Raw genomic sequence first — 144,179 nt, forward strand, 5'->3', positions numbered from 1 at the left:
ATTGAAAGCAGGTGCTTCCACACAAATCAAATCAATCAAATCAAATGTTATTGGTCACATACACATGGTTAGCAGATGTTATTGGTCTCATACACATGGTTAGCAGATGTTATTGGTTACATACACATGGTTAGCAGATGTTATTGGTCACATACACATGCTTAGCAGATGTTATTGGTCATATACACATGCTTAGCAGATGTTATTGGTTACATACACGTGGTTAGCAGATGTTATTGGTTAAATACACATGGTTAGCAGATGTTATTGGTCATATACACGTGGTTAGCAGATGTTATTGGTCTCATACACATGGTTAGCAGATGTTATTGGTCACATGGTTAGCAGATGTTATTGGTCATATACACATGTTTAGCAGATGTTATTGGTCACATACACATGGTTAGCAGATGTTATTGGTCACATGGTTAGCAGATGTTATTGGTCACATACACGTGGTCAGCAGATGTTACTTGTCACATAAACATGGTTAGCAGATGTTAATGCGAGTGTAACAATGCTTGTGCTTCTAGTTCCGACAGTGCAGCAATAACTAACATGTAATCTAACAATTCCACAACAACTACCTAATACACACAAATCTAAGTAAAGGAATGGAATAAGAATATAAACATATAAATATATGGATGAGTGATGACCGAGCGGTATAGGCAAGATGCAATATATGGTATAAATACAGTATATACATATGAGATGAGTAATGTAAAATATGTAAACATTATTAAAGTGACTAGTGATCTATTTATTAGTGGCCAATGATTTCAAGTCTGTATATAGGCAGCAGCCACTCTGTGTTAGTGATGGCTGTTTAACAGTCTGATGGCCTTGAGATAGAAGCTGTTTTTCAGTCTCTCAGTCCCAGCTTTGATGCACCTGTACTGACCTCGCCTTCTGGACGATAGCGGGGTGAACAGGCAGTGGCTCGTGTGGTTGTTGTCCTTGATTATCTTTTTGACCTTCCTGTGACATCGGGTGTGATTCCTGAGTTAATTAAGCAGTTAACATCCCATCATGCTTAGGGTCAAAATGCGGAGAAGGCCATTACTTTGGCCGTTATTTTGGCTACCGTGGCTATGCCCTCATCCATAGGGCACGAGTGGTCACTGAATACCTTGATGAGCATGACAACGATGTCAACCACATGCCATGGCCGTCTCAGTCATCAGATCTCAACCCAATTGAAACTTATGGGAGATTCTAGATTCTGCCCGAGAGTGTTTTCCACCTCCATCAACAAAAACACCAAATGATGGAATTTCTGGTGGAAGAATGGTGTCACATCCCTCCAATAGAGTTCCAGACACTTGTAGAATCTATGCCAAGGTGCATTGAAGCTGTTCTGGTTCGTGATGGCCCAACACCCTATTGAGACACTTCATGTTGGGGTTTCCTTTATTTTGTCAGTTACCTGTATATTCATTTGTTATATATGATGTCCCCCATCCCCTTCATAATGTCCCCTTCATAAAGTAACAGACAGTAAGCAAACTGTTTGATTCTGAGCATTTATTGACATTTAAAAAATTCTGCATATTGCTTTACCCAAATGGCACCAGGTGTGTACAATTGAATTCAATTACACATTTAAAAAGTACCTATTTTCAGGCCAATATGTAGGCTAAACTTTCCCTTTCTTCAAACAGGTCAAAGGGTGCTGATGAATGTTTTAGAGTATATTTTTATCTTTGGATGAACATTGGACCCCATATCTTCCTCATTATGGGTGACATTGGACCCCATATCTTCCTCATTATGGGTGACATTGGACCCCATATCTTCCTCATTATGGGTGACATTGGACCCCATATCTTCCTCGTTATGGGTGAACATTGGACCCCATATCTTCCTCGTTATTTTCCTCGTTATGGGTGAACATTGAACCCCATACCTTCCTCGTTATGGGTGAACATTGCACCCCATATCTTCCTCGTTATCTTCCTCGTTATGGGTGAACATTGGACTCCATATCTTCCTCGTTATGGGTGAACATTGGACCCCATATCTTCCTCGTTATTTTCCTCGTTATGGGTGAACATTGGACCCCATATCTTCCTCGTTATGGGTGAACATTGCACCCCATATCTTCCTCGTTATCTTCCTCGTTATGGGTGAACATTGGACCCCATATCTTCCTCGTTATGGGTGAACATTGGACCCCATAACTTCCTCGTTATGGGTGAACATTGGACCCCATATCTTCCTCGTTATAGGTGAACATTAGACCCCATATCTTCCTCGTTATGGGTGAACATTGGACCCCATAACTTCCTCGTTATGGGTGAACATTGGACCCCATATCTTCCTCGTTATGGGTGAACATTGGACCCCATATCTTCCTCGTTATGGGTGAACATTGTACCCCATATCTTCCTCGTTGTGGGTGAACATTGGACCCCATATCTTCCTCGTTATGGGTGAACACTGGACCCCATATCTTCCTCGTTATGGGTGAACATTGGACCCCATAACTTCCTCGTTATGGGTGAACATTGGACCCCATATCTTCCTCGTTATGCGTGAACATTGTACCCCATATCTTCCTCGTTGTGGGTGAACATTGGACCCCATATCTTCCTCGTTATGGGTGAACATTGGACCCCATATCTTCCTCGTTATGGGTGAACATTGGACCCCATATCTTCCTCGTTATGGGTGAACATTGGACCCCATATCTTCCTCGTTATGGGTGAACATTGTACCCCATATCTTCCTCGTTATGGGTGAACATTGGACCCCATATCTTCCTCGTTATGGGTGAACATTGGACCCCATATCTTCCTCGTTATTTTCCTCGTTATGGGTGAACATTGGACACCATATCTTCCTCGTTATGGGTGAACATTGCACCCCATATCTTCCTCGTTATCTTCCTCGTTATGGGTGAACATTGGACTCCATATCTTCCTCGTTATGGGTGAACATTGGACCCCATATCTTCCTCGTTATTTTCCTCGTTATGCGTGAACATTGTACCCCATATCTTCCTCGTTATGGGTGAACATTGGACCCCATAACTTCCTCGTTATGGGTGAACATTGGACCCCATATCTTCCTCGTTATGGGTGAACATTAGACCCCATATCTTCCTCGTTATGGGTGAACATTGGACCCCATATCTTCCTCGTTGTGGGTGAACATTGGACCCCATATCTTCCTCGTTATGGGTGAACATTGGACCCCATATCTTCCTCGTTTTGGGTGAACATTGGACCCCATATCTTCCTCGTTAAGGGTGAACATTGGACCCCATATCTTCCTCGTTATGGGTGAACATTGGACCCCATATCTTCCTCGTTATGGGTGAACATTGGACCCCATAACTTCCTCGTTATGGGTGAACATTGGACCCCATATCTTCCTCGTTATGCGTGAACATTGGACCCCATATCTTCCTCGTTATGGGTGAACATTAGACCCTATATCTTCAAATCATAAAAAGGAACACATATCTTCACAGATTTGACATGTATTGTAAAATATCAAAAACTAAAAGTCAACAATGGCCAGCACCATCTTCGCCTGTGTATCCCCCCCCCCCCCCTCGTCATTCAATAAACACTTGCAGAATGAGAGGACCTCTATTTTGAAAGCCTATTTTGCACCATCACCCGTGTACTTTCTGGTTAACTTGAAGAATAAATAGAGAATTTTAATGAAATGCAAAAATGTAAGTTATTTTCATTCATGTTTATTTGTACTGCCCATATTGCAAATGTGCTGATTGTTATAATATTCATGTATAATTTTCCTAATTGGATATTTCTGTGCTAAGTATTAGCCACATTTTTGTTTTCACATGTTCACCATCATCATCTCTGGATTCCATAATGAACAAGTAGGCCTACCAAAGAATACTCATGGGGTTAATCATCATGTACACAAAGGATTAAAATAATAAATACATCTTGCAATAAACTGGCTTTTATTTTAGTGTTATCTGCACGCAGATAGAGAGGGTTTGTGAGGAGAGGACCATGATCATGACCGTACTGCCACAACCACAGACTGACCGTACTGTCACAACCACAGACTGACCGTATGGTCACAACCACACTGGCCATACTGCCACAACCACAGACTGACCATACTGCCACAACCACAGACTGACCATACTGCCACAACCACAGACTGACCATACTGCCACAACCACAGACTGACCATACTGCCACAACCACAGACTGACCATACTGCCACAACCACACACTGACCATACTGCCACAACCACAGACTGACTGTATGGCCACAACCACAGACTGACCATACGGTCACAACCACAGACTGACTGTATGGTCACAACCACAGACTGACCATACGGTCACAACCACAGACTGACCATACGGTCACAACCACAGACTGACCATACTGCCACAACCACAGACTGACCATACTGCCACAACCACAGACTGACCATACTGCCACAACCACAGACTGACCATACTGCAACAACCACAGACTGACTGTATGGCCACAACCACAGACTGACCATACTGCCACAACCACAGACTGACCATACTGCCACAACCACAGACTGACCATACTGCCACAACCACAGACTGACCATACTGCCACAACCACAGACTGACCATACTGCCACAACCACAGACTGACCGTACTGCCACAGCCACAGACTGACCATACTGCCACAACCAGACAGACCATACTGCCACAACCACAGACTGACCATACTGCCACAACCACAGACTGACCATACTGCCACAACCACAGACTGACCATACTGCCACAACCACAGACTGACCATACTGCCACAACCACAGACTGAATGGTCACAACCACAGACTGACCATACTGCCACAACCACAGACTGACCGTATGGCCACAACCACAGACTGACTATACTGCCACAACCACAGACTGACTATATGGCCACAACCACAGACTGACCATACTGCAACAACCACAGACTGACCATACTGCAACAACCACAGACTGACCGTACTGCCACAACCACAGACTGACCGTACTGCCACAACCACAGACTGACCATACTGCCACAACCACAGACTGACCGTATGGCCACAACCACAGACTGACTATACTGCCACAACCACAGACTGACTATATGGCCACAACCACAGACTGACCATACTGCAACAACCACAGACTGACCATACTGCAACAACCACAGACTGACCATACTGCAACAACCACAGACTGACCGTACTGCCACAACCACAGACTGACCATACTGCCACAACCACAGACTGACCGTACTGCCACAACCACAGACTGACCATACTGCCACAACCACAGACTGAATGTATGACCACATTACTGAGTGCTGATATTGACTATACCAACTCTACCCATCGCTTCCTTCCCATAATCCTTCCTTCCGTAAACCATATCTCCACCCATCCTTTCAGATCAGTGAACATTGAGGACAGTTGATAATGGGGAGATTATAGAAGAAAACATCAGGGTTTCTACGGTTTAGTTAAACTGAAATGTACAGAGTTTCAATTAGCGCTGCTCTATACTGGCACACATTTAACTTAGAAACAGTTTATTACAATACCTTCATATAATCCCCTCCACAAACATTTAAATGTTGTCATGTGATCCTTTTCAGAGTGAACGTGGTTTGTTAATCACATTGAGGCCAGCTTATGAAATAGAAACGAACACAAATTAAAAGTTGTAACAAAAGATTGCTGTGCAATTTAAAATGTGTTAAAAAAATATATATATATATTTTTGTTGTTGTATAAACAAGACTGCAGAACATGACAAGGGACAAATATGATGACTGGAGTATCCCTCTTTAATTTCACAGATCATTAACAATATGCTTCTTTGTTTGTTTTTCCACCATAGAAAATAAAAGTACAATCAAACAAAGTACACATTTCATTATTAAATCAAAAGGTTTTTGAAAAGTAAACTTTTCCTTTTTTGATGAGGACAAATGCTAGTATTTCTTAAGTATCCTCACACAAAAACATTTGTCAAATCTACTTTGTTAAAAAAAGAAGTAATTCAGTCAGTAAAATGCAAATGTAGTAATAATCTTACGTAATTACAAGTAATAGTCTTTAATGTGTGCCTGTGCACATTAAACTAAACTGCTCAGAGAAAAGGCAGGCATAATATACATTGATTATAAATGTATGTTTACTTGCATCATGAAAACATTTCCTCATAAATCTACTAAAAAGATACATCATGAATACCTCTTACCAAATAAATTATACATCTCCTTAAATAAAAACAAATACACTGAGTGTACAAAACATTAGGAACACCTGCACGTTCCATGAAAGACGGACCAGGGAAAGCTATGATCACTTATTAATGTCACTTGTTAAATCCACTGTAGATGAAGGGGAGGAGACAGGTTAAAGAAGGACGGTTAAGCCTTGAGACATGGATTGTGTATGCGTGTGCCATTCAGAGGTTGAATGGGCACGACAAAAGATTTCATTGCCATTGAACGGGGTAAGGTAGTAGGTGCCAGGCACCCTGGACTGAGTCACTGGCATCGACATGGGCCAGCATCCCTGTGGAACGCTTTCGACACATTGTTGAGTCCATGCCCCCCGACAAATTGAGACTGTTCTAAGGGCAACAGGGGGGTGAAACTAAATATTAGGAAAGGTGTTCCTAATGTTTTGTACACTCAGTGTATATAAATACAAACATTGAAGAGTTGCTCCAGAACGTAACTGGTAATAAATGATATTTAATGCGGTTCAGAAGAAGTTCCTTACACCAAGATCTTAGAACAAGGTGAGTGTTAGTAGCCATTGGTCGAGCTCAGAGGGGGACAAACTCATCCAATATCATTGTCTCAATGGTCCCTCGTCTAAACGTGGCGTAACCTCAAGTTCCATATTGATCTGATACCAGGAACATACAATTAATCCCAGCATGCACCAGTTGACTGTACATATACGTTGGTATTGACAGTAGGTGTGGAAGAGAAAAACAACTTGTTACCATGATTATGGTATTCAAACTCGAATAAATTATTGAAATGTTGAAGACAAAAAGGTCACACGTCTTATATCATCTGAGCAAATAAAATCTGAGAGGAAATATCAGAATCCAGCTGACAACTCTCACGATGCATTTCCCTATCGCTTCAACTCACACATTCTCAAAGTTTCCCTTTCGACATCCTTTTGGTCAGACGAGCGAGCAGCATGACATATCCTATGGCATAATCAGCAAAGTGTACCCACATCAGTCCCATTTTTGATTAAAACAAAAATATCAACATGAATATTTAGAACCAAAGTCCTCCTAAATCGAACCCGGCTGGACAAATGCAAGGAATCCATTTATACATTTCTACTTTAACTTTCCCCAGAGAGAGTGGCCCATAGGAGGCCTCACTCCATTTGAACAAGGGGTCCGTCTGTCTGTCGTTGATCCAGGGGTCTGTCTGTCTGTATTCTTTGAGCCAGGGGTCTGTGTCTGTATTCTTTGAGCCAGGGGTCTGTCTGTATTCTTTGAGCCATAAGGTCTGTCTGTATTCTTTGAGCCAGGAGGTCTGTCTGTATTCTTTGAGCCAGGGGTCTGTCTGTATTCTTTGAGCCAGGAGGTCTGTCTGTATTCTTTGAGCCAGGAGGTCTGTCTGTATTCTTTGAGCCAGGAGGTCTGTCTGTATTCTTTGAGCCAGGAGGTCTGTCTGTATTCTTTGAGCCAGGAGGTCTGTCTGTATTCTTTGAGCCAGGGGTCTGTCTCTATATCAGAGTGTCTCACTGAGAAGTTTCTTTCAGTTGAACTCACTCGTCTTGGATATAGGTTTGGTTGCACTAGATGTCCACCCAGTGTTCAGACAGTCAGTTTGGGTTGAAACAGGAAGACGCTACACCCTTCCCTGCCTCAGCAGACAGACAGCAGATTTTTAAATGACACGATTACAAAAAGATTTCTTGCATGGGTTATTCGGGTTGGTGTTTTTTGGGGGGTTAGTTGGGTTGGTTGGGTTGGTTCGGTTGGTTGGGTTAGTTCGGTTGGTTGGGTTAGTTCGGTTGGTTGGGTTAGTTCGGTTGGTTGGGTTGGTTGGGTTGGTTGATTGGGTTAGTTGGGTTAGTTGGGTTGGTTGGGTTGGTTGGGTTGGTTGGGTTGGTTGGTTGGGTTAGTTCTGTTGATTGGGTTGGTTGGGTTAGTTCGGTTGATTGGGTTGGTTGGGTTAGTTCTGTTGATTGGGTTGGTTGGGTTAGTTCGGTTGGTTGGGTTGGTTGGGTTGGTTGGGTTGGTTGATTGGGTTAGTTGGGTTGGTTGATTGGGTTAGTTGGGTTAGTTGGGTTGGTTGGGTTGGTTGGGTTGGTTGGGTTGGTTGGGTTAGTTCTGTTGATTGGGTTGGTTGGGTTAGTTCGGTTGATTGGGTTGGTTGGGTTAGTTCGGTTGATTGGGTTGGTTGGGTTAGTTCTGTTGATTGGGTTGGTTGGGTTAGTTCTGTTGATTGGGTTGGTTGGGTTAGTTCGGTTGATTGGGTTGGTTGGGTTAGTTCGGTTGATTGGGTTGGTTGGGTTAGTTCGGTTGATTGGGTTGGTTGGGTTAGTTCGGTTGGTTGGGTTAGTTCGGTTGATTGGGTTAGTTGGGTTAGTTGGGTTAGTTGGGTTGATTGGGTTGATTGGGTCGGTTGGGTTAGTTGGGTTAGTTGGGTTAGTTCGGTTGGTTGGGTTGGTTGGGTTAGTTCGGTTGATTGGGTTGGTTGGGTTAGTTCGGTTGGTTGGGTTGGTTAGTTGGGTTGGTTGGGTTGGTTAGTTGGGTTGGTTGGGTTGGTTGGGTTGGTTGGGTTGGTTCTGTTGATTGGGTTGGTTGGGTTGGTTCTGTTGATTGGGTTGGTTGGGTTAGTTCGGTTGGTTGGGTTAGTTGGGTTAGTTGGGTTGGTTGGGTTGGTTGGGTTAGTTCTGTTGATTGGGTTGGTTGGGTTAGTTCGGTTGATTGGGTTGGTTGGGTTAGTTCGGTTGATTGGGTTGGTTGGGTTGATTGGGTTGGTTGGGTTGGTTGGGTTAGTTCTGTTGATTGGGTTGGTTGGGTTAGTTGGGTTGGTTGGGTTAGTTCTGTTGATTGGGTTGGTTGGGTTAGTTCGGTTGATTGGGTTGGTTGGGTTAGTTCGGTTGAATGGGTTGGTTGGGTTAGTTCGGTTGGTTGGGTTGGTTGGGTTGGTTGGGTTGATTGGGTTGATTGGGTTGGTTGGGTTGGTTAGTTGGGTTGGGTTGGTTGGGTTGGGTTGGTTGGGTTGGTTGGGTTAGTTGGGTTAGTTGGGTTGATTGGGTTGGTTCGGTTGGTTGGGTTAGTTGGGTTGGTTGGGTTAGTTCGGTTGATTGGGTTAGTTCGGTTGGTTGGGTTATTTGGGTTGGTTGGGTTAGTTCGGTTGATTGGGTTGGTTGGGTTGAATGGGTTGGTTGGGTTGGTTGGGTTGGTTCGGTTGATTGGGTTGGTTGGGTTGGTTCGGTTGGTTGGGTTATTTGGGTTAGTTCGGTTGGTTGGGTTGGTTGGGTTGGTTAGTTCGGTTGATTGGGTTGGTTGGGTTGGTTGGGTTGGTTCGGTTTGTTGGGTTGGTTGGTTGGGTTAGTTGGGTTGATTGGGTTGGTTGGGTTGGTTTGGTTAGTTCGGTTGGTTGGGTTAGTTCGGTTGATTGGGTTGGTTCGGTTGGTTGGATTAGTTGGGTTGGTTGGGTTGGTTCGGTTGATTGGGTTGGTTGGGTTGGTTGGGTTAGTTGGGTTGGTTGGGTTGGTTCGGTTGATTGGGTTAGTTCGGTTGATTGGGTTGGTTGGGTTAGTTCAGTTGATTGGGTTGGTTGGGTTAGTTGGGTTAGTTCAGTTGATTGGGTTGGTTGGGTTATTTGGGTTAGTTCGGTTGATTGGGTTGGTTTCGTCCCAAAAAACTGTTTTTCAAAAACTGTTATATTATTTGTACTCACCATTTGAACAACAATTAATTCCTCTGTGTTCAAAATGTAAATCAATAGCCTACGGGATTCAGACAACCAGAATATTTAAAAAAGCAACATTAAGTGAGGGGCTTCAAGTTACTCTGGAGAGCACATGAGCGTCACACATTGAGTCTACGGTCTGGAACAAGCAGTAAACGTTTTGACTTGGTGAAGTGTTGGGGGAAAAACAGATACGTCATCCCAGACATATTGTTTTGTGATACAATGCACAGAAAGTGATGCTAACAGTTTCTACAACACCTGCCCCAGTTATTGTCCCTTTGTCCACATCCAGCACAATGCTCCAATCTCAAAAGGGGAGCAAAATTGTGCCGTCATCTAGAATAAAATTCAGTCCGTGTGAGACTTGGCTTTTTCTAGTTGACCCTGAAACAGTCAGGTACTAATCCAATTGTGCACTAAAAAGGGGGACAGTGGTTCAATGGGTTACATTACATCAACCATCCCTCTTGCTTCTTAGTCAGTCTTTCCATTCTCTCGTGTCTCCACTGTGTGCCGTCGGGCCGAGCACATGACCTTGTAGCAGCCGCGGGCGATCTTATGCATCCACATGACGTTCATGACATCCAGCGAGACGCTGGAGATGATCCAGGCAGCACGGCCTTCCGGCGGGATGCGGTAAAAGGCTTCGGTGCCGTACACGGACCACATGCGGCTGTAGTAGAGGGGCATGACGGCGATGCGAACCAGGAAGAAGACCAGAGCCATGGCCATTCCGTTAGCGATGTTGGGCTTGGAGGACTTGGGGTAACCTAACACTTCAAAGAACCACCTGGAAGAAAGACACAGTCAGTACAACGATGCCACAGTCAGAAAGACACAGTCAGTACAACGATGTAAATGAAGACACAGTCAGTACAACAATGTAAATAAAGACACAGTCAGTACAACGACGTAAAGAAAGACACAGTCAGTACAACGACGTAAATAAAGACAGTCAGTACAACGACGTAAATAAAGACAGTCAGTACAACGATGTAAAGAAAGACACAGTCAGTACACCGATGTAAAGGAAGACACAGTCAGTACAACGATGTAAATGAAGACACAGTCAGTACAGCGATGTAAAGGAAGACACAGTCAGTACAGCGATGTAAAGGAAGACACAGTCAGTACAACGATGTAAAGAAAGACACAGTCAGTACAGCGATGTAAAGGAAGACACAGTCAGTACAACGATGTAAAGGAAGACACAGTCAGTACAGCGATGTAAAGAAAGACAGTCAGTACAGCGATGTAAAGAAAGACAGTCAGTACAACGATGTAAAGGGAGACAGTCAGTACAACGATGTAAAGGAAGACAGTCAGTACAACGATGTAAAGAAAGACACAGTCAGTACAACGATGTAAAGGGAGACAGTCAGTACAACGATGTAAATAAAGACACAGTCAGTACAACGATGTAAAGGGAGACAGTCAGTACAACGATGTAAAGAAAGACACAGTCAGTACAACGATGTAAAGGAAGACAGTCAGTACAACGATGTAAAGGAAGACACAGTCAGTACAGCGATGTAAAGGAAGACAGTCAGTACAACGATGTAAAGGAAGACAGTCAGTACAGCGATGTAAAGAAAGACAGTCAGTACAGCGATGTAAAGAAAGACAGTCAGTACAACGATGTAAAGGAAGACAGTCAGTACAACGATGTAAAGAAAGACACAGTCAGTACAACGATGTAAAGGGAGACAGTCAGTACAACGATGTAAATAAAGACACAGTCAGTACAACGATGTAAAGGGAGACAGTCAGTACAACGATGTAAAGAAAGACACAGTCAGTACAACGATGTAAAGGAAGACAGTCAGTACAACGATGTAAAGGAAGACACAGTCAGTACAGCGATGTAAAGGAAGACAGTCAGTACAACGATGTAAAGGAAGACAGTCAGTACAACGATGTAAAGGAAGACAGTCAGTACAGCGATGTAAAGGAAGAGCAAACTGAAGTGTAACTCTGGGCCAGGATTCAAACAACACATCTTTCACACATGTGAACATAAAACATGTCCAGTAAAATCAATATATGAAAATCATAATCGCCATCCAGGACCTATATAATAGGCGGTGCCCATAAAATTGTCAGAGACTGCAGTCACCCAAGTCATAGACTGTTTTTTCTGCTACCGCATGGCAAGCGGTACCGGAGCGCCAAGTCTAGGACCAAAAGGCTCCTTAACAGCTTCTACCCCCAAGCAATAAGACTGCTGAACAAATCAAATGGCCACCGGACTATTACATTGACCCCCCCCTCCATTTGTTTTGTACACTACTCACTGTTTATAATCTATGCATAGTCACTTCACCCCTCCCTACATGTACAAATGACCTCAACTAACCTGTACCCCCGCGCAATGACTCGGTACCGGTACCTCCTGTATATAGCCTCCTTATTGGTATTTTATTGTGTTACTTTTTATAATTTTTTATAGTTTATTTGGTAAATATTTTCTTAACTCTTCTAGAACTGCACTGTTGGCTAAGGGCTTGTGATTAAGCATTTCACGATAAGGTCTACACTTGTTGTATTCGATAAGGTCTACACTTGTTGTATTCGGTAAAGGTCTACACTTGTTGTATTCGGTAAAGGTCTACACTTGTTGTATTCGGTAAAGGTCTACACTTGTTGTATTCGGTAAAGGTCTACACTTGTTGTATTCGGTAAAGGTCTACACTTGTTGTATTCGGTAAAGGTCTACACTTGTTGTATTCGGTAAAGGTCTACACTTGTTGTATTCGGTAAAGGTCTACACTTGTTGTATTCGGTAAAGGTCTACACTTGTTGTATTCGGTAAAGGTCTACACTTGTTGTATTCGGTAAAGGTCTACACTTGTTGTATTCGGTAAAGGTCTACACTTGTTGTATTCGGTAAAGGTCTACACTTGTTGTATTCGGCGCATGTGACAAATAAAGTTTGATTTGACTTCTCTGAAAAAAATAAATTTCACGGGAAAGATTATATAAGTACCAGAATTCCTCCAATATTCTACATGTGCAACTTGTTAGGATATTTGGGTTGCTATTTGGTTTGAAATGAGGATTTAGGCATGTTTTTTTAAGCATCCTGCCACAGGCCCAACCTCTCCCATTGTTCCTGCTACAGGCCCAACCTCTCCCATTGTTCCTGCCACAGGCCCAACCTCTCCCATTGTTCCTGCCACAGGCCCAACCTCTCCCATTGTTCCTGCTACAGGCCCAACCTCTCCCATTGTTCCTGCCACAGGCCCAACCTCTCCCATTGTTCCTGCCACAGGCCCAACCTCTCCCATTATTCCTGCCACAGGCCCAACCTCTCCCATTGTTCCTGCCACAGGCCCAACCTCTCCCATTATTCCTGCCACAGGCCCAACCTCTCCCATTGTTCCTGCCACAGGCCCAACCTCTCCCATTGTTCCTGCCACAGGCCCAACCTCTCCCATTGTTCCTGCTACAGGCCCAACCTCTCCCATTGTTCCTGCCACAGGCCCAACCTCTCCCATTGTTCCTGCCACAGGCCCAACCTCTCCCATTATTCCTGCCACAGGCCCAACCTCTCCCATTGTTCCTGCCACAGGCCCAACCTCTCCCATTGTTCCTGCCACAGGCCCAACCTCTCCCATTGTTCCTGCCACAGGCCCAACCTCTCCCATTGTTCCTGCCACAGGCCCAACCTCTCCCATTGTTCCTGCCACAGGCCCAACCTCTCCCATTGTTCCTGCCACAGGCCCAACCTCTCCCATTGTTCCTGCCACAGGCCCAACCTCTCCCATTGTTCCTGCCACAGGCCCAACCTCTCCCATTGTTCCTGCCACAGGCCCAACCTCTCCCATTGTTCCTGCCACAGGCCCAACCTCTCCCATTGTTCCTGCCACAGGCCCAACCTCTCCCATTGTTCCTGCCACAGGCCCAACCTCTCCCATTATTCCTGCCACAGGCCCAACCTCTCCCATTGTTCCTGCCACAGGCCCAACCTCTCCCATTGTTCCTGCCACAGGCCCAACCTCTCCCATTGTTCCTGCCACAGGCCCAACCTCTCCCATTGTTCCTGCCACAGGCCCAACCTCTCCCATTGTTCCTGCCACAGGCCCAACCTCTCCCATTGTTCCTGCCACAGGCCCAACCTCTCCCATTGTTCCTGCCACAGGCCCAACCTCTCCCATTGTTCCTGCCACAGGCCCAACCTCTCCCATTGTTCCTGCCACAGGCCCAACCTCTCCCATTGTTCCTGCCACAGGCCCAACCTCTCCCATTGTTCCTGCCACAGGCCCAACCTCTCCCATTGTTCCTGCCACAGGCCCAACCTCTCCCATTGTTCCTGCCACAGGCCCAACCTCTCCCATTGTTCCTGCCACAGGCCCAACCTCTCCCATTATTCCTGCCACAGGCCCAACCTCTCCCATTATTCCTGCCACAGGCCCAACCTCTCCCATTGTTCCTGCCACAGGCCCAACCTCTCCCATTATTCCTGCCACAGGCCCAACCTCTCCCATTATTCCTGCCACAGGCCCAACCTCTCCCATTATTCCTGCCACAGGCCCAACCTCTCCCATTATTCCTGCCACAGGCCCAACCTCTCCCATTATTCCTGCCACAGGCCCAACCTCTCCCATTGTTCCTGCCACAGGCCCAACCTCTCCCATTATTCCTGCCACAGGCCCAACCTCTCCCATTATTCCTGCCACAGGCCCAACCTCTCCCATTGTTCCTGCCACAGGCCCAACCTCTCCCATTGTTCCTGCCACAGGCCCAACCTCTCCCATTGTTTCACTAGCAGCAATGATAATACTGGCTTTGGGGTAAGTTGCTAATTGTTGTACATTGTCTCTCAAGATCAATGGATTAATCACTTTGAGGCACTTTTTCCCCCCATTTTTTTTTAAATGGCAGTCGTTTTTTTTACAACATAAATTTGACAAAATGTGTATTTACTTCAAAAAATGTAATGGTATTACAATCAAATGACCATAAATATGTTGTTTTTTTGTACTTATGTGGATTGTACTTTTGGGGGAAAAAAGCTACACATTATTTAAGGGAAAAATGTATATTTTCGTTTTACAGAATATTCTAATTAACTGTAATTTTGGTAAAAGAACAGTCTGTTTTGGTAACCTTTAATTTCAGGACATTATATACATGTCTATTGATGTTTTGATAAGAATGAAGTTGATAGTTTGCTAGGATTGTTGCTTTTTCCAATAGTTTCCTCTTGGGGTCAAAATGACCCCCGTTGGTAGTTCATATATGTAAAATATGTTGGTAGTATGAGGGTTAACAGAGTTTATTTCTTCATATATGTAAAATATGTTGGTAGTATGAGGGTTAACAGAGTTTATTTCTTCATATATGTAAAATATGTTGGTAGTATGAGGGTTAACAGAGTTTATTTCTTCATATATGTAAAATATGTTGGTAGTATGAGGGTTAACAGAGTTTATTTCTTCATAATTGTAAAATATGTTGGTAGTATGAGGGTTAACAGAGTTTATTTCTTCATATATGTAAAATATGTTGGTAGTATGAGGGTTAACAGAGTTTATTTCTTCATATATGTAAAATATGTTGGTAGTATGAGGGTTAACAGAGTTTATTTCTTCATAAATGTAAAATATGTTGGTAGTATGAGGGTTAACAGAGTTTATTTTTTCAGCAGCTGCTTTGCAAGGTCTCTGTCACTGCCCTGTCTAAGCTGGGGCGGCAGGCCAGTAACCAAAAGGTTGCTGGATCGAATCCCCTGAATGACAAGGTAAAAGTCTGTCGTTCTGCCCCTGAACAAGGCAGTTAACCCACTGTTCCCCGGTAGGTCATCATTGTAAATAAGAATTTGTTCTTAACTGACAAGCCTAGTGAAAATAAGGGTTTTAAAAAAAGCTCAGTGTGGGTGGTAGCTACCACAGACATAATACATGTGTTAATATACAGTACATCTTATACATACCGCTGGTTCACACACGGCGTGGAGAACTCTGCAAGCAGACGGAAGTTAGCAAAATAAGGCAACATTCCGTGTCCCTGGAGGAACAAGGTAAAACGAAAAACGGAAAGAAACAATGAAACAGGAAAGAAAGGGAGTCAAAATGCTTTCATTTGGTCAAACATCACATCAGTATGGTTAAAGTGAGGCCTTCACACCGTTTGTGCCCAGAAAGATTAATCCATCGTCAATAACAAAAGAACACAAGGCATGTGATAATTCATTTGTTTTTTTTTGGGGGGGGGGGGGGGACGAGATAAAATTTCACTTTTACCATACTGAACTTGTCAGGGCATAAAACATACATTTCATGATCACTCAATATTAAGATAAATGTATTTTCCAACGGCAATAACAAGCGGGGGAAACAAGTACTCTCAAACAGACTTGGTATTACATACTGTACACGTGAGGGTTATAACTCTGCTACAGATATCTTGGTGAAGAGACCTTTTGATCTGTCAGTGCTGAACCAAAGCTGAGATTAAGGAGACATTTTCAGATCTAAAATTAAATAATTGATATCACTTTCTGAATATAGGTCGGCTCTTCTTCTATTTTTCAGATCAAACAGAAAAGTCTCATCCCTCAGGAGACTCAGCTAACTTCTGAGGGATTTATCCATTTAATCGGTTGTTCTATTTCATCTCCAGCAGACCCTAATAAACCCATTCATATGATTTAGGGTATATTTGAGATGAGAACAGCTATGAGAACAGCTATGAGGCTTCGGTACCGAAAGACCACGTGAAGTTGAAAAGGGTGTCACTCATTGAAAAGGGTGAGTTTTGCCAGTGAAACAGCTAAATTACAATCCCTTCACACAAAACGTGAATAGGATAGCACCACTGCTAACAACATAGTGTGCACATACAGCCAGCATTTTACAAGTAGACATTCAGCCACTAGCCAAATGTGCAATGATTAGCCATGATTAGCCATGATTAGCCCAGTGCACTCGGAAAGTATTCAGCCCCTTTGACTTCTCCCACATTTTGTTAAATTGCATTCTAAAAATGTTAAAATGTGTTCCCATCAATCTACACACAATACCCCATAATGACAAAGCGAAAACAAGGTTTTAGAAATGTTTGCAAATTTATACAAAAAAACTAACAGAAATACATTATTTACATAAGTATTCAGACCCTTTGCTATGAGACTCGAAATTGAGCTCAGGTGCATCCTGTTTCCATTGATCATACTTGAGATGTTTTTACAACTTGATTGGAGTCCACCTGCGGTAAATTCAATTGATTGGACATGATTCAAGAAAGGCACACACCTGTCTGTATAAGGTCACACAGTTGACAGTGCATGTCAGAGAAAAAACCAAGCCATGGGGTTGAAGGAATTGTGCGTTGAGCTCCGAGACAGGATTGTATCGAGCCACAGATCTGGGGAAGGGTACCAAAAAATGTCTGCAGCATTGAAGGTACCCAATAACAAAATGGCCTCTATCATTCTTAAATGGAAGAAGTTTGGAACCACCAAGACTCTTCCTAGAGCTGGCCGCCCGGCCAAACTGAGCAATCATGGGAGAAGGGCCTTGGTCAGGGAGGCGACCAAGAACCCGATGGTCACTCTGACAGAGCTCCAGAGTTCCTCTGTGGAGATGGGAGAACCTTCCAGAAGGACAACCATCTCTGCATCACTCCACCAATCAGGCATTTATGGTAGAGTGGCCAGACGGAAGCCACTCCTCAGTAAAAGGCACATGACAGCCCACTTGGAGTTTGCCAAAAGCCACCTAAAGACTCTCAGACCATGAGAAACAAGATTCTCTGCTCTGATGAAACCAAGATAGAACTTTTTGGCCTGAATGTCGAGTGTCACGTCTATAGGAAACCTGGCACCATCCCTATGGTGAAGCATGGTGGTGGAAGCATCATGCTGTGGGGATGTTTTTCAGCGGCAGGGACTTGGGGACTAGTCAGGATCGAGGGAAAGATGAACAGAGCAAAATACAGAGAGATCCTTGATGAAAACCTGCTCCAGCATGCTCAGGATCTCAGTCTGGGGTGAAGGTTCACCATTCAGCAGGACAACGACCCTAAGCACACAGCCAAGACAACGCAGTAGAGGCTTCTGGACAAGTCTCTGAATGTCCTTGAGTGGCCCAGCCTGAGCCCGGACTTGAACCCGATCAAACATCTCTGGACAGACCTGAAAATAGCTGTGCAGCGACACTCCCCATCCAACCTGACAGAGGTTGAGAGGATCTGCAGAGAAGAATGGGAGAAACTCCCCAAATACAGGTGAGCCAAGCTTGTAGCATCATACCCAAGAAGACATGAGGCTGTAATCGCTGCCAAATGTGCTTAAACAAAGTACTGAGTAAAGGCTCTGAATACTTATGTAAATGTGATACTTCAGTTTTTGGTTTGTCATTATGGGGTATTGTGTGTAGATTGATGATGATTTTATTTTAATTTAATCAATTTTAGAATAAGGCTGTAATGTAACAGAATGTGGAAAATGTCAAGGGGTCTGAATACTTTCCAAATGCACTGTATAAGAGCCATGCTTAGTGTATATTTAAATGCTGTTATAGGACGGTACTGTATCAGACCTATAGGCCATTAATACCCTCACATGAGCAGCAGTTAAGGGTCTCTCTCTCTCTCTCTCTCTCTCTCTCTCTCTCATGTTATTTATTTCAGGCCTAAGACAGGCTACAATTATCCAAATAGCACACACCAAAAGGGGAAACTTACCTTAGAACAAAAGTTCATAAATGGCATGTACTCACTCTCAAGATACGGAAGTGTTAGGACACAAAGCATTTGCTTCAAGTCTATACCAGAGAGGATATGAACTTTCCCAGCATCTCTATGCTAATACCTCTAGATACTGGTAGGTCCATACTGTTACTGGACAGATAGGTCAGATCTGGTCAGTGTAGCAGACAAGACAGGAAGTATTCAGTCCAGACGAGTCAGCCCTGGTATGAACGTTTTACATCCTACAAAACCTCATTTGAATTTGGTCGGGTTTTTTTTTTTTTTTTTTGCTTGAAATGTTTTGCTGGTAATTTTGCTGGTAACCTATATTATTTTAAGAAATCATATTAGCAAAGGATAAAGATAGACAGACAGATTAGAGGGGTAAGGCGTAACTATAGTTACGAACAACAAAAGGAAGCATCACCAGTGTTGATAGTTTAGCATAAGTTCTAGAACTCAAACATCAATCAAATATTAGCCTATGAATTCATTTGCTTTGTTTAGCAAACAACAACAGAACACAACCTGCAATAGAACAGCTGGTTTAACTAACAATATGCCTAGTCACCGAATTAACTACATACTCACATATACCAGCTTTGATACAAAACAATATAAAAACAATATCACACTAATTGATTTACTTGATAGTTAATGAGGGTTTTATGTTGAGAAAGTGCTTCCTGTTGACCAGACTAAGCAGTCACGAATGTTTCAGTGACAGTACGGCCTAAACCACCGTGTCATCTGTCCTGCTGATCGCCTGTCAGTTGTAGCAGCAAGACAATTTAACCACATGGAAGTATTGCTGTTTTCAACACCATTCATTTTGCTCCGTTGCTTTAACATAATGGACTTTCTGTCTCTAGAAAGAAAGGTAAAAAAATATATACATTTACATAGGAATGCATTGCACCTCCGATAGGGTAGCTTTTGCAATGCATATACTGTACATTATTGTGCTTCAAGTGTAATAATTTAATCCATTTGGGTAGGAATACAATTCGCATACAATGCTAAGGCATAATTATTGTAAAAAGGTTTAAGGATTTGGGTTGGCCTGAATCAAGGCCTTATCTTTGCCTTATTGGGAAGGCAGGTCGCCTAGTGGTTAGAGGCAGGTAGCCTAGTGGTTAGAGGCAGGTAGCCTAGTGGTTAGAGGCAGGTAGCCTAGTGGTTAGAGGCAGGTCGCCTAGTGGTTAGAGGCAGGTCGCCTAGTGGTTAGAGTGTAGAGGCGGCAGGTAGCCTAGTGGTTAGAGTGTAGAGGCGGCAGGTAGCCTAGTGGTTAGAGGCAGGTAGCCTAGTGGTTAGAGTGTAGAGGCGGCGGTAGCCTAGTGGTTAGAGTGTAGAGGCGGCAGGTAGCCTAGTGGTTAGAGGCAGGTAGCCTAGTGGTTAGAGTGTAGAGGCGGCGGTAGCCTAGTGGTTAGAGCGTAGAGGCGGCAGGTAGCCTAGTGGTTAGAGTGTAGAGGCGGCAGGTAGCCTAGTGGTTAGAGCGTAGAGGCGGCAGGCAGCCTAGTGGTTAGAGCGTAAAGGCGGCAGGTAGCCTAGTGGTTAGAGTGTAGAGGTGGCAGGTAGCCTAGTGGTTAGAGTGTAGAGGCGGCAGGTAGCCTAGTGGTTAGAGTGTAGAGGCGGCAGGTAGCCTAGTGGTTAGAGGCAGGTAGCCTAGTGGTTAGAGCATTGGGCGAGTAACAGAAAGTTTGCTGGATCAAATCCCTGAGCTGACAAGGTAAACATCTGTTGTTCTGCTCCTGAACAAGGCAGTTAACCCACTGTTCCTAGGCTGTCATTGAAAATAATAATTTGTTCTTAACTGACTTGCCTAGTTAAATAAAGGTAAAAAAAAAAAAAATGTTTTACTTAAAAACAGAGACACTTGAGGCTTGACGTTAAGTAGGCGAGCCCTCACAGAGCCCTCACAGAGCCCTCACAGAGCCCTCACAGAGCCCTCACAGAGCCCTCACAGAGCCCTCACAGAGCCCTCACAGAGCTAGTATGGGGCATTGCAGTGAGCACACATTCATAGACGAGACGTATTTAAGCATCACACATGGCAAAGTGTTATCATTAACATTTCAGTTGCTTTCAAGGGCCCTCTGCCATAACAGACAAGCGAGAAGAAGCTGTGGAAATAGTGGGGCAGTGTGAGAGAAAGGAGACAGTGGGAAGTAAGTTGTTTTGGCATGCACACACAGTACTGTTAAGACCTGGGAAAGCCAGGAGGAATGGAGGCATGCTCAGCTCAGTCCAGCTGTGGGGTCAGTGAAAGAAAAGCAGGACTTTAATTGGGAAGGGGATGAGGGTGTCGGCCACTACCATCACTAAGCATTTCATGCAAAAAATACCAACACTGTCATCATGGCCATAATCATGAGCTATAGAACCAGGTGACCTGGAAGACTACAGACCAAGGGTGAACAGCAGTGTCCTGGATGACTGGGCTTACAACCTGTTTCAGCATTATAACTAGTGGTTATAACCAGTTTACAACCTGTTTCAGCATTATAACCAGTGGTTATAACCAGCATACAACCTGTTTCAGCATTATAACCAGTGGCTTTAACCAGCTTACAACCTGTTTCAGCATTATAACCAGTGGTTATAACCAGTTTACAACCTGTTTCAGCATTATAACCAGTGGTTATAACCAGTTTACAACCTGTTTCAGCATAATAACCAGTGGTTATAACCAGTTTACAACCCGTTTCAGCATAATAACCAGTGGTTATAACCAGTTTACAACCCGTTTCAGCATAATAACCAGTGGTTATAACCAGTTTACAATCCGTTTCAGCATAATAACCAGTGGTTATAACCAGTTTACAATCTCTCAGCATTATAACCAGTGGTTATAACCCGTTTACAACATGTTTCAGCATTATAACCAGTTGTTACAGTGGTTATAACCAGCTTCTGTGGCACTGTCCAATCAAACGAGACAAGATGCTTGACAAGACAGTGCTGATGAAGCATGGTCATACCTGAAACTCAACAATATCAAACCTATCAAAATGTTCTTTCAAACTAATCGCTAACGATCATCCTAAACACAAAATAGCACGTACACCTTGTACCATAACAACAACGATTATCTCATAACAAGAGATAATCAACTCCCCAAAACAACATCTAATTTGTGTGACTGAACACAGAATCCTAAAGCCAAGGCTACAGTAGAGTTTGACCTCATACTAATCGGATTTCCTGCTTGTCTTTTCAACAGCTGAGGACTAGCTAATGAGAGGCATTTAGAACATGTGAAGTTAGTGCCAGTAGGTTAACGTCACATGTTCTCACTAGCAGAGTCCTAGCGGACCTAACAGGAGCAAAGCTATGTTAGCTTGTTAACACTCACACACCCTCCCTGCCCTGCGTTCAGCATCACACAGCATGACACTCACCCTCCCTCCCTGCGTTCAGCATCACACAGCATGACACTCACCCTCCCTCCCTGCGTTCAGCGTCACACAGCATGACACTCACCCTCCCTCCCTGCGTTCAGCATCACACAGCATGACACTCACTCACCCTCCCTGCGTCCAGCGTCACACAGCATGACACTCACTCACCCTCCCTGCGTTCAGCGTCACACAGCATGACACTCACCCTCCCTCCCTGCGTTCAGCATCACACAGCATGACACTCACCCTCCCTGCCCTGCGTTCAGCATCACACAGCATGACACTCACCCTCCCTGCCCTGCGTTCAGCATCACACAGCATGACACTCACCCTCCCTGCCCTGTGTTCAGCATCACACAGCATGACACTCACCCTCCCTGCGTTCAGCGTCACACAGCATGACACTCACCCTCCCTCCCTGCGTTCAGCGTCACACAACATTACACTCACTCACCCTCCCTGTGTTCAGCATCACACAGCATGACACTCACTCACCCTCCCTGCGTCCAGCATCACACAGCATGACACTTACTCACCCTCCCTGCGTTCAGCATCACACAGCTTGACACTCACCCTCCCTGCGTTCAGCATCACACAGCATGACTCTCACACCCTCCCTGCGTTCAGCATCACACAGCATGACACTCACTCACCCTCCCTGCGTTCAGCATCACACAGCATGACACTCACTCACCCTCCCTGCGTTCAGCATCACACAGCATGACACTCACTCACCCTCCCTGCGTTCAGCATCACACAGCATGACACTCACTCACCCTCCCTGCGTTCAGCATCACACAGCATGACACTCACTCACCCTCCCTGCGTTCAGCATCACACAGCATGACACTCACTCACCCTCCCTGCGTTCAGCATCACACAGCATGACACTCACTCACCCTCCCTGCGTTCAGCATCACACAGCATGACACTCACTCACCCTCCCTGCGTTCAGCATCACACAGCATGACTCTCACACCCTCCCTGCCCTGTGTTCAGCATCACACAGCATGACACTCACTCACCCTCCCTGCCATCACCGTCACACAGCTGTTCACCTTCAGCTGTATCTTTCCCATCATGCCTACATGTTCTGCTATTGGACAATAGGGAACTCACCAGTACATAGTAGTAAGCATACAGCGCAGCAAGGTGGTGCACTACAAAAAACTTGTCGCCTATCGCCTTCCAATAGTAAAATATTAGCAGCAGATCTGAAACACAAGGGGAGAGAGCAACACAGGGGTTAACTCAGAACATACTGCAGCAGATTAACAAAAGGCTGGGTTCACAAACGCAACTAAACAACAATAGTTTTCTGATACAGCCAAAAAGGACAAAACAAATCTGAAATAGGCGATGTTCCCGATGCCGATAACCAATGTTGACGAAATGTGGCTAAAGATGGCCAAGACGGCCCGTAGCGAACGAGGAACGGCCAAGACGGCCCGTAGCGAACGGTGAAAGACGGTCCGTAGCGAATGAGGAACGGTGAAAGACGGTCCGTAGCGAACGAGGAACGGTGAAAGACGGCCCGTAGCGAACGAGGAACGGTGAAAGACGGCCCGTAGCGAACGAGGAAAGGTGAAAGACGTCCCGTAGCGAAGGAGGAACGGTGAAAGACGGTCCGTAGCGAACGAGGAACGGTGAAAGACAGTCCGTAGCGAAGGAGGAACGGTGAAAGACGGCCCGTAGCGAAGGAGGAACGGTGAAAGGCGGTCCGTAGCGAACGAGGAACGGTGAAAGACGGCCCGTAGCGAAGGAGGGACGGTGAAAGGCGGTCCGTAGCGAAGGAGGAACGGTGAAAGACGGTCCGTAGCGAACGAGGAACGGTGACAGACGGCCCGTAGCGAATGAGGAACGGTGACAGACGGCCCGTAGCGAACGAGGAACGTGACAGACGGCCCGTAGCGAACGAGGAACGGTGACAGACGGTCCGTAGCGAACGAGGAACGGTGACAGACGGCCCGTAGCGAACGAGGAACGGTGAAAGACGGCCCGTAGCGAACGAGGCACGGTGAAAGACGGCCCGTAGCGAACGAGGCACGGTGAAAGACGGTCCGTAGCGAACGAGGAACGGTGAAAGACGGTCCGTAGCGAACGAGGAACGGTGAAAGACGGCCCGTAGCGAACGAGGAACGGTGACAGACGGCCCGTAGCGAACGAGGAACGGTGTGTATGCGACTAAAGTGTGTCAGTGAGATCTCACCAGATATGAGGTAGCCTGTTGTCATGCCAACATTTATCTTCACAAGTGTGGGATCTCCCCTGTTGGCAGAAGAAGACGGGAAAAACGGTCAACACATTACAACACGGTTCTATATAACATACAGTAACAGTATGTACACAACACCGTGCTACCATCACGCACTACAACAAAGCAACAGAGTCCTCACCAGACAGGGTCTTCATTGACGGCGTCGTCGAACAGCAGGATGTAGAGGCAGAAGAACCCCACCACCAGGGCATGAAGTGTGGACACCGTCCTAAAACACACAGAAACCTGGTCAGAGAGTCACTCAGGCAGGAGGAGGAGAGTCAGGCAGTCAGTCAGAGGAGTCAGGCAGTCAGTCAGAGGAGAGTCAGGCGGTCAGTCAGAGGAGAGTCAGGCGGTCAGTCAGAGGAGAGTCAGGCGGTCAGTCAGAGGAGAGTCAGGCGGTCAGTCAGAGGAGAGTCAGGCGGTCAGTCAGAGGAGAGTCAGGCAGTCAGTCAGAGGAGAGTCAGGCAGTCAGTCAGAGGAGAGTCAGGCAGTCAGTCAGAGGAGAGTCAGGCAGTCAGTCAGAGGAGAGTCAGGCAGTCAGTCAGAGGAGAGTCAGGCAGTCAGTCAGAGGAGAGTCAGGCAGTCAGTCAGAGGAGAGTCAGGCAGTCAGTCAGAGGAGAGTCAGGCAGTCAGTCAGAGGAGAGTCAGGCAGTCAGACAGAGGAGAGTCAGGCAGTCAGACAGAGGAGAGTCAGGCAGTCAGTCAGAGGAGAGTCAGGCAGTCAGTCAGAGGAGAGTCAGGCAGTCAGTCAGAGGAGAGTCAGGCAGTCAGTCAGATACCAGAGAGTCAGGCGGTCAGACAGAGGAGAGTCTGGCGGTCAGTCAGAGGAGAGTCAGGCAGTCAGTCAGAGGAGAGTCAGGCAGTCAGTCAGAGGAGAGTCAGGCAGTCAGATACCAGAGAGTCAGGCAGTCAGTCAGAGGAGAGTCAGGCAGTCAGTCAGAGGAGAGTCAGGCAGTCAGTCAGAGGAGAGTCAGGCAGTCAGTCAGAGGAGAGTCAGGCAGTCAGTCAGAGGAGAGTCAGGCAGTCAGATACCAGAGAGTCAGTCAGGCAGTCAGAGGAGAGTCAGGCAGTCAGTCAGAGGAGAGTCAGTCAGTCAGTCAGAGGAGAGTCAGTCAGAGGAGAGTCAGGCAGTCAGACAGAGGAGAGTCAGGCAGTCAGTCAGAGGAGAGTCAGGCAGTCAGTCAGAGGAGAGTCAGGCAGTCAGTCAGAGGAGAGTCAGGCAGTCAGTCAGAGGAGAGTCAGGCAGTCAGTCAGAGGAGAGTCAGGCAGTCAGTCAGAGGAGAGTCAGGCAGTCAGTCAGAGGAGAGTCAGGCAGTCAGTCAGAGGAGAGTCAGGCAGTCAGTCAGAGGAGAGTCAGGCAGTCAGTCAGAGGAGAGTCAGGCAGTCAGCCGGAGGAGAGTCAGGCAGTCAGTCAGAGGAGAGTCAGGCAGTCAGTCAGAGGAGAGTCAGGCAGTCAGTCAGAGGAGAGTCAGGCAGTCAGTCAGAGGAGAGTCAGGCAGTCATTCAGGGGAGAGTCAGGCAGTCAGTCAGGGGAGAGTCAGGCAGTCAGTCAGAGGAGAGTCAGGCAGTCAGTCAGAGGAGAGTCAGGCAGTCAGTCAGAGGATAGTCAGGCAGTCATTCAGATGGCAGAGAGTCAGTCATTCAGATGGCAGAGAGTCAGTCAGTCAGATGGCAGAGAGTCAGTCAGTCAGATGGCAGAGAGTCAGTCAGTCAGATGGCAGAGAGTCAGTCAGTCAGATGGCAGAGAGTCAGTCAGTCAGATGGCAGAGAGTCAGTCAGTCAGATGGCAGAGAGTAGGTCAGTCAGATGGCAGAGAGTCGGTCAGTCAGATGGCAGAGAGTCAGTCAGTCAGATGGCAGAGAGTCAGTCAGTCAGATGGCAGAGAGTCAGTCAGTCAGATGGCAGAGAGTCAGTCAGTCAGATGGCAGAGAGTCAGTCAGTCAGATGGCAGAGAGTCAGTCAGTCAGATGGCAGAGAGTCAGTCAGTCAGATGGCAGAGAGTCAGTCAGTCAGATGGCAGAGTCAGTCAGTCAGATGGCAGAGAGTCAGTCAGTCAGATGGCAGAGAGTCAGTCAGTCAGATGGCAGAGAGTCAGTCAGTCAGATGGCAGAGAGTCAGTCAGTCAGATGGCAGAGAGTCAGTCAGTCAGATGGCAGAGAGTCAGTCAGTCAGATGGCAGAGAGTCAGTCAGTCAGATGGCAGAGAGTCAGTCAGTCAGATGGCAGAGAGTCAGTCAGTCAGATGGCAGAGAGTCAGTCAGTCAGATGGCAGAGAGTCAGTCAGTCAGATGGCAGAGAGTCAGTCAGTCAGATGGCAGAGAGTCAGTCAGTCAGATGGCAGAGAGTCAGTCAGTCAGATGGCAGAGAGTCAGTCAGTCAGATGGCAGAGAGTCAGTCAGTCAGATGGCAGAGAGTCAGTCAGTCAGATGGCAGAGAGTCAGTCTATCTGTCTGCCAGTCTGTCAGTCTGTTCATCTCTCCCTCTGGCCATTGGCACGGACCAGACAACTACAGAACCTTCACAGACAGGGTCATCTGAGGGTCATCTGTAATCTTCAAAACAGCTGTGCCTTTGCAGACAGACAAGTCAATAGTCAAGTCAATAGTCAAGTCAATAGTCAAGTCAATAGACAAGTCAATAAACAAGTCAATAAACAAGTCAATAGTCAAGTCAATAGTCAAGTCAATAGTCAAGTCAATAGTCAAGTCAATAGTCAAGTCAATAGTCAAGTCAATAGTCAGGTCAATAGTCAAGTCAATAGTCTATAGATAATACATGGAGGGTTGTAATACCTGAGAATGTGTGGGGTGGTCATGACACCATGATGGTTAAGATTTATGGAACATTCATGGAATACATGATGTAATAATAGTGTTTACAGCAGATCTTTTGATAAGAGCATCTGGTGCAATTTTTTTTTATTTAACTAGTCAAGTCAGTTAAGAACAAGTTCTTATTTACAATGACGGCCTAGGAACAGTGGATTAACTGCCTTGTTCAGAGGCAGAATGACAGATTTTTTATCTTGTCAACTCAAGGATTCGATCTTGCAACCTTTCGGTTACTAGTCCAATGCTCTAACCACTAGGCTAACTGCCACCACAGATAAGGAGCCACATTGAGTTAATGACCTGTGTAATGAACTGAGTAATGACCTGAGTAATGACCTGACCTGAGTAATGAACTGAGTAATGAACCGAGTAATGACCTGACCTGAGTAATGAACCGAGTAATGACCTGACCTGAGTAATGAACGGAGTAATGAACGGAGTAACAACCTGAGTAACGACCTGAGTAACGACCTGAGTAACGACCTGAGTAACGACCTGAGTAACGACCTGAGTAATCACCTGACCTGAGTAATGACCTGAGTAATGACTTGACTAATGACCTGAGTAACGACCTGAGTAACGACCTGAGTAACGACCTGAGTAACGACCTGAGTAACGACCTGAGTAACGACCTGAGTAACGACCTGAGTAATCACCTGACCTGAGTAATGACCTGAGTAATGACCTGAGTAATGACCTAAGTAACAACCTGAGTAATCACCTGACCTGAGTAATGACCTGTGTAATGACCTGTGTAATGACCTGTGTAATGACCTGAGTAATGACCTGAGTAATGACCTGAGTAATGACCTGATCTGAATAATGACCTGTGTAATGACCTGAGCAATGACCTGAGCAATGACCTGAGTAATGACCTGAGTAATGACCTGAGTAATGACCTGACATTTACATTTACATTTAAGTCATTTAGCAGACGCTCTTATCCAGAGCGACTTACAAGTACATACATTCATACTTTCTTTTTTTGTACTGGCCCCCCGTGGGAATCGAACCCACAACCCTGGCGTTGCAAGCGCCATGCTCTACCAACTGAGCCACACGACCTGAGTAATGACCCGAGTAATGACCCGAGTAATGACCCGAGTAATGACCCGAGTAATGACCCGAGTAATGACCCGAGTAACGACCCGAGTAACGACCCGAGTAACGACCCGAGTAACGACCCGAGTAACGACCCGAGTAACGACCTGAGTAACGACCTGAGTAACGACCTGAGTAACGACCTGAGTCGGGTTACTCAGGTCGTTAAGGTCATGAATGACCTGACCTGACTAATGACCTGTGTAATGACCTGTGTAATGACCTGACTAATGACCAGTGTAATGACCTGTGTAATGACCTGACTAATGAACTGGGAAGTTAAACTGTGTATTGACCTGGGTGACTTGAGGCATTGACAAATTAACAACAATAACAAATTTATAGCAGACTGTCAAAATTAGCATTATGTAGTGACTCATATTAAACATCTCCAATCCAAAATCAAATCTAGAATCGGCATTCTATTCCGGAACAAAGCCTCCTTCATTCACGCCGCCAAACTTACCCTAGTAAAACTGACTATCCTACCGATCCTCGACTTCGGCGATGTCATCTACAAAATAGCTTCCAATACTCTACTCAGAAAACTAGATGCAGTTTATCACAGTGCCATTCGTTTTGTTACTAAAACACCTTATACCACCCACCACTGCGACCTGTATGCTCTAGTCGGCTGGCCCTGTACATCGCTGCAGCTGTACGTAGTCCATCTGTAAATAGCCCACCCAATTTACCTACCTCATCCCCATACTGTTTTTATGTATTTACTTTTCTGCTCTTTTGCACACCATTATCTGTACTTGCACATGATCATCTGATGATTTATCACTCCAGTGTTAATCTGCTAAATTGTAATTATTCGATCCTATGGCCTATTTATTGCCTACCTCCTCATGCCTTTTGCACACAATGTATATATACTCTTTTTCCCCCCTACTGTGTTATTGACTTGTTTATTCCATGTGTAACTCTGTGTTGTTGTTTGTGTCGCACTGCTATGCTTTATCTTGGTCAGGTCGCAGTTGTAAATGAGAACTTGTTCTCAACTAGCCTACCTGGTTAAATAAAGGTGGGAAAAAATGAAATGAAGGACGATCATATGATATCAGTGTTGCAGCCAGTAGCCAATGTTCAGTACCTTGAGTTCCATTCCACTTTCTGCTGGTCTGCCAGGAGTAGGAAGCCAGGACTGACGCGGGGGGAGACCCAGGGACTGACCCGATGGAAGAGCCACTGGAAGGAGAGGAAACTGGTGACCAAGATGACTAGGATCAGCTGGCTGAACAGGTCCATGGCCGCCTAACCCCACTGGAGAGAGAGGAAGAGAGAGAAGAGAGAGGAAGAGGAGAGAAAAGAGAGAAAGAAAGAGAGGAAGAGAGAGGAAGAGAGAGGAAGAGAGAGGAAGAGAGGAGAGAAAAGAGAGAGAGAGAGCGAGAGAGAGAAAGAGCGAGAGAGAGAGCGAGAGAGAGAGAGCGAGAGAGAGAGAAGAGATAAAGAAAGGGAGAGGGAGATGTTATTTTATGATCTCTTTTAGTCCTCATTTGGACTAATCTTCCAAGAGTCCTTAAACATTAAAATACAATTTATAATACCATCACATTTTCACATAACACACTGTTACAAACAGACATAACACACTGAAATTTTGACCAGATAAATACTCTAACAGTCTAAAAAGATAGATTGATTCTTCATCTATCATCGTCCAGCACAACCTTCCTATGTATTATATTTAAATGGTTTTAAAAGTATTGTTTGAATTTATATATTAAAAGGTTTCTGGTTTCATCAGAAAAATGATTCCATGTCTTTATTGCTCTGAATCTAAATGTTATTTTGCCTATTTCTCTTTTCTGTCTGGAAAACATGTCACGCCCTGGCCTTAGTATTCTTTGTTTTCTTTATTATTTTAGTTAGGTCAGGGTGTGACATGGGGAATGTTTTTGTTTTGTTGGTGTTGGATATAGTATAGGGGTTTGTGTGGAGTACATGTGTCTAGTGTTGTCTATGTATGTTTGGTTGTCTAGGAGAGTCTATGGTTGCCTGAATGAGTTCCCAATTAGAGACAGCTGATTTCGGTTGTCTCTGATTGGGAGCCTTATTTAGGGTAGCCATAGGCTTTCATGTGATGTGGGTAATTGTCTATGTAGAACGTTTGTAGCCTGTATGTGTATGTGCACAACGTTATTTAGCTTCACGGTCGTTTGTTGTTTTTTTGTTCGTTTTGTTAAAGTGTTTCGTATCGTGTTTATTTTTCGTCATCTTAAAAAATAAAAGAAGATGGCTTACTTTCCAAAAGCTGCGTTTTGGTCCATCAATCCGCCACACGATCGTGACAGAATTACCCACCATAGGACCAAGCGGCATGGAAAGCGGCAACAGGATCTACCTACACAGGATTCATGGACATGGGAGGAGATACTAGATGGTAAGGGGCCATGGGCTCAACCGGGAGAATATCGCCTTCCTCGTGAAGAGCTGGAGGCAGCTAAAGCCGAGAGGAGGCGATATGAGGAGGCAGCACGGAGACAAGGCTGGAAGCCCGTGAGTACAACCCAAAAATTTCTTGGGGGGGGCCTTAAAGGGAGTGTGGCGAAGTCAGGTAGGAAACCTGCGCCTACTCCCTGTACTTACCGTGGAGAGCGAGAGTACGGGCAGACACCGTGTTACGCAGTAGAGCGCACGGTGTCTCCTGTATGTGTGCATAGCCCGGTTCGGTACATTTCAGCTCCACGTATCGGCCGGGCTAGACTGAGCGTTGAGCCGTATGTCATGAAGCCGGCCCAACGCATCTGGTCACCAGTGCGTCTCCTCGGGCCGGCGTACATGGCACCAGCCTTACGCATGGTGTCCCCGGTTCGCCTACATAGGCCGGTGCGGGTTATTCCACCTCCCCGCACTGGTCAGGCGACGGGGAGCATAGAACCAGGTAAGGTTGGGCAGGCTCGGCGTTCAAGGGAGCCAGTAAGCCTGCACGGTCCGGTATTTCCGGCGCCACCTCCCCGCCCCAACCCAGTACCACCAGTGCCTCCTCCACGCACTAGCTATATGGTGCGTGTCTCCAGCCCTTTACCACCAGTGTCTAAACCACGCACCAAGCCTCCTGTGTGTCCCCAGAGTCCTGTGCGTCCTGTTGCTGCTCCCCGCACTAGCCCTGAGATGCGTGTCCCCAGCCCGGTGCCACCAGTCCCGGCACCACGCACCAGGCCTACAGTGCGCCTCAGCCGGCAGGAGTCTGCCGTCTTCACAGCGATGACTGAACTGCCCGTCTTCCAAGCGCCATCTGAGCCATCCGTCTCCCCAGCGCCATCTGAGTCATCCGTCTCCCCAGCGCCATCTGAGCCATCCGTCTGCCATGAGCCTGCAAAGCCGCCCGTCTGCCATGAGCCTGCAAAGCCGCCCGTCTGCCATGAGCCAACTGAGCCGCCAGCCAGACAGGAGCCGCTAGAGCCGTCCGTCAGACAGGATCTGCCAGAGCCGCCAACCAGACAGGATCTGCCAGAGCCGCCAATCAGACAGGAGCAGCCAGATCCGTCAGCTAGCCATGAGCAGCCAGATCCGTCAGCTAGCCATGAGCAGCCAGATCCGTCAGCTAGCCATGAGCAGCCAGATCCGTCAGCTAGCCATGAGCAGCCAGATCCGTCAGCTAGCCATGAGCAGCCAGATCCGTCAGCTAGCCATGAGCAGCCAGATCCGTCAGCTAGCCATGAGCAGCCAGATCCGTCAGCTAGCCATGAGCAGCCAGATCCGTCAGCTAGCCATGAGCAGCCAGATCCGTCAGCTAGCCATGAACAGCCAGATCCGTCAGCTAGCCATGAGCAGCCAGATCCGTCAGCTAGCCATGAGCAGCCAGATCCGTCAGCTAGCCATGAGCAGCCAGATCCGTCAGTCAGCCATGAGCAGCCAGATCCGTCAGTCAGCCATGAGCAGCCAGATCCGTCAGTCAGCCATGAGCAGCCAGATCCGTCAGCCAGCCATGAGCAGCCAGATCCGTCAGCCAGCCATGAGCAGCCAGATCCGTCAGCCAGCCATGAGCAGCCAGATCCGTTAGCCAGCCATGAGCAGCCAGATCTGTCAGCCAGCCATGGGCCGTCCCTCAGTCCGGAGCTGCAGTCCCTCAGTCCGGAGCTGCCATTCCTCAGTCCGGAGCTGCCATTCCTCAGTCCGGAGCTGCCCCTTACCCTGGTGCTGCCCCTTACCCTGGTGCTGCCCCTTACCCTGGTGCTGCCCCTTACCCTGGTGCTGCCCCTTACCCTGGTACTGCCCCTGACCCTGGTACTGCCCCTGACCCTGGTACTGCCCCTGACCCTGGTACTGCCCCTGACCCTGGTACTGCCCCTGACCCTGGTACTGCCCCTGACCCTGGTACTGCCCCTGACCCTGGTACTGCCCCTTACCCTGGTACTGCCCCTTAGTCCGGAACTGCCCCTTCATGCAATGGGGTTAATGTGGAGGGGGGTCGTTTGGAGGAAGCCTAGGGGGTGGTTAGGTACTGTGGTGACGTGGGGACCGCGACCAGAGCCGGAGCCACCACCGTGGATGGAAGCCCACCCAGACCCTCCCCTAGACTGTGTATGGTGCGCCCGGAGTTCGCGCCTCAAGGGGGGGGTTATGTCACGCCCTGGCCTTAGTATTCTTTGTTTTCTTTATTATTTTAGTTAGGTCAGGGTGTGACATGGGGAATGTTTTTGTTTTGTTGGTGTTGGATATAGTATAGGGGTTTGTGTGGAGTACATGTGTCTAGTGTTGTCTATGTATGTTTGGTTGTCTAGGAGAGTCTATGGTTGCCTGAATGAGTTCCCAATTAGAGACAGCTGATTTCGGTTGTCTCTGATTGGGAGCCTTATTTAGGGTAGCCATAGGCTCTCATTGGTTGTGGGTAATTGTCTATGTAGAACGTTTGTAGCCTGTATGTGTATGTGCACAACGTTATTTAGCTTCACGGTCGTTTGTTGTTTTTTTGTTCGTTTTGTTAAAGTGTTTCGTATCGTGTTTATTTTTTCGTCATCTTAAAAAATAAAAGAAGATGGCTTACTTTCCAAAAGCTGCGTTTTGGTCCATCAATCCGCCACACGATCGTGACAAAACACATAGATGGTGGACAATCTATTCCTAGTATTTACTGAATGTCTCTTACCAACTGAATACTGTTGTGAATGGAGTGTAACGGCAGCCTTCCCCCTCTTCACTATAAGACAGGGTGAAACAGGGCTTGACATGGAGTTGAGGTTTTTAAATGGTGTATATTATGAGAAAAAATAAGCATGTTTTTTTCAATTATCTTGTTGATTGATGACCAACCAAGAGCGTTGTGTGTGACTACAACAGAAGAACCATATCTCCACCTTAAAACAATCCGTGCTCCTTTGTTCTGTGCATTCTGCAGCCTCCTAATGTCACAAGATGATGCATTTCCCCAGACCACAGAACAGTAGTTCACCTGACTCTCAATTAATGCTTGTGTTATTTGCTTAAGAATCTTTCTCGGTAAATATTCAGCTATCCTTCTGATCATGGAGTTGTAAAAAATATTTATTTGAGATGACCAGGATAAGCAGGTGTCTAGCTGCACTCCCTGTAGTTTGGTTTCTGACACGTCCTCAATTTGTACCCCCCCCCATTCTTAATTGTATCCCATGATGTGTTGGCCTTTTCCTGGTGGAACAGACTAACCTAACCTTGGTTTTCTTGGTGTTTAAAATAAGTTTGTTCTGGCAAACCCACTTCCTAATAATATTTTCCAAATCTACTTGTAGAGCTTGCTGTAACTGTTGAACCGATTGTCTTGCTGTATAAATTGTAGTATCATCTGCAAATATAGTAGCTTGAGTTTCAGATAAGGCATAAGGAAGGTTGTTGGTATATTTTAAGTAAAGAAGTGGCCCAAGGCAGAGAGGGTGGAGGGGAGAGAGAGAGAGGGAGGGCAGGGGGTGGAGGGGAGAGAGAGAGGGAGGGCAGGGGAGGGAGAGAGAGAGAGAGAGGGCAGGGGAGGGAGAGAGAGAGAGAGAGAGAGGGAGGGCAGGGGAGAGAGAGAGAGAGAGAGAGGGCAGGGGAGGGAGGGAGAGAGAGAGAGAGGGAGGGCACGGGAGAGAGAGAGAGAGAGAGGGCAGGGGAGAGAGAGAGAGAGAGGGCAGGGGAGAGAGAGAGAGGGAGGGCAGGGGAGAGAGAGAGAGGGAGGGAGGGAGGGCAGGGGAGAGAAAGGGCATGGGAGAGAGAGGGCAGGGGAGAGAGAGAGAGGGCAGGGGAGAGAGAGAGAAAGAGAGAGAGGGCAGGGGAGAGAGAGAGAAAGAGAGAGAGGGCAGGGGAGAGAGAAAGAGAGAGGGAGGGCAGGGGAGAGAGAGAGAGGACAGAGAGGGAGAAAGAGAGAAGGGGAGGGGAGAGATGGAGGGAGGGAGAAAGAAAGAGGATTAGAGTTGAATGAAAGGTCAGATAGATTCAACTAAATACATTTAGATTACATTGAGACAATAACATGTAGCTAAAAAACTACTGTGGATACGTCTAGGTAGACAGGCGGTATACTGGGGTTAGGTCAGGAACTGCTTACGTCGACACCAGACAGGCGGTATACTGAGGTTAGGTCAGGAACTGCTTACGGAGTCACCAGACAGGCGGTATACTGGTGTTAGATCAGGAACTGCTTACGGAGACACCAGACAGGCGGTATACTGGGGTTAGGTCAGGAACTGCTTACGTCGACACCAGACAGGCGGAATACTGGGGTTAGGTCAGGAACTACTTACGGAGTCACCAGACAGGCGGTATACTGGGGTTAGGTCAGGAACTGCTTACGTCGACACCAGACAGGCGGTATACTGGGGTTAGGTCAGGAACTGCTTACAGAGACACCAGACAGGCGGTATACTGGGGTTAGGTCAGGAACTGCTTACGTCGACACCAGACAGGCGGTATACTGGGGTTAGGTCAGGAACTGCTTACGTCGACACCAGACAGGCGGTATACTGGGGTTAGGTCAGGAACTGCTTACGTCGACACCAGACAGGCGGTATACTGGGGTTAGGTCAGGAACTGCTTACGTCGACACCAGACAGGCGGTATACTGAGGTTAGGTCAGGAACTGCTTACGGAGTCACCAGACAGGCGGTATACTGGTGTTAGATCAGGAACTGCTTACGGAGTCACCAGACAGGCGGTATACTGAGGTTAGGTCAGGAACTGCTTACGGAGTCACCAGACAGGCGGTATACTGGTGTTAGATCAGGAACTGCTTACGGAGACACCAGACAGGCGGTATACTGGGGTTAGGTCAGGAACTGCTTACGTCGACACCAGACAGGCGGAATACTGGGGTTAGGTCAGGAACTACTTACGGAGTCACCAGACAGGCGGTATACTGGGGTTAGGTCAGGAACTGCTTACGTCGACACCAGACAGGCAGTATACTGGGGTTAGGTCAGGAACTGCTTACGTCGACACCAGACAGGCGGTATACTGGGGTTAGGTCAGGAACTGCTTACGTCGACACCAGACAGGCGGTATACTGGGGTTAGGTCAGGAACTGCTTACGTCGACACCAGACAGGCGGTATACTGGGGTTAGGTCAGGAACTGCTTACGTCGACACCAGACAGGCGGTATACTGGGGTTAGGTCAGGAACTGCTTACGGAGACACCAGACAGGCGGTATACTGGGGTTAGGTCAGGAACTGCTTACGTCGACACCAGACAGGCAGTATACTGGGGTTAGATCAGAAACTGCTTACGTCGACACCAGACAGGCGGTATACTGGGGTTAGATCAGGAACTGCTTACGTCGACACCAGACAGGCGGTATACTGGGGTTAGGTCAGGAACTGCTTACAGAGACACCAGACAGGCGGTATACTGGGGTTAGGTCAGAAACTGCTTACGTCGACACCATACAGAAGGTATATAATGGGGTTAGGTCAGGAACTGCTTACGTCGACACCAGACAGGCGGTATACTGGGGTTAGGTCAGGAACTGCTTACGTCGACACCAGACAGGCGGTATACTGGGGTTAGGTCAGGAACTGCTTACGTCGACACCAGACAGGCGGTATACTGGGGTTAGGTCAGGAACTGCTTACGGAGACACCAGACAGGCAGTATACTGGGGTTAGGTCAGGAACTGCTTACGTTGACACCAGACAGGCGGTATACTGGGGTTAGGTCAGGAACTGCTTATGGAGACACCAGACAGGCGGTATACTGGGGTTAGGTCAGGAACTGCTTACAGAGACACCAGACAGGCGGTATACTGGGGTTAGGTCAGGAACTGCTTACAGAGACACCAGACAGGCGGTATACTGGGGTTAGGTCAGGAACTGCTTACGTCGACACCAGACAGGCGGTATACTGGGGTTAGGTCAGGAACTGCTTACGTCGACACCAGACAGGCGGTATACTGGGGTTAGGTCAGGAACTGCTTACGTCGACACCAGACAGGCGGTATACTGGGGTTAGGTCAGGAACTGCTTACGGAGACACCAGACAGGCGGTATACTGGGGTTAGGTCAGGAACTGCTTACGGAGACACCAGACAGGCGGTATACTGGGGTTAGGTCAGGAACTGCTTACGTCGACACCAGACAGGCGGTATACTGGGGTTAGGTCAGGAACTGCTTACGTCGACACCAGACAGGCGGTATACTGGGGTTAGGTCAGGAACTGCTTACGTCGACACCAGACAGGCGGTATACTGGGGTTAGGTCAGGAACTGCTTACGTCGACACCAGACAGGCGGTATACTGGGGTTAGGTCAGGAACTGCTTACGTCGACACCAGACAGGCGGTATACTGGGGTTAGGTCAGGAACTGCTTACGTCGACACCAGACAGGCGGTATACTGGGGTTAGGTCAGGAACTGCTTACGTCAACACCAGACAGGCGGTATACTGGGGTTAGGTCAGGAACTGCTTACGTCGACACCAGACAGGCGGTATACTGGGGTTAGGTCAGGAACTGCTTACGGAGACACCAGACAGGCGGTATACTGGGGTTAGGTCAGGAACTGCTTACGTCGACACCAGACAGGCGGTATACTGGGGTTAGGTCAGGAACTGCTTACGTCGACACCAGACAGGCGGTATACTGGGGTTAGGTCAGGAACTGCTTACGGAGTCACCAGACAGGCGGTATACTGGGGTTAGGTCAGGAACTGCTTACGGAGTCACCAGACAGGCGGTATACTGGGGTTAGGTCAGGAACTGCTTACGGAGACACCAGACAGGCAGTATACTGGGGTTAGGTCAGGAACTGCTTACGGAGACACCAGACAGGCGGTATACTGGGGTTAGGTCAGGAACTGCTTACGGAGACACCAGACAGGCGGTATACTGGGGTTAGGTCAGGAACTGCTTACGGAGACACCAGACAGGCAGTATACTGGGGTTAGGTCAGGAACTGCTTACGTCGACACCAGACAGGCGGTATACTGGGGTTAGGTCAGGAACTGCTTACGTCGACACCAGACAGGCGCTATACTGGTGTTAGGTCAGGAAGATAGGAAATATTTGTGGGCCAACCTCAAGCTTATCACTTGTATTGCACCACAGACATTTCCCTTGGTGCAAATCCACGGTGTGAGTGTCTCAGCGTAGCGGCTGTGAACGTGTGTCAGTCAGTGAAAACTCAACCAAGTCAGTGAATGTTTGGCTTGGCTGAACTAGAGGAGTGGAGAAGCTAGGTGCTTTAGGCTGAACTAGGGGAGTGGAGAAGCTAGGTGCTTTAGGCTGAACTAGGGGAGTGGAGAAGCTAGGTGCTTTAGGCTGAACTAGGGGAGTGGAGAAACTAGGTGCTTTAGGCTGAACTAGGGGAGTGGAGAAGCTAGGTGCTTTAGGCTGAACTAGGGGAGTGGAGAAGCTAGGTGCTTTAGGCTGAACTAGGGGAGTGGAGAAGCTAGGTGCTTTAGGCTGAACTAGGGGAGTGGAGAAGCTAGGTGCTTTAGGCTGAACTAGGGGAGTGGAGAAACTAGGTGCTTTAGGCCGAACTAGGGGAGTGGAGAAGCTAGGTGCTTTAGGCTGAACTAGGGGAGTGGAGAAGCTAGGTGCTTTAGCCTGAACTAGGGGAGTGGAGAAGCTAGGTGCTTTAGGCTGAACTAGGGGAGTGGAGAAGCTAGGTGCTTCAGGCTGAACTAGGGGAGTGGAGAAGCTAGGTGCTTTAGGCTGAGGAGCCAACAGCGGCTCACAATTCACCTTGTATTATTTCATTTGTTAAGCACTTTGAAAGGCATCTATTAATGAAGTTTGATGGATTGAAAAAGGCACACTGACACAAACAGAGGAAGCGCTGTGGATAATAAAGTGTTTGTGGCAATGCTGACATTATTGCCAGGGACAGGGTGCCGGCAAAGAATAAACAAAAGAGGTCACCTAGAGCATGGCGCCAAGCTATTACGCCAGAGACACTGATCTTTACAATGTGTTAGGCTATCAACTCAGGGTAGGCTAAATATTAAAAGGCCTGTATAGATATGGCGGGCATGTCATGGGCTGGACTTTAGAGTCATCGGCTATCGTTTGTTCTTCTGTAGTTCTTGTCACTTGGCCCCATCCCATGCTCTGGTTGATGGTGGCTTCGTCAGGTAGATTTGTCATGATGATGCTGATGATGATTCTATGACATGCAATGTCATTTGATGGTCTTAAAGTGACAGTACATGATTTCAAGTCCTAGGTATGTATTATTGTCTGAGTAGAGCGCAAGACACCATCTGGGTATGTATTATTGTCTGAGTAGAGCGCAAGACACCATCTGGGTATGTATTGTTACAATACTGGCTTGAAGAAAGAAGATTGCCAGTTGATTTTTAACCTGTAACTGAAATTAGTTTATTGTAATTCAATTGTATATTTTTGATAGTTTTGCCTGGTCCATTGTATTGCTCATGATCCAATAGGTGGCCTGTCACCACCCGTCTTGTACTGGTTGAGATGGTCCTGTCTGTCACCACCTGTCTTGTACTGGTTGAGATGGTCCCTGTCTGTCACCACCTGTCTTGTACTGGTTGAGATGGTCCCTGTCTGTCACCACCTGTCTTGTACTGGTTGAGATGGTCCTGTCTGTCACCACCTGTCTTGTACTGGTTGAGATGGTCCTGTCTGTCACCACCTGTCTTGTACTGGTTGAGATGGTCCCGTCACCACCTGTCTTGTACTGGTTGAGATGGTCCCTGTCTGTCACCGCCTGTCTTGTACTGGTTGAGATGGTCCCCGTCACCATCTGTCTTGTACTGGTTGAGAAGGTCCTGTCTGTCACCGCCTGTCTTGTACTGGTTGAGATGGTCCCTGTCTGTCACCACCTGTCTTGTACTGGTTGAGATGGTCCCTGTCTGTCACCACCTGTCTTGTACTGGTTGAGAAGGTCCTGTCTGTCACCACCTGTCTTGTACTGGTTGAGATGGTGCCCCCCATTAAACAGCAACTAGCGTAGCCTGGTATTTGAGCTCTTTTAGGTAAGCCTAGTTGGCAGGTGTAACTGAGACATACATCTGACCATATAGGCCCTATGCATCAAACAAAACCTTTGGTTTCCATTGAGCTTGAGATGATGTCAGCAGACTAGAATGCAAACTGTAGCACACAACAGTGATCCCTGGAGCTCTACAGGAAGTATCCATAGAGATAGGCTCCTTCTGCTGCAGAATCTTCCTTTCTGAACCGTGCAGCGTAGAAGGCGCTGATCCGTACAGATAAGCCTTTGGCGCCAACAACAGCCAGCTCAGAAGACACCACTTAAACACAGTGCAGTCTCTATGCAGAGGAGAACCCGGACAACTGGAGATTATCGTGGTTGCTGCTGCGATTGGACACTCTAGATCATCAATTCCTGATGCTACTGCGATTGGACACCCTAGAACATCAATTCCTGATGCACCTGCGATTGTACACTCTAGATCATCAATTCCTGATGCTGCTGCAATTGGACACCCTAGAACATCAATTCCGGATGCTGCTGCGATTGGACACCCTAGAACATCAATTCCTGATGCTACTGCGATTGGACACCCTAGAACATCAATTCCTGATGCTACTGCGATTGGACACCCTAGAACATCAATTCCTGATGCTGCTGCGATTGGACACCCTAGAACATCAATTCCTGATGCTACTGCGATTGGACACCCTAGAACATCAATTCCTGATGCTACTGCGATTGGACACCCTAGAACATCAATTCCTGGTGCTACTGCGATTGGACACCCTAGAACATCAATTCCTGATGCTACTGCGATTGGACACCCTAGAACATCAATTCCTGATGCTACTGCGATTGGACACCCTAGAACATCAATTCCTGATGCTGCTGCGATTGGACACCCTAGAACATCAATTCCTGATGCTACTGCGATTGGACACCCTAGAACATCAATTCCTGGTGCTACTGCGATTGGACACCCTAGAACATCAATTCCTGGTGCTACTGCGATTGGACACCCTAGAACATCAATTCCTGATGCTACTGCGATTGGACACCCTAGAACATCAATTCCTGATGCTACTGCGATTGGACACCCTAGAACATCAATTCCTGGTGCTGCTGCGATTGGACACCCTAGAACATCAATTCCTGGTGCTGCTGCGATTGGACACCCTAGAACATCAATTCCTGATGCTACTGCGATTGGACACCCTAGAACTTCAATTCTTGATCCTACTGCGATTGGACACCCTAGAACATCAATTCCTGATGCTACTGCGATTGGACACCCTAGAACATCAATTCCTGATGCTGCTGCGATTGGACACCCTAGAACATCAATTCCTGATGCTGCTGCGATTGGACACCCTAGAACATCAATTCCGGATGCTGCTGCGATTGGACACCCTATAACATCAATTCCTGATGCTACTGCGATTGGACACCCTAGAACATCAATTCCTGATGCTACTGCGATTGGACACCCTAGAACATCAATTCCTGATGCTGCTGCGATTGGACACCCTAGAACATCAATACCTGATGCTACTGCGATTGGACACCCTAGAACATCAATTCCTGATGCTACTGCGATTGGACACCCTAGAACATCAATTCCTGGTGCTACTGCGATTGGACACCCTAGAACATCAATTCCTGATGCTACTGCGATTGGACACCCTAGAACATCAATTCCTGATGCTACTGCGATTGGACACCCTAGAACATCAATTCCTGATGCTACTGCGATTGGACACCCTAGAACATCAATTCCTGGTGCTGCTGCGATTGGACACCCTAGAACATCAATTCCTGATGCTACTGCGATTGGACACCCTAGAACTTCAATTCTTGATCCTACTGCGATTGGACACCCTAGAACATCAATTCCTGATGCTACTGCGATTGGACACCCTAGAACATCAATTCCTGATGCTGCTGCGATTGGACACCCTAGAACATCAATTCCTGATGCTGCTGCGATTGGACACCCTAGAACATCAATTCCTGATGCTGCTGCGATTGGACACCCTAGAACATCAATTCCTGATGCTGCTGCGATTGGACACCCTAGAACATCAATTCCTGATGGTACTGCGATTGGACACCCTAGAACATCAATTCCTGATGCTACTGCGATTGGACACCCTAGAACATCAATTCCTGATGCTACTGCGATTGGACACCCTAGAACATCAATTCCTGATGCTACTGCGATTGGACACCCTAGAACATCAATTCCTGATGCTACTGCGATTGGACACCCAAGAACATCAATTCCTGATGCTACTGCAATTGGACACCCTAGAACATCAATTCCTGATGCTACTGCGATTGGACACCCTAGAACATCAATTCCTGATGCTACTGCGATTGGACACCCTAGAACATCAATTCCTGATGCTACTGCGATTGGACACCCTAGAACATCAATTCCTGATGCTACTGCGATTGGACACCCTAGAACATCAATTCCTGATGCTACTGCGATTGGACACCCAAGAACATAAATTCCTGATTTCCTACTGTACTATGTTGCCAAATGAATTCCGCCAGTAACCATTCACGCAGTAAAATGCAGCTACTAAGCATGTTAGCTCTGCTTTCCAAATATGTTATTGTTACTTCAGGTAACAACATTTACAGTCATGTATTATTACTGCCTGTACCAGTCGATAGGCTACTAGGCATTTACACTGTGAATCACCCCCCTGTGCAAGGGACTATTATTGTGTACTGCAGGTTCAGCCCCCAGCCCCCAGCCTCAGCTGTAAAGCCTTTATCCAGCAGCAGCAGTGTTAGGGCTATAACCCAAGAGACAGCCTGTCTCAGCCACAGCACTGACGTGTGGCAATAAAACAGACAGATCCTGCCACTCAGAGATACACGCACCAGCATAGCTTCCGCAGCGCAGAAAGCAATGAACGCACGCAATCACAAAGGACATCTGCTGTGGCTTCTGATGACTCTCCCAGTGAGCTGGTTCAATCACTGTGGTTTACAATCAAAAAAAAGGTCCCGAAGGACGGAGTCATCAAATCAAATTGTATTTGTCACATGCTTCGTAAACAACAGGTGAAACTAACAGTGAAATGCGTACTTCCCAACAACGCAGAGAAAGAAAACAGAGAAATAAAGGTATTAATACGTAAATAAATAGATACAAATATATAAAATAAATATAAATAGTAGCAGAAGCATATGTGATGATTAAAAAAAAGATATGGGCAAAAGGGGTCAATGCAGATAGTCAAATAGTTAACCAAAAAGCTACCTGGACTAACTATGTAGCAGTCTTATGGCTTGGTGGTAGAGGCTCTTCAGGGTCCTGTTGGTTCCAGACTTGGTGCATCAGTACTGCTTTCCGTGTGGTAGCAGAGAGAACAGTCTATGACTAGGGTGGCTGGGGTCTTACTTACTTGTTAACCCATGCATAAAGGCAGTGAACCACTGGGTGGTCATTATGCCTGATGTCCAACATTGATAAGAATAAGAAATAAAAGTAACAAGTCATTAAAGAGCAGCAGTAAAATAACAATAGCGAGACTATATACAGGGGGGTACCGATACAGAGTCAATGTGCACCGGTTAGTTGAGGTAATATGTACATGTAGGTAGAGTTCTTAAAGTGAGTATGTATAGATGATAACAACAGAGAGTAGCAGCGGTGTAAAAGAGGGCGGGCGGGCAATGCAAATAGTCTGGGTAGCCATTTGATTAGGTGTTCAGGAATCTTATGGCTTGGGGATAAAACCTGTTTAGAAGCCTCTTGGACCCAGACTTGGCGCTCCGGTACCGCTTGCCGTGCGGTAGCAGAGAGAACAGTCTATGACTAGGGTGGCTGGGTCTTTGACATTTTTTGGGCCTTCCTCTGACACCGCCTGGTATAGAGGTCCTGGATGTTAGGAAGCCTGGCCCCAGTGATGTACTGGGCCGTTCGCATTACCCTCTGTAGTGCCTTGCGGTTGGAGGCCGAGCAGTTGCCATACCAGGCAGTGATGCAAGCAGTCAGGATGCTCTTGATGATGCAGCTGTAGAACCTTTTGAGGATCTAAGGACCCGTGCCAAATCTTTTCAGTCCCCCTGAGGGGGAATAGGTTTTGTCATGCCCTCTTCATGACTGTCTTGAGATTGCATTATCTGTGGATCTGTTGGGGCGGTATGCAAATTGAAGTGGATCTAGGGTTTCTGGGATAATGGTGTTAATGTGAGCCATGACCAGCCTTTCGAAGCGCTTTATGACTACAGACGTGAGTGCTACGGTTCGGTATTATTTTAATTTTAAGCAGGTTACCTTGGTGTTCTTGGGCACACGCACTATGGTGGTCTGCTTAAAACATGTTGGTATTACAGCCTTGGACAGGGAGAGGTTGAAAATGTCAGTGAAGACACTTGGCAGTTGGTCAGTGCATGCTCGCAGTACACATCCTGGTAACCTGTCTGTCCCTGCGGCCTTGTGAATGTTGACCTGTTTCAAGGCCTTACTCACATCGGCTGTGGAGAGCGTGATCACACAGTCTTCCAGAACAGCTGGTGCTCTCATGCATGTTTCATAGTTATTTGCCTCGAAGCGAGCATAGAAGTTGTTTAGCTTGTCTGGTAGGCTCATGTCACTGGGCAGCTCTCGGCTGTGCTTCCCTTTGTAGTCTGTAATGGTTTGCAAGCCCTGCTACATCCGACAAGCATCAGAGCCGGTGTAGTACGATTCGATCTTAGTCCTGTATTGATGCTTTGCCTGTTTGATGGTTCATCTGAGGGCATAGCGGGATTTCTTATAAGCTTCCGGGTTAGAGTCCCGCTTCCTGAAAGCGGCAGCTCTAGTCTATAGCTCAGTGCGGATGTTGCAAAAATCCATGGCTTCTGGTTGGGATATGTACGTACGGTCACTGTAGGGACAACGTCATCGATGCACTTAATGATCAAGCCAGTGACTGATGTGGTGTACTCCTCAATGACATCGGAGGAATCCCGAAACATATTTCAGCCTGTGCTAGCAACACAGTCCTGTAGTTTAGCATCTGCTTCATCTGACCACTTTTTTATTGATCTGGTGCTGGTGCTTCCTGATTTAATTTTTGCTTGTAAGCAAGAATCAGGAGGATAGAATTATGGTCAGATTTGCCAAATGGAGGGCAGGGGAGAGCTTTGTATGCATCTCTGTGTGTGGAGTAAAGGTGGTCCAGAGTTTTTTTCCCTGTGGATGCACATTTAACATGCTGATAGAAATTTGGTAAAACAGATTTAAGTTTCCCTGCATTAAAGTCTAGGAGCGCCACCTTTGGGTGAGCGTTTTCTTGTTTGCTTATGGCGGAATACAGCTCATTCAATGCTGTCTTTGAGCCAGCCTCTGACTGTGATGGTATGTAAACAGCTACGAAAAATACAGATGAAAACTCTCTAGGTATGTAGTGTGGTCTACAGTTTATCATGAGATACTCTACCTCAGACGAGCAATAGCTCGAGACTTCCTTCGATATCGTGCACCAGCTGTTATTTACAAAACTACATAGTCCGCCGCCCCTCGTCTTATCAGACGACGCTGTTCTATCTTGCCGATGCAGGACATAACAGCTTCAGCTTTGGTACATCTTTGCACCACCTTTAAGCATTTAGATGGTTGTAAAATGGATTTCTCAGTAACACATTTCCACATTTCTAACAGATCTTACCATCTCTGTCCATGAAACCGCTCTCATGTGCAGTGCACATTTTAGAACGGTGTTTTCCTTCAAACTGCATTTTGAAACATTCGCCTACCGCCGTGTCCACATTGCACATTCTAAAATGTTAAGAAATAATAGTTTATCAACATTTAGTTTTAACATTTTAAGTTAAACATTCCGATCTGTTTCATCAGCCTTACTAATTGATATGGCGTATACATGTAGGCTAATTGGTGTGAAGGCTGTACTAGACTAAGCTATTTTCTATTATTTTCTAGATAACAACATATGGTAACACACAATCGCGAATGCATAGCAACCCAAAGGTTGTGTGTTCAAATCTCACCATGGACAACTTTAGGATTTTAGCTAATTAGCAACTTGTCAACTACTTACAACTTTTTAGCTACTCTGCCTTCCATTTTTGAAGAGATTTATTTTCATTGTCACATGCTGACCAGACCTCTTGTGCACCATCGTGCGTGCATATTGATTTTGTCCACCCACACCAGACGCGATCAGGACACGTAGGTTAAAATATCAAAACAAACTCTGAACCAATTATATTAATTTGGGGACAGGTCGAAAAGCATTAAACATTTATAGCAATTTAGCTACCTAGCTTGCTTGCTGTTTGGCAACCAACTTTAAGGTGTATTACCACCACAAACTGGACTGGAGTGTGGACCTCAGTTCATCTTTCAATCACCCAAGTGGGTATGTGCTCCTAAAAACCAATGAGATTTGAGAGGCGGGACTTGCAGTGCATCAAGCATCACAAATAGAAGCTCTGTTCTGTTTTACATGATGACCACACCGCTCGCGTCACATGTGCAAGCGTTGCAAAATAAATGTACACATACAGTACATGTTATTCAATCATTGCACCCACACTGCTTGCGAACGCCAGACACAAAAAAAAAAAAATGGTTCTATTTGTGAAACTCAATGCACTGCAAGTCCTGCCTCTCAAATCTCCTCATTGTTTTTTTAGGAGCATATACCCACGTGTGTGAAATGATAGATGAACTGAGGATCAGACTCCAGTCAGTTGTAGTAATGCAGCCGACCCCCATATCAAGTCCAAAGAAGAAAAAGGAGCCTGAAGGAAGGAGGAGAGATGACGAGAAACAAATTCAGTTTACCGTTTTATCTGTGGATTAATTGTCTGAGTAGAGGAACTTGTGCATTTCAGGTAAAATAACGACCCAATGTTTATATACCAGGACAAATTAGACAGCAACAGCAAACTAGCTTGCTAAATTGCCATAAATCTGTAATGCATTTCGACCTGTCCAAAAAATGTATATAATTGGTTCAGAGTTTTGATATTACAACCTACGTGTCCTGATCATGTCTGGTGTGGGAGGACAAAGTCAGTGCAGGCATGTGTGCGGTCTGGTCAGCATGTTAGCGCCTGGCTACACAGAAGCTCATTGATGCGCGCGAGCAGTGTGGGCGCAATGACTGAATAACATGTATGTGTAAAAAAATTAAAAAATTAATTGCAATGCAAGCGTGTGCCCGCATGTTGATTTTGTTCACCCACACCAGACGTGTTCAGACCACGCAGATTGAAATATCAAAACTAACTCTTAACCAACAATATTAATTTGGGGACAGGTCGAAAAGCATTAAACATGTATGGCAAAACACAGCTGATTAATCAAATTGCATTCTAAACTGAAGATCATGATTAGGTGATTATTGGATTATTGGTGTGTTAGCTGGGGCAAGACTGTGACACCAATCAGACCCTCGAGGACTGCAATTGCCCACCCCTGCTAGAGTATCTGGTCAATAATCTGGGTTTGGGGGTTTTGCTTGCATGCATCACTCGACCTGGCATTACAGGAAGGATACTGAGAGACTGAGGACAACATCAGGGCCAGCAAACCAACTGCATAATCTGGCATCCCCATCATCAAATCCCTCTAGCTCCAGTGGGTTGTTAGAAGCACCAGTCCCTGTCATAAACGGGCACACTCTGCTGTGAAGGAACTCTCCGAGCTGGTTTAATCAACATCGGTGTCTTTGTTTTGTTCATTTATTTAATGTCTATCTCTACTTAAATGTTTTCTCTTTATAGCTCCCGAGTGGCGCAGCGGTCTAAGGCACTGCATCTCATTATTTGAGGTGTAACTGCAGACACCCTGGTTCGAATCCAATCTGCATCACAACCGGTCGTGATTGGGAGTCCCATAGGGCGGCGCACAATTGGTCCAGCTTCGTCTGTTGTAGCCAGTCATTGTAAATAAGATTTTGTTAAATGAAAAAAAAAATCTGTAGGCCTATGCTACAAATGTGTAGCCTGCAATTAAACAATAAGCCCTGCACGTGTGTATATACATATTTACAGTATATGTAATGTAGCATATCAATCGCAGAATCGGTGGGACATAACGTGTAACATTGAAACGATGCAGTTACATCGTGATAGATGCGTATACAATCAAATATAATTCAGTCAATGTATTCCATTTTCATTTGATATTTTCAACCAATTTAACTAACAACGACACCCCCTTTACTGTAATTGTAACATAGCGTTTGGTTCAAAATCGTAAACGAACAGCCTAAGAGACACACATGAACAGACAGATTTACCTTTCTTCAGGCTTCCATTTAGATCTCTGTTCCGAACTCAACTGGTTTGTGATGGTGCGAAGGCATGGCAAATGCTGTCCGATGTCATGTTATGTTTAGTACTTTTAATATAGCTCTCTCGGAGCCTACAAGCCCGATTTTACCGTGCAAAGGGGAACCGTAGTTCTAAACTGCATTGCACTGAATGACAAATCCACCCCACATAACGTGCAAATTGACAGCGGTGTGTGATGCAGCGAAACTGACGCTCACTTATGGAAGTGATGGGGACGTTACAGTAGGGCAGAGCACTCTATCATATGGGATCGAATTACAGCTACATTCTTAAAGAGATAGGCCTATTATCATACACCCCCTCCCTCCCAACACACACACGCGTTAATGAAATATATGTCAATTTGCTAATATCAATTTAACTCCCTGATCAACAGTGACAATGTTTGGTGTTGCTGAAACGACCATGGTTAGAACACTGTCAGTCACATTGGTCCTGTGACTCAAATGGTGTTAAAGGGGGGTGAAGTATGGCCTACCAGGTGGTTTAGACTAGAGGGGAGGGTTATTCCAGTCCTCGGGGGCCTGATTGGTGACACAGTTTTGGGCTGACCCACGCTCAAGGAATAAATAGGCTAATATTGCTTGACATTTGGGGTTGCATCGGCTCCCCAAGCCAATCCACCTGGCCTATTAAAATAGGCGTCTGAGAATATTTATCCCCCACAGCCGTCCTTGCTGCATGTTCTGGTTCAATGTAGTATAAACTGTTATTATTGAGATTATTATATTGACAGGTTATGACATGACAGTATGGCCATCAAATAAAATGATTGCAGCCACATGCCAGGAGATGTTGCATTTTGTGGTCTGGATCCTTGCTGGACATATTAATGATGCTGACTTGTTTTGTTGAATAAACTAAACAAAGCCAAACAACTTACTTGATTAATGGTTGAAGCTTAATCAAAATCAATCTCAGCAGTTTGGTTTTCCCCGTTGACATCCATTTTATTGTTGCTTAGACCGTTTCCAGGAAACTGTACATAAATAATGCTTTTGCGCTCCGCTCCAACTGGTCCAAACGAGTGTCCGTAGTAGCAATCATGGCAGTGTTGTTAGGACTATTCACAGGACTTTGTTTTACAGTGATTTGTGTTATAGTGCGGCTTCTGATTGTGATTCGTTCTGGATCAAAATGTAAACCTGGAGAGAAAGGTTCCGTTTGCGTGCTTGTCGTTGCTGGATCAGGTATCAACATTTTAAAAGTAACGTTAGCTAGCTGGCTAAGCTAGCAGCAGGTACCGAAGCGTCCGAGACAATCTTTTGCTTTTGGAGCATTTGTGAATATTTATCAATTACTAGGCTTTACTCTTTACTTTACACTTAATTGTTATTTCTTTCTACCTTTATGCTAGTTATTAAAACTACAGAGTAGTAACAAATAATCGCTTGTTACGGTAACTAGGTAACCTAGCTATCAGGGCTGACGTCACCAATAACAAACATGATGTGGCGGGTATAATGACGAAGAGAGATCAGCTACTTTATTAAAGCTAAATGTATGTAACATTATAATGCGCATTCAGTGTTTTATGTCAAAACAACACGTCTTTACTTTATTTAGAAACACTATTGGAAACACTGTGAGTAATTGTAAATTGCACTATTATACGGATGATACTGTTTTGTTCTCTAAGTTAGTGCCCTCTCTGTGAAACACGCCATTTGTGAACTGCAGCACGCTTTAGATTCCATACGAAACTCGCGTGTTGACATTAAAACAACGTTTGTTATCCAAGTCTCATACTATGGACCCCACTGACTTGCATAATGTACCCTATAGGCTAGCTTGAGTGGAGCACAAATTGATTGATGATACATTGTAATTTGTAAACGCATATAGATAAACTAACTAAAACACGGAGGATTAACCTTGGTGTCGTATTTAGTATAGTCCCGTTTGACATTTGACAACAGGAATAAGATTGTACAGGCGACACTCCTGCCAGTCCTAGATTATGGTGATATAATATGTCTCCTCTGTTTTGGGCCAAACTGCTTTTAGTTATAGTGCTGCTCATTCCTTCAGGATATATATTACAGCTGGACATCCTGGTTAATTAGGTCCCTTTAAGACTTTAATACCTGTTCATTGTGAAATGTACTTGTAAAATCTAAGAATTATGCTTTGTATATACTTTGTTTTAAGCTGTTTGGATTGTAACACAGAGCACCATTGGAAAAGGAGACGCAGAGGATAATACTAGTGCTTCTATTGACCACGTAGCCTACGTTACATCTATGCATTCATTGTGGGTTTTTTCTTCAGGGGGACACACCACTGAGATCCTGCGTCTGATGGAGAGTCTCTCTCAGTCCTACAGCCCAAGACACTATATAATCGCAGACACAGACAAGATGAGTGAAGACAAGATACGCATCTTTGAAAACGCAAAGAAAGACACTGGTTCAAAAGGCCAGGTAGAACCTACAGCCTCTTGCACATATAAGTAGCATAGTTCTTGAGTAGCCTATTTCAGACACAGTCATCAACTGCCCTTCAAAATCAGGAAAACATGGACAAGGTCTCAAGATCCCTGAATGTCTCAAGATCCCTGTTTCTTACTGCATTGTTACCGTTTGTTGAAATATGAATTCCTCTCTGTAATAGAATGTCTTACATAACAACGTTTTGAGTTGCAATGATCTTTATAAGTCCACTTCTATTCAAATGAACATCTTATGTTGTTAGTTCTCATTGAGATGAGAGTCTGATCTGTAGTGTAAATCGAGTCCTCAGTGCAAGTCCTCTTCTATTCAAATGAACATCTTATGTTGTTAGTTGTCATTGAGATGAGATTCTGATCTGTAGTGTAAATCTCAGTGCAAGTCCTATCCTCACCACCAGATGGAGTCAACTCCTTTTCTTTCTTTTGTGTCTGTAACAAAACTTCCCATCACGAGGCTACTTGCCATTGGGCTAGATTTCTCTCTGTATAGTAGTCAGTATTGCTTGTGGTACCTATCTCTGCTATCAGAGATAATTGACCTGTGAGATTTTAAGCTAGCCGTCTCATTTTATCACTTCCCTCCTCGTCAGTTTACCATCCAGCGGATCCCTCGAAGCCGTGAGGTGCTTCAATCCTGGAGTTCCTCTGTGATCTCCACTCTGAACGCCCTGCTCTACGCCGTTCCTCTGGTGTTCAGGCTCAGGCCAGACGTGGTAGGTTGAATCATAATATAATATATCATCTAGCCTTGTTAGAACAGACATGGTAGGTTGAATCATAATATATCATCTAGCCTTGTTAGGCCAGACATGGTAGGTTGAATCATAATATAATATATCATCTAGCCTTGTTAGGCCAGACATGGTAGGTTGAATCATAATATATCATCTAGCCTTGTTAGGCCAGACATGGTAGGTTGAATCATAATATAATATATCATCTAGCCTTATTAGGCCAGACGTGGTAGGTTGAATCATAATATATCATCTAGCCTTGTTAGGCCAGACATGGTAGGTTGAATCATAATATAATATATCATCTAGCCTTATTAGGCCAGACGTGGTAGGTTGAATCATAATATATCATCTAGCCTTGTTACATGGTAGGTTGAATCATAATATAATATATCATCTAGCCTTGTTAGGCCAGACATGGTAGGTTGAATCATAATATATCATCTAGCCTTGTTAGAACAGACATGGTAGGTTGAATCATAATATATCATCTAGCCTTGTTAGGCCAGACATGGTAGGTTGAATCATAATATATAATCTAGCCTTGTTAGAACAGACATGGTAGGTTGAATCATAATATAATATATCATCTAGCCTTGTTAGAACAGACATGGTAGGTTGAATCATAATATAATATATCATCTAGCCTTTTTAGAACAGACATGGTAGATTGAATCATAATATAATATATCATCTAGCCTTGTTAGAACAGACATGGTAGGTTGAATCATAATATATCATCTAGCCTTGTTATGCCAGACATGGTAGGTTGAATCATAATATAATATATCATCTAGCCTTGTTAGGCCAGACATGGTAGGTTGAATCATAATATATCATCTAGCCATGTTAGGCCAGACATGGTAGGTTGAATCATAATATAATATATCATCTAGCCTTGTTAGGCCAGACATGGTAGATTGAATCATAATATAATATATCATCTAGCTTTGTTAGGCCAGACATGTTAGGTTAGATCATAATATAATATATAATCTAGCTTTATTAGGCCAAACATGGTAGGTTGGATCATAATATAATATATCATCTATCCTTATTAGGTCAGATATGGTACTGTTTATGTACTGTACACTGCTGTACCCCATCCCATTTAGTCTCTCTGACAGTACACTGCTGTACCCCATCCCATTTAGTCTCTGACAGTACACTGCTGTACCCCATCCCATTTAGTCTATGACAGTACACTGCTGTACCCCATCCCATTTAGTCTCTGACAGTACACTGCTGTACCCCATCCCATTTAGTCTCTGACAGTACACTGCTGTACCCCATCCCATTTAGTCTCTGACAGTACACTGCTGTACCCCATCCCATTTAGTCTCTCTGACTGTACACTGCTGTACCCCATCCCATTTAGTCTATGACAGTACACTGCTGTACCCCATCCCATTGAGTCTCTCTCAGACCAGACATGGAAGGTTTGTTCATAATAGAATATAATCTGTCTGGTTGGTTTAGGACGCAGCCCTCGGTGTGGTACTGTGACCTGGTCCCAGATCTGTTTGTGCTCTTTCGACAGAACTGACCAGACATCCTAGACCTCCAACCTCTTATTTAGATGTCAAACTTCAACTCAAGAAATGTGTGTTATTCATTTTATCTTCGATTTAATTCTGACTATTTTGAGGAGGTGTGTACACTGGCTACAGCGTTTTGTCAAGCCAACATCTTTTCAGGGAGTATGGGAGTACACTCGTTGGGTTAGACTAGCCGAGTTGAGCTAGGAGCCAGCCGAACTGTAGCATGCTGATGCCTTAACTCTGCAGCTCTGCTCTGGAGGAGGGAGAGGGGAGACAGAGGGTCAGGGGTTCCCCCCTTCGGTCTCTCGGGATAACAGCAGGAAGAGAGGGAGGATGGGGAAAAGAGGAGTGTAGGGCAGAGTGTGACTAAGCAAGCACAGAGAGGGAGAGCGAGAGAAAGAGACGGCAGCCAGTGCTTACAGAATGTACTAGTTAGTAGTAGTCTTGGATTGTAGATATCACCTGCCATTGGCTGACATTCTGCCCTGAAGAATCGCTGTCCATCCATTCACCTCCCCATACAGTATTCAACACCTTTCAACACCTCTCTAACCCATAGAGCATTCAACACCTCTCTAACCCATAGAGTATTCAACACCTCTCTAACCCATAGAGTATTCAACACCTCTCTAACCCATAGAGTATTCAACACCTCTCTAACCCATAGAGTGTTCAACACCTCTCTAACCCATAGAGCGTTCAACACCTCTCTAACCCATAGAGTATTCAACACCTCTCTAACCCATAGAGTGTTCAACACCTCTCTAACCCATAGAGCGTTCAACACCTCTCTAACCCATAGAGTGTTCAACACCTCTCTAACCCATAGAGTGTTCAACACCTCTCTAACCCATAGAGTGTTCAACACCTCTCTAACCCATAGAGTGTTCAACACCTCTCTAACCCATAGAGTGTTCAACACCTCTCTAACCCATAGAGCGTTCAACACCTCTCTAACCCATAGAGTGTTCAACACCTCTCTAACCCATAGAGCGTTCAACACCTCTCTAACCCATAGAGTGTTCAACACCTCTCTAACCCATAGAGTGTTCAACACCTCTCTAACCCATAGAGTGTTCAACACCTCTCTAACCCATAGAGTGTTCAACACCTCTCTAACCCATAGAGTGTTCAACACCTCTCTAACCCATAGAGTGTTCAACACCTCTCTAACCCATAGAGTGTTCAACACCTCTCTAACCCATAGAGTGTTCAACACCTCTCTAACCCATAGAGTGTTCAACACCTCTCTAACCCATAGAGTGTTCAACACCTCTCTAACCCATAGAGTGTTCAACACCTCTCTAACCCATAGAGTGTTCAACACCTCTCTAACCCATAGAGTGTTCAACACCTCTCTAACCCATAGAGTGTTCAACACCTCTCTAACCCATAGAGTGTTCAACACCTCTCTAACCCATAGAGTGTTCAACACCTCTCTAACCCATAGAGTGTTCAACACCTCTCTAACCCATAGAGTGTTCAACACCTCTCTAACCCATAGAGTGTTCAACACCTCTCTAACCCATAGAGTGTTCAACACCTCTCTAACCCATAGAGTGTTCAACACCTCTCTAACCCATAGAGTGTTCAACACCTCTCTAACCCATAGAGTGTTCAACACCTCTCTAACCCATAGAGTGTTCAACACCTCTCTAACCCATAGAGTGTTCAACACCTCTCTAACCCATAGAGTGTTCAACACCTCTCTAACCCATAGAGTGTTCAACACCTCTCTAACCCATAGAGTGTTCAACACCTCTCTAACCCATAGAGTGTTCAACACCTCTCTAACCCATAGAGTGTTCAACACCTCTCTAACCCATAGAGTGTTCAACACCTCTCTAACCCATAGAGTGTTCAACACCTCTCTAACCCATAGAGTGTTCAACACCTCTCTAACCCATAGAGTGTTCAACACCTCTCTAACCCATAGAGTGTTCAACACCTCTCTAACCCATAGAGTGTTCAACACCTCTCTAACCCATAGAGTGTTCAACACCTCTCTAACCCATAGAGTGTTCAACACCTCTCTAACCCATAGAGTGTTCAACACCTCTCTAACGCATAGAGTGTTCAACACCTCTCTAACGCATAGAGTGTTCAACACCTCTCTAACGCATAGAGTGTTCAACACCTCTCTAACGCATAGAGTGTTCAACACCTCTCTAACCCATAGAGTGTTCAACACCTCTCTAACCCATAGAGTGTTCAACACCTCTCTAACCCATAGAGTGTTCAACACCTCTCTAACCCATAGAGTGTTCAACACCTCTCTAACCCATAGAGTGTTCAACACCTCTCTAACCCATAGAGTGTTCAACACCTCTCTAACCCATAGAGTGTTCAACACCTCTCTAACCCATAGAGTGTTCAACACCTCTCTAACCCATAGAGTGTTCAACACCTCTCTAACCCATAGAGTGTTCAACACCTCTCTAACCCATAGAGTGTTCAACACCTCTCTAACCCATAGAGTGTTCAACACCTCTCTAACCCATAGAGTGTTCAACACCTCTCTAACCCATAGAGTGTTCAACACCTCTCTAACCCATAGAGTGTTCAACACCTCTCTAACCCATAGAGTGTTCAACACCTCTCTAACCCATAGAGTGTTCAACACCTCTCTAACCCATAGAGTGTTCAACACCTCTCTAACCCATAGAGTGTTCAACACCTCTCTAACGCATAGAGTGTTCAACACCTCTCTAACGCATAGAGTGTTCAACACCTCTCTAACGCATAGAGTGTTCAACACCTCTCTAACGCATAGAGTGTTCAACACCTCTCTAACGCATAGAGTGTTCAACACCTCTCTAACGCATAGAGTGTTCAACACCTCTCTAACGCATAGAGTGTTCAACACCTCTCTAACGCATAGAGTGTTCAACACCTCTCTAACGCATAGAGTGTTCAACACCTCTCTAACCCATAGAGTGTTCAACACCTCTCTAACCCATAGAGTGTTCAACACCTCTCTAACCCATAGAGTGTTCAACACCTCTCTAACCCATAGAGTGTTCAACACCTCTCTAACCCATAGAGTGTTCAACACCTCTCTAACCCATAGAGTGTTCAACACCTCTCTAACCCATAGAGTGTTCAACACCTCTCTAACCCATAGAGTGTTCAACACCTCTCTAACCCATAGAGTGTTCAACACCTCTCTAACCCATAGAGTGTTCAACACCTCTCTAACCCATAGAGTGTTCAACACCTCTCTAACCCATAGAGTGTTCAACACCTCTCTAACCCATAGAGTGTTCAACACCTCTCTAACCCATAGAGCGTTCAACACCTCTCTAACCCATAGAGCGTTCAACACCTCCCTAACCCATAGAGCATTCAAGTGTGTTACCTGTAAAAGTCATTTCTGAGGACACACGCGCTGTTTCCTCCCCCAGATTTGTCAGCACAATCCAATAAGATCAGTGTCTTCACAGTGAGAGGATGGAAGTGTGTTCAAGGTGGCCTGTTGCTGCTTTTGGTTTGCTAGAATACAACTTGGTTGCATAATGCATTCCATAAAATATTTAGGCTTTTTATTGACGTAAGTAGTGTTATCTCAAGACTGGTTTCGGAGAAGGAAATGTTTTCTTATTTGGAAGCAGTTCTTATAGGGGCAGAGCTAACACAAAGGTGACTTAACCTGTCTCTGTTGTTGGCATAGTAGTGATCATCATAGTTATCCAACATACAGGCGCCCTTGTCTTTCAACTGTACTAGAATCATTGGTCAACAAAGGGCTGCGTTATTATCTCTCTGTAAAATTGTTTTCTTAATTTCTTAATCAATCTGGATTCGGACCTAAACATAATACAACTACGGCTACCATGCTGGTTGGAAATGATATTGCAAATGCCTTAGATGATAGAAAGAATTGTTCTGCCATGTTTGTAGGCTTTTAATGCTGCAGATGTTATTCTGTTGAATAAGCTTTCCTTGGTGGTGTTGGGTAGTGATGCCTTGTCGATGGTTTCATAATTATCTCAATGATAGAACTCAGGCCATCAAGGTAGATGGGGTAAAATCGGAGTTCCCCGAGTTACATAAAGGGGTGCCCCAAGGTGTGATACTCAGCCCACTACTGTTTACAATCTATATTAATAAAATTGGTAATGCTGTAAAAAAAATATATTTTATTTTTTACTATTTTCTACATTTTAGAATAATAGTGAAGACATCACAACTATGAAATAACACATATGGAATCATGTGGTAACCAAAAAGTGTTAAATAAATAAAAATATATTTGAGATTCTTCAAAATGCCACCCTTTGCCTTGATGACAGCTTTGTGTTGTTGCCTACCCTTAACACCTGGGGGCGGCCTGTCAGGAAGTCCAGGATCCAGTTGCAGAGGGAGGTGTTTTGTCCCAGGGTCCTTAGCTTACTGAGGAGTTTGTGGGGACTACAGTGTTGAACGCTGAGCTGTAGTCAATGAAAAGCATTCTCACAGAATTATTCCTTTTGTCCGGGTGGGAAAGGGCAGTGTGTAGTGCGATTGAGATTGTGTCATCTGTTGGGGCGGTTTGCGAATTGGAGTGGGTCTAGGGTTTCTGACATGTTGATGTGAACCATGACCAGCCTTTCAGAGCGCTTCATGACTAGCGACGTGAGTACTACGGGCCGGTAATCATTTAGGCAGGTTACCTTGGCTATCTTGGGCACAGGTGCTATGGTGATCTGTTTGAAACATATACATATTAGACTCAGACAGGGAGAGTTTGAAAATGTCAGTGAAGACACTTGCCAGTTGGTCCGTGCATGCTTTGAGTACATGTCCTGGTATTCCGTCTGGCCCTGCGGCTTTGTGAATGTTGACCTGTTTAAAGGTCTTGCTCACATCGACTACGGAGAGCGTGATCACACAGTCGTCCGGAACAGATGGTGTGCTCATGCATGGTTCAGTGTTTCTTGCCGCAAAGTGAGCATAAAAGGTATTTCGCTCGTCTGGTAGGCTCGCGTCACGGGGCAGCTCACGGGGCAGCTGTGTTTCCCTTTGTAGTCCGTAATAGTTTAAGCCCTGCCACATCCGACGAGAGTCAGAGCCGGTGTAGTAGGATTCAATCTTAGTCCTCTATTGACGCTTTTCCTGTTTGATGGTTCGTCTGAGGGCATAGCGGGATTTCTTATAAGCGTCCGGATTAGTTTCCCTGAGCTGGCGAAGAAGTTGAAGTTTGGTTTCTTTTACAGAAACAAAGCATGTCTGACTTTTGATAACAAGAAGGATATTGTCCAGGTCACTTTTATGTCTATTTTAGATTATGTCTATTTTAGATTCTGGGGATATTGTCTATATGCATGCAGCAGCATCTACACTTAAACCACTAGATGCTGTTTTCAGTTGTGTATTTTAGGTTTATTACTGGTGATGGTTCTAGAACTCACCATTGTTCCTTTAGGTTTATTGCTGGTGATGGTTCTAGAACTCGCCATTGTTCCTTTAGGTTTATTACTGGTGATGGTTCTAGAACTCACCATTGTTCCTTTAGGTTTATTGCTGGTGATGGTTCTAGAACTCACCATTGTTCCTTTAGGTTTATTACTGGTGATGGTTACAGAACTCACCATTGTTCCTTTAGGTTTATTACTGGTGATGGTTCTAGAACTCACCATTGTTCCTTTTAGGTTTATTACTGGTGATGGTTATAGAACTCACCATTGTTCCTTTAGGTTTATTACTGGTGATGGTTATAGAACTCACCATTGTGTTTTGTATCAAAGTGGGTTGTGCGTCTTTAAATGTAAGGAGAGGGAAGCATTTTCTTGTTTATCTACAAAGCAGTCATGCAGATGTCATATATATATATATCTCTCTCTCTTTCATCATTAATTAATTTTAGACTTACAAATGACCAAACCCGGTCTCAGGCTTGGATAACACTGGAGGCCCCTTCTGTCTCCACAGAGTTTGATAAAGCTGATTTAGGTTTTTATGCTCTGTGTATGTGGAACAAGTTCCATAGCTCTCTGAAAGGAGATGTTCTGGTCCCCCTTGGTGAGTTCAGGGTCATGGTCAGAGACCTCTGTGTTGATTAATGTGTCAGTTTTTCTTCATATGTTTTGTAATTGTGTATATTGTATGTGTTGAGGGAGGGGTCAGAGAAAATGTAACCATTCTCAAATTCAAAGACAGCTATAGAAGCAAGGATTCACCATCAATGATATCAAAAGTATAGTTTTAACGGTATATTGTGTCTGTTTATATTTACAGTACATTACAAACCTTGGTGTAAAATAAACGTACGTTTTGGGTTCTGATGGGGTATGACAGTTGAAGTTATCTTCTTCAAAAATCACTGGGTCTATATATCATTAAGTTTAAAAATGGACGTAGCAACTAAGGATCCCAGCTTTAACGAGGTTCACTTCTTAGTTTCACAGACGTCTCTCCACATTCAATCATGAACCATACTGTATTAAACGCTCTTCCACAAAGCTTTCTCTACCCTTAACCTTGTTCTGAACACCTCCAAAACAAAGGCCATGTGGTTTGGTAAGAAGAATGTCCATCTCCCCGCCGGTGTGATTACTACCTCTGAGGGTTTAGAGCTTGAGGTAGTCACCTCATACAAGTACTTGGGAGTAATGGCTAGACGGTACACTGTCCTTCTCTCAGCACATATCAAAGCTGCAGGCTGAAGTTAAATCTAGACTTGTTTTCCTCTATCGTAATCGCTCCTCTTTCACCCCAGCTGCCAAACTAACCCTGATTCAGGTGACCATCCTACCCATGCTAGATTACGGAGACATAATTTATAGATTGGCAGGTAAGGGTTGCTCTCGAGCGGCTAGATGTTATTTACCATTGGGCCATCAGATTTGCCACCACTGCACTCTGTACTCTGTAAACTGGTTTTCTCTGTACCCATCACAAGAACCACTGGTTGATGCTTATTTATAAAACCCTCTTAGGCCTCACTCCCCCCTATCTGAGATATCTACTGCAGCCCTCATCCTCCACATACAACACCCGTTCTGCCAGTCACATTCTGTTAAAGGTCCCCAAAGCACACACATCCCTGGATTGCTCGTCTTTTCAGTTCGCTGCAGCTAAAGACTGGAACGAGCTGCAACAAACACTCAAACTGAACAGTTTTATCTCAATCTCTTCATTCAAAGACTCAATCGTGGATACTCTTAGACAGGTGTGGCTGCTTCGCTTGATGTATTGTTGTCTCTAAATTTGTGCTGTTATCTGTGCCCATAAATGATTGTGCCATGTTTTGGGCTGCTGCCATGTTTTGGGCTGCTGCCATGTTTTGTGCTGCCATGCTGTGTTGTTATCTTACATCTCTCTTTACTTAGTGGTGTGGTCTCTCTTGTCGCGGTGTCTGTATTCTACATTTTTAATCCCAGCCCCCGTCCCAGCATGAGGCCTTTTGGTAGGCCGTCATTGTACATAGGAATTTGCTCTTAACTGACTTGCCAAGGTCAATAAATCGTGAACCACACTGTGTCAGTGGTGATTGACACTGGTTGTGTCCCAAATGACACCCTTTTCCCTATCTAGTGCACTACTTTTGACCAGGGCCCATGGGGAATAGGGTGCACTACTTTTGACCAGGGACCCATAGGGAGTAGGGTGCACTCCTTTTGACCAGGGACCCATAGGGAATAGGGTGCACTCCTTTTGACCAGGGACCCATAGGGAATAGGGTGCACTCCTTTTGACCAGGGACCCATAGGGAAAATTGTGCACTCCTTTTGACCAGGGACCCATAGGGAATAGGGTGCACTCCTTTTGACCAGGGCCCATGGGGAATAGGGTGCACTCCTTTTGACCAGGGACCCATAGGGAATAGGGTGCACTCCTTTTGACCAGGGCCCATGGGGAATAGGGTGCACTCCTTTTGACCAGGGACCCATAGGGAATAGGGTGCACTCCTTTTGACCAGGGCCCATGGGGAATAGGGTGCACTCCTTTTGACCAGGGACCCATAGGGAATAGGGTGCACTCCTTTTGACCAGGGCCCATGGGGAATAGGGTGCACTCCTTTTGACCAGGGACCCATAGGGAATAGGGTGCACTCCTTTTGACCAGGGACCCATAGGGAATAGGGTGCACTCCTTTTGACCAGGGCCCATGGGGAATAGGGTGCACTCCTTTTGACCAGGGACCCATAGGGAATAGGGTGCACTCCTTTTGACCAGGGACCCATAGGGAATAGGGTGCACTCCTTTTGACCAGGGCCCATGGGGAATAGGGTGCACTCCTTTTGACCAGGGACCCATAGGGAATAGGGTGCACTCCTTTTGACCAGGGACCCATAGGGAATAGGGTGCACTACTTTTTACCAGGGACCATAGGGAAAATTGTGCACTCCTTTTGACCAAGGACCCATAGGGAATAGGGTGCACTCCTTTTGACCAGGGCCCATAGGGAATAGGGTGCACTCCTTTTGACCAGGGACCCATAGGGAATAGGGTGCACTCCTTTTGACCAGGGCCCATGGGGAATAGGGTGCACTCCTTTTGACCAGGGCCCATGGGGAATAGGGTGCACTCCTTTTGACCAGGGACCCATAGGGAATAGGGTGCACTCCTTTTGACCAGGGCCCATGGGGAATAGGGTGCACTCCTTTTGACCAGGGACCCATAGGGAATAGGGTGCACTCCTTTTGACCAGGGCCCATGGGGAATAGGGTGCACTCCTTTTGACCAGGGACCCATAGGGAATAGGGTGCACTCCTTTTGACCAGGGCCCATAGGGAATAGGGTGCACTCCTTTTGACCAGGGCCCATGGGGAATAGGGTGCACTCCTTTTGACCAGGGACCCATAGGGAATAGGGTGCACTCCTTTTGACCAGGGACCCATACGGAATAGGGTGCACTCCTTTTGACCAGGGACCCATAGGGAATAGGGTGCACTCCTTTTGACCAGGGCCCATGGGGAATAGGGTGCACTCCTTTTGACCAGGGACCCATAGGGAATAGGGTGCACTCCTTTTGACCAGGGACCCATAGGGAATAGGGTGCACTACTTTTGACCAGGGCCCATGGGGAATAGGGTGCCATTTTGGGATCATTTCCTGCTAATCTACACATTTTGCCAAAGGGTAGAGGTAAATCTAACTGATGAATGGGCCCCACCCAGGTAATTAGACCATGATTACTACAAGAGTCTAGCAGCCAGCTAACTTACCAGCTAATTTACCAACGGAAAAACATATATGCAAACCAGTGGAGGCTGCTGAGGGGAGGACGGCTCATAATAATGTCTGGAACGGAGTCAATGGAACGGCATCAAACACATGGAAATCATGGACACTATATGTTTGATGTATTTGATGCCATTCCACTGACTCCGCTCCAGCCGTTACCACGAGCCCGTCCTCCCTAATTAAGGTCCCACCAACCTCCTGTGATGCAGACATGGACTAATTGACTGACTGCTGGGGCACAACCACATTTTTTAAATTGCACCTTGTGTATTCTACTATTCTAACTATCAACAGTAAGTTGAGACCCCGACTGAGGTAAACCCCCCCCCCCCCCCATCCAATGTATTATTGTATATATATATTTTTTAATAGTCCGTGGGCCTACAAAAGGGGTATTGCCGCCAGTTGCCCATCCCTGGCTGTATATTCCAGGCAGCTGTCTGTTCCTGTAATTCCCCATCTCCCCAAAACCCTACTGCCTTTCACCTTACTGTGAAATGCTTACTTACAAGACCTTAACCAACAATGAAGTTCAAGAAATGGTTAAGAAAATATTTACCAAATCATAAAAAGTAACACAAAATAACAATAACGAGGTTAAATACAGGAGGTACCGGAACCGAGTCAATGTGTGGGGGTACAGGTTAGTCAGTGTGCGGCGGTACAGGTTAGTCAATGTGTGGGGGTACAGGTTAGTCAATGTGTGGGGGTACAGGTTAGTCAGTGTGCGGGGTTACAGGTTAGTCAGTGTGCGGGGTTACAGGTTAGTCAGTGTGCGGGGGTACAGGTTAGTCAATGTGTGGGGGTACAGGTTAGTCAATGTGTGGGGGTACAGGTCAGTCAATGTGTGGGGGTACAGGTTAGTCAATGTGTGGGGGTACAGGTTAGTCAGTGTGCGGGGGTACAGGTTAGTCAATGTGTGGGGGTACAGGTTAGTCAATGTGTGGGGGTACAGGTTAGTCAATGTGTGGGGGTACAGGTTAGTCAATGTGTGGGGGTACAGGTTAGTCAATGTGTGGGGGTACAGGTTAGTCAATGTGTGGGGGTACAGGTTAGTCAATGTGTGGGGGTACAGGTTAGTCAATGTGTGGGGGTACAGGTTAGTCAATGTGTGGGGGTACAGGTTAGTCAATGTGTGGGGGTACAGGTTAGTCAGTGTGTGGGGGTACAGGTTAGTCAGTGTGCGGGGGTACAGGTTAGTCAGTGTGCGGGGGTACAGGTTAGTCAATGTGCGGGGGTACAGGTTAGTCAATGTGTGGGGGTACAGGTTAGTCAATGTGTGGGGGTACAGGTTAGTCAATGTGCGGGGTTACAGGTTAGTCAGTGTGCGGGGGTACAGGTTAGTCAATGTGCGGGGGTACAGGTTAGTCAATGTGCGGGGGTACAGGTTAGTCAATGTGTGGGGGTACAGGTTAGTCAATGTGTGGGGGTACAGGTTAGTCAATGTGTGGGGGTACAGGTTAGTCAATGTGTGGGGGTACAGGTTAGTCAGTGTGCGGGGGTACAGGTTAGTCAATGTGCGGGGGTACAGGTTAGTCAATGTGCGGGGGTACAGGTTAGTCAATGTGTGGGGGTACAGGTTAGTCAATGTGTGGGGGTACAGGTTAGTCAATGTGTGGGGGTACAGGTTAGTCAATGTGTGGGGGTACAGGTTAGTCAATGTGTGGGGGTACAGGTTAGTCAATGTGTGGGGGTACAGGTTAGTCAATGTGTGGGGGTACAGGTTAGTCAATGTGTGGGGGTACAGGTTAGTCAATGTGCGGGGGTACAGGTTAGTCAATGTGCGGGGGTACAGGTTAGTCAATGTGCGGGGGTACAGGTTAGTCAATGTGCGGGGGTACAGGTTAGTCAATGTGCGGGGGTACAGGTTAGTCAATGTGCGGGGGTACAGGTTAGTCAATGTGCGGGGGTACAGGTTAGTCAATGTGCGGGGGTACAGGTTAGTCAATGTGTGGGGGTACAGGTTAGTCAATGTGCGGGGGTACAGGTTAGTCAAGGTAATTTTTAGGGCTTGTGAGTGGCTAGGAGTGTCATGCTGAATGAACATGTGCTTATCTCTCTCTCTCTCTGTGTTGTTTCAGGTGCTGTGTAACGGCCCTGGGACCTGCGTCCCTCTGTGCGCGGCAGGACTTCTCCTGGGCCTCCTGGGATTGAAGAGAGTCCTGCTTGTCTACGTTGAGAGCATCTGCAGAGTGGAGAGCCTATCCCTGTCCGGGAAGATCCTCTATCACGTCTCAGACTACTTCTTTGTGCAGTGGTCCACCCTGAAAGACAAATACCCCAAATCAATTTACCTCGGGAGAATAGTCTGACTCTGGGAGGATAGTCTGACTCTGGGAGGATAGTCTGACTCTGGGAGGATAGTCTGACTCTGGGAGGATAGTCTGACTCTGGGAGGATAGTCTGACTCTGGGAGGATAGTCTGACTCTGGGAGGATAGTCTGACTCTGGGAGGATAGTCTGACTCTGGGAGGATAGTCTGACTCTGGGAGGATAGTCTGACTCTGGGAGGATAGTCTGACTCTGGGAGGATAGTCTGACTCTGGGAGGATAGTCTGACTCTGGGAGGATAGTCTGACTCTGGGAGGATAGTCTGACTCTGGGAGGATAGTCTGACTCGGGGAGGATAGTCTGACTCGGGGAGGATAGTCTGACTCTGGGAGGATAGTCTGACTCGGGGAGGATAGTCTGACTCGGGGAGGATAGTCTGACTCGGGGAGGATAGTCTGACTCGGGGAGGATAGTCTGACTCGGGGAGGATAGTCTGACTCGGGGAGGATAGTCTGACTCGGGGAGGATAGTCTGACTGTGGATAGATTATCTGGGGTGGAAAAAAGACTACCTTTTTGTCTTTACTGATACTATTTCAGCGTGTTACAAATGGGAACACTTTGTTCAGATAGATCATGTTTAATAGTGTGTCTGCTTGATGGACTGTGATGTATATTTTTCTACAAACTCTGGAACATCGAGCTCTATACATAATAACTACGTAAAGATGTTCTGGACCACTTCAATGTGTTATGAAATTGGTGTTTTTATTATATGGTGCCGTGTACAGTTTAAAGAAATACTAACTGGTAATCATACCTGATATGTAGCTGCTGTATATCTGACTTGAGTGAGGTGTTGGTGTAACTACCATGTGAATAAATTACATTACCTAAGCTTTCTGCTTTTGAATTCAACCCGATAAAGATAACCAGAGAGAACAACCAAAAACAATATGCTTAAGACATGATGCTGAAACCAGCCGTTGTCCTGTCTAGTGATATGACAGGATGGTGTTGTCCTGTCTAGTGATATGACAGGATGGTGTAGTCCTGTCTAGTGATATGACAGGATGGTGTAGTCCTGTCTAGTGATATGACAGGATGGTGTAGTCCTGTCTAGTGATATGACAGGATGGTGTAGTCCTGTCTAGTGATATGACAGGATGGTGTAGTGCTGTCTAGTGATATGACAGGATGGTGTAGTCCTGTCTAGTGATATGACAGGATGGTGTTGTCCTGTCTAGTGATATGACAGGATGGTGTAGTCCTGTCTAGTGATATGACAGGGTGGTGTAGTGCTGTCTAGTGATATGACAGGATGGTGTAGTCCTGTCTAGTGATATGACAGGATGGTGTTGTCCTGTCTAGTGATATGACAGGAGGGTGTAGTCCTGTCTAGTGATATGACAGGATGGTGTAGTGCTGTCTAGTGATATGACAGGATGGTGAAACCAGCTGTTGTCCTGTCTAGTGATATGACAGGATGGTGAAACCAGCTGTTGTCCTGTCTAGTGATATGACAGGATGGTGTTGTCCTGTCTAGTGATATGACAGGATGATGTAGTCCTGTCTAGTGATATGACAGGATGGTGTAGTGCTGTCTAGTGATATGACAGGATGGTGTAGTCCTGTCTAGTGATATGACAGGATGGTGTAGTGCTGTCTAGTGATATGACAGGATGGTGTAGTCCTGTCTAGTGATATGGCAGGATGGTGTTGTCCTGTCTAGTGATATGACAGGATGGTGTTGTCCTGTCTAGTGATATGACAGGATGGTGTAGTCCTGTCTAGTGATATGACAGGATGGTGTAGTCCTGTCTAGTGATATGACAGGATGGTGTAGTCCTGTCTAGTGATATGACAGGATGGTGTTGTCCTGTCTAGTGATATGACAGGATGGTGTTGTCCTGTCTAGTGATATGACAGGATGGTGTTGTCCTGTCTAGTGATATGACAGGATGGTGTTGTCCTGTCTAGTGATATGACAGGATGGTGAAACCAGCTGTTGTCCTGTCTAGTGATATGACAGGATGGTGAAACCAGCTGTTGTCCTGTCTAGTGATATGACAGGATGGTGTAGTCCTGTCTAGTGATATGACAGGATGGTGTTGTCCTGTCTAGTGATATGACAGGATGGTGTAGTCCTGTCTAGTGATATGACAGGATGGTGTAGTCCTGTCTAGTGATATGACAGGATGGTGTAGTCCTGTCTAGCGATATGACAGGATGGTGTAGTCCTGTCTAGCGATATGACAGGATGGTGAAACCAGCTGTTGTCCTGTCTAGTGATATGGCAGGATGGTGTAGTCCTGTCTAGTGATATGACAGGATGGTGTAGTCCTGTCTAGTGATATGACAGGATGGTGTTGTCCTGTCTAGTGATATGACAGGATGGTGTAGTCCTGTCTAGTGATATGACAGGATGGTGTAGTGCTGTCTAGTGATATGACAGGATGGTGTAGTCCTGTCTAGTGATATGACAGGATGGTGTAGTCCTGTCTAGTGATATGACAGGATGGTGTAGTCCTGTCTAGTGATATGACAGGATGGTGTAGTCCTGTCTAGTCATATGACAGGATGGTGAAACCAGATGTTGTAGAGTTGTCTAGAGATTTGTTTGAATATGTAGTGTATGTGAACACACCTTCAAATGTGGTGGATTTGGTTATTTCAGCCACAGTATAAACTCCAGCATACAGCGATACAATCTCCATAGACAAACATTGACAAGTAAAATGGCCTTACTGAAGAGCTCAGTGACTTTCAATGTGGCACTGTCATAGGATGCCACATTTCCAACAAGTCTGTAATTCAAATTTCTGCACTGATCAACTGTACGTGCTGTTATTGTGAACTGGAAAGTCTAGAAGCAAGAACTACTCCACTGGTTAGTGTTTTCCCACAACAAGCTTACAGAATGGTAGTGCCGAAGCGAGTAGTGAGTAAATATGTACTGTCCTCGGTAGCAACACTCACTACCGAGTTCCCAACTGCCTCTGGAAGCACAATAACTGTTCATCGGGAGCTTCATGGAATGGGTTGAGCAGCCGCACATGGCTGAGCAGCCGCACACAAGCCTAAGATCACCATGCCAAGTGTCGGCTGGAGTGGTGTAAATCACCGTGCCAAGTGTCGGCTGGAGTGGTGTAAATCACCATGCCAACCAGGCTGGAGTGGTGTAAATCACCATGCCAACCAGGCTGGAGTGGTGTAAATCACCATGCCAACCAGGCTGGAGTGATGTAAATCACCATGCCAACCAGGCTGGAGTGGTGTAAAGCTCGCCACCATTGGACTCTGGAAATGCGTTCTCTGGTGTGATGAATCACGCTTCACCATCTGACAGTCCAACGGACTAATCTGTGTTTGGCGGATGCCAGGAGAACGCTACCTGCCCGAATGCATAGTGCCAATCTTAAAGTTTGGTGGATGAGGAATAATGGTCTGGGGCTGTGTTTCATGGTTCGGGCTAGGCCCCTTAGTTCCAGTTAATGCTACAGCATACAATGACATTCTAGACGATCTTGTGCTTCCAATTTTGCGGCAACGGTTTGAGTAAGGCCCTTTCCTGTTTCAGCCTGACAATGCTCTAAGCGAGGTCCATACAGAAATGGTTTGTAGAGATCGGTGTGGAAGAACTTGACTGGCCTGCACAGAGCCCTGACCTCAACCCCATTGAACACCTTTGGAATGAATTCAAACGCCGACTTCGAGCCAGGCCTAATCGCCCGACCTCACTAATGCTCTTGTGGCTGAATGGAAACAAGTCCCTGCAGCAATGTTCCAACATCTAGTGGAAAGCCTTCCCAGAAGAGTGGAGGCTGTTATAGCAGCAAAAGGTGGGGGGGGGACCAACTCCATATTAATGCCTATGATTTTTGGAATGAGATGTTTGATGAGCAGGTGTCCACATACACTACATGACCAAAAGTATGTAACTGACTCGCCACACACAGACCATATCTTTTGAAATCTGAGCCCTTTTGAAGTTCATCCCTATGAGGATGACACAAGAATCCCCCGAGCTGACATGGTAAGAATCTGTCGTTCTGCCCCTGAACAAGGCAGTTAAAACCCACTGTTCTTAGGCCGTCATTGTAAATAAGAACTGGTTCATAACTAACTTGCCTAGTTAAATAAAGGTTAATAGAAAGTGGGTCAGTAAACAATTACCCCTCAGGCCTCTTACTAAATCGAGTGGTATAGCTGACCATTTAGGAAGCTTGACTATAACTTAATAACAGACTTTATGAGAATTGATCATCCAAATATATTAAATTAGACTGTACCAAGATGAAGCAGAAGTATGACTGCTCTGCTCTGTATGACTCTGCTCTGCTCCTATATGACTCTGCTCTGCTCCTATATGACTGCCCAGCTCCTATATGACTCTGTTCTTATATGACTCTGCCCAGCTCCTATATGACTCTGTTCTTATATGACTCTGTTCTTATATGACTCTGCTCTGTATGACTCTGCCCAGCTCCTATATGACTGCTCTGCTCTGTATGACTCTGCCCAGCTCCTATATGACTCTGTTCTTATATGACTCTGCTCTGTATGACTCTGCCCAGCTCCTATATGACTGCCCAGCTCCTATACGACTCTTCCCTGCTCCTATACGACTCTTCCCTGCTCCTATACGACTCTTCCCTGCTCCTATACGACTCTTCCCTGCTCCTATACGACTCTTCCCTGCTCCTATACGACTCTTCCCTGCTCCTATACGACTCTTCCCAGCTCCTATACGACTCTTCCCAGCTCCTATACGACTCTTCCCAGCTCCTATACGACTCCCCCCAGCTCCTATACGACTCTTCCCAGCTCCTATACGACTCTTCCCAGCTCCTATACGACTCTTCCCAGCTCCTATACGACTCTTCCCAGCTCCTATACGACTCTTCCCAGCTCCTATACGACTCTTCCCTGCTCCTATACGACTCTTCCCTGCTCCTATACGACTCTTCCCTGCTCCTATACGACTCTTCCCTGCTCCTATACGACTCTTCCCTGCTCCTATACGACTCTTCCCTGCTCCTATACCAGGTGGAGTGTTAAAGATTATGAAACTTCAGTTCTAAAATATTACCTGTAAACCTGACACTGACAAACTGCATACTTTCAAACAAAGTCCCTTTATACACACCGCAAAGGTTGAATGACATAGGAAGATCGATATCTCAACAAAGACAACCTGTGTGTGCGTCATGCCCTTGAGCCTCCTCTTCCACCTTGGATGGAGGCAAAGGGACCAACACTGCTTATTATGGACTCAGGGCTTCCAGTGTATAGCAGCTTGGCTGTTATTATTATTACACCAATAACATGCATGGCAACCACCCAAGATGTTATTGATATCTTCAGCGATTGATTAGACATTCTTATCCAGAGCAACTTACAGAAGCAATTATGTTTGAGTGCCTTGCTCAAAGGCACATCCACAGATTGTTTCACCTAGTCAGCTCAAGGATTCAAACCAGTGACCTTTTGGTTCCCAGCCCTTAACTGCTAGGCTACCTGCAACCCTATCCAATCTATAAGAGGAACCTAGATCAGGTTGATCAATATAGGCTGATTATAGGGAATGTAAATATGTTTTATTTTAGTAGCCTACAGATCAAACACATTTATTTTAATTGTATTTTACCTTTATTTAACTAGGCAAGTCAGTTAAGAACAAATTCGTATTTACAATGACGGCCTAGGAACATAAATACATGTATAACTTACATATACTGTACATGTATAACATATAGGCTATTGTGCTTCAATTGCCGTCCTTTTTTCCCCATTCTGAATAACGGAAATGTGTAGCCACAACATCATTAACGAGGACGTTTAATGTCAAACCAAATGCTCAGCAGTAATAGATAACATGTAGGATTGTTATTGTTGAAATGAGGAGCAGAAATCACTTGCATATAAATGCGCAGCAGTAGCAGCCTCCAACAATGAGCAGAGGGTATGTATATTCGGCTCCTTTGATTGGCTCTGAAGTGTTCCGTCAAAAGTCTTGCGACATTTTTTCAACACAAAAAAAAAAGTAGGTATTGAAGTCGAGACGTTTCGGTGTCCGACCCGACACTGCGATATTCACACACCACCACCACATCCGCACGGATTTAAACTCCTCTTTTGGACTGACTGAACGGGACCCAGAAGTACGCTGTTCATTGAGTGATACGAAGTAACCGAAAAGGAATCGTTTCAGCTACTTTGTAGCAAAGGAATATTGACTTTTAAATCTCGAACAAAGATGACTTCATTCAATAAGGGACCAGCCTACGGATTATCAGCAGAGGTGAAAAGCAAAGTGAGTAAAGAGCCCGACTGGTAGTTAAATCATTCGTTTTGGGGTATTTATAACCACATGGTTTATTATTGACGTTTTTTTACTAACCAACTGAACCAACCAGGTCTGCTGCTGCGTGCTACAGCTAGGTTAGGATACAGGTAACCGATTAAACTCAACTCCGCTATATGAAAGCGCCGTCGTACATCGTGGACTTGAGTTTAGTCGGATAGGATAGGCCTACAGGCAGAGTTGAAAAATGAGTATTTGTTTTGAGACTGGGGTTTATTCGATTCTGATTGACAATTGTGGTTGATAGGCTACATATAAACTTAGACGAAAAGTAGAAAATAGTTTTCCCGTAGTTTATCTCACATCAATTAAGATAGGCAGGCCTAATTTTACGAAATATGTCAATAAAACCAATCACTGGAAGTGGCATGGATGGAAGCCAAGTCCAATTCTTTGTTCGTAGCAGGGAGACATTATTAAGGAGTCAGTAACGTAGGGGGGCGATGGATAGATAGGCCATGCCCCCACATTTCAATTGGGCAACCAATGGGGAGAGATTATGACTTTAAATCAAATGTATTTATAAAACCCTTCTTACATCAGCTGATATCTCAAAGTGTTGCACAGAAACCCAGCCTAAAACCCCAAACAGCAAGCAACGCAGATGTAGAAGCACGGTGGCTAGGAAAAACTCCCTAGAAAGGCCAGAACCTAGGAAGAAACCTAGAGAGGAACCAGGCTCTGAGGGGTGGCCAGTCCTCTTCTGGCTGTGCTGGGTGGAGATTATAACAGAAAATGGCCAAGATGTTCAAATGTTCATAGATGACTAGCATAGTCAAATAATAATAACAATCACAGTGGTTGTAGAGGGTGCAACAGGTCAGCACCTCAGGAGTAAATGTCAGTTGGCTTTTCATAGCCGATCATTCAGAGTATCTCTACCGCTCCTGCTGTCTCTAGAGAGTTGAAAACAGCAGGTCTGGGACAGGTAGCACATCCGGTGAACAGGTCAGGGTTCCATAGCCGCAGGCAGAACAGTTGAAACTGGAGCAGCAGCACGGCCAGGTGGGCTGGGGACAGCAGAGAGTCATCAGGCCAGGTAGTCCTGAGGCATGGTCCTAGGGCTCAGGTCCTCCGAGAGGAAGAGAGAAGGACAGAATTAGAGAGAGCATACTTAAATTCACACAGGACACCGGATAAGACAGGAGAAGTACTCCAGTTATAACTTTCCATTGTAACACTGTAATTAACTGTACAGCTGTCAGTCATATGTTGGAATAGGTTCATTCATGTTAATTTAACAAACATGTATTATTGTTTAAAGCCACACTCCTGAATGTGTTTCAATGACAGCCCATATAAGTGAGAGAAATGTAACCACTTTCAAGTTGTGTAGATGGAGTTATGAATGCAGGCACTTACAGTCCATGAGAGATAGTTTTTATACACATATTACAACAACAACAAAAATGAAATATTGAGTTTAAACAACCTTTACATTCAAGGCTAGACAGTTAAAGTAAACGGTTCTACTCAATGGGTATGTAATTAGTTGGAATGACCATTGAACAGTAGGAAATCATGTGGATTGTATAAGTTGGCTGTCTGGATACTGTCAAGCTGTTCTCAGAAGAAAATATCAGCGTAGTATGAAATCATTAGAGGAATGTCTGGTTCTTACAACGTTGGTCTCCTAGGCTACCAATAGGAAACGACTGAATCATGACGTCATCGGTCAGCCTACCCATCGAAAACAGGCAGTCAGGGCCAGAGGAGATAGCCGTCTAACACGTTAAACATGGGCCTGTCTCATGTTAACAGTTTCTGTCTGCCCAGTCTCTGTTTGCCTTGATAGCATTGGTGCCAACTGAGCAAACCAAGCGTTCTCTCCAGATAAAAGATTAGCAGACTGTCATGGTCTACTTCCTGTTGGCCAATGATGAGAATATCAGGTTAAAGAGAGAAGACAACGGTCACTTTTCAACAAAGCTGAAGGAGTTATTGACCAGGACAATGACTTGTGAACAACACAGTGGAATCTGGGATACTGGTAGTGCGTTGTCAGTTAAGCAGAAAGCTGGTCATCGACAGAAACCTATCAAGTGTTGTTAGAGTAGCTTTTAAGTGATATATTTCGATGTCGACTTTTGACACACTGAGTCAGTAGTTTGTCAAACGTCAGCAGATGTCAATGTATCAAGCTCTGACTGAATACAGAGCAGAAACTGGAGGAACCAGCATGCTTTTAATAAATCTGTTGTAACAATAACCTGTGCTGAGGTCACATGTCAGACATGCTTAGAATGCCTCAATGATCCATCTCTACCTCCAGCATCCCCATAGTCTCACATTGACACACTTCCTGAACATGAGAAACTAGAACCTGGAAACCAAGGTTACCGGCAACAAACAACACAATCCGAAAGATCTCTAATTCACTGAGCTACAAGTCTGACATCTTTCTCTCTCTCACTGTCTTTATCTCGCCCTTCTGTTATAAGTTTTGTCCTTTTGAGAAGTCTCTCTACCGGAAGATGGGATATTATGAGAACAGATTGACTGAGCTGTGGTTCCAGACAGGGTTAAAATCCTGTGTCTCAAACCATCTCTTTCTCTGTTTGTCTTGCCTTAATGAGACCAGAGCATCTCATTCCGTAAAGGCCCAGTGCAGACAAAAATGTCCTGTGTGTTTAATATTCATTTACACACTGAGGTTGGAGTAATACCGTGCAAATGATGATAATGACCTTTTAGTGTAAGAGCTGTTTGAAAAGACTGTCTGAAATCTCTGCCTCTTTTGGCCTGCCTGGTGACGTCACCAGCCGGTAATTGAGTTCTTAGACCAAAGTGTTCCAAACTTCTGCCAATAACAGCTAGTTTTCAGTTCCCCCCTCCCCACTCAGACCAGTCCTAGCAAAGTTCTTGCTTGAGAAATGACTCTTTGTTAAAAAAATAAATTAAAAGCTGTTTGTTTTCAATTAAAATGGTCCAAAATAATCACAGTAAGGTATTTCATTTTTACCCAGAAATGATTTGATAATGAGATAAAAACAGCTGGATTGGCCCTTTTATTAACTACTTAGTGGCCCTTGTTTATGTCTGCGGTCGTATGACAAGCTTTTGGGTGAGGTAATCTTCTAAACCTTGACTGAAATCAGATGAGCGAGAGTAGTTCAACCAACGCTGGGCTGGCCCAGCCGGGAAAACATTTAAATGAAAATATCGTTTCTTGTTTTTCTAATGCTTTGTGTGCTTTCTGGTATTTTCCAGGGTGGCTGCCAACAACGTCTTTATTTGAGAGCTACTTGTATTAATATGCAGCGGATTCTGACAGCTGGAAATGAAAAGCAGCTTGGTTTTCTAATGTATATACGTGTTAATCTTGACAGATGTCCAGCATCTGTCAATCAACTAAACTCACACACACACACACACACACACACACACACACACACACACACACACACACTGAGTGGCGCAGCGGTCTAAGGCACTGCATCTCAGTACATAGAGGCATCACTACAGCCCCTGGTTCCAGTCCAGGCTGTGTCACATCTGGCCGTGATTGGGAGTACCATAGGGTGGCGCACAATTGGCCCAGCGTAGTCCGGGTTTGGCCGGGGTAGGCTGTCATTGTAAATAAGAATTTGTTCTTAACTGACTTTCCTAGTTACATTTTAAAACATCTAAATAAACACACACACTTTAAATAAAGAACTTTAATAATTTTTACTGAAAAGAAGAAACAGCTTATAGAAAAAGCTGAATTTTTGTAACTGTCATTGTGTTCAAAGTTACTTTCCCTCAGCCATTTTTATTTATATAGTCCTTCAAATCATCATGTCACTCATTAGTAATCAAAGAAGCCTGAAGTGCTGTCCAGCGGGTCACCACCACTCTCCGGGGTTGAAGTGTGGAACGACCACTCTCCGGGGTGGAAGTGTGGAACCACCACTCTCCGGGGTTGAAGTGTGGAACCACCACTCTCCGGGGTTGAAGTGTGGAACGACCACTCTCCGGGGTGGAAGTGTGGAACCACCACTCTCCGGGGTTGAAGTGTGGAACCACCACTCTCCGGGGTTGAAGTGTGGAACCCCCACTCTCCGGGGTTGAAGTGTGGAACCACCACTCTCCGGGGTTGAAGTGTGGAACCACCACTCTCCGGGGTTGAAGTGTGGAACCACCACTCTCCGGGGTTGAAGTGTGGAACCACCACTCTCCGGAGTTGAAGTGTGGAACCACCACTCTCCGGGGTTGAAGCGTGGAACCACCACTCTCCGGGGTTGAAGCGTGGAACCACCACTCTCCGGGGTGGAAGCGTGGAACCACCACTCTCCGGGGTTGAAGCGTGGAACCACCACTCTCCGGGGTGGAAGCGTGGAACCACCACTCTCCGGGGTTGAAGTGTGGACCAAACGTCTAACTGGTGTTTGCTTGACCTTACTTCTCAAGTGTTTTAAAATAGAACAGGAATTCCCTCTGGAGCCTCGGAACACATGAACAGATGAACTTACATCTTTTCTACAGCAGTTGGAGGGAACTTCAAGATGAATTATTTATCCAGTTCTTGAGGTCACTGCTCTTGTAAAGGGTAGAGCTTTCACTGCTCTTGTAAAGGGTAGAGCTTTTCCAGAATCCGGTGCTTTCAATGTGAAAGAGAGAGTTGTTAATGAGGCCTGAAGGAGTTTGGTTACCACCGAGTAGCCTCTAACTCAGTGGACACCAACCGATCCATCGTGATCTTCAAGGTATTCCTATTCGATCACCAAACATTTTTGTAGCACAAGCAATTAGAGTTTGTTTTTCTATCTTTTTATTTTATTTGTGCTGATCTGTTGGCGGTAGGTGTACTTGATACAGAAACCCTGTTCACTGGGTAAGCAAAGTGTTCCTGTTTTGAACTATTTCATTTGCCTGACAAGACAAATTCCACCTACCCGGTGGACCAAGAGGTCTGTGGACAAATCCAGTGTGCCTACTGCACCGGCCAATCGGGTGGCTCCTGTCACTGTGCATATAGCTTGCGTCCAAGAGCCCGGCCACAGCAAAGTTTGATACTGGCCTACGTGAGATTTTATCACTTTTATCAAACCATGATCAGAGAGAGACTGTGAAAGAATACAGCAAAGAGCTGCTGTTTAACTTTTTATTCACTGTTTTCATTCAACTCCATTACAAACCATAAAATGTGCTTCTCTCTCCTTCCACTCGCAATGCAGCTGCAATGAATGAGTAGCCAAGTCTATCGATAGCCCTGCCTTTTTATTATTATTAGCAGCTCGTCGTGTCTATTTTAATATCAAGGAATTTTTCACTTTCTCTGTTCATAGGAACAACATGAATTTGTGCGTGAGGCAGATGTGGTGCGGCTCGAGTGTCCGCTCTCTAGTCAGTCTCACCGGAGGTAAGGAAGGGGAGAGCAGGGACTGTGAGAGGCAGACCCTCTGCTGGCCCCTTCCTCCATTGAGACCAATACCGTATTCAAAACAATTGAAAAATCGGAAATCTCAGACTTCTGACTTCAGTACGTTCAATACAACTGGGTACTCTGAAGAAAAACAAAATTCCACTGGGAAAAATCATTTTCAACGGTCATCCAACTCGGAATTCAAAGTCGTAAACTCTGGCATCTTTCTAGAGCTCCGACTTTTCGACCTGAAGATCACTGACGTCATGATTTTTTCCCGAGTTCACCGTTCTCTTGAAACCATCATGCCCATCAGATGCAGGTACCAACCAGTAAAATAAAAAAGCTAATTATTTAAATGTATGCTCCACTGTGCCTCGCAACTGCTAAACCAACTGATCTATTTTGTTATCAAAGCTTGAGTTTTGAAATACAATATGGTCTGAGAAGAACAATATTGGCAGGCCAGGCATATAGTCAATATGCTGTGAAAATGTATTAGACCTACTGCACAAACCTTATTCCTACAGAACGGTTTTTATCCCATAAGAATCTAAGCTGTCTAGCTATATGGAATTGTTTTAAGAAGGTCATACCAAGGATCATTTATCGCCCAGTCTATCACTGGGACCAAGCTTCCTGCCATCCAGCACCAATATACCAGGCGGTGTCAGAGGAAGGCCCAAAAAATGGTCAAAGACTCCAGTCACCCAAGTCATAGACTGTTCTCTCTGCTACCGCACGGCAAGCGGTACCGGAGCGCCAAGTCCAGTTACAAAAGGCTCCTTAACAGCTTCTACCCCCAATCCATAAGACTGCTGATCAAATTAATCAAATGTATGTACATTGGCGACCCCCCCCCCCCCCCCCCCCCCCTTTGTTTTTACACTGCTGCTACTCGCTGTTTATTATCCAACCACTAGGAGGCAGGTAGCCTACTGGTTAGAGTGTTGGACTTGTAATCGCAAGGTTGGAAGTTTGAATCCCCGAGCTGACAAGGTAAAGAATCTGTCATTCTGCCCCTTAACAAGGAAGCATTTCACAGTAAGGTAAAACCTGTTGTATTCAGGGCATGTGACAAATAACATTGGATTTGATTTTGAATTTTAAGACCCCTTGAAGTATAAAAAATATATATTTTATACAATTATTTTTGGCCTTGCTGCTATTAGCCCATAGAAACACGATGAATAATAGAATCACTACATGGAACAACAGATAGTAACAAATATCAAAAGGAAATTTGTTCTAAAGTGTCTGTCCTATATCTAAGAGATAAGATCAGGATATATATAATACATTTTTTTGTTCATGTATTTAACCCATTATTTTTAAACAGTGTCCATATATTTAATATGTACATGTTAGTCATTTAGCAGACCCTCTTATCCAGAGCAACTTAGTTAGTGCATTCATCTACAGATAGCTAGGTGGGACAACAACATCACAGGCATAGAAGAGGGGGGTGAGGAGGAGGATTATTTAAGATATTGTTTGAAGATGTTTCAGATGTTTTTGGAAGACGGGGAGGGTCTCTGCTGTCCTAGCTTCAGGAGGAAGCTGGTTCCACCATTGGTGGACAGAGAAGAGCTGGGCTGAGCCGGAACTGCCCTCCCATAGCGGTGGGATGTAAGAGCGGGAACTGCCCTCCCATAGAGGTGGGATGTAAGAGCGGGAACTGCCCTCCCATAGAGGTGGGATGTAAGAGCGGGAACGGCCCTCCCATAGCGGTGGGATGTAAGAGCGGATGTAAGAGCGGGAACTGCCCTCCCATAGCGGTGGAATGTAAGAGCGGGAACTGCCCTCCCATAGCGGTGGGATGTAAGAGCGGATGTAAGAGCGGGAACTGCCCTCCCATAGCGGTGGAATGTAAGAGCGGGAACTGCCCTCCCATAGAGGTGGGATGTAAGAGCGGAAACTGCTCTGCACAGGCAGGTAGAGCCCTGTCTGAGCACGTGCTCTGCACAGGCAGGTAGAGCCCTGTCTGATCACGTGCTCTGCACAGGTAGGTAGAGCCCTGTCTGAGCACGTGCTCTGCACAGGTAGGTAGAGCCCTGTCTGAGCACGTGCTCTGCACAGGTAGGTAGAGCCCTGTCTGAGCACGTGCTCTGCACAGGTAGGTAGAGCCCTGTCTGAGCACGTGTTCTGCACAGGCAGGTAGAGCCCTGTCTGAGCACGTGTTCTGCACAGGCAGGTAGAGCCCTGTCTGAGCACGTGTTCTGCACAGGCAGGTAGAGCCCTGTCTGAGCACGTGTTCTGCACAGGCAGGTAGAGCCCTGTCTGAGCACGTGCTCTGCACAGGCAGGTAGAGCCCTGTCTGATCACGTGCCAAACTCTATTTATATGTGGGATATTGTTTTTAAACAGGAAAAAGTTCTGAGCATTTGCTCTGCAGATGCATGAAAAGTTCCATTACAGATGGAGAAAGAGAGAGAGAGCTGCGGGGAGGTGGGTTGGAGTGTTCCCATGCTATATCCCTCCCTGCATTGGTTCAGGCTGGATCTCCTTTTCACAGCGAGATTCTGATTCCTGAATTCCTTGTTGTCCTATTAAGCCCAGTGATGCTGTTTTGGGGTGAATGGGAAGTGAGCTCTTTTCCTGAACCATTGTTCAGCTTCTTTTTAACTCTCAGATTCCAGTCCAGCAAGATGAATAGTGGGGTTTTTCACCAACCTTGACTTGTTCAACTTTGGGAAGGATACTGTTATCTTGTGCAGGTATGTGATAACACTATTGTCCTTAACTACACGTTAAAGACTTGATGGAAAAGGATCGACTCTGGTGGGCTTTTTGTTAGACCAGTATTGCAATATATTATTTTTAAATGGCAAAAACAAATGTAAACACAAAGCAGACCAAACACTTTGGTTCTTTAGAAACCTGCTGTGCTATATAGCTTGTGAAGGATGTGTTGACTCAGGATGATAAATGTTTGTTTTCCAACATTAAGGCTGTTTTCCTAAAGAAATTAAATCCTCTTCGTGTTTTTTGTTTCCTTTAAATTTTTATTGAACCTTTTTATTTAACTTTCCAAGATACTAACTAGTACCACGATACTGGTATCGTTTTTGTTATGAAAAACTTGGTTATGCAGTATGTCTCAAGTTAAGATTTGGCCTTGTGTGCCTAAATGTGAGATTTTTTGACGACATGTCAGTGCTTGGTTTTATTTCAGCACCAAGTGCTTTCAGGAAGTATTCAGACCCCTTGACGTTTTCCACATTTTGTTACATTACAGCCTTTTTCTAAAATGGATTGAAAAAGAAAATCCTTATCAATCTACACACAATACCCCATAATGACAAAGTAAAACAGGTTTAGAAATATTTGGTAATTTATATGAATAAAAAAATGGAAATATTACATTTACATAAGTATTCAGACCCTTTACTCAGTACTTTGTTGAAGCACCTTTGGCAGCGATTACAGCCTCGAGTCTTCTTGGGTATGATGCTACAAGCTTGGCACACCTGTATTTGGGGAGTTTCTCCTATTCTTCTCTGCAGATCCTCTCAAGCTCTGTTTGGGAGCGTTGCTGCCCAGCTATTTTCAGGTCTCTCCAGAGATGTTTGATTGGGTTCAAGTCCAGGCTCTGGACATTCAGAGACATGTCCCGAAGCCACCCCTGCGTTGTCTTAGCTGTATGCTTAGGGTCGTTGTCCTGTTGGAAGGCGAACCTTTTCTCTGGAGCAGGTTTTCATCAAGGATCTCTCTGTACTTTGCTCCGTTCATCTTTGCCTCGATCCTGGCTAGTCTACCAGTCCCTGCCACTGAAAAACATCCCCAAAGCATGATGCTGCCACCACCATGCTTCACCGTAGGGATGGTGCCAGGTTTCTTCCAGATGTGACGCTTGGAATTCAGGCCAAAGAGTTCAATCTTTGTTTCATCAGACCAGAGAATCTTATTTCTCGTGGTCTGAGAGTCTGTAGGTGGCTTTTGGTCAACTACAAGCTGGCTGTCATGTGCATTTTACTGAGGAGTGGCTTCCGTCTGGCTACTCTACCATAAAGGCCTGATCGGTGGAGTGCTGCAGAGACTGTTATCCTTCTGGAAGGTTCTCCCATCTCCACGGAGGAACTCTGGAGCTCTGCCAGAGTGACAATCGGGTTCTTGGTCACCTCCCTGACCAAGGCCCTTCTTCCCCGATTGTTCAGTTTGGCCGGGCGGCCAGCTTTAGGATGAATCTTGGTGGTTCCAAACTTCTATTTAAGAATGATGGAGGACACTGTTTTTGGGGACCTTGAATGCTGCAGCATATTTTGGGGGTACCCTTCCCCAGATCTGTGACTCGACACAATCCTGTCTCCATCTATTTTGTGAAGTGCACCAGCCCCTCCTGCAGCAAAGCACCTCCACAACATGATACTGCCACCCCCGTGCTTCACGGTTGGGATGGTACAAGCCTCCCCCTTCTTCCTCCAAACATAACGATGGTCATTATGGCCAAACAGTTCTATTTTTGTTTCATCAGACCAGAGGACATTTCTCCAAAAAGTACGATCTTTGTCCCCATGTGCAGTTTCAAACCGTTTTCATGGCGGTTTTGGAGCAGTGACTTCTTCCTTGCTGAGCGGCCTTTCAGGTTATGTCGATATAGGACTCGTTTTACTGTGGATATAGATACTTTTTTTACCTGTTCCCTGCAACATCTTCACAAGGTCCTTTGCTGTTGTTCTGGGTTTGATTTTCACTTTTTGCACCAAAGTACATTCATCTCTAGGAGACAGAACGCGTCTCCTTCCCGAGCGGTATGACGGCTGCGTGGTCCCGTGTTGTTTATACTTTCTTACTATTGTTTGTACAGATAAACGTGGTACCTTCAGGCGTTTGGAAATTGCTCCCAAGGATGAACCAGACTTGTGGAGGTCTGCAATTGTTTTTCTGAGGTCTTGGCTGATTGCTTTTGATTTTCCCATGATGTCAAGCAAAGAGGCACTGAGTATGAAGGTAGGCCTTGAAATACATCCACAGGTACACCACAAATTGACTCAAATTATGTCAATTAGCCTATCAGAGGCTTCTAAAGCCATGACATCATTTTCTGGAATTTTCCAAGCTGTTTAAAGGCACAGTCAACTTCTGACCCACTGGAATTGTGATACAGTGAGTTATAAGTGAAATAATGTGTCTGTAAACAATTGTTGGAAAAATTACTTGTCATGCACAAAGTAGATGTCCTAACCGACTTGCCCAAACTATAGTCTGTTGACAAGAAATTTGTGGAGTGGTTGAAAAATGAGTTTTAATGACTCCAACCTAAGTGTATGTAAACTTCTGACTTCAATTGTGTATAAACATTTCTAGTTCACTTCATATTTCTAGCACATCCAGTCTATTCACATTATGCTGAATGTTTTCAGAGCTAAAGGAGAGTGGTTAAATATTAATGAATACCAGCTGGACAGTACTTGGTCGTGTGTGTGATTTGAACAAATGGTTAATCAAGTGGGGGTCATTCTGGTCAACGAATGTTCTGGTTTCATTCTATCGGTGAAGCTCCCGGTTAGAGATGACCTCAATTATATAAGATATTGCGTAAATGGGAACGGTAACTTCATTGTCAAAAAACTTTGACTGTAGAATTGACTAGAACGTGTTAATTTCGAAAGAGTAACAACACCGGACTGGATACTGATTTAAACAGCCTCGACAGTGGTGTATCTGTCCTACATTGAATTGATCGTGTTGCACTTCTTAGGCATTCTGTACCTCAAACCCTTCTCCTTCCAGATGTTTCTGCAGCGTCATCAGGAAATGCATTGGCTACAGAGTTGGGTGGTGAGGAGGGGTTCCTGGCAGCATTCCTAGAGGAGGACTTCTGTGCTGTGAGAGAGAAAACTGAAAAAAGAAAAGATCTTCCCTGATTTCTCTCTGAGGAGGCTCAATGTGTTTTCTGGTGATGGTAGGATTTCTAGCTGCAATTAGTCAGTGGCACAAAAAGCCTGAGATGAATTCCTGTAAATGACCGTGTGCTCTCTCTCAAGCTGTTCAGAAAGGAGGGGCACGTTCCTTCCACTCCTCCCAGTCCTTTCATTGAGCCAGAACACCACTTCTGTCCTTTTACGAGATGGAGAGGCATTTGAAGATTTGCCCTTTAGTCTGTTATTAAGTTGAGAGCAGGGCCTCATTTCTGACATCAAATCTCAGAGGGAAATGGACACACACACACACACACACACACACACAGACACACACACACACACACACACACACACACACACACACACACACACACACACACACACACACACACACACACACACACACACACACACACACACACACACACACACACACACACACACACACACACACACCCATTGCTTCAGAGAGGGCACGTCTTTCTGTTGACTGCTTTGACATCCCAGCTGACAGGCGGGGGGGGGGGGTTGCTACAAGTTTATGGGCTTTTAGTGTCACAGTGGTCCTGAAAAGCTGTCGTTACCTCACTGTTTTTATTATCAGCTGGTCAGTAGAACGCTTGGTTTGCATTGCTAGCCTGTATATGGCACCCCCCTTGAAGCCCAGTACTGGCATTTGGCACTAACGAGGTAAATCCATGCACAGGGAATAAACTACGTTTAGCAGTAAATCCATGCACAGGGAATAAACTACGTTTAGCAGTAAATCCATGCACAGGGAATAAACTACGTTTAGCAGTAAATCCATGCACAGGGAATAAACTACGTTTAGCAGTAAATCCATGCACAGAGAATAAACTACATTTAGCAGTAAATCCATGCACAGAGAATAAACTACATTTAGCAGTAAATCCATGCACAGAGAATAAACTATGTTTAGCAGTAAATCCATGCACAGGGAATAAACTACATTTAGCAGTAAATCCATGCACAGAGAATAAACTACATTTAGCAGTAAATCCATGCACAGAGAATAAACTACGTTTAGCAGTAAATCCATGCACAGAGAATAAACTACGTTTAGCAGTAAATCCATGCACAGAGAATAAACTACGTTTAGCAGTAAATCCATGCACAGAGAATAAACTACGTTAAGCAGTAAATCCATGCACAGGGAATAAACTACGTTTAGCAGTAAATCCATGCACAGGGAATAAACTACGTTTAGCAGTAAATCCATGCACAGGGAATAAACTACGTTAAGCAGTAAATCCATGCACAGGGAATAAACTACGTTTAGCCAGTAAATCCATGCACAGGGAATAAACTACGTTTAGCAGTAAATCCATGCACAGGGAATAAACTACATTTAGCAGTAAATCCATGCACAGGGAATAAACTACGTTAAGCAGTAAATCCATGCACAGGGAATAAACTACGTTTAGCAGTAAATCCATGCACAGGGAATAAACTACGTTTAGCAGTAAATCCATGCACAGGGAATAAACTACGTTTAGCAGTAAATCCATGCACAGGGAATAAACTACGTTTAGCAGTAAATCCATGCACAGGGAATAAACTACGTTTAGCAGTAAATCCATGCACAGGGAATAAACTAGATTTAGCAGTAAATCCATGCACAGGGAATAAACTACGTTTAGCAGTAAATCCATGCACAGGGAATAAACTACGTTTAGCAGTAAATCCATGCACATAAACTACATTTAAGCTCTTCAATGTGGAGGAAAAACGTGTAAAAAAGAGGTCAGAGGTGGTCGTCTCTTTCCTCTGTGACTAGATCATAAAGATGAGTGTGTCTGACTCAGTGTGGATGACTAGTGTCTGTGATGTGCTTGTTGAAAGGCCATGTTTATAGGACATAGGCCAATGTTGAAGTGCTGTTTACAGTGAACTCTGAGCTGTTTATAATGGACTATGAGCTAATGGGTGACTGCAACTGGTCATCCGACCGTGCCATATAAAGAACGGTTCAATTTACGCCTTTGTTTGACATTGTAGAAAAGTCTTGGGAAATCTCCATGGCATTATGCAATCCAATTGTGGGTAATTTACAGAACAGTACTTACTCATTGACACTAAAATACTGTACATTACAGCACAGAGAAACTAGTGGCAGAACAAATCATTTTTTCCCCCATGTAGACCTACCATTTTTAGCAGATCCTGTACATCTGTTTACACAAATGAGATTGTGCGTCAGTGTATATGTTATGCTGTGTGTTTGGCAATTTGTCATTTAAGGAGGGAGCGTGGTAAAGGCTCCAGGGAGCCAGTGGGAATGTGTTCAAGCCCTTAACTTATCATGTTCAGTGTGTGTGAGGAGGAGCGGAAGCAGCTGGAGAAGAAGAGCATGCAGCTGTATTTGGCTTCACATTCACTTCCTCTGATGGCTCCTATCCATGACTATGATGTTAATAGCATCACTTCCTGATATTTTACAAATGTTCCATCCCGCGTAACACCATATTTCCCACCAAAACCAGAAGTGTCATTCAAAAGCATATAAATATGTCTGGATTTGATTTAGAGCTTTAAATCAGCATGAAGATTCAAACCTGATGCTACCTGAGCCTGATGAGACATATATTAACAACATTTAATGAGCCCTACATTAACAACATTTAATGAGCCCTACGTTAACAACATTTAATGAGCCCTACGTTAACAACATTTAATGAGCCCTACGTTAACAACATTTAATGAGCCCTACGTTAACAACATTTAATGAGCCCTACGTTAACAACATTTAATGAGCCCTACGTTAACAACATTTAATGAGCCCTACGTTAACAACATTTAATGAGCCCTACGTTAACAACATTTAATGAGCCCTACGTTAACAACATTTAATGAGCCCTACGTTAACAACATTGAGCCCTACGTTAACAACATTGAGCCCTACGTTAACAACAATTAATGAGCCCTACATTAACAACATTTAATGAGCCCTACATTAACAACATTTAATGAGCCCTACGTTAACAACATTTAATGAGCCATACGTTAACAACATTGAGCCCTACGTTAACAACATTGAGCCCTACGTTAACAACATTTAATGAGCCCTACGTTAACAACATTGAGCCCTACGTTAACAACATTTAATGAGCCCTACGTTAACAACATTTAATGAGCCCTACGTTAACAACAATGAGCCCTACGTTAACAACATTTAATGAGCCCTACGTTAACAACATTTAATGAGCCCTACGTTAACAACATTTAATGAGCCCTACGTTAACAACAATGAGCCCTACGTTAACAACAATGAGCCCTACGTTAACAACATTGAGCCCTACGTTAACAACATTTAATGAGCCCTACGTTAACAACATTTAATGAGCCCTACGTTAACAACATTTAATGAGCCCTACGTTAACAACATTTAATGAGCCCTACGTTAACAACATTTAATGAGCCCTACGTTAACAACATTTAATGAGCCCTACGTTAACAACATTTAATGAGCCCTACGTTAACAACATTTAATGAGCCCTACGTTAACAGCATTTAATGAGCCCTACGTTAACAACATTTAATGAGCCCTACGTTAACAACATTTAATGAGCCCTACGTTAACAACATTTAATGAGCCCTACGTTAACAACATTTAATGAGCCCTACGTTAACAACATTTAATGAGCCCTACGTTAACAACATTTAATGAGCCCTATGTTAACAACATTTAATGAGCCCTATGTTAACAACATTTAATGAGCCCTACGTTAACAACATTTAATGAGGCCTACGTTAACAACATTTAATGAGCCCTATGTTAACAACATTTAATGAGCCCTATGTTAACAACATTTAATGAGCCCTATGTTAACAACATTTAATGAGCCCTATGTTAACAACATTTAATGAGCCCTATGTTAACAACATTTAATGAGCCCTATGTTAACAACATTTAATGAGCCCTACGTTAACAACATTTACTGAGCCCTATGTTAACAACATTTACTGAGCCCTATGTTAACAACATTTAATGAGCCCTATGTTAACAACATTTAATGAGCCCTATGTTAACAACATTTAATGAGCCCTATGTTAACAACATTTAATGAGCCCTACGTTAACAACATTTACTGAGCCCTACGTTAACAACATTTAATGAGCCCTACGTTAACAACATTTAATGAGCCCTACGTTAACAACATTTAATGAGCCCTACGTTAACAACATTTAATGAGCCCTACGTTAACAACATTTAATGAGCCCTACGTTAACAACATTTAATGAGCCCTACGTTAACAACATTTAATGAGCCCTACGTTAACAACATTTAATGAGCCCTACGTTAACAACATTTAATGAGCCCTACGTTAACAACATTTAATGAGCCCTACGTTAACAACATTTAATGAGCCCTACGTTAACAACATTTAATGAGCCCTACGTTAACAACATTTAATGAGCCCTACGTTAACAACATTTAATGAGCCCTACGTTAACAACATTTAATGAGCCCTACGTTAACAACATTGAGCCCTACGTTAACAACATTTAATGAGCCCTACGTTAACAACATTTAATGAGCCCTACGTTAACAACATTGAGCTCTACGTTAACAACATTTAATGAGCCCTACGTTAACAACATTTAATGAGCCCTATGTTAACAACATTTAATGAGCCCTACGTTAACAACATTTAATGAGCCCTACGTTAACAACATTTAATGAGCCCTACGTTAACAACATTTAATGAGCCCTACGTTAACAACATTTAATGAGCCCTACGTTAACAACATTTAATGAGCCCTACGTTAACAACATTGAGCCCTACGTTAACAACATTTAATGAGCCCTACGTTAACAACATTTAATGAGCCCTACGTTAACAACATTGAGCCCTACGTTAACAACATTTAATGAGCCCTACGTTAACAACATTTAATGAGCCCTACGTTAACAACATTTAATGAGCCCTACATTAACAACATTTAATGAGCCCTACGTTAACAACATTTAATGAGCCCTACGTTAACAACATTTAATGAGCCCTACGTTAACAACATTTAATGAGCCCTACGTTAACAACATTTAATGAGCCCTACGTTAACAACATTTAATGAGCCCTACGTTAACAACATTGAGCTCTACGTTAACAACATTTAATGAGCCCTACGTTAACAACATTTAATGAGCCCTATGTTAACAACATTTAATGAGCCCTACGTTAACAACATTTAATGAGCCCTACGTTAACAACATTTAATGAGCCCTACGTTAACAACATTTAATGAGCCCTACGTTAACAACATTTAATGAGCCCTACGTTAACAACATTTAATGAGCCCTATGTTAACAACATTTAATGAGCCCTACGTTAACAACATTTAATGAGCCCTACGTTAACAACATTTAATGAGCCCTACGTTAACAACATTTAATGAGCCCTACGTTAACAACATTTAATGAGCCCTACGTTAACAACATTTAATGAGCCCTATGTTAACAACATTGAGCCCTACGTTAACAACATTTAATGAGCCCTACGTTAACAACATTTAATGAGCCCTACGTTAACAACATTTAATGAGCCCTACGTTAACAACATTTAATGAGCCCTACGTTAACAACATTTAATGAGCCCTACGTTAACAACATTGAGCCCTACGTTAACAACATTTAATGAGCCCTACGTTAACAACATTTAATGAGCCCTACGTTAACAACATTTAATGAGCCCTACGTTAACAACATTTAATGAGCCCTACGTTAACAACATTGAGCCCTACGTTAACAACATTTAATGAGCCCTACGTTAACAACATTTAATGAGCCCTACGTTAACAACATTTAATGAGCCCTACGTTAACAACATTTAATGAGCCCTATGTTAACAACATTGAGCCCTACGTTAACAACATTTAATGAGCCCTACGTTAACAACATTTAATGAGCCCTACGTTAACAACATTTAATGAGCCCTACGTTAACAACATTTAATGAGCCCTACGTTAACAACATTGAGCCCTACGTTAACAACATTTAATGAGCCCTACGTTAACAACATTGAGCCCTACGTTAACAACATTTAATGAGCCCTACGTTAACAACATTTAATGAGCCCTACGTTAACAACATTTAATGAGCCCTACGTTAACAACATTTAATGAGCCCTACGTTAACAACATTTAATGAGCCCTACGTTAACAACATTTAATGAGCCCTACGTTAACAACATTTAATGAGCCCTACGTTAACAACATTTAATGAGCCCTACGTTAACAACATTTAATGAGCCCTACGTTAACAACATTTAATGAGCCCTACGTTAACAACATTTAATGAGCCCTACGTTAACAACATTTAATGAGCCCTACGTTAACAACATTTAATGAGCCCTACGTTAACAACATTTAATGAGCCCTACGTTAACAACATTGAGCCCTACGTTAACAACATTTAATGAGCCCTACGTTAACAACATTTAATGAGCTCAAGCTCAAATGATTATGCCAATACATATATGATATAAAAGCCCATAGATGTAGCTAGCTATAAGCTCTCTTGGGTAAATAAATGAAACTCCCTCCACTAGGCTAAACGTTTGGAGTGTGAACTGTATTACTGTACTGTATTATACTGTATTATACTGTATTATACTGTATTACTGTACTGTATTATACTGTATTATACTGTATTACTGTACTGTATTATACTGTATTATACTGTATTATGGTATTATACTGTATTATACTGTATTATACTGTATTATGGTATTATACTGTATTACTGTACTGTATTATACTGTATTATACTGTATTACTGTACTGTATTATACTGTATTATCGTATTATACTGTATTACTGTACTGTATTATACTGTATTATACTGTATTATGGTATTATACTGTATTACTGTACTGTATTATACTGTATTATGGTATTATACTGTATTACTGTACTGTATTATTCTGTATTATGGTATTATACTGTATTACTGTACTGTAATATACTGTATTATACTGTATTATACTGTGTTATACTGTATTATCGTATTATACTGTATTACTGTACTGTATTATACTGTATTATACTGTATTATGGTATTATACTGTATTACTGTACTGTATTATACTGTATTATGGTATTATACTGTATTACTGTACTGTATTATACTGTATTACTGTACTGTATTATACTGTATTATGGTATTATACTGTATTACTGTACTGTATTATACTGTATTATACTGTATTACTGTACTGTATTATACTGTATTATACTGTATTACTGTACTGTATTATACTGTATTATACTGTATTATGGTATTATACTGTATTATACTGTATTATACTGTATTATACTGTATTACTGTACTGTATTATACTGTATTATCGTATTATACTGGATTATACTGTATTATATGGACTAGAATTACGCACCTCATTCAAACCATGATGAAGCAGAGGAGAACATGTGACTCTGGTGCAGCACATGCGGCCTACAAAGTTACTAGTATAGGCTAGCTAATTAGATTTTAATGTTAAAATATAATAGGGCCTATTTGTATAATTAGTAGGCTGACGCATATGTACTTTTCATAATATTTCCCCTGATGTTATTAGCCTACCTCCTCTTTCTATATTGTTTCATTCCTCATTCCTCGCTTTCAACAGTTTAATGAAATACGTTTCGTTGTCCTCATCTTCATCATTCTAATGACATCCTTGAACACTATAGGACTAGAATTAGATGCAGAAGGCTTTCACTTCTCTTCATGAAGATTGACTGGTTATCGGTCTGAATCAATAACTGCTATTAGGTCTACCACATTCACTCATCTTTCAATCTACCCCTGACTTCTATAGGCGGCTGTATTTAACATTCAGCAAACAAGAGCTTGCGTCCCTCTTCGAATAGTCTTTTTATATAACAAATGCTAAGAAAATAATGTCCAGCTAGCTATTCTAGTCTATCTTTTCCTGCATGGGACTCCAAGAGCTAAGGAGCATTTAGTTTTAATGAGAGAGGCCAGCGGAACACAGGTCTGTACGTGTTGAACAATAGACAGAGGCTGTAACTTAGATGCGTATTATCCATAACACATCATTCATTAGCTAAATAGAAGGCTAATAATGCATTTTAATGTATCACCTGAAAGAGGCAGGCTAGGGCATTTGCTATAAAGCTCTATAGAGTATATAATCTAGAACAGGACTATCTATTTTGGATGCAATTTGAATGGTTGACGGAGAGAGAGAGAGAGACTGCGAGAGAGTCCACTGAATTAAAGCAAAGATATTCGAGTGACAGGCTGTTCTTAAAACTCTGCAGCTGCAATTAAAAAAATAATCATCTTTACAATTAAAAAACAAGGTGACCCCCGAAGGCCAGATGGAGATGTGTAAATGAAACGCGCATTCTGTCTTTATATTACTGTAGCATAGGCTAGGCTGCTGAAGATGTAGGCCTACCTGGCCGTAGAGAAAGACGGATATAGACATTGCATATAATAATTGACCGGTTTCTCTCAGTTATTTATGAGTGGTTTTGGGCGGTAAATCTCGGTAACCAGGTTCCCTCCTAATCACTTCCTCTCAGAGCCGTGTGCTGATGTCTGACGCTGGGAGAACAAATGGTCCTTACAGCATCAGGCCACACAATAAAACGACCAGTGTCATATCGTATCCTGATACTGGCAATAGTTTAGGACTAATACACTCCAGGAAAACATCGATCAGACCAGTCAAATAAATGCCTTGATTTGTCAGGCAACAGATTCTCTTTGGTTCTCAGTAGAAATAATGTCCTTGCATTATGGGTTATTTAACTGTCAGAATTATCTCCCCTATGAATTGCATTTGAAGTAGAAGCATAAATGATGTTTATTTATTTTTCTCACCCTGACTTAATTGAAGCCGAGGTGTAAATCTGAAAGTATTACGGTGTGACTCACCACAACCCTGAGGACCTGTCTGTTCCTAGAACCTATTTGTGTCCAATCCACATCACATGAATCACTCTGCTAAATGTCTGCTTTGGCAAAACAACATTCAAACCTCCAGTCTACCCCTCCGCCAGATGACTTACCTCACAGCTCACTGCTCGGGTGGAGGCTGAATATAACAGTGTAGCGATGTGCACTGAGAGTCGGGAAGCAAGTTCAGGAAGTGTTTTAATCAAATAAAAGGAACATAATACAAAACAAGAAACAGTAACAGCACACAGACAGGAAACAGAAACAATAACAGCACACAGACAGGAAACAGAAACAATAACAGCACACAGACAGGAAACAGAAACAATAACAGCACACAGACAGGAAACAGAAACACCAACAGCACACAGACAGGAAACAGAAACAATAACAGCACACAGACAGGAAACAGAAACAGTAACAGCACACAGACAGGAAACAGAAACAGTAACAGCACACAGACATGAAACAGAAACAATAACAGCACACAGACAGGAAACAGAAACAGTAACAGCACACAGACATGAAACAGAATCAGTAACAGCACACAGACAGGAAACAGAAACAGCACACAGACAGGAAACAGAAACAGCACACAGACAGGAAACAGAAACAGTAACAGCACACAGACATGAAACAGAAACACCAACAGCACACAGACAGGAAACAGAAACAGCACACAGACAGGAAACAGAAACAGTAACAGCACACAGACAGGAAACCGAAACAATAACAGCACACAGACAGGAAACAGAAACAGTAACAGCACACAGACATGAAACAGAAACAATAACAGCACACAGACAGGAAACAGAAACAATAACAGCACACAGACAGGAAACAGAAACAGTAACAGCACACAGACAGGAAACAGAAACACCAACAGCACACAGACAGGAAACAGAAACAGTAACAGCACACAGACAGGAAACAGAAACAGTAACAGCACACAGACAGGAAACAGAAACACCAACAGCACACAGACATGAAACAGAAACAGTAACAGCACACAGACATGAAACAGAAACAGCACACAGACATGAAACAGAAACAGTAACAGCACACAGACAGGAAACAGAAACACCAACAGCACACAGACATGAAACAGAAACAGTAACAGCACACAGACATGAAACAGAAACAGAAACAGCACACAGACAGGAAACAGAAACAGCACACAGACAGGAAACAGAAACAGCACACAGACAGGAAACAGAAACAGCACACAGACAGGAAACAGAAACAGTAACAGCACACAGACATGAAACAGAATCAGTAACAGCACACAGACAGGAAACAGAAACAGCACACAGACAGGAAACAGAAACAGCACACAGACAGGAAACAGAAACAGTAACAGCACACAGACATGAAACAGAAACACCAACAGCACACAGACAGGAAACAGAAACAGCACACAGACAGGAAACAGAAACAGTAACAGCACACAGACAGGAAACCGAAACAATAACAGCACACAGACAGGAAACAGAAACACCAACAGCACACAGACAGGAAACAGAAACAGTAACAGCACACAGACAGGTAACAGAAACAGTAACAGCACACAGACAGGAAACAGAAACAGTAACAGCACACAGACAGGAAACAGAAACACCAACAGCACACAGACAGGAAACAGAAACAGTAACAGCACACAGACATGAAACAGAAACAATAACAGCACACAGACAAGAAACAGAAACAATAACAGCACACAGACAGGAAACAGAAACAATAACAGCACACAGACAGGAAACAGAAACAATAACAGCACACAGACAGGAAACAGAAACAATAACAGCACACAGACAGGAAACAGAAACAATAACAGCACACAGACAGGAAACAGAAACACCAACAGCACACAGACAGGAAACAGAAACACCAACAGCACACAGACAGGAAACAGAAACACCAACAGCACACAGACAGGAAACAGAAACAGTAACAGCACACAGACAGGAAACAGAAACAGTAACAGCACACAGACAGGAAACAGAAACAGTAACAGCACACAGACAGGAAACAAAAACAGTAACAGCACACAGACAGGAAACAGAAACACCAACAGCACACAGACATGAAACAGAAACAGTAACAGCACACAGACATGAAACAGAAACAGCACACAGACATGAAACAGAAACAGTAACAGCACACAAACAGGAAACAGAAACAGTAACAGCACACAGACAGGAAACAGAAACAGCACACAGACAGGAAACAGAAACAGCACACAGACAGGAAACAGAAACAGCACACAGACAGGAAACAGAAACAGTAACAGCACACAGACAGGAAACAGAAACAGAAACAGCACACAGACAGGAAACAGAAACAGCACACAGACAGGAAACAGTAACAGCACACAGACAGGAAACAGAAACAATAACAGCACACAGACAGGAAACAGAAACACCAACAGCACACAGACAGGAAACAGAAACAGTAACAGCACACAGACAGGAAACAGAAAAACCAACAGCACACAGACAGGAAACAGAAACAGCACACAGACAGGAAACAGAAACAGTAACAGCACACAGACAGGAAACAGAAACAGTAACAGCACACAGACAGGAAACAGAAACAATAACAGCACACAGACAGGAAACAGAAACAGTAACAGCACACAGACAGGAAACAGAAAAACCAACAGCACACAGACAGGAAACAGAAACAGTAACAGCACACAGACATGAAACAGAAACAATAACAGCACACAGACAAGAAACAGAAACAATAACAGCACACAGACAGGAAACAGAAACAATAACAGCACACAGACAGGAAACAGAAACAATAACAGCACACAGACAGGAAACAGAAACACCAACAGCACACAGACAGGAAACAGAAACACCAACAGCACACAGACAGGAAACAGAAACACCAACAGCACACAGACAGGAAACAGAAACAGTAACAGCACACAGACAGGAAACAGAAACAGTAACAGCACACAGACAGGAAACAGAAACAGCACACAGACAGGAAACAGAAACAGCACACAGACAGGAAACAGAAACAGCACACAGACAGGAAACAGAAACAGCACACAGACAGGAAACAGAAACAGCACACAGACAAGAAACAGTAACAGCACACAGACAGGAAACAGAAACAGTAACAGCACACAGACAGGAAACAGAAACAGCACACAGACAGGAAACAGAAACAGTAACAGCACACAGACATGAAACAGAAACACCAACAGCACACAGACAGGAAACAGAAACAGCACACAGACATGAAACAGAAACAGTAACAGCACACAAACAGGAAACAGAAACAGTAACAGCACACAGACAGGAAACAGAAACAGCACACAGACAGGAAACAGAAACAGCACACAGACAGGAAACAGAAACAGCACACAGACAGGAAACAGAAACACCAACAGCACACAGACAGGAAACAGAAACAGCACACAGACAGGAAACAGAAACAGTAACAGCACACAGACAGGAAACAGAAACAGCACACAGACAGGAAACAGAAACAGCACACAGACAGGAAACAGAAACAGCACACAGACAGGAAACAGAAACAGTAACAGCACACAGACAGGAAACAAAAACAATAACAGCACACAGACAGGAAACAGAAACAGTAACAGCACACAGACAGGAAACAGAAACAGCACACAGACAGGAAACAGAAACAGTAACAGCACACAGACAGGAAACAGAAACAGCACACAGACAGGAAACAGAAACAGTAACAGCACACAGACAGGAAACAGAAACAATAATAGCACACAGACAGGAAACAGACAGGAAACAGAAACAACACACAGACAGGAAACAGAAACAGTAACAGCACACAGACAGGAAACAGAAACAGTAACAGCACACAGACAGGAAACAGAAACAGCACACAGACAGGAAACAGAAACAGTAACAGCACACAGACAGGAAACAGAAACAATAACAGCACACAGACAGGAAACAGAAACAATAACAGCACACAGACAGGAAACAGAAACACCAACAGCACACAGACAGGAAACAGAAACAGTAACAGCACACAGACAGGAAACAGAAACAGTAACAGCACACAGACAGGAAACAGAAACAATAACAGCACACAGACAGGAAACAGAAACAGTAACAGCACACAGACAGGAAACAGAAACACCAACAGCACACAGACAGGAAACAGAAACAGTAACAGCACACAGACAGGAAACAGAAACACCAACAGCACACAGACAGGAAACAGAAACAGTAACAGCACACAGACAGGAAACAGAAACAATAACAGCACACAGACAGGAAACAGAAACACCAACAGCACACAGACAGGAAACAGAAACAGTAACAGCACACAGACAGGAAACAGAAACAGCACACAGACAAGAAACAGAAACACCAACAGCACACAGACAAGAAACAGAAACACCAACAGCACACAGACAAGAAACAGAAACAATAACAGCACACAGACAGGAAACAGAAACAATAACAGCACACAGACAGGAAACAGAAACAGTAACAGCACACAGACAGGAAACAGAAACAATAACAGCACACAGACAGGAAACAGAAACACCAACAGCACACAGACAGGAAACAGAAACAGTAACACCACACAGACAGGAAACAGTAACAGCACACAGACAGGAAACAGAAACAGCACACAGACAAGAAACAGAAACACCAACAGCACACAGACAGGAAACAGAAACAATAACAGCACACAGACAGGAAACAGTAACAGCACACAGACAGGAAACAGAAACAATAACAGCACACAGACAGGAAACAGAAACAATAACAGCACACAGACAGGAAACAGAAACACCAACAGCACACAGACAGGAAACAGAAACACCAACAGCACACAGACAGGAAACAGAAACACCAACAGCACACAGACAGGAAACAGAAACAGTAACAGCACACAGACAGGAAACAGAAACAATAACAGCACACAGACAGGAAACAGAAACAGTAACAGCACACAGACAGGAAACAGAAACACCAACAGCACACAGACAGGAAACAGAAACAGTAACAGCACACAGACAGGAAACAGAAACAGTAACAGCACACAGACAGGAAACAGAAACACCAACAGCACACAGACAGGAAACAGAAACACCAACAGCACACAGACAGGAAACAGAAACAGTAACAGCACACAGACAGGAAACAGAAACAGCACACAGACAAGAAACAGAAACACCAACAGCACACAGACAGGAAACAGAAACAGTAACAGCACACAGACAGGAAACAGAAACAGTAACAGCACACAGACAGGAAACAGAAACAGTAACAGCACACAGACAGGAAACAGAAACAGTAACAGCACACAGACATGAAACAGAAACAGTAACAGCACACAGACAGGAAACAGTAACAGCACACAGACAGGAAACAGAAACAGTAACAGCACACAGACAAGAAACAGAAACACCAACAGCACACAGACATGAAACAGAAACAGTAACAGCACACAGACAGGAAACAGTAACAGCACACAGACAGGAAACAGAAACAATAACAGCACACAGACAGGAAACAGAAACAATAACAGCACACAGACAGGAAACTGAAACAGTAACGCCTGGGGAAGGAACCAAAGGGAAGTGGTGGAGTCCAGGTGAGTCTGATGACGCGGAAGTGCGCGTAACGATGGTGACAGGTGTGTGCATAGTATCTGGCCAGGACATGAGAGATATAGCTTTAAGTTCCAAGATTACCAAGATGGTAACTTTTACTAAGACACTAACTGTTCTCAGATCGCAGGGAAATATGACATGCAAAAGGAGGAGGAGCTTCGGTTCTGGATCGAGGAAGTGACGGGGATGGCCATAGGAGAGAACTTCCAGAAGGGCCTGAAGGACGGAATCGTCCTGGGAGAGTAAGTGTGTGTGTTTCTCAGCAGAGATGATACTGACAGACGATTGACATTGCAGGCAGACGTGTGTGTGTGTGTGTGTGTGTGTTGTGATCTGTAGCTGATGTTTGCTGGGTGGAAACACTGACTTTTATTTTACATGAGTAATCAATCACACTCCATTCACTGTCCACAGATTGATGTCATGATTAGCATCTTGTCTATTTCACATTCCAGTGGAATACACATGTCCATACAGCAGATATTGTCCTCCCCAAGATTGACTTGTTAAAACTACTATCAGTTTGTCATAAGATGTCATTTTTACATTGAACATGAGTGCTTTAATGAACATGTGTGCTTTAATGAACATGTGTGCTTTAATGAACATGTGTGCTTTAAGGAACATGTGTGCTTTAATGAACATGTGTGCTTTAATGAACATGAGTGCTTTAATGAACATGTGTGCTTTAATGAACATGTGTGCTTTAAGGAACATGTGTGCTTTAATGAACATGTGTGCTTTAATGAACATGTGTGCTTTAATGAACATGAGTGCTTTAATGAACAAGTGTGCTTTAATGAACATGTGTGCTTTAATGAACATGAGTGCTTTAATGAACATGTGTGCTTTATTGAACATGAGTGCTTTAATGAACATGTGTGCTTTAAGGAACATGTGTGCTTTAATGAACATGTGTGCTTTAATGAACATGTGTGCTTTAAGGAACATGTGTGCTTTAATGAACATGTGTGCTTTAATGAACATGAGTGCTTTAATGAACATGTGTGCTTTAATGAACATGTGTGCTTTAAGGAACATGTGTGCTTTAATGAACATGTGTGCTTTAATGAACATGAGTGCTTTAATGAACATGTGTGCTTTAATGAACATGTGTGCTTTAATGAACATGTGTGCTTTAATGAACATGAGTGCTTTAATGAACATGTGTGCTTTATTGAACATGAGTGCTTTAATGAACATGTGTGCTTTAAGGAACATGAGTGCTTTAATGAACATGTGTGCTTTATTGAACATGAGTGCTTTAATGAACATGTGTGCTTTATTGAACATGAGTGCTTTAATGAACATGAGTGCTTTAATGAACATGAGTGCTTTAATGAACATGTGTGCTTTAAGGAACATGAGTGCTTTAAGGAACATGTGTGCTTTAAGGAACATGAGTGCTTTAATGAACATGTGTGCTTTATTGAACATGAGTGCTTTAATGAACATGAGTGCTTTAATGAACATGAGTGCTTTATTGAACATGTGTGCTTTAATGAACATGTGTGCTTTATTGAACATGAGTGCTTTATTGAACATGAGTGCTTTAATGAACATGAGTGCTTTAATGAACATGTGTGCTTTAAGGAACATGAGTGCTTTAAGGAACATGAGTGCTTTAATGAACATGTGTGCTTTATTGAACATGAGTACTTTATTGCGTGCCTCTTTCACTCCTTTCCCCCAGATTGATAAACAAACTGCAGCCCGGCTCAATAAAGAAAATTAACCACTCACAACTGAACTGGCACAAGGTAGGCTCATGCTCTGAACTGGCACGAGGTAGGCTCATGCTCTGAACTGGCACGAGGTAGGCTCATGCTCTGAACTGGCACGAGGTTAGGCTCATGCTCTGAACTGGCACGAGGTTAGGCTCATGCTCTGAACTGGCACGAGGTTAGGCTCATGCTCTGAACTGGCACGAGGTTAGGCTCATGCTCTGAACTGGCACGAGGTTAGGCTCATGCTCTGAACTGGCACGAGGTAGGCTCATGCTCTGAACTGACACGAGGTAGGCTCATGCTCTGAACTGGCACGAGGTTAGGCTCATGCTCTGAACTGGCACAAGGTAGGCTCATGCTCTGAACTGGCACAAGGTAGGCTCATGCTCTGAACTGGCACGAGGTAGGCTCATGCTCTGAACTGGCACGAGGTAGGCTCATGCTCTGAACTGGCACGAGGTTAGGCTCATGCTCTGAACTGGCACGAGGTAGGCTCATGCTCTGAACTGGCACGAGGTAGGCTCATGCTCTGAACTGGCACGAGGTTAGGCTCATGCTCTGAACTGGCACGAGGTTAGGCTCATGCTCTGAACTGGCACGAGGTTAGGCTCATGCTCTGAACTGGCACGAGGTAGACTAATGCTCTGAACTGGCACGAGGTAGGCTCATGCTCTGAACTGGCACGAGGTAGGCTCATGCTCTGAACTGGCACGAGGTTAGGCTCATGCTCTGAACTGGCACGAGGTAGTCTCATGCTCTGAACTGGCACGAGGTTAGGCTCATGCTCTGAACTGGCACGAGGTTAGGCTCATGCTCTGAACTGGCACGAGGGTAGGCTCATGCTCTGAACTGGCACGAGGTAGGCTCATGCTCTGAACTGGCACGAGGTAGGCTCATGCTCTGAACTGGCACGAGGTTAGGCTCATGCTCTGAACTGGCACGAGGTAGGCTCATGCTCTGAACTGGCACGAGGTAGACTAATGCTCTGAACTGGCACGAGGTAGGCTCATGCTCTGAACTGGCACGAGGTAGGCTCATGCTCTGAACTGGCACGAGGTTAGGCTCATGCTCTGAACTGGCACGAGGTAGGCTCATGCTCTGAACTGGCACGAGGTAGGCTAATGCTCTGAACTGGCACGAGGTAGGCTAATGCTCTGAACTGGCACAAGGTAGGCTAATGCTCTGAACTGGCACGAGGTAGGCTCATGCTCTGAACTGGCACGAGGTAGGCTCATGCTCTGAACTGGCACGAGGTAGGCTCATGCTCTGAACTGGCACGAGGTAGGCTCATGCTCTGAACTGGCACAAGGTAGGCTAATGCTCTGAACTGGCACGAGGTAGGCTAATGCTCTGAACTGGCACGAGGTAGGCTAATGCTCTGAACTGGCACGAGGTAGGCTAATGCTCTGAACTGGCACAAGGTAGACTAATGCTCTGAACTGGCACGAGGTAGGCTAATGCTCTGAACTGGCACGAGGTAGGCTCATGCTCTGAACTGGCACGAGGTAGGCTAATGCTCTGAACTGGCACAAGGTAGACTAATGCTCTGAACTGGCACGAGGTAGGCTAATGCTCTGAACTGGCACGAGGTAGGCTCATGCTCTGAACTGGCACAAGGTAGGCTAATGCTCTGAACTGGCACGAGGTAGACTAATGCTCTGAACTGGCACAAGGTAGGCTAATGCTCTGAACTGGCACAAGGTAGGCTCATGCTCTGAACTGGCACGAGGTAGACTAATGCTCTGAACTGGCACAAGGTAGGCTAATGCTCTGAACTGGCACGAGGTAGACTAATGCTCTGAACTGGCACGAGGTAGACTAATGCTCTGAACTGGCACAAGGTAGGCTCATGCTCTGAACTGGCACGAGGTAGACTAATGCTCTGAACTGGCACAAGGTAGGCTCATGCTCTGAACTGGCACGAGGTAGACTAATGCTCTGAACTGGCACAAGGTAGGCTAATGCTCTGAACTGGCACGAGGTAGACTAATGCTCTGAACTGGCACGAGGTAGACTAATGCTCTGAACTGGCACAAGGTAGGCTCATGCTCTGAACTGGCACGAGGTAGACTAATGCTCTGAACTGGCACAAGGTAGGCTCATGCTCTGAACTGGCACAAGGTAGGCTCATGCTCTGAACTGGCACGAGGTAGACTAATGCTCTGAACTGGCACAAGGTAGGCTCATGCTCTGAACTGGCACAAGGTAGGCTAATGCTCTGAACTGGCACGAGGTAGACTAATGCTCTGAACTGGCACAAGGTAGGCTAATGCTCTGAACTGGCACAAGGTAGGCTCATGCTCTGAACTGGCACGAGGTAGACTAATGCTCTGAACTGGCACAAGGTAGGCTAATGCTCTGAACTGGCACGAGGTAGACTAATGCTCTGAACTGGCACGAGGTAGACTAATGCTCTGAACTGGCACAAGGTAGGCTCATGCTCTGAACTGGCACGAGGTAGACTAATGCTCTGAACTGGCACAAGGTAGGCTCATGCTCTGAACTGGCACGAGGTAGACTAATGCTCTGAACTGGCACAAGGTAGGCTAATGCTCTGAACTGGCACGAGGTAGACTAATGCTCTGAACTGGCACGAGGTAGACTAATGCTCTGAACTGGCACAAGGTAGGCTCATGCTCTGAACTGGCACGAGGTAGACTAATGCTCTGAACTGGCACAAGGTAGGCTCATGCTCTGAACTGGCACAAGGTAGGCTCATGCTCTGAACTGGCACGAGGTAGACTAATGCTCTGAACTGGCACAAGGTAGGCTCATGCTCTGAACTGGCACAAGGTAGGCTCATGTCTTCGTCAAACGTAACCTCAGTGGATGCTGTTCACACCTTCCCATAATAATATGGACACTTTTTCCAAGAGAGCACGAAGCCATAGAGTGGCTGTTCACATCATTAAACACCATTTAAGACCTGTTACAATGTCCTGCCTGGAGAATAAGTGGATTCATTCATTAAGCCTTCACCTGTCTCTCTCTCGGTCTCTCTCTTCTTTCTCTTTCTCTCATTGTCTCTCTCTCTCTTTCTTTCTCTCGTTCTCTCTCTCTTTCTCTCTCGTTCTTTCTCTCGCTCTTTCTTTCTTTCTCTCTCTTTCTCTCTCTTTCTTTCTCTCGTTCTCTCTCTCTCTTTCTCTCGCTCTCTCTTTCTTTCTCTCTCTCTCTTTCTTTCTCTCTCTCTCTTTCTCTCGCTCTCTCTCTTTCTTTCTTTCTCTCGCTCTTTCTTTCTGTCTGTCTGTCTGTCTGTCTCTCTTTCTTTCTTTCTCTCTCTTTCTGTCTCTCTCTGAACACCTTTATTACTTTCTGATGTTTTTACCTAAGCCCCTCCCCATCCCTGCTAAGCCCCTCCCCACCCCCTCTGTGTTCTGGGGCCTGTTCAGGAGGAGGTAACACCACAGAACACATAGAAATGTATGGTGTAGAAAGGGATAGGATTGTCTTGTCAGATAGAATAGTACCAGCTCTGTAACCCGTGTTGTTGTGTTCCCCCAGCTGGAGAACCTTGGCAACTTCATCAAAGCCATCCTGGCCTATGGCATGAAGCCTAATGACATCTTTGAGGCCAACGACCTGTTTGAGAACGGGAACATGACCCAAGTTCAGAGCACATTGCTCTCCCTGGCCAGCATGGTGAGGGGGGTGGAAAGACTTTCCTGCATGTTTTCTTTGATAATACTTTTTAGTTTTTCAAAACATACAAGAATACATGTTATGGTAATTAGTGTATACTGGGACAGCTACAGTAAAGTGTTACAAGACTTTCTGATGGGGTTCCTTCTCTGGTGACAGCTACAGTAAAGTGTTACAAGACTTTCTGACAGGGTTCCTTCTCTGCTGACAGCTACAGTAAAGTGTTACAAGACTTTCTGACTGAGTTCCTTCTCTGCTGACAGCTACAGTAAAGTGTTACAAGACTTTCTGACTGAGTTCCTTCTCTGGTGACAGCTACAGTAAAGTGTTACAAGACTTTCTGACAGGGTTCCTTCTCTGGTGACAGCTACAGTAAAGTGTTACAAGACTTTCTGACGGGGTTCCTTCTCTGCTGACAGCTACAGTAAAGTGTTACAAGACTTTCTGACAGAGTTCCTTCTCTGCTGACAGCTACAGTAAAGTGTTACCAAGACGACGGGGTTCCTTCTCTGGTGACAGCTACAGTAAAGTGTTACCAAGACGACGGGGTTCCTTCTCTGGTGACAGCTACAGTAAAGTGTTACAAGACTTTCTGACGGGGTTCCTTCTCTGCTGACAGCTACAGTAAAGTGTTACAAGACTTTCTGACGGGGTTCCTTCTCTGGCTACAGCTACAGTAAAGTGTTACAAGCCTTTCTGACAGGGTTCCTTCTCTGCTGACAGCTACAGTAAAGTGTTACCAAGACGACGGGGTTCCTTCCATGCTGACAGCTACAGTAAAGTGTTACAAGACTTTCTGACAGGGTTCCTTATCTCCAAGAGACTTGTAGCATCACTATATTTCCACATTCTTATCTCATTCCATAGGCAAAGACCAAAGGCATGCGCACATCGTGTGACATTGGTATAAAATACGCAGACAAACAGACACGCCATTTTGATGATAAGCAGATCAAGGCTGGACAGTGTGTCATCGGACTGCAGGTAAGACATGCTGGGGATGATGTGTGATAGGTGTGTTATGTTCTGTTACTGGAGGTGACTATACAATAAAATGTGTCGTTTTTGTTCATTATTCTACCTTTCAATATTTTGCCAGTGGAAATCATCCCGATAATAGAATGTTTATATGTAGCTTATGTTACTGATTCTTCAAATGTAATACATGCACAATCGCCCTGTAGTGGAGGTCAGATACCTGTGATGGAGGTCAGATACATGTAATACATGCACAATCGCCCTGTAGTGGAGGTCAGATACCTGTGATGGAGGTCAGATACATGTAATACATGCACAATCGCCCTGTAGTGGAGGTCAGATACCTGTGATGGAGGTCAGATACCTGTAGTGGAGGTCAGATACCTGTAGTGGAGGTCAGATACCTGTAGTGGAGGTCAGATACCTGTAGTGGAGGTCAGATACCTGTAATGGAGGTCAGATACCTGTGATGGAGGTCAGATACCTGTGATGGAGGTCAGATACCTGTGATGGAGGTCAGATACCTGTGATGGAGGTCAGATACCTGTAGTGGAGGTCAGATACCTGTAGTGGAGGTCAGATACCTGTAGTGGAGGTCAGATACCTGTGATGGAGGTCAGATACCTGTAGTGGAGGTCAGATACCTGTAGTGGAGGTCAGATACCTGTGATGGAGGTCAGATACCTGTAATGGAGGTCAGATACCTGTGATGGAGGTCAGATACCTGTGATGGAGGTCAGATACCTGTGATGGAGGTCAGATACCTGTAGTGGAGGTCTGATACCTGTAGTGGAGGTCAGATACCTGTAGTGGAGGTCAGATACCTGTGATGGAGGTCAGATACCTGTGACGGAGGTCAGAGACCTGTGATGGAGGTCAGATACCTGTAATAGGTCTATTCAGCTAATGGTTCTATGTTTCCTGCGTGTTTAGATGGGGACCAACAAGTGTGCGAGCCAGGCTGGTATGACAGCGTACGGGACCAGGAGACATCTTTACGACCCAAAGACCCAGACAGACAAGCCTTACGACCAGACCACAATCAGTCTGCAGATGGGCACCAACAAAGGAGCCAGCCAGGTGAAGCCAATGATGTATTTTAACACTGTTAATGTGTATGTCTACAGGTAGAACCCACACAGTTGCTTTTACAGTGGTCCAATTTCCCTAATGAAGCCATGATGGAACCTATGTAATCCCAGCAAGTGCTACTCTCAAAAGAGTTGGGGGAATATAACAGAGAGCCGGGCGAGTGTAGATATACTGTGCACATCACCATAATCACAATGTTGATATACATAATACTCATAGTTGTCTTGAAGACCATCCAGGTCAATATTCCTGCCTTATAACTGTTTTCTTGGAAATCTCCTAAATGTGTCCTGTCCTCTCGTCTCCTCTCCTAGGCCGGTATGTCCTGCCCGGGAACGCGTCGTGACATCTTCGACAATAAGCAGGTGCAGCAAGTGGACAACTCCACCATCTCCCTGCAGATGGGCACCAACAAGGCAGCGTCCCAGAAGGGCATGAGCGCGTATGGCCTAGGACGCCAGGTGTACGACCCCAAGTACTGCGGCCCGCCCACTGAGCCTGTCATTCATGCCGACGGGAGCCTGGGCACCAACTGCTCAGAGATCAGCGACAGTGACTATCAGGCTGAGGAGTTCCTCCAGGAGGGAGAGGGAGAGGAGTACCCAGCTTATCATGAAGAGGACAACTACAGCGACGTGGCCCACTACAACGAGGTCGACCAGGGCATCGACTATTAGGGCTGTCCCCTGAGGGCCATCCGGCACAAGCCTGGTCCCAGATCTGTCTGTGCTGCCAGACTCATCCGGCTTCACCATAACAGCCGCTAGACGGAACAGTTAAACAGTGTCTTTTATCCACCACAAACAGAGACAGTCTTTTTCCTCTCTAGTCTTTTTATTGTATTTTTTTTTAAATTGAAGCCTGAGAGAAATATTGCCTTGAGTTCATTACTTCTTCACCTCCCAGCTCTTCTTCCATTATGAGCAGCAGTGGTTTCAGTCAGTTAAAAACATGTATTGTCCTGAGATCCAGTGTTTAGGATGTGCTATATTAGGATTGAGAACCTTCCTTCTAAATCGACTGTTACATTATGAGGTATGGGACATTGTGACGTAAACTTTGTATCATCTGCAGCCATTCCACTTTTTTTTAATCCCCAGACTTGCTTTAATGATTGACTCGTCCCTTTTAAAGGAATTCACACAATCATGCCAGTCTTTAAAGGTTCACCAGCTGCTTTTATCTTTAAAAAAAAAATGTTTACCCATCTCCTAGCCAACCTAAAATGACCAATATTACTTTCTTTATTTTATTGATACAAATCAAAGTGAGTGAAAAATGTTTGAGGAGTCAGGACATTTAATTTCATTTTAGCAGGTTTCAATCTCAACCAAATGGACCATTTAGCTTTATCCTGAAGTGAGTCATTTCGAATGGTTTTGCCATTAGACCAGATGACCAAACCAGAATGTTCGGTTTTTATTGCATACAGTATGGCTAATCTTATCACACCATGTTATTTAACCAGGAAAATAGCCTTGAGGTTAGAAACCTCTTCTTTTTTTTTCGAGGGTGACCTGGCAAGAAATCAGCAGGACGTAGTCAGTGTGTACACACCATACATTAAACACTATTAGAATAGTCAATTACATTCCCTTTTCTAGCAGAGCTTTAAACTCAGGCAGCGCCACCATCTCTTCCAGTTTTAAAGTATTTTGTAGTTTGTTCAAAGTCCAAGAAATGTTGGATTGTTTCCCCATTTCTGTTTTTTCCCTAGGAGCTGACTGAGAGTGGAGACTGTAGGATTGTGACGGTGCTAGTCAGGAGCAAATATATTTAAGGAATATTTCAAGCACTGCCTTGTACACAAATATGTCCCAGTGCCTTCTGGTAGGAAACGAGGGCCACTTCACCATGTTATATAGTTGCCAGTGATGGGTGAGTGGTCTTGCATTAGTTAGGACCCTTAGTGCTCATTGATACACTACATTCAGCATGATCCAACACAGATAAAAAACATGGCCTTCGCACAAGATCTTTCCTAACTGACATAGAAAAACAAGATTTGTTCCTAAAAATAAAAATCTAATTTCAGCTTCAGTTTCTTTGTCAAGTTTTCAATGTGCTGTTTGAAATGCGACTGTTCATCTAAATACATGCCTAGGTTATTTATAAGAAGAGATACCCTTCTGATCAGTTGGCCATTTAAAGTTAAAATCTGCAAATGACTCCATTTGTCTGCTTTGAGGTTAGACAAAACGATGTACTGAGTCTTTCCGGTATTCAGCCCAGTTTCAGGTGGAAGAGTTGTTTCAGAACGGCATCCAAAGCCCGTTGCAAATCCTGGAAAGCCTTCTCAATTTTAGAGGCACAATTGTGTCATACAATTAACATGTTCACCAACATAATTAATATACGGTGTGAAAAGGACCGGCCCTAACATCGACCCTTGAGGGACACCTTTCCTGAGCTGTCGAAACTCTGACTTCATGCCCTCATCAGCCACACACTGGGTTCTGTCAGAGCGGTGGTTTTGGAACCAATCCAACTCTCCAGCACCAAAACCAGCAGGGCTCATGTTCTTATTACCCCCTATCATTCCCACTGTATTTATCACCATGTCTCTAATTATAAATCAGGGCTGTGTTTGAAATGGCAACCTATTCTCTATAATATAGTGCTCTACTTTTGAGGGGTTTTGGAAAGCAGCTCTCTGTCTGAATTGATGTCCCACAGTTTTCTGTAGAGTGCTATGTAACCACAGTCAGTCTCAGAAGTAGAACAAGTCAGCAGAAGAAAGTCACAGGCTTTGTCTGAAAAGGCATCCTATTCACTGTGCACTAGGGCCCATGGTGCACTAGTCAACAGTACTGCACTGTAGGGAATGGAAGACGCCATTACGGACACGGCCACTAACTGAAGAGAAAATTACCTCGTGTCCCTTCATACATCATGTACTGACCATTTAGTTGTTTACCATTTTTAAAGTGAATAATTTAAATGTTAATTGCTAGTCTCTCTGTTTGCTTGTATATGTTTGCGTGGCCAGATGAAAGAAGCCCCTGCATTTATGCTGCTTCTCAGGAATGATTTTTCAGTCGTGACAGTAACGTAGGACTTGATTAACAGTTCCGATGTCTTGGTCGGTGATACAAGCCGATAAACAACCATGACAGAGGACTAGCGGGACAGAGGACTAGCGGATCAGAGGACTAGCAGGTCAGAGGACTAGCGGATCAGAGGACTAGCGGGTCAGAGGACTAGCGGATCGGAGGACTAGCGGATCAGAGGACTAGCGGGTCAGAGGACTAGCGGGTCAGAGGACTAGCGGGTCAGAGGACTAGCGGATCAGAGGACTAGCGGGTCAGAGGACTAGCGGATCAGAGGACTAGCCGATCAGAGGACTAGCGGATCAGAGGACTAGCGGGTCAGAGGACTAGCGGATCAGAGGACTAGCGGATCAGAGGACTAGCGGGTCAGAGGACTAGCGGATCAGAGGACTAGCGGATCAGAGGACTAGCGGATCAGAGGACTAGCGGATCAGAGGACTAGTGGATCCTCCAGCATCCATAGAAACATTAGACATCAAACAGAGCATTTAATTCAATTAGGTTAAGCTTGCTGCTCTCTTATGCAGAAGAAAGGCTGAACTGAAAGCAAAGTGATGAGTGAACTAGCATTGAGTTCTGGGAAAAGGACGGTTCAGTGAATCAGTTCTGAGGGTGACTGTTTGTGTGTCCGTTCTGAGGGTGACTGTTTGTGTGTCCGTTCTGAGGGTGACTGTCTGTGTGTCCGTTCTGAGGGTGACTGTCTGTGTGTCCATTCTGAGGGTGACTGTTTGTGTGTCCATTCTGAGGGTGACTGTTTGTGTGTCCGTTCTGAGGGTGACTGTCTGTGTGTCCATTCTGAGGGTGACTGTTTGTGTGTCCGTTCTGAGGGTGACTGTCTGTGTGTCCGTTCTGAGGGTGACTGTCTGTGTGTCCGTTCTGAGGGTGACTGTTTGTGTGTCCATTCTGAGGGTGACTGTTTGTGTGTCCGTTCTGAGGGTGACTGTCTGTGTGTCCATTCTGAGGGTGACTGTTTGTGTGTCCGTTCTGAGGGTGACTGTTTGTGTGTCCGTTCTGAGGGTGACTGTCTGTGTGTCCATTCTGAGGGTGACTGTTTGTGTGTCCATTCTGAGGGTGACTGTTTGTGTGTCCGTTCTGAGGGTGACTGTTTGTGTGTCCGTTCTGAGGGTGACTGTTTGTGTGTCCATTCTGAGGGTGACTGTTTGTGTGTCCATTCTGAGGGTGACTGTTTGTGTGTCCGTTCTGAGGGTGACTGTCTGTGTGTCCATTCTGAGGGTGACTGTTTGTGTGTCCATTCTGAGGGTGACTGTTTGTGTGTCTGTTCTGAGGGTGACTGTCTGTGTGTCAATTCTGAGGGTGACTGCCTGTGTGTCCGTTCTGAGGGTGACTGTTTGTGTGTCCGTTCTGAGGGTGACTGTCTGTGTGTCCGTTCTGAGGGTGACTGTTTGTGTGTCCGTTCTGAGGGTGACTGTCTGTGTGTCCGTTCTGAGGGTGACTGTCTGTGTGTCCGTTATGAGGGTGACTGTGTGTGTGTCCGTTCTGAGGGTGACTGTTTGTGTGTCCGTTCTGAGGGTGACTGCCTGTGTGTCCGTTCTGAGGGTGACTGTTTGTGTGTCCGTTCTGAGGGTGACTGTCTGTGTGTCCGTTCTGAGGGTGACTGTCTGTGTGTCCGTTCTGAGGGTGACTGTTTGTGTGTCCGTTCTGAGGGTGACTGTCTGTGTGTCCGTTCTGAGGGTGACTGCCTGTGTGTAGGTTCTGAGGGTGACTGCCTGTGTGTAGGTTCTGAGGGTGACTGTCTGTGTGTCCGTTCTGAGGGTGACTGTCTGTGTGTCCGTTCTGAGGGTGACTGTGTGTGTGTCCGTTCTGAGGGTGACTGTGTGTGTGTCCGTTCTGAGGGTGACTGCCTGTGTGTCCGTTCTGAGGGTGACTGCGTGTGTGTCCGTTCTGAGGGTGACTGTCTGTGTAGGTTCTGAGGGTGACTGTGTGTGTGTCCGTTCTGAGGGTGACTGTGTGTGTGTCCGTTCTGAGGGTGACTGTGTGTGTGTCCGTTCTGAGGGTGACTGTGTGTTGGACGTTAGTGTTGGACATTGGTTGTCTCCTTTTTTCATCCCTAGTCAGTCGGCTGCTTTGTGTGAGAACTGTGGAATCTGAGATGAAACTGCAAGACTCAAGAGAAACAGTCCAAAAAAGGTGGTTACCGCAGTAACACGGTAGGAATGTCTTGAAGGGAAGGCAGAACTCTAACCAACCAGTCCTGCAACTGACTAGATACTCCCCGACCCCCTCTCTCTCTCTCACACACACACACACGCTCACACACACACACACACACACACACACACACGCTCACACGCTCACACACCTCAACAGATCCTGCTCGGGCAGCCTGTGTACTGAAGGTTTTTAAAACGATGTGGAGTAACCTTGGTTAGTCATGGACTGTTGGTGTTTAAGAGGCTACCATTCGGTCTTGGTTAATGTCCATATTTGTGTTGTCTTTTGCTCAGTCCCAGTAACCTGAGAAGGTTTATCGATGCGTTGAATAGGGAACAGAGAAGGTACACACATACAGTTTAAAACCACAGACCCTCCATTTTGAATCCTACTTAAGTAGTTAACCAGGATTCAAACACAGGAGGAGCTGTGGTTTTAAACAGCTTTTATCTTCATCGCACGTTACAAACGGCATATTTAAAATAAAATAAAATGACCATAATGTTCAAAGACAACAATAACCCATTCATTTATCTCTTTCTAGTGATTTCATATAACTGGAGTGGTTCTGAAGGGTAACGTTGGGGCAGCGGCTAACGTTGGGGCAGCGGGGTAACGTTGGGGCGGCGGGGTAACGTTGGGGCGGCGGGCTACCCGCTGGGGTGAAGGGTAACGTTGGGGCAGCGGCTAACGTTGGGGCAACGGCTAACGTTGGGGCAGCGGCTAACGTTGGGGCGGCGGCTAACGTTGGGGCGGCGGGCTACCCGCTGGGGCGGCGGGCTACCCGCTGGGGTGGCGGGGTAGCCTAGTGGTTAGAGCGTTGGGCCAGTAACCGAAAGGTTTATAGATCAAATCCCTGAACTGACAAGGTAAAAATATGTCAATCTGCCCCTGAACAAGGCAGTTAACCCACTGTTCCCTGTTAGGCCGTCATTGTAAATAAGAATTATTTCTTAACTGACTTGCCTAGTTAAATAAAAGAATACAAATGAAATGTGATAGAGCCAGGCTGGGATCTAATGGCTCCTGATGGATGACTGGTTGCATAGAAAGGGAGACTGTGAGTCATTCTCAGCTAGCCTCCCTCTGAGGTCTGGACTTTATTAGCTGAGAGCTCCAGCTAGCTGCTTCTCGTGCCGTGACTCAAAGCACCTCCTGGGTGGGGGAAGCGGGGGGTGAGGAACAGGGGTGAGAGTAGGAGGATATATATCAGGCTCCTGGGATTTGGGGATGGGGAGATGAGGAACAGGGGTGAGCGTAGGAGGATATATATCAGGCTCCTAGGAGACACATGGAGGCTAGGGATGTGTGTGTGTGTGGGACCATTTCCTGCAGCTGACGGGCTGCTGCTACTCATCATGAGATCTGCTGGGGAGGCCAAGGCCCTGATCTCAGACCAGATCCATCCCCTGCTGGGGAGCCCAAGGCCCTGATCTCAGACCAGATCCATCCCCTGCTGGGGAGGCCAATGCCCTGATCCCAGACCAGATCCACCCCCTGCTGGGAAGGCCAAGGCCCTGATCCCAGACCAGATCCACCCCCTGCTGGGGAGGCCAAGGCCCTAATCCCAGACCAGATCCATCCCCTGCTGGGGAGTCCAAGGCCCTGATCCCAGACCAGATCCACCCCCTGCTGGGGAGGCCAAGGCCCTGATCACAGACCAGATCCATCCCCTGCTTGTCTCTGTACAGCCCTACCGCCACTGGTTTCTATACGGCCCAACCACCACTGGTTTCTATACGGCCCAACCGCCACTGGTTTCTATACAGCCCTACCGCCACTGGTTTCTATACGGCCCAACCACCACTGGTTTCTATACAGCCCTACCGCCACTGGTTTCTATACAGCCCTACCGCCACTGGTTTCTATACAGCCCAACCACCACTGGTTTCTATACAGCCCAACCGCCACTGGTTTCTATACAGCCCTACCGCCACTGGTTTCTATACAGCCCTACCACCACTGGTTTCTATACAGCCCAACCGCCACTGGTTTCTATACAGCCCTACCGCCACTGGTTTCTGTACAGCCCTACCGCCACTGGTTTCTGTACAGCCCAACCGCCACTGGTTTCTATACAGCCCTACCACCACTGGTTTCTATACAGCCCTACCGCCACTGGTTTCTGTACAGCTCTACCGCCACTGGTTTCTATACAGCCCAACCACCACTGGTTTCTGTACAGCCCAACCGCCACTGGTTTCTGTACGGCCCAACCACCACTGGTTTCTGTACAGCCCAACCACCACTGGTTTCTGTACGGCCCAACCGCCACTGGTTTCTGTACGGCCCAACCGCCACTGGTTTCTGTACGGCCCAACCACCACTGGTTTCTGTACGGCCCAACCACCACTGGTTTCTGTACAGCCCAACCGCCACTGGTTTCTGTACGGCCCAACCACCACTGGTTTCTGTACGGCCCAACCACCACTGGTTTCTGTACAGCCCTACCGCCCCTGGTTTCTGTACAGCCCAACCGCCACTGGTTTCTGTACGGCCCTACCACCACTGGTTTCTGTACAGCCCAACCGCCACTGGTTTCTGTATGGCCCAACCGCCACTGGTTTCTGTACAGCCCAACCACCACTGGTTTCTGTACGGCCCAACCACCACTGGTTTCTGTACAGCCCAACCACCACTGGTTTCTGTACAGCCCAACCACCACTGGTTTCTGTACAGCCCTACCACCACTGGTTTCTATACAGCCCAACCGCCACTGGTTTTTATACAAGCCTACCGCCACTGGTTTCTCTTCAGCCCTACCACCACTGGTTTCTATACAGCCCAACCGCCACTGGTTTCTATACAGCCCTACCGTCACTGGTTTCTGTACGGCCCAACCACCACTGGTTTCTGTACAGCCCAACCACCACTGGTTTCTGTACGGCCCAACCACCACTGGTTTCTGTACAGCCCAACCGCCACTGGTTTCTATACAGCCCTACCGCCACTGGTTTCTATACAGCCCTACCGCCACTGGTTTCTGTACAGCCCTACCGCCACTGGTTTCTGTACAGCCCAACCACCACTGGTTTCTATACAGCCCTACCACCACTGGTTTCTGTACAGCCCAACCACCACTGGTTTCTGTACAGCCCTACCACCACTGGTTTCTGTACAGCCCTACCGCCACTGGTTTCTGTACAGCCCAACCACCACTGGTTTCTGTACAGCCCTACCACCACTGGTTTCTGTACAGCCCTACCGCCACTGGTTTCTGTACAGCCCAACCGCCACTGGTTTCTGTACGGCCCAACCACCACTGGTTTCTGTACAGCCCTACCGCCACTGGTTTCTGTACAGCCCAACCGCCACTGGTTTCTGTACGGCCCAACCACCACTGGTTTCTGTACAGCCCTACCACCACTGGTTTCTATACAGCCCAACCACCACTGGTTTCTATACAGCCCAACCACCACTGGTTTCTGTACGGCCCAACCACCACTGGTTTCTGTCTGGCCCAACCGCCACTGGTTTCTGTACGGCCCAACCACCACTGGTTTCTGTACAGCCCAACCGCCACTGGTTTCTGTACAGCCCAACCGCCACTGGTTTCTATACAGCCCAACCATCACACTGAGTTAGTAACAACAACATGGCCGAACAATGAAGTCAGTATTTCACCCAGTCAGATGGGGAATACCTCAGATTTAATCTGGGGGTAATAAAGTGAGACGTAAGACTTCCTCTGTTTTACTGCCAATTAGTAAGAGGCTCAGAGGCAACTTCTGACATAGAGTACCAGTCAAAAGTTTGGACACAACTACCCATTCAAGGGTTTGTCTTTATTTCTTACATTGTAGAATAATAGTGAAGATATCAAAACTATGAAATAACACATATGGAATCATGTAGTAACCAAAAAAGTGTTAAACAAATCAAAATATATTTTATATTTGAGATTCTTCAAAGTTTGCCTTGATGACGGCTTTGAACACTATTGGCATTCTCTCAACCAGCTTCATGAGGAATGCTTTTCCAACAGTCTTGAAGCAGTTCCCACATATGCTGAGCACTTGTTGTGTAAGGACCGATGCGGGAGATGAGAAACAGGTACGGGGAGTTGACATTTAATTAGGAACAGACAAAGAGCAAGACAGAAACAGCATCAGCCCACAGATACACAATGACAAACGACAATCCATGCAGCAGCGGGGAACAGAGCTGTGGAACTGACAAATATAGGGGAGGTAGTAGACAGGTGATTGAGTCCAGGTGAGTCTGATAATCGTTGATGCGCATGATGGGGGGGGGGGGGGGGGCAGGTGTGCGTAATGATTTTGGCAGGAGTGCGCCATGCTGGGGAGCCCTCGAGCACCAGGGGGGGAAGAGTGGGAGCAGGCGTGACATGTTGGTTGCTTTTCCTTCACTCTGCAGTCCAACTCATCCCAAACCATCTCAATTGGGTTGAGGTCGGGTGATTGTGGAGGCCAGGTCATCTGATGCAGCACTCCATCACTCTCCTTCTTGGTCTAATAGCCCTAACACAGCCTGGAGGTGTGTTGGGTTATTGTCCTGTTGAAAAACAAATGATAGTCCCACTTAACACAAACCAGATGGGATGGCGTATCACTGCAGAATGATGTGGTAGCCATGCTGGTTAAGTGAGCCTTGAAACCTAAATAAATCACTGACAGTGTCACCAGCAAAGCACCCCCACACAGTCACACCACCTCCTCCATCCTTCACAGTGGGAACCACACATCTTCCGTTCACCTACTCTGCGTCTCACAAAGACACGGCGGTTGAAACCAAAAATCGCAAATTTGGACGCATCAAACAGATTTCCACTGGTCTAATGTACATCGCTCGTGTTTCTTGGCCCAAGCAAGTCTCTTCTTCTCATTGGTATCCTTTAGTAGTGGTATCTTTGCAGCAGTTCGACCATGAAGGCCTGATTCACGCAGTCTCCTCTGAACTTTTGAGATGTGTTTCGTACTTGAACTGTGACGCATTTATTTGGGCTGCAATTTCTGAGGCTGGTAACTGTAATGAACTTATCCTCTGCAGCAGAGGTAACTCTGGGTCTTCCTTTCCTGTGGCGGTCCTCATGAGACAGTTTCATCATAGCGCTTGATGATTTTTGCGACTGCACTTGAAGAAACCTTCAAAGTTCTTGAAGTAATGATGGACTGTCGTTTCTCTTTGCTTATTTGAGCTGTTGTTGCCATAATATAGACTTGGTCTTTTACCAAATAGGGCTATCTTCTGTATATCACCCGTACCTTGTCACAACACAACTGATTGGCTCAAACGCATTAAGAAGGAAAGAAATTAACTTTTAAGAAGGCACACCTGTTAATTGAAATGCAGTCCAGGTGACTACCTCATGATGCTGGTTGAGAGAATGGTGACTTTTTTTTGAAGAATCTGCTGAGAGAGGCTGGACTGAGGGCTTGTAGGCCTGTTGTAAGGCAGGTCCTCACCAGACACCACTGGCAACAACGTCTCCTATGGGCACAAATCCACCGTCGCTGGACCAGACAGGACTGGCAAAAAGTGCTCTTCTCTGACGAGTCGCGGTTTTGTCTCACCAGGGGTGATGGTCGGATTCGTGTTTATCGTCAAAGGAATGAGCGTTACACCGAGGCCTGTACTCTGAAGCGGGATCGATTTGGAGATGGAGAGTCCATCATGGTCTGGGGCGGTGTGTCACAGCATCATCGGACTGAGCTTGTTGTCATTGCAGGCAATCTCAATGCTGTGCGTTACAGGGAAGACATCCTCCTCCCTCATGTGGTACTCCTCCTGCAGGCTCATGCTGACATGACCCTCCTGAGAGGACTGGGAATTTTGGCCTCAGCACCACAGGAGCCCCAGCAGCCCAGCAGCCCCAGCGCCCCAATAGCCCCAGCGCCCCAGCGCCCCAATAGCCCCAGCAGCCCCAGCAGCCCCAGCGCCCCAATAGCCCCAACAGCCCCAGCAGCCCAGGCAGCCCCAGCGCCCCAACAGCCCCAGCGCCCCAACAGCCCCAATAGCCCCAGCGCCCCAACAGCCCCAACAGCCCCAGCAGCCCAGGCAGCCCCAGCGCCCCAATAGCCCCAACAGCCCCAGCAGCCCCAGCAGCCCAGGCAGCCCCAGCGCCCCAACAGCCCCAGCGCCCCAACAGCCCCAATAGCCCCAACAGCCCCAGCAGCCCAGGCAGCCCCAGCACCACAGGAGCCCCAGCAGCCCAGCAGCCCCAGCGCCCCAGCGCCCCAGGAGCCCCAGCAGCCCAGGCAGCCCCAACAGCCCCAACAGCCCCAGCAGCCCCAGCTCCCCAGCGCCCCAACAGCCTCAACAGCCCCAGCAGCCCAGGCAGCCCCAGCGCCCCAATAGCCTCAGCGCCCCAACAGCCCCAGCAGCCCAGGCAGCCCAGGCAGCCCCAGCGCCCCAGCAGCCCCAGCAGCCCCAGCAGCCCCAACAGCCCCAGCAGCCCAGGCAGCCCCAGCGCCCCAACAGCCCCAACAGCCCCAGCAGCCCAGGCAGCCCCAGCGCCCCAGCGCCCCAACAGCCCCAACAGCCCCAGCAGCCCAGGCTGCCCCAGCGCCCCAATAGCCCCAACAGCCCCAGCCCCACCAGCTGATGAGGAAGGTACTGTAGCGTGGGGCAGAGAAAAGCAACAGTGGTTGAAGAACATGCTGGTATTTTAAAACGTAACTCTCTCTCTCAATTTTCAATTCAACTTTATTGACATGGCAAGTTCATTATTACTTACATTGTCAAAGTATACATATCGAAAAATCTAAATCAAATATATATGTATATATATACAAAATATATATATTTATATATAAATAAATGGTGGGACCAACAGCAATAATAATAGTAGTAGTGGACCTGGGATCACCATTAACAACAACTACAACAACAATATTAATCAGAACAACAATACATTAAAGCAATGGTAGTAGACCAGTGTCAATATGACTGAGAAGACACATGACCTGGTATGAAAGACAAAACAAAACAAGATGGGAAATATTATCAACATTACTTTGCACTTTTCACTGGCTGTCCCTCAGGTTGTGGCAGGAGGACACATATTTGGCTGCCAAAACTGCACATTTTGGCTTTTCACCCAATAAATATTTGATTTTTTCTTTTTTTCTCTCTCTCTCTCTCTCTCTCTCTCTCTCTCTCTCTCTCTCTCTCTCTCTCTCTCTCTCTCTCTCTCTCTCTCTCTCTCTCTCTATCTATCTATCTATCTATCTATCTATCTATCTATCTATCTATCTATCTATCTATCTATCTATCTATCTATCTATCTATCTATCTATCTATCTATCTATCTATCTATCTATCTATCTATCTATCTATCTATCTATCTATCTATCCATCTATATATATAAAAAAAATCCTATTATGACAAACTCAAGTCTCTAAGGTTAACAGGACAGTGTCTGTGTACTCTGTAGTAGTGGGACCATCTAGTGGAGAAGACATTTTTAGTGTAAGGACTTGATGTGTCTGGACACGCAGACCTCTTGTGGAGGCTGGGAGCACTACTGTTCACCTTAAAGTTGAACATTACATCTGGGTCATCTTGAATGGCATCATACATTATGTTTGAACAGTACAATGCACAGCAATATATGAAAATGTGTTCTCAATTCAATGAAAACACAGGGCAGTGTAACCCTATCTATCTCACTGTTCCTCGGCGTCCACATGGACATATCGTGGTCCAAACACATCAAGACGGCGGTGAAGAGGGCACGACAACATCTCCTTCCCCTCAGGAGACTGGAATAGATTTGGCATGAGGCCTCAGATCCTCAACAAGTTCTACAGCTGCACCATCGAGAGCATCCTGACTGCCTACATCTTTTATGTCTCATCACGTACACTGCTGCTTCTGTTTATTATCTATCCTGACGCCTAGTCACTTTATCCCTACCTATATGTACATATCCACCTCAATGACCTCGTACCCCTTCACATCGACTCAGTACAGGTACCCCGTGTATATATCCAAGGCATTACCTCGTACCCCTGCACATGGACTCAGTACTGGAACCCTGTGTATATAACCTAGTTATTACCTCGTACCCCTGCACATGGACTCAGTACAGGTACCCCGTGTATATATCCAAGGCATTACCTCGTACCCCTGCACATGGACTCAGTACTGGAACCCTGTGTATATAACCTAGTTATTACCTCGTACCCCTGCACATGGACTCAGTACTGGTACCCCGTGTATATAGCCTAGTTATCATTACTCAGTACTGGTACCCCGTGTATATAGCCTAGTTATCATTACTCAGTACTGATACCCTGTGTATATAACTATATAGCCTAGGTATTGTTACTCAGTACTGGTATCCCGTGTATATAGCCTAGGTATTGTTACTCAGTACTGGTACCCTGTGTATATAGCCAAGTTATCATTACTCAATACTGGTACTCTGTGTATATAGCCTAGTTATCATTACTCAGTACTGGTACCCTGTGTATATAACCTAGTTATCATTGACTCAGTACTGGTACCCTGTGTATATAACCTAGTTATCATTACTCAGTACTGGTACCCTGTGTATATAACCTAGTTATCATTACTCAGTACTGGTACCATGTGTATATAGCCTAGTTATCATTACTCAGTACTGGTACCATGTGTATATAGCCTAGTTATCAATACTCAGTACTGGTACCCTGTGTATATAACCTAGTTATTGTTACTCAGTACTGGTACCCTGTGTATATAACCTAGTTATTACCTCGTACCCCTGCACATGGACTCAGTACTGGTACCCTCTGTATATAGCCTAGTTATTGTTACTCATTGTGTATTTATTGTTACTTGTATTATTACGTGGTGATCTTTGTGCTGTTAGTGACCATGGACCTGGGTATGTGGGAAACTCTGGTTTGTTTATACATTTATTTCTGCTGTGTTTGGGGATGGGTGGCATTAATATGCTCATCATTAATGGGTTGTTTAAATAAGTAGTTTAAATACCCACAAATCCTGTCCATGGGAAGATGGGTCCAATAAACAGTTTGGCATGTCTGTTTGTCTCCTACTTCCTCTTCCAAATCCACCCTCTTGAAAATAGCAGACACACACTTAAGATGCTGCCTTTCCCACGTTCCCCTACATGGGACCTGTCTGTCTGTGGCCCCTTGAACCCACCAGAGGGTTACCGTAAGTGAGAAACGTACATGCCTAGTTTAGGACATATATTATGTTCCCTACAGGTTATAGAAAAGAGCAGAAGCTTTGAACTATCCGTTCAGACCCAAGTCTTACCTAGCTAGCTATCTACAGGTATGGAGGGGGCATTATATTCTGGTATGGAGGGGGCATTATATTCTAGTATGGAGGGAGCATTATATTCTAGTAGGGAGGGAGCATTATATTCTGGTATAGAGGGGGCATTATATTCTAGTATGGAGGGAGCATTATATTCTGGTATAGAGGGGGCATTATATTCTAGTATGGAGGGGGCATTATATTTTGGTAGGGAGAGGGCATTATATTCTAGTATGGAGGGGGAATTATATTCTGGTATGGAGGGGGTGTTATATTCTAGTATGGAGGGGGCATTATATTCTAGTATGGAGGGGGCATTATATTCTAGTATAGAGGGAGCATTATATTCTGGTATGGAGGGGGTGTTATATTCTAGTATGGAGGGGGCATTATATTCTGGTTTGGAGGGGGCATTATATTCTAGTATGGAGGGGGCATTATATTCTAGTATGGAGGGGGCATTGTATTCTAGTATGGAGGGAGCATTATATTCTAGTAGGGAGGTGGCATTATATTCTAGTATGGAGGGAGCATTATATTCTAGTATGGAGGGGGCATTATATTCTAGTATGGAGGGGGCATTATATTCTAGTAGGGAGGTGGCATTATATTCTAGTATGGAGGGAGCATTATATTCTAGTATGGAGGGGGCATTATATTCTAGTATGGAGGGGGCATTATATTCTAGTAGGGAGGTGGCATTATATTCTAGTATGGAGGGGGCATTGTATTCTAGTATGGAGGGAGCATTATATTCTAGTATGGAGGGAGCATTATATTCTAGTAGGGAGGTGGCATTATATTCTAGTATGGAGGGAGCATTATATTCTAGTATGGAGGGTGCATTATATTCTAGTATGGATGGGGCATTATATTCTAGTATGGAGGGGGCATTGTATTCTAGTATGGAGGGAGCATTATATTCTAGTATGGAGGGGGCATTATATTCTAGTATGGAGGGGGCATTATATTCTAGTATGGATTGGGCATTATATTCTGGTATGGAGGGGGCATTATATTCTAGTATGGAGGGGGAATTATATTCTAGTATGGAGGGAGCATTATATTCTAGTATGGAGGGGGCATTATATTCTGGTATGGAGGGGGCATTATATTCTGGTTTGGAGGGGGCATTATATTCTGGTTTGGAGGGGGCATTATATTCTGGTTTGGAGGGGGCATTATATTCTGGTATGGAGGGAGCATTATATTCTGGTATAGAGGGGGCATTATATTCTAGTATGGAGGGGGCATTATATTCTAGTATGGAGGGAGCATTATATTCTGGTATGGAGGGGGCATTATATTCTAGTATGGAGGGAGCATTATATTCTAGTATAGAGGGGGCATTATATTCTAGTATAGAGGGGGCATTATATTCTAGTATAGAGGGGGCATTATATTCTGGTATGGAGGGGGCATTATATTCTGGTATAGAGGGGGCATTATATTCTAGTATGGAGGGAGCATTATATTCTAGTATAGAGGGGGCATTATATTCTAGTATAGAGGGGGCATTATATTCTAGTATAGAGGGGGCATTATATTCTAGTATAGAGGGGGCATTATATTCTGGTATGGAGGGGGCATTATATTCTGGTAGGGAGAGGGCATTATATTCTGGTATGGAGGGGGCATTATATTCTGGTATGGAGGGGGCATTATACTCTAGTATAGAGGGGGCATTATATTCTAGTATAGAGGGGGCATTATATTCTGGTATGGAGGATGCATTATATTCTGGTAGGGAGAGGGCATTATATTCTAGTATGGAGGGGGCATTATATTCTGGTATGGAGGGGGCATTATATTCTGGTATGGAGTGGGCATTATATTCTGGTAGGGAGAGGGCATTATATTCTGGTATGGAGGGAGCATTATATTCTGGTATGCAAGGGGCATTATATTCTGGTATGGAGGGGGCATTATATTCTGGTATGGAGGGGGCATTATATTCTGGTATGGAGGGGGCATTATATTCTGGTATGAGGGGGGGCGTTATATTCTGGTAGGGAGAGGGCATTATATTCTAGTATGGAGGGGGCATTATATTCTGGTATGGAGGGGGTGTTATATTCTAGTATGGAGGGGGCATTATATTCTGGTAGGGAGAGGGCATTATATTCTAGTATGGAGGGGGCATTATATTCTGGTTTGGAGGGGGCATTATATTCTAGTATGGAGGGGGCATTATATTCTGGTTTGGAGAGGGCATTATATTCTGGTTTGGAGGGGGCATTATATTCTGGTTTGGAGGGGGCATTATATTCTAGTATGGAGGGGGCATTATATTCTGGTTTGGAGGGGGCATTATATTCTAGTTTGGAGGGGGCATTATATTCTGGTTTGGAGGGGGTGTTATATTCTGGTTTGGAGGGAGCATTATATTCTGGTATGGAGGGGGCGTTATATAACACAGTTCCACTTGTTAATCCATAATTTCTGCTAAATATCTGACAAGCAGCAGATTGTGTAACCTCATCCGTTTCAGTTATCACACCGAGGTTCACATTGATTTACTGTTTGGTCTCTGATGACTGTGGGAAAAACTATCAACTGCTGTGACAGAACTGACTCATCTCCAATGTATTCGTCATCATAGTGTCCCTCCCATTACCATTTATTTCAGTTCCATTAGTCAGAGAGACATGTTTGGACAGAGATGTGTTTAATAGGTGTTTATTTTATTGTGCTCTATTGCATCATGGGTTTTAGACTGGCTCTGTGGTTTATATCATGGGTTTTAGACTGGCTCTGTGGTTTATATCATGGCTTTTAGACTGGCTCTGTGGTTTATATCATGGGTTTTAGACTGGCTCTGTGGTTTATATCATGGGTTTTAGACTGGCTCTGTGGTTTATATTATGGGTTTTAGACTGGCTCTGTGGTTTATATCATGGGTTTTAGGCTCCAGTTAACTGGGTCCTCATCAGTGGACATGTGAAGTTCTTGTCCTGGAAGTCCAGCAGCACTCATGGGACAAGAAGATCCAAGCTGTTCCCAAGCCGGCCACAAGGGGGCAGATGACTGGTGTTTCAATGTAGGAGACAAGGGTGGAAGTTGAGAAGGAAAACAGTTAAATGTCCTCGGTTGACTTCAGTTTGTTATATCCTCTGATCTCGTCATCGAGGTTTCACTTGTCAGCTTCAGGGATTGTCTTATTCTCACTGTCATTCCTTGGTGCATTACATTCAATTGAAATGTTTATTTTTAAACCTTTATTTAACTAGGCAAGTCAGTCAATAACAAATTCTTATTTTCAATGACGGCCTATGAACAGTGGGTTAACTGCCTTGTTCAGGGGCAGAACGACAGATTTTTACCTTGTCAGCTCAGGGATTCGAGCTTGCAACCTCTACGGTTACTGGCCCAACGCTCTAACCACTAGGCTACCTGCCGCCTCTACACTCTAACCACTAGGCTACCTGCCGCCCCAAAGCTACTGTCCAGTGTTTCCAGATTTCTATGAAATATTACCTATAATTAATTACTTACCATTTCACTCTTATTGTATGTTAAAAAGCAGATTTGATGTGTATGGAATGTTGTGGGCGTATGCCAGTCAATAAAAATATTCATGAGAGTAGACAGCTGATTGGCCAGATCATCCTCCTCTTAACTCAGTCCCTCTCCTTTTCTACAGTGTTGTGAAGGAACTCAGGCCCTCTCCTTTTCTACAGTGTTGTGAAGGAACTCAGTCCTTCTCCTTTTCTACAGTGTTGTGAAGGAACTCAGTCCCTTTCCTTTTCTACAGTGTTGTGAAGGAACTCAGTCCCTCTCCTTTTCTACAGTGTTGTGAAGGAACTCAGTCCCTCTCCTTTTCTACAGTGTTGTGAAGGAACTCAGTTCCTCTCCTTTTCTACAGTGTTGTGAATGAACTCAGTCCCTCTCCTTTTCTACAGTGTTGTGAAGGAACTCAGTCCCTCTCCTTTTCTACAGTGTTGTGAAGGAACTCAGTCCCTCTCCTTTTCTACAGTGTTGTGAAGGAACTCAGTCCCTCTCCTTTTCTACAGTGTTGTGAAGGAACTCAGTCCCTCTCCTTTTCTACAGTGTTGTGAAGGAACTCAGTCCCTCTCCTTTTCTACAGTGTTGTGAAGGAACTCAGTTCCTCTCCTTTTCTACAGTGTTGTGAAGGAACTCAGTCCCTCTCCTTTTCTACAGTGTTGTGAAGGAACTCAGTCCCTCTCCTTTTCTACAGTGTTGTGAATGAACTCAGTCCCTCTCCTTTTCTACAGTGTTGTGAAGGAACTCAGTCCCTCTCCTTTTCTACAGTGTTGTGAAGGAACTTAGTCCCTCTCCTTTTCTACAGTGTTGTGAAGGAACTCATTCCCTCTCCTTTTCTACAGTGTTGTGAAGGAACTCAGTCCCTCTCCTTTTCTACAGTGTTGTGAAGGAACTCATTCCCTCTCCTTTTCTACAGGTTTTCAAATGTGACTATGTGACTGGTGATTGTTATCAAAACCAACGTTGAATATTAAACAATAACCCCGTGTTCGGGGCGGTCGTATCAAGTTGCTTAATAAGACTCCATTCAACTGCATGCCAGTTAATGACAGGACCGTGTTCCTGTTGAGAGTGAACATTTACAATAGCCTGCTCCCCGATCTGTTTGTGCTGTTTTGTCAACTCCTGTGGTTGTTGTATAGGAGCTGGGCAAGACAGCACAAACAGATCTGAGACCAGGCTAGAAGCACCAGGTTGGCTACTTCCTGGGAGGTGGTGTGACACTCACCACAGGAACAAAGCCTCGTATTGTTCTACAGTCTTGGCAAAGCAGACACAGCCATGTGGCATGCCAGGTACCCAATCTCATTGGGACAAACTCAGACCTTGTCCCAGATCTGTTTGTGTTGTAAAGACAAATCCCACGACTACGACCGTAAGAACTTGCCTAACAGATCTGGGACCAGATTAAATTAAAAACAATGGGAATCATAAATGTGGTGAAATATTGGAATTTACGTAGCAGGAGGTTAATCATCTGATAGATTATTACATCTGTTACTGACTGAGTGTAGTCTATTTATCTAGAATAGGTCTATATTTGGATAATTCTATGCCCATGACAGTATGAGTGATATTTCAGGTTGGAGTATCTGTCATGAACTTACCTTTAAAAAAAATAATTCCCTGTCACAATGCAGGCAGATTTATGCACTAAAACATTTACTACATATTTACAAATAATAAAAAAGACCTGTCCCAGCGGGAAAGAAGCCTATCCGTCGTGCATTCAGTGGCACCTGTCTGACACCCATCCCCCTTCAAGCATGGGGCCCTGGCAGGATGGGGCCCTGGCGGGATGGGGCTCTGGCGGGATGGGGCCCTGGCGGGATGGGCCCCTGGCGGGATGGGGCCCTGGCGGGATGGAGCCCTGGCGGGATGGAGCACTGGTGGGATGGGGCCCTGGCGGGATGGAGCCCTGGCGGGATGGAGCACTGGTGGGATGGGGCCCTGGCAGGATGGGGCCCTGGCAGGATGGGGCCCTGGCAGGATGGGGCCCTGGGCGGGGGCATTGTTTTCTGGGTGTATCATCGAGGTAGGGAGGGGACTCTCCTTCAACGCCCTCAGAGATTCACATACAAGGAGGTCACACTGCTGTGACTATGAGAAGAAAAGGAGGGGCGTCGCCCCACGGCGTGTCCTACTCAGAGAATCAGAAAATCAATGTAGAGGTAAGAAGGTTTAACTTACAGTTGAAGTCGGAAGTTTACATACACCTTAGCCAAATACATTTAAACTCAGTTTGTAACAATTGCTGACATTTAATCCTCGTAAAAATTCCCTGTCTTCGGTCAGTTAGGATCACCACTTTATTTTAAGAATGTGAAATGTCAAAATAATAGTAGAGATAATTATTTATTTCAGCTTTTATTTCTTTCATCACATTCCTAGTGGGTCAGAAGTTTACATACACTCAATTAGTATTTGGTAGCATTGCCTTTAAATTGTTTAACTTTGGTCAAACGTTTCGGGTAGCCTTCCACAAGCTTCCCACAATACGTTGGGTGAATGTTGGCCCATTCCTCCTGACAGAGCTGGTGTAACTGAGTCAGGTTTGTAGGCCTCCTTGCTCGCTCACGCTTTTTCAGTTTTGCCCACACATTTTCTATAGGATTGAGTTCAGGGCTTTGTGATGGCCACTCCAATACCTTGACTTTGTTGTCCTTAAGCCATTTTGCCACAACTTTGGAAGTATGCTTGGAGTCATTGTCCATTTGGAAGACTCATTTGCAACCAAGCTTTAACTTCCTGACTGATGTCTTGAGATGTAGCTTCAAGATGCCATAACCGACTTGCCAAAACGATAGTTTTTTCACAAGAAATTTGTGGAGTGGTTAAAATTTTAATGACTCCAACGTAAGGTGTATGTAAACTTCCGACTTCAACTGTATATGGTTTCAGTCACAACACAGAGGATGTACAGCAGTCAACACAGAGGGTCTAAGGCAGTCAACACAGAGGGTCTACAGAGGGTCTACAGCCGTCAACATAGAGGGTCTACAGCAGTCAACACAGAGGGTCTACAGCAGTCAACACAGAGGGTCTACAGCAGTCAACACAGAGGGTCTAAAGCAGTCAACACAGAGGGTCTACAGCAGTCAACACAGAGGGTCTACAGCAGTCAACACAGAGGGTCTACAGAGGGTCTACAGCCGTCAACACAGAGGGTCTACAGCAGTCAACACAGAGGGTCTACAGCAGTCAACACAGAGGGTCTACAGCAGTCAACACAGAGGGTCTACAGCAGTCAACACAGAGGGTCTACAGCAGTCAACACAGAGGGTGTACAGAGGGTCTACAGCCGTCAAAACAGAGGGTCTACAGCAGTCAACACAGAGGGTCTACAGCAGTCAACACAGAGGGTGTACAGAGGGTCTACAGCAGTCAACACAGAGGGTCTACAGCCGTCAACACAGAGGGTCTGCAGCCGTCAACACAGAGGGTCTGCAGCAGTCAACACAGAGGGTCTACAGCAGTCAACACAGAGGGTCTACAGCAGTCAACACAGAGGGTCTACAGCAGTCAACACAGAGGGTCTACAGCAGTCAACACAGAGGGTCTACAGCAGCCACAACACAGAGGGTCTACAGCAGTCAACACAGAGGGTCTACAGCAGTCAACACAGAGGGTCTACAGCAGTCAACACAGAGGGTCTACAGCAGTCAATACAGAGGGTCTACAGCAGTCACAACACAGAGGGTCTACAGCAGTCAACACAGAGGGTCTACAGCAGTCAACACAGAGGGTCTACAGCAGTCAACACAGAGGGTCTACAGCAGTCAACACAGAGGGTCTACAGCAGTCAACACAGATGTTGCTCACTTTAGTATTGCCAGTGTAACAGTATAGCTTCCGTCCCTCTTCTCGCCCCTACCTTTGCTCGAACCAGGAACACATCGACAACAGCCACCCTCGAAGCATCGTTACCCATTGCTCCACAAAAGCCGTGGCCCTTGCAGAGCAAGGGGAACAACTACTCCAAGTCTCAGAGCGAGTGATGTCACTAATTGAAACGCTATTAGCGCGCACCCCGCTAACTAGCTAGCCATTTCACATCGGTTACACCAGCCTAATCTCGGGAGTTGATAGGCTTGAAGTCATAAACAGCGCAATGCTTGAAGCACAGCGAAGAGCTGCTGGCAAAACGCATGAAAGTGCTGTTTGAATGAATGCGTACGAGCCTGCTGCTGCCTACCATCGCTCAGTCAGACTGCTCTATCAAATCATAGACTTAATTATAACATAATAACACACAGAAATATGAGCCTTAGGTCATTAATATGGTCGAATCCGGAAACTATCATTTCGAAAACAAAACGTTTATTTTCAGTGAAATACGGAACCGTTCCGTGTTTTATCTAACGGTTGGCATCCATAAGTCTAAATATTCCTGTTACATTGTACAACCTTCAATGTTATGTCATAATTATGTAAAATTCTGGCAAATTAATTACGGTCTTTGTATAAATGGACTTCACACAGTTTGCAACGAGCCAGGCGGCCCAAACTGCTACATTTACCCTGACTGCTTGCACGGAACGCAAGAGAAGTGACACAATTTCCATAATTATAAGAAATTCATGTTAGCAGGCAATATTAACTAAATATGCAGGTTTAAAAATATATACTTGTGTTGATTTTAAAGAAAGGCATTGATGTTTATGGTTAGGTTTGGTGCAACGACAGTGCTAAATCATCACCCGTTTGGCAATTTAGGCTGTGGTTCGATGAGAAATTAACAGGCACCGCATCGATTATATGCAACGCAGCACACGCTAGATAAACTAGTAATATCATCAACCATGTGTTGTTAACTAGTGATTATGTGAAGATTAATTGTTTATAAGTTTAATGCTAGCTAGCAAATTACCTTGGCTTCTTGCTGCCCTCGCGTAACAGGTAGTCAGCCTGCCACGCAGGCTCCTTGTGGAGTGCAATGTAAGGCAGGTGGTTAGAGCGTTGGACTAGTGACCGGAAGGTTGCAAAAAGAATCCCGAGCTGACCAGGTAAAAATCTGTCATTCTGACCCTGAACAAGGCAGTTAACCCACTGTTCCTAGGCCGTCATTGAAAATAAGAATATGTTCTTAACTAAATTGCCTAGTTAAATAAAGGTGTAAAAATATATATATATATATATATATTTTAAATCGTCCAAATCGGTGTCCAAAAATACCGATTTCCGATTGTTATGAAAACTTGAAATCGGCCCTAATTAATCTCCACCTTTCAGGAGAGGCAGTACAAAAGCAGATTTTCATAACTTGGGGATTTCCTTAACATCAAGCTTGAGGTTAAAAATACATGTTAAGGGGGGAGCAATGATGTCTGCGGCTAGGTGGGGTCTAGTTCATCAGGGCCAGAGGATTCTTTTCCCTCAATTTCTTTCAGGGCTTTACACACTTCTGAAACAGAGAAGGATGAAAAGGAGAACCTGGTGAACCTGCACTATAACAACAGCCACCTAATTAAAACAGCTTTCAGAGTTCCCAGAATGCTTGTGTAAAAGCCCAGTTGAAGATCCTTGTTTAAAATTGAGGCCAATCTCCCTAAACTCTCTTGGCCAGAGTGGGCTGTGGAATGCAGAGTGGAGCAGGACTAAAGCCAAGTAACATTACAGCCCAACCCATCTTCCTCCCCCTCCAGACCAGAACCCTTTGCTCAACTGATGAAGTCAGCATATGCATCTCACATGGTACACTTTTCCCTACACACTGCACTACATCACATCAGACCATAGGGATCTGGTCCATAGTAGTGCACTACATCACATCAGACCATAGGGATCTGGTCCATAGTAGTACACTACATCACATCAGACCATAGGGATCTGGTCCATAGTAGTGCACTACATCACATCAGACCATAGGGATCTGGTCCATAGTAGTGCACTACATCAGACCATAGGGATCTGGTCCATAGTAGTGCACTACATCACATCAGACCATAGGGATCTGGTACATAGTAGTGCACTACATCAGACCATAGGGATCTGGTCCATAGTAGTGCACTACATCAGACCATAGGGATCTGGTCCATAGTAGTGCACTACATCAGACCATAGGGACCTGGTCCATAGTAGTGCACTACATCACATCAGACCATAGGGATCTGGTCCATAGTAGTACACTACATCAGACCATAGGGATCTGGTCCATAGTAGTACACTACATCACATCAGACCATAGGGATCTGGTCCATAGTAGTACACTACATCAGACCATAGGGATCTGGTCCATAGTAGTGCACTACATCAGACCATAGGGATCTGGTCCATAGTAGTACACTACATCACATCAGACCATAGGGATCTGGTCCATAGTAGTACACTACATCACATCAGACCATAGGGATCTGGTCCATAGTAGTACACTACATCACATCAGACCATAGGGACCTGGTCCATAGTAGTACACTACATCACATCAGACCATAGGGACCTGGTCCATAGTAGTGCACTACATCACATCAGACCATAGGGATCTGGTCCATAGTAGTACACTACATCAGACCATAGGGATCTGGTCCATAGTAGTGCACTACATCAGACCATAGGGATCTGGTCCATAGTAGTGCACTACATCACATCAGACCATAGGGATCTGGTCCATAGTAGTGCACTACATCACATCAGACCATAGGGATCTGGTCCATAGTAGTGCACTACATCACATCAGACCATAGGGATCTGGTCCATAGTAGTGCACTACATCAGACCATAGGGATCTGGTCCATAGTAGTGCACTACATCAGACCATAGGGATCTGGTCCATAGTAGTGCACTACATCAGACCATAGGGATCTGGTCATAGTAGTGCACTACATCAGACCATAGGGATCTGGTCATAGTAGTGCACTACATCACATCAGACCATAGGGATCTGGTCCATAGTAGTGCACTACATCACATCAGACCATAGGGACCTGGTCCATAGTAGTGCACTACTTCAGACCATAGGGATCTGGTCCATAGTAGTACACTACATAGGGAATAGTGTGACATTCGGGACGTACACAGGATCTCGTGTACATCACGTCTTCCTGTTGCACAAAACACACACAGGAAGTTCTTAGAATTTTGAAAGAACTTTGAATTTGATTCAAATGTGAAGATAAAAGTGAATTGTAATTTAGTTGTAGCGCCTAAGTTTAATCAAATTAAGAACAAACTAATGATGATAATCACTGAACTACTACAAGGTGCGTGTCTGCGGTCTAAGTCTAACGATAGCCTGGTTCATGTATCGTTATTGGCTGACACATTCTTTACGTGTCGATACAAAGTCCATGGAGACACTCACTATGAGCCTCCTTATGTGTCTTTCAGTAAACTATTTAGATGTAATGTGAGAGAAAACTGAGAGAAAGTCAATACTACATTCTTAGAAAAAAAGGGTTCCAAAATGGTTCTTGTTCGGCTGTCCCCATAGGAGAATCCTTTTTGGTTCCAGGTAGAACTCTTTTTGGTTTTAAGTAGAACCCTTTTCGGTTCCAGGTAGAACTCTTTTGGGTTCCTTGTAGAACCCTCTGTGGAAAGGGAACCACAAGGGTTCTACCTGGAACCAAAAAGGGTTCTTCAAATGGTCCTCCTATGGTGACAGCTGAACAACCATTTTAGGTTCTAGATAGCACCTTTTTTTGGAACAGTGTATAATTTAAGTGTCTGGAGAATGTTTCCTCTTCAGGTTTTCTTTCAAACCTCGCAGATCTAAATAGATTATATTTTCTGCTTCTCTGATCTCTCCTCTGTTCTATCTTTCTCTGGTCTCTCCTTATCTCATCTCTCCTTCTCTGGTCTCTCCTTCTCTGCTTTCTCCTTATCTCATCTCTCCTTCTCTGGTTTCTCCTTCTCTGGTTTCTCCTTCTCTGGGCTATCTTTCTCTGGGCCAACCTTCTCTGATGTCTCCTTCTCTGATCTCTCCTTCTCTGGTCTCTCCTTGTCTCATCTCTCCTTCTCTGGTCTCTCCTCCTCTGATCTCTCCTTCTCTGATCTCTCCTTATCTGGTCTCTCCTTCTCTGGTCTCTCCTTCTCTGCTTTCTCCTTCTTTGATCTCTCCTTCTCTGGTCTATCCTTCTTTGGTCTCTCCTTCTCTGATCTCTCCTTATCTGGTTTCTCCTTCTCTGATCTATCTTTCTTTGATCTCTCCTTCTCTGATCTCTCTGAATGTTACACACATTGTTAGAAAGTTAAACCAATGGTCACCAGCTGTAGACACAGTAGCACTACTCTGGTATGAGAGCTACGTACTCTAGAATGACAGGAAGTCTCAAATGGGACTCTTTCAGGGAAGGGGGGCTGCTTGTTGGTGTAACTAGCAACTGGCATTGTTTCTCAATCTGTTTGTAATTACCATAAGTGTTAACAGAAGGTTTACTAAATATGGTCGGTCACTGGCCCCTGGGAATAACTGACCTTGGCTCCAGAGAATGAAGGATGGTTACTACTGACCAAGGTTCTTGGCAAAGAAATGTTGCTATGCAGTATAGGTCCTATAGGAAATATCATCAGTAATGTCATCTTTTTGAATCAATCAAAGATTTGATCAATTCACCTGCTGTCGACTGAGTGGGCGTCCAATGGAATAGATCCTCATATGAGCATGGTTGGATCATCGTACCACAGTTTTAATCAAAAAACATTCCTGTAATAAGTTACAAATGAAAAACCATTGTGTCCTTACTTAGCGTCTATGAACAGTTGACATCCAACTGGCCCAGTGTATTGTGGTCTTGTGGCAGGAGAACATGTGGTCGATGAGTCCATGAGATGTAAAACATTCTATGAGCCACAGACACGTGACAGAATGATTTACAGCAGCATTAGTATGTGTTTGTTGTCTTGTTGTCACAACGCAGGAGAGGATCAGGACAATGAGACATCCCTCATGGAGTGTGTTTCTTTCACACAACATTGTTGTTCACAAACACACACACAGTCTTGTACAGCTAACCTTGTGGGGACACCCAATTCAGTCCCATTCAAAATCCTATTTTCCCTAACCCTAAACCCCCTAGAAATAACATTTGACCTTGTGGGGAGCAACAAAATGTCCCCAGTTTGTCAAACTTTCGTTCATTTACTATTCTTTTGGGGACTTCTGGTCCCCACAAGAATAGTTAAACATGTCCACACACACACACACACACACACACACACACACACACACACACACACACACACACACACACACACACACACACACACACACACACACACACACACACACACACACACACACACACACACACACACACACACACACACGCAGTGGTTGGGGAAACTCCTGGTCCCGATCAGACTGTATAGTATGTCAGATTTCAGACGAGCAGTCAGCGTAAGCAGGGGGTGTGGATGTCTGTTTGAATTCCCAATTGGTGAACATGATAGTTGAGACAATAGTGTGTATGTTTTCCCCACACACCCAGTTTACTCTTGTGACATTATTCATCAGTCATGCTTTTTATCATAACATCAATTTGGCTCCGGAACAATGTTATCAAAGTTGAGATCAGTAAGATAGCGGTGTGTGCTTGATTTGGCAGGATGTACCATGTGTCTTGTTACTGTAACAGCATAGTGTGTACATATCAATCAAAACCTGTAACTTCAGATATTACTCATTGGGCCCATTTAAACTATGTTCCAGAAGTCTAGTGGGCTACATCGAGATATCAGATTTCATCTTCTGAACACGTTGTATGGCCAGAGGATTGTGGGGGGGGGGGGGGGGGGGGGAACTATGTCTGTATATACACACAATTATAAACTGGGTGGTTAGAGCCGTGAATGTTGATGGGCTGACAGCCATGTTATATCAGACCGTATAACACGGGTATGACAAAACATTTATTTTTACTGGTCTAATTATCTTGATAACCAGTTTATAATAGCAATAAGGCACCTCAGGGGTTTGTGGTATGTGACCAATATACCACGGCTAAGGGCTGTGCCCAGGCACTCCGCGTTGCGTCGTGCTCAACAACAACATCCCTTAACCGTGGTATATTGGACATACAGTGTATTCAGATCCCATGACTTTTTCCACATTTTGTTACGTTACAGCCTTATTTCTAAAAATGGATGAATTATTTGTTGTTTTTTCTCATCAGTCTACACACAATACCCCATAATGAAGAATGGCGCCGAAGGAGATGGCTGCTCGTTTAACGGGCTCCTAACCAATTGTGCTATTGTGTGTGTGTTTTTTTGTTGTTGTTGTGTTATTTGTAACTTGTTTTGTACATAATGTTGTTGCTACCGTCTCTAATGACCGAAAAGATCTTCTGGACATCAGAACAGCGATTACTCACCTCAAACTGGATGAAGGTTTTTACTTTAACGAGTCGGACGCAAAGGATTTACTTCAGACATCGGACAAGGCTCAAATCCCCGTCATTCACATGAAGAAGAGACATACCAGTCAACAGTTTGGACACACCTACTCATTCAAGGGTTTTTCTTTATTTGTACTATTTTCTACATTGTAGAATAATAGTGAAGACATTAAAACAATGAAATAACACATATGGAATCGTGAGGTAACCAAAAAAGGGTTAAACAAATCAAAATATATTTTAAACTTTAGATTCTTCAAAGTAGTAGGGTGCCTTGTAAGGATCCGATGGCGAGTGGGTAATCTGCCTCTACCATCCGTTCTATTAGCCAATGTGGATTCGACAGCGAGTGGATAATCTGCCTCTACCATCCGTCCTATTAACCAACGTGCAATCATTGGATAATAAACTGGATGAGGTCCGATCAAGACTATCCTACCAACGGGACATTAAAAACTGTAATATCTCATGTTTCACCGAGTCGTGGCTGAACGATGACATGGATAACATACAGATGGCTGGGTTTCCAGTCCATTGGGGAGACAGAACAGCTGCCTCCGGTAAGACAAGTGGTGGCGGTCCGTGTCTATTTGCGAATAACAGCTGGTGCACAAAATCTAATATTAAGGAAGTCTCGAGGTTTTGCTCGCTTGAGGTAGAGCATCTCATGATAAGCTGTAGACCACACTATTTACCAAAAGAGTTTTCATCTATATTTTTTATAGTTGTCTATTTACCACCCCAAACCGATGCTGGCACTAAGAGAGCACTCAACAAGCTGTATAAAAACATAAGCAAACAAGAAAACGCACATCCAGGATCGGCGCTCCGAGTGGCCAGGGACTTTAATGCAGGGAAACTCAAATCTGTTTTACTTCATTTCTACCAGCATGTTACATGAGCAACCAGAGGAGAGAAACTCTAGCTCACTTTTACTCAACACACAGAGACGCGTATAAAGCTCTCCCTCGCCCTCCATTTGGCAAATCTGACCATAACTCTATCCTCCTGATTCCTGCTTACAAGCAAAAACTAAAGCAGGAAGTACCAGTGACTCTCTCAATACGGAAGCGGTCAGATGACGCAGATTCTATGCTACTGTTTGCTAGCACAGACTTGAATATGTTCTGGGATTCTTCTGATTTCGTTGAGTGCACCACATCAGGATTCATCAATAAGTGCATCGATGACGTCGTCCCCACAGTAACTGTACGTACATTCCCCAACCAGAAGCCATGGATTACAGGCAACATCCGCACTGAGCTAATGGGTAGAGCTGCCGCTTTCATGGAGCGGGACTCTAACCTGGACGGGTTATAAGAAATCCCGCTATGCCCGCCAACGAACCATCAAACAGGCAAAGTGTCAATACAAGACTAAGATTGAATCCTACTACACCGGCTCCGACGCTCGTCGGTTGTGGCAGGGCTTGCAAACTATTATGGACTACAAAGGGAAGCACAGCCTCGAGCTGCCCAGTGACACGAGCCTACCAAACAAGCTACATGACTTCTATGCACACTTTGAGACAAGCAACACTGAAACATGCATGAGAGCACCAGCTGTTCCAGACAACTGTGTGATCAAGCTCTCCGATGTGAGGAAGAACTTTAAACAGGTCAACATTCACAAGGCCGCAGGGCCAGATAGATTACCAGGACGTGTACTCCGAGCATGCGCTGACCAACTGGCAAGTGTTTTCACTGACATTTTTAACCTGTCCCTGACTGAGTCCGTAATACCAGCATGTTTCAAGCAGACAACCATATTCCCTGTGCCCAAGAACACCAAGGTAACATGCCTAAATGATTACTGACCCGTAGCACTCACGTCTGTAGCCATGAAGTGCCCTCAAACTCATCACTAAGCTAAGGACCCTGGGACTAAACACCTCCCTCTGCAACTCCCTCCCTCTGTTCATTGACTACAGCTCAGCTTTCAACAACATTGTTCCCTCCAAGCACGTCACCAAGCTTAGGACTCTGAGTCTGAACACCTGGATCCTGGACTTCCTGACGTGCCGACCACAGGTGGTGAGGGTAGGCAACATCACCTACCATGCTGACCCTCAACACAGGGGTTCCACAAGGGTGTGTGCTTATTTACCTCCTGTACTCCCTGTTCACCCACGACTGCGTGGCCACACACGACTCCAAATGGTCCAAACACACACGCATAGTAGTGAAGAAGGGGCAACAGCGCCTCTTCCCCCTCAGGAGATTGAAAAAGTTTGTCATGGATCCTCAAATCCTCAGAAAGTTCTACAGCTGTACCATTGAGAGCATTTTGACTGGCTGCATCACTGCCTGGTATGGCAATAGCACCGCCCTCGATCGCATGGTGCTACACAGGGTGGTGCGGACAGCCCAGTACATCACTGGGGCCGAGCTCACTGCCATCCAGGACATCAATATAAGGCGGTGTGGAAGGAAGGCCCGGATAATCGTTAAAGACTCCAACCACCCATGCCGTGGACTATTCTCTCTGTTTTCACACGGCAGGCGGTACCGGTGCATCAAGTCTGACACCAACAGCCTCTGGAACAGCTTCTATCCCCCAAGCAATAAGACTCATATATAGTTACCAAAATAGCTACACGGACTATCTGTGTTAATCTTGTATTTTTATTGACCTTTTATTAAACACACGCAGACCCACTCACATACAAGCTGCTGCTACTCTGTTTATCTTATATCCTGTTGCCTAGTCGTCTTACCCCTATACATATCTACCTCCATCACTCCAGAATCCCTGCACATTGTCAATATGGTATTGAACTGACCCTGTATATAGTATGGTAATAACTGACCCTGTATATAGTATGGTATTACCTGACCCTGTATATAGTATGGTATTGGTATTAACCCTGTATATAGTATGGTATTAACTGACCCTGTATATAGTATGGTATTGAACTGACCCTGTATATAGTATGGTAATAACTGACCCTGTATATAGTATGGTATTACCTGACCCTGTATATAGTATGGTATTGGTATTAACCCTGTATATAGTATGGTATTAACTGACCCTGTATATAGTATGGTATTGAACTGACCCTGTATATAGTATGGTAATAACTGACCCTGTATATAGTATGGTATTAACTGACCCTGTATATAGTATGGTATTACCTGACCCTGTATATAGTATGGTATTAACTGACCCTGTATATAGTATGGCATTGAACTGACCCTGTATATAGTATGGTATTGAACTGACCCTGTATATAGTATGGTAATAACTGACCCTGTATATAGTATGGTATTAACTGACCCTGTATATAGTGTGGTATTAACTGACCCTGTATATAGTATGGTATTACCTGACCCTGTATATAGTATGGTATTAACTGACCCTGTATATAGTATGGTATTACCTGACCCTGTATATAGTATGGTATTAACTGACCCTGTATATAGTATGGTAGTAACCTGACCCTGTATATAGTATGGTATTAACTGACCCTGTATATAGTATGGTATTAACTGACCCTGTATATAGTATGGTATTAACTGACCCTGTATATAGTATGGTATTAACTGACCCTGTATATAGTATGGTATTAACTGACCCTGTATATAGTATGGTATTAACTGACCCTGTATATAGTATGGTATTAACTGACCCTGTATATAGTATGGTATTAACTGACCCTGTATATAGTATGGTATTAACTGACCCTGTATATAGTATGGTATTGAACTGACCCTGTATATAGTATGGTATTAACTGACCCTGTATATAGTATGGTATTAACTGACCCTGTATATAGTATGGTATTAACTGACCCTGTATATAGTATGGTATTAACTGACCCTGTATATAGTATGGTATTAACTGACCCTGTATATAGTATGGTATTAACTGACCCTGTATATAGTATGGTATTGAACTGACCCTGTATATAGTATGGTATTAACTGACCCTGTATATAGTATGGTATTAACTGACCCTGTATATAGTATGGTATTAACTGACCCTGTATATAGTATGGTGTTAACTGACCCTGTATATAGTATGGTATTGACTGACCCTGTATATAGTATGGTATTAACTGACCCTGTATATAGTATGGTGTTAACTGACCCTGTATATAGTATGGTATTAACTGACCCTGTATATAGTATGGTATTAACTGACCCTGTATATAGTATGGTATTAACTGACCCTGTATATAGTATGGTATTAACTGACCCTGTATATAGTATGGTATTAACTGACCCTGTATATAGTATGGTATTAACTGACCCTGTATATAGTATGGTATTAACTGACCCTGTATATAGTATGGTATTGAACTGACCCTGTATATAGTATGGTATTAACTGACCCTGTATATAGTATGGTATTAACTGACCCTGTATATAGTATGGTATTAACTGACCCTGTATATAGTATGGTATTGAACTGACCCTGTATATAGTATGGTATTAACTGACCCTGTATATAGTATGGTATTAACTGACCCTGTATATAGTATGGTATTAACTGACCCTGTATATAGTATGGTATTAACTGACCCTGTATATAGTATGGTATTAACTGACCCTGTATATAGTATGGTATTAACTGACCCTGTATATAGTATGGTATTAACTGACCCTGTATATAGTATGGTATTAACTGACCCTGTATATAGTATGGTATTAACTGACCCTGTATATAGTATGGTATTGAACTGACCCTGTATATAGTATGGTATTAACTGACCCTGTATATAGTATGGTATTAACTGACCCTGTATATAGTATGGTATTAACTGACCCTGTATATAGTATGGTATTAACTGACCCTGTATATAGTATGGTATTAACTGACCCTGTATATAGTATGGTATTAACTGACCCTGTATATAGTATGGTATTAACTGACCCTGTATATAGTATGGTATTAACTGACCCTGTATATAGTATGGTATTAACTGACCCTGTATATAGTATGGTATTAACTGACCCTGTATATAGTATGGTATTACCCTGACCCTGTACATAGTATGGTATTAACTGACCCTGTATATAGTATGGTATTAACTGACCCTGTATATAGTATGGTATTAACTGACCCTGTACATAGTATGGTATTAACTGACCCTGTACATAGTATGGTATTAACTGACCCTGTATATAGTATGGTATTAACTGACCCTGTATATAGTATGGTATTAACTGACCCTGTATATAGTATGGTATTAACTGACCCTGTATATAGTATGGTATTAACTGACCCTGTATATAGTATGGTCTTGAACTGACCCTGTATATAGTATGGTATTAACTGACCCTGTATATAGTATGGTATTAACTGACCCTGTATATAGTATGGTATTAACTGACCCTGTATATAGTATGGTATTGAACTGACCCTGTATATAGTATGGTATTAACTGACCCTGTATATAGTATGGTATTAACTGACCCTGTATATAGTATGGTATTAACTGACCCTGTATATAGTATGGTATTAACTGACCCTGTATATAGTATGGTATTAACTGACCCTGTATATAGTATGGTATTAACTGACCCTGTATATAGTATGGTATTAACTGACCCTGTATATATTATGGTATTAACTGACCCTGTATATAGTATGGTATTAACTGACCCTGTATATAGTATGGTATTGAACTGACCCTGTATATAGTATGGTATTAACTGACCCTGTATATAGTATGGTATTAACTGACCCTGTATATAGTATGGTATTAACTGACCCTGTATATAGTATGGTATTAACTGACCCTGTATATAGTATGGTATTAACTGACCCTGTATATAGTATGGTATTAACTGACCCTGTATATAGTATGGTATTGAACTGACCCTGTATATAGTATGGTATTAACTGACCCTGTATATAGTATGGTATTAACTGACCCTGTATATAGTATGGTATTAACTGACCCTGTATATAGTATGGTGTTAACTGACCCTGTATATAGTATGGTATTGACTGACCCTGTATATAGTATGGTATTAACTGACCCTGTATATAGTATGGTGTTAACTGACCCTGTATATAGTATGGTATTGAACTGACCCTGTATATAGTATGGTATTAACTGACCCTGTATATAGTATGGTATTAACTGACCCTGTATATAGTATGGTATTAACTGACCCTGTATATAGTATGGTATTAACTGACCCTGTATATAGTATGGTATTAACTGACCCTGTATATAGTATGGTATTAACTGACCCTGTATATAGTATGGTATTAACTGACCCTGTACATAGTATGGTATTAACTGACCCTGTATATAGTATGGTATTAACTGACCCTGTATATAGTATGGTATTAACTGACCCTGTATATAGTATGGTATTAACTGACCCTGTATATAGTATGGTATTAACTGACCCTGTATATAGTATGGTATTAACTGACCCTGTATATAGTATGGTATTGAACTGACCCTGTATATAGTATGGTATTAACTGACCCTGTATATAGTATGGTATTAACTGACCCTGTATATAGTATGGTATTAACTGACCCTGTATATAGTATGGTATTGAACTGACCCTGTATATAGTATGGTATTAACTGACCCTGTATATAGTATGGTATTAACTGACCCTGTATATAGTATGGTATTAACTGACCCTGTATATAGTATGGTATTAACTGACCCTGTATATAGTATGGTATTAACTGACCCTGTATATAGTATGGTATTAACTGACCCTGTATATAGTATGGTATTAACTGACCCTGTATATAGTATGGTATTAACTGACCCTGTATATAGTATGGTATTAACTGACCCTGTATATAGTATGGTATTGAACTGACCCTGTATATAGTATGGTATTAACTGACCCTGTATATAGTATGGTATTAACTGACCCTGTATATAGTATGGTATTAACTGACCCTGTATATAGTATGGTATTAACTGACCCTGTATATAGTATGGTATTAACTGACCCTGTATATAGTATGGTATTAACTGACCCTGTATATAGTATGGTATTGAACTGACCCTGTATATAGTATGGTATTAACTGACCCTGTATATAGTATGGTATTAACTGACCCTGTATATAGTATGGTATTAACTGACCCTGTATATAGTATGGTGTTAACTGACCCTGTATATAGTATGGTATTGACTGACCCTGTATATAGTATGGTATTAACTGACCCTGTATATAGTATGGTGTTAACTGACCCTGTATATAGTATGGTATTGAACTGACCCTGTATATAGTATGGTATTAACTGACCCTGTATATAGTATGGTATTAACTGACCCTGTATATAGTATGGTATTAACTGACCCTGTATATAGTATGGTATTAACTGACCCTGTATATAGTATGGTATTAACTGACCCTGTATATAGTATGGTATTAACTGACCCTGTATATAGTATGGTATTGAACTGACCCTGTATATAGTATGGTATTAACTGACCCTGTATATAGTATGGTATTAACTGACCCTGTATATAGTATGGTGTTAACTGACCCTGTATATAGTATGGTATTAACTGACCCTGTATATAGTATGGTATTGAACTGACCCTGTATCTAGTATGGTATTAACTGACCCTGTATATAGTATGGTATTAACTGACCCTGTATATAGTATGGTGTTAACTGACCCTGTATATAGTATGGTATTAACTGACCCTGTATATAGTATGGTATTAACTGACCCTGTATATAGTATGGTATTGAACTGACCCTGTATATAGTATGGTATTAACTGACCCTGTATATAGTATGGTATTAACTGACCCTGTATATAGTATGGTATTGAACTGACCCTGTATATAGTATGGTAATAACTGACCCTGTATATAGTATGGTATTGAACTGACCCTGTATATAGTATGGTATTAACTGACCCTGTATCTGTGACCAACAATCATGTGAAATCAGTAGATTAAGACCTAATGAATTAATTTCAATTGACTGGTTTCATTATATGAACTGTAACTCAGTAATATCTTTGAAATTGTTGCATGTTGCATTTATATTTTTTGTTCAGTGGAATTAGAAACGATCAATACCATAAAATGGCCGGCCCTGTTCTTCATTCACAATGATTACATAATTATGCATCTTTCGCTTCCCCTCACTCACCAACTCACCTATTCACCTCCTTTCTCCCCATCATACATGACCTAATTTATCTCATCTGTTGTTATATGTGTGAAATTAGTTTCGGTATGAGGCAATTATCTGGGTGATTATCAGCTAGGGGCACTGCACTTTCAACTGTCGGGAGAAGAAGAGGCGACGGGGGAAACCATTCAAGAAATGACATGCCCTCCTTAACCTGGTTATAAAATCCAGTTCTGTATGTGATATTAAGATTCTAACACTGACAGTGTTATTTAAGAAGAGTCAAGGACGGAGGAGGGCATGATAAAACAAATGGCGGATTAATTAATTCATCAGCAGTCGAAATGATTTTCTTTAGCGGTTCTAGTGTTAAAACTACAACATTTTCTCTACACCCCATGGGGAAAATGTGTAGAATTGCAGGAAATTAACTTTAAACACAACATTTGCTCTCCGGTGTCAACAGGGGGGCCACTAAAATGTTTTTTTTTTTCTCGCATGATAATGTCATATGCTTGAGCGCAAACGTAATATTATTCTTTGACTTATTCTTTGACTATATGTGCATAAAACATATTTGAAATGAATGACACATGTTACTAGGCTACTTACAGGAAGCTATACACCAGCTGTTCGTAATACAGTAGGCTGCGATGTTTTTGTCATCACAAAAAGTTAAGCAAGTTACATACACTAGTATCAGAAGCCCATCCCACCGGGCAATAAACCACATCCTTATTTGGACGATACACGCGTCTTTTTCTTTTTTAGAAAGCACGTTTAACTGACAGACAGGAGCTGGCCAAGACAAGGGAGCGGAATTCAATCAGAGGTGGATCGCTGAAGACTCGTTTCAGTGGCGCCCAGAGACCCGAGTCACTTTTCACTTCTACCTCCATTGGATTACTGTTTTCACACTGACCTGTTGGAATATAACATGTTGAAAATGGAAAGGAAAGCTTTTTGTAGGAGATTGTGTACTGTACTATTCTTTACCAACTGTGTTTCAGGTGAGTCAAAAACACCACGTGCAATTAAAATATAAAACTAGCCTACAATCCTAAAAGCTGTACACTAGACAAATAGTCTAGACGGGTTAGCTGACAACCTCACGAAAACGATGCACACGCTTCAATGGGGCATAAATTCTTGTGTCGTTGTGATTCTGGATGTTCAAATAGTTGGCAACAATGAAATTGTTTACATGCGCACAGTATCCGGGACAGTAGCTCATATCCCGTTTAAGATTTTCTTCGGGATAAACTGTTTACATGCACTTTTAATATCCCGCTCACTAGTATCCCTGTACCATAAATAAAGACAATTCCTAATTTAAATTCATATGGGTTACATGGAATAGTAACTGAAATCTGGACAATGACTGTAGGCCTATAATATATTATAATATTAACTCCTGCAGAAATATGCATTTCTTGCATTGAAATGGTACAATAAAGGTTCATTTTGTCTCGGGAACAGCAGCGGATAAATATAGCAGCTGATAAATATTTTTTACATTTGAGTAATTTATTAACAAACGCTCTTATCCAGAGCTACTTATGATTTCTTTCTTTCAGCATCTCTTGAGAAAATACGAATGTGAGTGTAACATGTTATCTTTAACACTGTTATGCAAGCAGACAGTATTTCAACCACATCAAATATGCACCCAAGATGAACTGAAGTCTTATCAGAAACGTGATTCATAGTTTTCTCAGCTTTTCATTTCCTTAAAACGGGTCAACCGGATGACATTTGGACATGTCACACAGGAACAATCTTTCCACTGTTTTGGAGTTCTTGCATTTTATCCCCGGTCCCTAAATGGAACATACAAATTTAGCAGTGTTAAATAGATTACTAATGCATTAATTATATCAATGTAAAACATTATTCTGGTGAGCACTACTTTATTTAGTCTTCTGGAGCAACACGTTATGACAGAAGAGAAGCTGCATGTATCTAACTATAGTTGACAAACAGTGGCCTCCCAAATGTCGGAAATTATAAGTAAAAGCGTGTCTAAATTAGGGTCAAGTAACGTTAGGCTACAATGTCCAGTACAGAGTATCAGCAAAAAAATACAGATTATTATGGAATTATTATGGAGGCTTGAAATGCTCAGGTAGCCTACTTTTTGAAGTAATTTGTTTGACAATCAGACAGAGACATCACACAACACACATGCCATGCGAAACTGAATACTTGAGTATCCTGAATAATAACGGGATATTGTTGTGCATGTAAACGGGTCAATGACAAGAAGCTGCCTTGTGCAGAATCAGGTGTCTCGTTTCAGATAGTTTTATCGTGTTCGTGTTCTTGTTCTTGATACCATATCTTGTTTTGAGGTGTTTTGACTGATGTCATACCTATGCTAATATGTCAAAAAAAAATCCGCTAGCTAGCTAACCAACAACTGTAACAATGTATTTGAGAGACAACAAGTGCTCATTGTGCAAATGTATTTATGTTTTCAATAAACATAGGAGACTAAATATAGTTTACATGTTGTCAACAAGCTAAGCCAATCCCGTCTGTTTTGCACACCTGTCGGTTTTGTTGCTAAACAACCCACCAGCCTATATGGATAAATCGCTAACTGCATTTAAAAGCCACAATTTCCTAACTTTTTGTTGGCAACTTCTTGGATCAGGCTGGCTTAGTACAGGGAATATCCCATGTGATGCTCTTATGTAAAGGCGCACTGTCCTAATTATTTCACTTTCACTCATTGTCATTGTCTGACATTACATGTAGGTAACTGATCTTGTTCTGCATGTAGGTAACTGATCTTGTTCTTCATGTAGGCAACTGATCTTGTTCTTCATGTAGGTAACTGATCTTGTTCTGCATGTAGGCAGCTGATCTTGTTCTGCATGTAGGTAACTGATCTTGTTCTTTATGTAGGTAACTGATCTTGTTCTTCATGTAGGTAACTGATCTTGTTCTTCATGTAGGTAACTGATCGTGTTCTTCATGTAGGTAACTGATCTTGTTCTTCATGTAGGTAACTGATCGTGTTCTTCATGTAGGTAACTGATCGTGTTCTTCATGTAGGTAACTGATCTTGTTCTTCATGTAGGTAACTGATCTTGTTCTTCATGTAGGTAACTGATCGTGTTCTTCATGTAGGTAACTGATCTTGTTCTTCATGTAGGTAACTGATCGTGTTCTTCATGTAGGTAACTGATCGTGTTCTTCATGTAGGTAACTGATCTTGTTCTTCATGTAGGTAACTGATCTTGTTCTTCATGTAGGTAACTGATCGTGTTCTTCATGTAGGTAACTGATTTTGTTCTTCATGTAGGTAACTGATCGTGTTCTTTATGTAGGTAACTGATCTTGTTCTTCATGTAGGTAACTGATCGTGTTCTTCATGTAGGTAACTGATCTTGTTCTTCATGTAGGTAACTGATCGTGTTCTTCATGTAGGTAACTGATCTTGTTCTTCATGTAGGTAACTGATCGTGTTCTTCATGTAGGTAACTGATCGTGTTTTACATGTAGGTAACTGATCTTGTTCTTCATGTAGGTAACTGATCTTGTTCTTCATGTAGGTAACTGATCTTGTTCTTCATGTAGGTAACTGATCTTGTTCTTCATGTAGGTAACTGATCGTGTTCTTCATGTAGGTAACTGATCGTGTTCTTCATGTAGGTAACTGATCTTGTTCTTCATGTAGGTAACTGATCTTGTTCTTCATGTAGGTAACTGATCTTGTTCTGCATGTAGGTAACTGATCTTGTTCTTCATGTAGGTAACTGATCTTGTTCTTCATGTAGGTAACTGATCTTGTTCTTCATGTAGGTAACTGATCTTGTTCTTCATGTAGGAAACTGATCTTGTTCTTCATGTAGGTAACTGATCGTGTTCTTCATGTAGGTAACTGATCTTGTTCTTCATGTAGGTAACTGATCGTGTTCTTCATGTAGGTAACTGATCGTGTTCTTCATGTAGGTAACTGATCGTGTTCTTCATGTAGGTAACTGATCTTGTTCTTCATGTAGGTAACTGATCTTGTTCTTCATGTAGGTAACTGATCTTGTTCTTCATGTAGGTAACTGATCTTGTTCTTCATGTAGGTAACTGATCTTGTTCTGCATGTAGGTAACTATCCCAAGGCACAGAACGT

General features: G+C 44.5%; 4 protein-coding genes across 6 annotated transcripts in view; 3 read left to right on the top strand and 1 right to left on the bottom strand.

The window, feature by feature from the left end:
* Positions 1 to 5,782: 5,782 nt before the first annotated feature.
* Positions 5,783 to 48,993, bottom strand: LOC129858950 (TLC domain-containing protein 4-B-like). 2 transcript variants are annotated; one of them, XM_055928204.1, is made up of 7 exons: positions 48,789 to 48,993; positions 29,320 to 29,489; positions 24,426 to 24,515; positions 24,239 to 24,297; positions 23,149 to 23,243; positions 15,870 to 15,943; positions 5,783 to 10,724 (listed from the first exon to the last, which is right to left on the bottom strand). In XM_055928204.1, exons 2-7 carry the CDS (start codon positions 29,472 to 29,474, stop codon positions 10,409 to 10,411), a joined length of 789 nt encoding a protein of 262 aa, XP_055784179.1. In that variant the 5' UTR covers positions 29,475 to 29,489; positions 48,789 to 48,993; the 3' UTR covers positions 5,783 to 10,408. The 2 variants fall into 2 exon arrangements, with proteins under 2 accessions (XP_055784179.1, XP_055784178.1); XM_055928203.1 differs by lacking the exon at positions 48,789 to 48,993 and adding an exon at positions 47,851 to 48,138.
* alg14 (ALG14 UDP-N-acetylglucosaminyltransferase subunit) lies at positions 48,909 to 64,966 on the top strand. Its single transcript, XM_055928205.1, has 4 exons — positions 48,909 to 49,095; positions 50,177 to 50,328; positions 50,948 to 51,070; positions 63,881 to 64,966. The coding sequence occupies exons 1-4, from the start codon at positions 48,951 to 48,953 to the stop codon at positions 64,109 to 64,111; spliced, it is 651 nt and encodes a 216-aa protein (XP_055784180.1). The 5' UTR covers positions 48,909 to 48,950; the 3' UTR covers positions 64,112 to 64,966.
* Positions 64,967 to 70,098: 5,132 nt separating this feature from the next.
* On the top strand, positions 70,099 to 105,705 carry LOC129858952 (calponin-3-like). 2 transcript variants are annotated; one of them, XM_055928206.1, is made up of 7 exons: positions 70,100 to 70,385; positions 96,350 to 96,471; positions 97,923 to 97,989; positions 101,458 to 101,595; positions 102,463 to 102,579; positions 103,507 to 103,653; positions 103,980 to 105,705. In XM_055928206.1, exons 1-7 carry the CDS (start codon positions 70,329 to 70,331, stop codon positions 104,340 to 104,342), a joined length of 1,011 nt encoding a protein of 336 aa, XP_055784181.1. In that variant the 5' UTR covers positions 70,100 to 70,328; the 3' UTR covers positions 104,343 to 105,705. The 2 variants fall into 2 exon arrangements, with proteins under 2 accessions (XP_055784183.1, XP_055784181.1); XM_055928208.1 differs by lacking the exons at positions 96,350 to 96,471; positions 97,923 to 97,989 and having other exon boundaries at positions 70,099 to 70,385.
* A 34,927-nt stretch (positions 105,706 to 140,632) lies between these two features.
* Positions 140,633 to 144,179, top strand: part of LOC129858955 (tissue factor-like) — a 10,535-nt gene continuing 6,988 nt past the window's right edge. Inside the window, exons 1-2 of the mRNA XM_055928211.1 lie at positions 140,633 to 141,054; positions 144,155 to 144,179. The exon at positions 144,155 to 144,179 is cut by the window's right edge and continues 84 nt beyond it. Coding sequence (XP_055784186.1) covers positions 140,982 to 141,054; positions 144,155 to 144,179 — 98 coding nt within the window. The 5' untranslated portion in view covers positions 140,633 to 140,981. The remainder of the gene's footprint in view (positions 141,055 to 144,154) is intronic.

The sequence above is a fragment of the Salvelinus fontinalis genome, chromosome 7, assembly GCF_029448725.1.
Source record: "Salvelinus fontinalis isolate EN_2023a chromosome 7, ASM2944872v1, whole genome shotgun sequence".
NCBI lineage: Eukaryota > Metazoa > Chordata > Actinopteri > Salmoniformes > Salmonidae > Salvelinus > Salvelinus fontinalis.

What these genes read in the sequence shown, in the direction of transcription:
- LOC129858950 (XM_055928204.1), bottom strand. Translation starts at nt 29,474, where the DNA reads ATGGACCTGTTCAGCCAGCTGATCCTAGTCATCTTGGTCACCAGTTTC. An exon ending in ATGCTTACTACTATGTACTG is followed by an intron (nt 15,944 to 23,148) that starts GTGAGTTCCCTA and finishes TTGTTCCTCCAG; the next exon opens with GGACACGGAATGTTGCCTTA. An exon ending in ACGCCGTGTGTGAACCAGCG is followed by an intron (nt 10,725 to 15,869) that starts GTATGTATAAGA and finishes TCTTTCTTCCAG; the next exon opens with GTGGTTCTTTGAAGTGTTAG.
- alg14 (XM_055928205.1), top strand. Translation starts at nt 48,951, where the DNA reads ATGGCAGTGTTGTTAGGACTATTCACAGGACTTTGTTTTACAGTGATT. An exon ending in ACACTGGTTCAAAAGGCCAG is followed by an intron (nt 50,329 to 50,947) that starts GTAGAACCTACA and finishes CCTCCTCGTCAG; the next exon opens with TTTACCATCCAGCGGATCCC. An exon ending in TCAGGCTCAGGCCAGACGTG is followed by an intron (nt 51,071 to 63,880) that starts GTAGGTTGAATC and finishes GTGTTGTTTCAG; the next exon opens with GTGCTGTGTAACGGCCCTGG.
- LOC129858952 (XM_055928206.1), top strand. Translation starts at nt 70,329, where the DNA reads ATGACTTCATTCAATAAGGGACCAGCCTACGGATTATCAGCAGAGGTG. An exon ending in CAGCAGAGGTGAAAAGCAAA is followed by an intron (nt 70,386 to 96,349) that starts GTGAGTAAAGAG and finishes AACTGTTCTCAG; the next exon opens with ATCGCAGGGAAATATGACAT. An exon ending in AGTGTGTCATCGGACTGCAG is followed by an intron (nt 102,580 to 103,506) that starts GTAAGACATGCT and finishes CTGCGTGTTTAG; the next exon opens with ATGGGGACCAACAAGTGTGC.